The 105,646-nt window shown below is 41.2% G+C and overlaps 2 protein-coding genes across 4 annotated transcripts; one reads left to right on the forward strand and one right to left on the reverse strand.

The window, feature by feature from the left end:
* The first annotated feature begins 596 nt into the window (after nucleotides 1-596).
* LOC122397155 (transcription initiation factor TFIID subunit 5) lies at nucleotides 597-3,651 on the forward strand. The gene is made up of 12 exons (XM_043396095.1): nucleotides 597-679; nucleotides 742-815; nucleotides 971-1,156; nucleotides 1,272-1,474; nucleotides 1,554-1,750; nucleotides 1,860-2,064; nucleotides 2,137-2,256; nucleotides 2,322-2,467; nucleotides 2,550-2,687; nucleotides 2,757-2,950; nucleotides 3,043-3,334; nucleotides 3,415-3,651. Exons 2-12 carry the CDS (start codon nucleotides 753-755, stop codon nucleotides 3,627-3,629), a joined length of 1,959 nt encoding a protein of 652 aa, XP_043252030.1. The 5' UTR covers nucleotides 597-679; nucleotides 742-752; the 3' UTR covers nucleotides 3,630-3,651.
* Nucleotides 3,652-7,402: 3,751 nt separating this feature from the next.
* LOC122397156 lies at nucleotides 7,403-83,454 on the reverse strand. 3 transcript variants are annotated; one of them, XM_043396097.1, is made up of 11 exons: nucleotides 83,276-83,454; nucleotides 14,713-14,929; nucleotides 13,858-13,964; nucleotides 13,293-13,429; nucleotides 10,823-11,023; nucleotides 10,394-10,734; nucleotides 10,101-10,320; nucleotides 9,678-9,983; nucleotides 9,028-9,612; nucleotides 8,053-8,780; nucleotides 7,403-7,888 (listed from the first exon to the last, which is right to left on the reverse strand). In XM_043396097.1, exons 2-11 carry the CDS (start codon nucleotides 14,916-14,918, stop codon nucleotides 7,513-7,515), a joined length of 3,207 nt encoding a protein of 1,068 aa, XP_043252032.1. In that variant the 5' UTR covers nucleotides 14,919-14,929; nucleotides 83,276-83,454; the 3' UTR covers nucleotides 7,403-7,512. The 3 variants fall into 3 exon arrangements, with proteins under 3 accessions (XP_043252032.1, XP_043252031.1, XP_043252033.1); XM_043396096.1 differs by lacking the exon at nucleotides 83,276-83,454 and having other exon boundaries at nucleotides 14,713-15,033; XM_043396098.1 differs by lacking the exons at nucleotides 13,293-13,429; nucleotides 13,858-13,964; nucleotides 14,713-14,929; nucleotides 83,276-83,454 and adding an exon at nucleotides 11,341-11,378.
* Nucleotides 83,455-105,646: the final 22,192 nt, after the last annotated feature.

Raw genomic sequence — 105,646 nt, forward strand, 5'->3', positions numbered from 1 at the left:
TTATTGAAAAACATAGCGGAAAAAGTCAGGATTAATCTATTTCTTTAGCAATTAATTCTCCTATTTAGATCGTAATTATAAAACTATAACACGTATAATCATCACTATCCGGGAGCTGATCACGCTCAAAATTTAATCAGACATTGAAACGGGAATATAAAACATAAATGTAAAGTTTCATTGAAATACATTCAGTCGTTTAGGCACAGAAAAAAAATTTCTTTTTTTTAACAGTCACAATATGATCAGTGGGTCTTAAAACGTGTATTTTCGCTAAAAAAAGTTTTCGAAATTTTTCTTCGTTATGGTACTTTCCTTTCACCTTGCATAGGTCGGAAAGTAAAAATGCTGGGGCAGTCGAGACTTGGAATCGTATGCCGATTATCGCGAGATCGTATTTCAGTTGTTACAAGAGCAAGAAGGAAAGGCTCACGCTAGCGTTCTTTATCGTTTTCCCGAAGCTGCGCGAAGTGTCGAGCTCACGCATGCGTGGCTCGAGCGGTAGTATATGCCTGCTATCCCCACCACTCCGTTAGACGCTAAGGAAGTTCATCGTTACTAATGTCGACGTCGATGCACTCAATTATGCCAGATCTGGCCACACTGCAGTCACTGGTCCCCGGTGCATCCGGTGCTTCGTCTGGCATCTCTGGCGCCACTTGTACGTACGATGCTAAAGGTGGGGTGCGTCCCTTGCGCTGTTTGTTTATTAACAAATATTTCAATTTTTTGACATAATAGTTTAGATAAAAATGGACAACGAGAAAACTACCATGCTTGCGGTTCTGCAGCTACTTCGGAAGTATAATCTGAAGGTATGTCAGAAAGTATTTCGTTATCGAGCGATTTTTAACCTCAAAAACTAATATAAACATTGAACGTTAACCCGTAATTGACTGGTCAACTATGGTATTTTCATGTAAAATAAAGATGTTACCCTTTTTTAATTATGTATGTATCATACTTGTAGGGAACGGAAGAACTATTTCGAAAAGAAGCGAATCTAACAGATATCTCTCCGGATGAAGCTCAGCAAACTGATTCCGAAGTAAACAGTGTACTCTCTGCATACAAAAGCGAGGGAGACCCTGCACTCTACGAAAAAGCATACAGCGAACTAAAAAAATTTGTAGAGGGTTCTCTAGATATATACAAGGTAAATCATGGTGTACTATATATAGATTAAAGGCTACAAAATGCTTTAATCAAATACAGTTTTATCGTTTATATGGTTGTTACAAAATATGAAACATAGATTTGTTATAAAACAGCATGAATTGGGCACAATATTATACCCAGTCTTGGTACACATGTATCTCGAATTGGTTTATAATAATCATTCGGAGGAAGCAAAACAACTTCTAGAGAAATTTGGCGGGAATCTGGAAGAATATTATCAGAATGATTTGAAAAGATTGTCTAACGTTACCAGACGCGAACAGATGGCCGGAAACGAGTTAACTGATACTTTTAAGTATGCGCACGACTTGTTTTTGCACGACGTTCGATCATTCCAAGATTTCGCGGTACGAATTACGTAAAATGTTTCACAGATCCAATCAGTTTATAATCAGGATGTCGAGGGATACCCTTTCTATATTAAAACGACATTTACAAGAAAAAAAACACAGTGTGTTATTAAACATCATACAAGAACATCTTTATTTTGATATGTACGAAGGAGTAGCTAGAAATAAACAACAAATCGATGCTACATCGGGCGCGGTAGTCGGAGAGGCGACCAGGCAAGGTGAGATCATGGGTAGCATGATAGTTATCGGGATAAAACGATGAAACGTACTAGTCTTCCCAAGGCGAACGAAAGATGCTGTTTTTCTTAACGTCAATTTATACTTTAGATAATAAGGCAAAAGTATATTATGGACTTCTGAAGGAACCAGACATCCAATGCGTGCCTCCGACCGAAGAAGAGGAGGACGATACAGGCGGTGCAGATGGAGACAAACCAAAAAAGAAAAAGGCTAAGAAAGATCCTTTATTTTCAAAGAAAACCAAATCAGATCCGAACGCACCACCCGTCGGTAGAATGCCTTTGCCCAATTTGTAAGGAAGATTGTCGGTAAAATTAGCTTTGTACAATTCTTATCACGATTAACGCGATTCGTTCAAGTACAGAAAAGACGCTGATAAATTGGAGAAGGTAAAAGCTCTAAGGGAAGCATCGAAACGCGTGGTGCTTGGTCCAGACACCTTACCCTCTATCTGCTTTTACACGCTTCTGAACGCTATTCATACGTAAGTCCCACGCAAAGATTAATTGTGTTGCGTTAAATTTAATGTATTTGTAACACGAGACTCAGTGTAACAGCGGCGGAAGTGGCAGAGGACTCGAGTTTACTGGCCATCGGATTCAGTGACTCTAGTATAAAAGTGTGGACGTTAATTCCACAGAAATTAAGACTGATGAAAACCGGCGAACAATTACAGGACATCGACAGAGAAGCAGGTAGTGTTTGTTAATTGTAACAGAACCTAAATGTTTTTGTAACATCGTGCATTAAACATGCGTTTATGTCATAATACGACAGATGACGTGTTGGTGAGAATGATGGATGATCGTACAGCGGAATCGTCAAGGTCTCTGTACGGACATAACGGTCCCGTGTATAGTTTGTCATTCAGTCCAGACAGAAATCTTCTTCTCTCATCGTCGGAAGATAGCACAGGTATGTTACAGTAGCAATGGTTCTTAACCTGTGATTCGTTAAGGTCTTAAAATTATAAATGTATTACAGTCAGACTATGGTCCCTACATACATGGACGTGTGTCGTATGCTACAAGGGACATTTGTTCCCAGTGTGGTGCGTCAGATTTTCGTCTCACGGTTATTATTTCGCTACGTCTTCTCACGACAAAACTGCCAGGCTCTGGGCAACCGATTCCCATCAGCCTCTTCGGATATTTGCCGGTCATTATTCGGACGTAGATGTAAGTACGTTTCTACTATTATTTTTAATTTACGACGCGCGAATATTAGAAGTGGACGTGTTTTGTTGTGGAACTTGTGAATTCTGTTTCAGGTAGTACAGTTTCATCCAAACTCGAACTACGTGGCGACCGGTTCCAGCGACATGACAGTAAGATTATGGGACTGCGTAACCGGTAGCCAAGTCAGATTAATGACGGGTCACAAAGCCCCAATTTACTCCCTTGCTTTTTCCGCAGAAGGTCGGTTTCTAGCATCCGCTGGAGCAGATCATCGCGTTTTAGTTTGGGATCTGGCACACGGCCATCTTGTCGCTGCTTTATCCAATCATTCTGGAACCATTCATTGTTTGACGTTCAGCAGGGATGGGAATATATTGGTCTCAGGTTATTATCGGGTCTTTTAACATTACGATTTTTAAGCGGTGATCGAACAAAGATTTTCATACCGAATATTATGTTCGCAGGATCGTTGGACTCCACGATTAAACTGTGGGATTTTACGAAACTTGCGGAGGAAATGAGTTTAGAGGACGTGAACGTGTCTCACAATCCGGATGTAAAGACAAACGCGGAAGCGTATCTTTTGAGGACTTTCCCGACGAAAAACTCCCCCGTCCTTGCGTTACATTTTTCCAGAAGAAATTTATTATTGGGTATTGGCATGTTCGAATCCACGTAACCAACGTAGTCGTTCCTCGTCGTCGAACTTCACCATTGCTGATGGGATACGGTCTGGCATCGATTCGTCATCGTTGTAATATAAAATCATTTGTTAATAAATTTTTTCACATTGGATACACGACATACTCGAATCGTTTGTATTTCTTACGATATCTCCTATCTTCGGTGGATCACATTTTGGTTCCTAAAATGAGCAGATCGGCGTCCTGAAACGTAATCATAGACGTTACAGAGTTCTGATATCGTCTGTAACACGGTTGCTTTAACAGCTGGTTTAACGGTAAATGAACCTGAACTAACTTTTCATCGTATTTTCAACATGAACGTATTCTCTTTTATTATGCCAATTTATAGAAAATTAAAAATGAAAATAAAAACGCTTATACGACAACTCTAAGGTACGAATAACTTGTCCGTTGCTAGACATTAACATTCATGAATTCATCGGGGAGCGAAGTGTCCGTTCAAAATCAACGGAGCTCCGAAGACAAAGCACATCCGAATGACGAACTTAAATTACGACTGGAATATGGATGGACCAGGATGGACGTTTCTCGATAACCGACGGATTTCACGCATCCATATTCTATTTTCATGATTAAGCAGCGTACCTGAAACTACGTCATCGCGATCGTCGTTTATTTAGGATTCTATCGCTTGCTTCCCGTTGTATTTTAATGAGTCCTCTCTTTAATTGTCTACCAAACCACATGACGATTGCAGTAACGTTTCTCTCAGACTTGTCGCCAAAATATCACGAGCAGCAACTAATTGTCACCAGTTTGTCGTCAGCGCGAATTAGGGCAAAGTACCCAATTACTGTTATCCAAACGACCAAGAATATTGCATTGACGTCGCGAGTGAACTGAAAATATTCTTTACCTCTTCTACGCTAAAACGTTGCTTTCGGTCGGAACGATTACGTCAAACGATGTTCCATATTCTAGATTTGCGAAAGACGAGACCCAAGAGAGAGAGGTGGGGTGTGTGACACGAAGTAACACTTTCAAGATTTGAAGCCGAGATAAAAATTCAAAAAGAAAGAGGTTAGCTACAGTATCAAAGGAAACATATTTCAGTGAACTTGGATAAATTGTTGCTACGACCAGCGACCCACATTGAACGTTTCATTCGTACTACGGTATTCATAGCTGACCGACATTGGTCTTCAAGCGACATGTTTCTCAATAAGGGGTAAATAAGACTGGACTGTGCTCGTTAGTTTCTCAAGGTCGGCCGAGAGAGGAGCCGAATAATACAATCTGTGCTTTTCGAAAGATCACGCTTTCCGTATCACTTGGTCTACGCAAACAAATAAGTAAGTGTTCTCTGTCGAAAAATTGGGCACACTGTCGTGACGTATAGTGGAAAAATAACCTTGACGCGTCATAAGTACAGGATCGATAGGACGTGTGTTCGAAAGCAGAGATGGATAAAAATTTTGCACAGTCGAGTTTCATTAAATGGAATATCAAACAAATATTGGTACGATAAAAAGTTATGATATATTTAAAATGTTAATATCTGTAGTTTTGACGTTATCTTTAAAAAAAAAGGATGGTGTACCAATGCTGAGATTTTTGCGAAAAAAATGACTGTTCATAATTAAAACGTTACACGATTATTTTTTATTCCTTGTTCAAGATTTGTATATCTAGATAAGAATAATGTCCCAATCTCTGTTCGAAAGGTAACCGAAGGGATCTACGTCTAACTTCGATTATGGGATTCGGAGGGTGCACACAATCGAAACGAATTTCACGCGAGAAATTTATTTCCGATTGTTGATACGCTTACTTCTATCACAGCATACAGACGTAAGTTATACGCGCTTTTTACCATACGTATGTGTATGTATGTATGTAGATGTGAATCGTCTCCTCGTATGTGTATCAGTGTGTGGTACGCACGTGAAACGATGGCCTTTAGTAGTTAACACTTTCGTAACAGGGGTTACAATGTATGCGTTGTGTTCGTTTCTGTTTGCCCTCTGTTCTCTCGTTTTTTTTTTCGCGCACGTTTAAACGATAATCAACTATACATCGATCTCTACGTCCCAGTCACAAGCCTCGCGCATCGATATCAAACCTAGGTTACATGTGTGATTTAACTATATGTTATATCATCTTCAATAACGTTATGTACTTATGAAATCTGGATAGGTTAGGATCGCAGTTTAATGCAGGAGCATAGGATATCCGGCGTTTTCGGACTTCTTTCAGTCCCTAGGGACGTTTTTCGTTCGTTTTCGAAGTGATTCGAGCCAATTAGCCTTGAATAATATAGTAGCGATCGTTGGGCACTTCCGAAACAATAGTATTCGAAATATCGTTTCAAACGTGTTACTCTATTTAAACGATATTTGAAATGGAACGGAAACAAAATTGAATGATTTTATTTGAAATTGCTCTCCTATGAAACGAATAGTTATTCTGTTGAAATGTAAGTAACGTTATCGCGGATAGAAGACAAATGTTATTTCAAATCGTTGGCGTTCTAGATCGAGTTTGAAATAGAGTTTGCCCAGCTCTGCTCGTAATCGCCCGGAACTCGAACCGCGGCCATTGCAAATGCTTGTAATGGCGACTTACGATGGCGCCGCTACGCTCCCGCGTTAACGATCGTGGTGGCTGCGCGTTTCTTACAAAAACGATGGAATAATCGACGGATCGACGCAGATTACACCGATCGATTTGATAATATGATGGAACGGGAGGGTTGGTGATAACGCGTTGGTTGATTTTTGGTCGTGATAATCCTTAGGATAAATTGCATACGAATGTCGTCGTTCGGACATGACAATTATAAAATTATAGAGTAAAACAGACTTTGAAAGTGACGAACATCGGTCGAAATTATTTTCCGGTTTTTTTACGATTTTCTTTTCTTTCTTTTTTTTTTACACATTTTTCGTGATACGTAATCTCGGGCGTTTTCTTTTTTTTTCCTCTCGTTTCGAGTGTAAATCACAGTAGTTTCGTTTTGCTCCTCGACGTTCACAGGAGATTCATATCGATTTATAATCGTTTTCGCGGGGCTCTGTACTCGCACATCGTCGTTTACCCCTCGTTTTCCCGCCAAACTCTGTTCTCTGCGTCGTTTCTCGTCGTGGACGTTTATGGCACTCCTTTCGGCAACCGGCCCTGATAAAAATTCTCTCTCCCAATGCGAATTACGATCCCTACTTCATTTTTTAAAAGCATATACTTGCGCTTGAATCCTTTTCGTTACGTGTTTATATTTTTTTTTTTTTTGTTTTACCATTTTCGTTTAATTTGAACCCATCGCGCTCTACGCGCTTTCCGTTCACCGCTTTTTAAACCTAAAACGTGTGTTCCTAGAGCTACTGTGATACCGCGGTTCGTGCCGTGAAAACTATACACACGAGCATCCCGGCGATCCGATCCACGGCTCCGTCCAACCTAATTTCGTCGTCGCGCCCCGAAACGTCGCGAAACGTTTAAAACACTTGTAAAACCAGAAATTTCGTGCTCAGTTCGGTGCCACCGACTTACGGTGAGTTAAAAAGTGAAAAAAGCGTCGCTTATCGTGATTCGAGGCTATCGAACGACGGTTCGATCGAGGCGTAGATCGATCGTCGATGCTACGAAGAAACAACTCGGACCCGCTCGTTCGTTAAATGCCTTCGAGAATTGGTCTACGGAATTTAATACGATTATTGCGTATATGTGTGTTGGGGGGAACGTTTCGGTTGACAATTCGTCTGCTTCTCATTCAGTTCGTTCGCGAAGGGGTGGGTGGGTGGGTGGGGGGGGGCGTGAGGGGTGAGGGGGGTAGGGATCCAGAGGCCAGCGAGGTAGGCGTAATTAAAATTCCTGCATTATTCACACGGTGGTCTCGATATCGGCGATGGCGTATTGTCAACAAATACTGTCCTTCCCATAGTTCTCCAGGTACATCTCCTGTGGCGTGGCAAGGTTGTAGCGTCCGCTCAAACGACTTCCGGTGAGGCCGTTGTTGTGGTGTGTGTGATTCACGTGGAGATGGTTCGCGTTTAGCGCGACGTTCTTCTTTTTCTTGCGTGCCTTGTGTCGATAGAGGCAATACTTGAGGCAGCCAGTGGCGAGCAGTAGGATCAGGAATATACCCAACGCACCGGCGCCCACTGCTACGTACAACAACGTCACGCCAAACCGGTACGAGCAATTGGCCTCCTCCTCGTCGAAGCCGGATGGACAATGTCGGATGCCGTCGCACCATAAAACGGAACTTATACACGCCTGAATCTCTGGACACCTGGAAAGAGAAAAGCGTGGCAGTTAGTAGGTTTAGATTTAAAGAATATCAACAGAAACGCATCACCCAAGACGATCAAACGCTTTTCTTACCGTGACTCTTTCACTCGGAGAGTTTAATAAATACCACGTTGAGGGGGCTAGCGTAACTGAAATCTGTCTAACCTGTAAGGACATTCCTCCTGGGGCAGCATGGTGAAGACATTCGGACCAACGCTCGGACTAGGAGACCGCTTAGAAATAGCTATCCACGTAACAGCATAGAACCCGGGCTCCCTCTGAAGGAATTCGACGATGAAGCTCCTGGAATGTTGCGTCATCGCCACGGTGACGTTTATTGCGCTATAGTTCCAACCGCCGGAGAAGAAATCGACCGTTCTGGCCGTGTCGACACCGCCCTCCGGACAAATTACGCTACGATCCTTCGTGTTGGCCGCCGAGTAAACGACGATACGGTTCAACGTCGTGCATTCCTCGACGTTGTCCAAAGTGATGCTGTACCCTGCGGTTCTCAGATACAGGAAATTAATTCTGGCGTCCTCTGGCTCGATCAGCCACGGCTCGTTCACGCACTGGGTCGCGGTAAGGTCCTCCGTGTTGGTCAAAATCTCTTCCACGGCTGCCACGCCAGGAATAAGCCGCGGCAGAGGACTCCTGAGGGAGATCTCGCCGCTGGTCCCGCGTAATCTTCGTTCCTCGAGTTTCGTCGAGCAAGCTTGCTCGCTCGTTTCCGCTCCCAGGGCGACGAAACGGTACTCACCCTCGAAGAAGAAATCCCTGTAGTCCTGAGTGACGTTCATCAGCGTCACCGCGAATCGGACCTCTACCACGTTCGATGTTAGAGTCCTCAAGACAATCCTTTCGGTCACGTTCGAGCACAAGCAATCACGCACCTGAACATTGGTATAAAATTGTACCGAATCAACGTTCTATCCGTTACCGAATGGTAATAGTGGCTTGGCGAGTTAGTTTTTAGGTCACCAGTTTATCTCGATAGAGAGGCCAAAAGTAGGTAACATAACTACATAAACTATTCCCAAGAACAAATCTCTCAAGCGAACGCCAGGCATGAGTCTACTCGTGATAGATCTTGGATACTTTAAACTAACTCGCCAAGCCGATAGTTACTAAAACAGGTACCAGCTTCACTCCTTGCCAAGGATACTCGGCAACAACGAGCTCCGAGGTGCCAAACTTCGTAGAATCGACTAAGCGTCGATCGCAGGTCCACCGATTGACCAGCGGATCGACGTAGGAGGAACATCCTTTGTCTCCGAACGAGGCTTTCGTTATGGACAGTTCTATTCTGTGATCGGGTTCAGCCTCGAAACGATAAACACAGCTAACGTTCTGCGCACCACCGCGTCCATAGAAGAACACACTTTTCGGCGACCCGAACTTCCCGAAATTGGCGGAGGACGAGAGCGAGGACGACAACGACAAGGATAAAGAGGATGTGGAAGACGTGGATGAAGTCGATGCAGAGCCGAACACGTGATTGCAGGATATCGCCTCGTGCACGAACTCGTATCGCAGTACAAAGCTTATCGGGTAAAGTGCACTTCCTTGACGCAAAATGTGTTCCAGCGTGAGGTCCCTACCGGTCGACACGTAGCTTTCCCCGAGGCTGCACGGTCTCGTGTTGCGACTGCCGTTTCGCAGCAAGCTGTGATCGCATAGGCGAGGTGTGTCATCCTTGCAAAATTGGCCCATCAGCGTAATGTTCTGTAATATAAAGTCCAGGAGTTGTAGGCGGTAGCCTTTTTGATATCGTACGAGTCCTGGCGTACCTTACGCGTGGAAATTAATTTATCTAACGTATGATCGCCGTCCCAAATGAGAAGTTTCGCGTTACAGTCGGACGCAACGTCGATTCCCGCGGCCGCGTCCGCGCTGGCGGCGTAGTACTTGACGAAGGACAACCACACGATCTCGTTTGGCTTGCCCTGGAAGTGGTAGCGGCACGTGGTGTTCGGTGGTAACGAGTGCTTGGGATTCTCCAACACCCCCGACGAACTCTCGTCGCTGGATATATAAAAATCGCAGTTGTCGTTCTCTTTCACGAAACTCCGTGACTTCTCGTCAACGAAGAGTACCTGTAAATCGAGTCGTCAACATGGTCTTTTACGGTTGCAATCTTTAAAATTAGATGGAAGATTTGTATCTTGTCGAGCAGCGTTGGAGAACTCGATCGTGTTCCGTCTGGTAATTACCTGAACCTCGAGCTCGAATCCTGGCAAAAACGACAGAGGGACAGGATGGAACGGATTGTCGTACGGCGACGTGTGAAATTCCAAAAGCATCGTATTATGGCTGCTAACAATGTCCGGCACGGCGTCCCCTCCGCAGAGTCTGACCAACACTTTGTCGGATGTTGACCCTCCATCGTATACTGTCAAGTAATCCTGCACCATGTTGCATTGATCCCACACTCTGGAAGAATTTAATCCATCGATTATCCAGTAATCGGTTGAAACGTTGGAAGATGGGCGATGATGAAATATACCTTAATAACCTCTGGCTTCCGTCGTATTTCACCTTGTCCTTGATGTGTATTTTATGGCTGTTCCGCTGACTCACAGCCAGTAACGCCCGATGACCGGGAGGAGCTCGATTCTGCTCCACCCGGTAGTAGCATGTGATGTTTCTAGGATAAACGCCCGGGTAATTCGGCGATTGAAGACGACAGGCTCGCGTATCGCACTTGGTGAGCACGCGGTCGCAGTACGTGCCGTTCACCAGCTCACCCCTCCACGTAGACATGCTGCTGTTCCCGTATCTGAGATGAGCCTCGCTGCGTCTCAGGAACTTGTACGACAACTTGAAGTCGAAGTTGTAATCGATGCCCTGTGCAAACGACCAACGATGGTTTTGATTAAACGTCAACGGGGGCTGCGGGTACATTTGAATTTTGTGGAAAGCGCTTTTACTTTACCCGCTCGGACAGTCGCAATAAATGCAAAGTCAAATTGACAGAAGGTGTTTCGCTATAATAAACGGTGTATCCCCACGCGCTTCCGCACCATTGTCCACCGGTCGCTGGACGCCCTTGCTCGCGGATGGTCATGAACCCGTCCGGGCATCCTTTCGACGTGAACGACAGGAATCGACCCACGGTGAAAGTGTCGAAGATCAACTGTAATATCGTACAATTGCGCTAACTAAGATGTTCTCAGATGGGACAAGTTCATCGAGATTATCAAGAAATAATAACATTGGTGATTTAGTGGCATGGAACAACGTGTGAACTTGATTGAGCTAAGATAATATTAACAATTTGATTTCCGTTATTTGCAGTTCTATGAAAAAACTCTGTGACTTAAAAGCCGGGATATTGAAGAATACCAATTTGTTGATGGAGGCTTTGTTAAGAAGTTATTAACGTTTAAAGTTTCGCCCGTTCTGAATTTTTTTCTCGAAAATGCACAGGTTTTCAAGGGCATGTCTATTCACCAAAAATGATTGTAATTGACCCCCGCAACCGAAATAATTTTTCCAAAACGATTTGAAATTTTTTTTTTCGCCGAAAAATTTGTCCACCTTCCTGAATTTTTTTTCTCGAAAGTGTGTAAGATTTCGGGGGTATGTGTGTATTTACTAAAAATGATTGTATTTGACCCTAGAACCTAGAAATCATTTTTCCAAAACGATTTGAAACTTTTTTTTTCGCCGAAAAAGGCACCTACTCCTGGGTAGATTTTTCTTAAAAATTCGTTTTTGATTTTTAATAAATTTGTTTCACCCTGTATGGAAATTTTGTCTAATACCTTTTTGTAGGTATCCATGAGCTCTACTTAAAAAAAAAATTTCATTGAAATATATTCACTATTTTAGGAATTATGGTCGTTTGAAAATTGGACCATTTTTACGGGGTTTTTCTCACTTCATGGGGTCAAGGAACAACTTTTCGAATATTCTTGGAATATCTACATACTCTACACTAAATACGCGTTGTTTGCCGTTTGAAACATTAAAATCGTCCAATCCGTTCAGGAGTCATGACATTTTAAAGATTCGCATTTTCAGGGAAGCATTTCAGGGAAGTGTATTTGAAAAATTAATAACAGTTTTATTCGTAAGTAACTCGGAAGAATCGTGATACACGTACACGTAGACATTCACGAATAACATAATCGCGGTACGTGTTTATTTAATTGCATAGTGGTTAGTGCCTGAAAGGATTATTTGTGGATACTTGTGGACACTGTGGACAATCGTGGGGCGTGTATAATCGCATGTGGGTGATTTTTGTTCACAACATTGTGTATTGGAACTGGCATTCACCCTTTCTCTGTGAAAATCTCGTCGGGCGAGTTTTGATATGCCCTTCTGGATTTTCATAAGACAGGTTGAAACTTATTCAACGTAAGGTGTTCGCATTCCCATAAGTGGACAAAAATCTAAGGCTGTCGATAATGTCGGTAAGCAGAATTTTTCATGCTGCGTGAGAACCACTAGCACTCGCCTGCCGCAACCGTCCGCGCGAACGCAGCTGTTTAGCGGATTGTCATTCTACAGGCGGAACTTTAAATGTTAATAACTTTGCAACGAAGCCTCCATCAACAAATTAGTATTCTTGATTTTCGTCTTATTTTGGCCTCTACTATCGCTCATTAAAATTTTTGCTATAGGTAGCCGAACACCCTGTATACAAATAGACTGTCGATCAGCGCTTGCGAGAGAGACAAAAACGTAGCCCTCTGGTGGCGAGCACAGGAGACGATGGACCCCACAACTCTTTAGAGTAATGTTTGTCAGTCATTTAAAAAAAGCTCTATCGATAGGCATCGTCTGCACACAATTTTCAATATTTTACTATTTGTATTAAACTTTGAACGACAAAATCCAAACGCGCTAGAAGTTTCGGTACGTAAGGATCGATGTAGTAGCTAAAGGCGAAGTGCTAATAAACAATAATGTATTGCAGTACCGAGGACGAGGTAAATTGCTCGACGTACCCTGGCAACGAAAAACTTTGTACAAGATTATTGGCTGGCTAGGAATGATTAAAGCGGCACTGTCCCGAAGTAAAATATCGAACGCCTGGCTCGTTTGTTGGCGGAAACTAATACGAAAAAAAATTGCACGGCGCTAAGACGACGCTTTGTTTCCTCCAATATGAATCCATGCAACCCGACGCAACGTCGCGCGGACGACGCTGTTCTGATTAATCGCCCGGCACGCAGAAGCAAGCGAACAGAAAGAAGATAAAAATGGACGAACACCGAAATAAACAAACTTACAAGACCAATTTCGAGAGACAATTTATTTTCGCTAAAGCACGACGTGCGCATCCTAGACGGGCGGGAGGAGAAAAAAAATTATTATCCGTATCCGTATCCGTGACAGACTCGCGATGGGAAGGAGTCAGCATTTATTTTCTACGGGATCCCCTCTTGTCCCACCTGAACTAGGTCTCCGAGATCAGACCCGGCGGCAGTGAAGTTGAGATGACACAGGAATGGCAGTCGATCCTCCCTCGGCCGGCGGACTTCCACTCTGTAAGTCCGGCCAACGTCACCGTACAAGGTTCTGTTGCACGCTAAAAGAAAAAAAGGGCGTATCAAATCTCTCAACGATTCTTCCATACGGTTTCATGACTACTCTCATTCTCCTCTTAATCCTGAAACGATTAAGGCAAGGCACTTGTCGAGCCCATCGGTCAAGAAATCTTTCGTCTGTTCTACAATATCCCCCAGGTATTCCTAGTAGAGTTCACTAGTCACTAGTTACTAACTAGTAAACTTGAATCTGGAAACAGAGTTGCTCTATCACTCTTATGTATATGTATTACTTTTTACAAATATTATTTGCCTCCTAACGTATAACGAGTAGCGTGGAAAACTTAAGTGGGCTCGACGAGCCCTTCCAGGATTAAATGTGACGAGCATTCTGATTTTGTTTGTTTCTGTAAATACAAAATTTCCGCCGCCAACGATCGCACGAAATCGTGTTGGTTGAGAGACTCACGGGTACAATATCTCGGCTCGTCGGACTTATCGCCACAGTCATTTTCGCCGTCGCAGTATTTGTCCTGGGCGATGCAGTTTCCCGTGCCGCATAGGTACTCGGAAGGTCTGCAAATGGAATGCAAATAAAACGTACGCTAAACCTTTTAAATTCGCTTCCACCGCGGGCACGGATCGCTATCCCATGGACACGCGTAGGTTTTAATAGCGGACCGTCGTTCAAAAACTCTCGGTAACGATTTTGGATCAGGATTTAATTCTATCTTCGTAAGCGCTGCGATTTGAAATAGCGGAGCGAAATAAAAATAACAGAATACTGGACGTCACGGGTCACGGTTCTTTACAGGATGTTTCATAACGCGGGATGTATTCGTAAGGTTTTTCGAGGGAAAAATCTAGAGAGAAATGCGGCTCGAAACACTAGCACTAACCACCTTCGTGACGCTTGCAACTAAATCAAGGGAGACACCATTTTGTCTCACAGGTTCTTGCAATATTACAATTAATACCACGACATTTTAAAGTAATACTCATAGTATTTTTTGATATTTATATACATTTAAGTACCAAATTTCTCAGCAACAAATGGCCAACACCGTGTATGGCTTCCTTGCCCCTCAAGTTGTCTCTTCTCGAGGATACAGCACTACTAACAGTTGTTTTCAATGTTAGTCTGAATCCTGCATTTTCCTAGCTGGAAGCGAAACTGCCATTACTTCGTATCCCCTATCAATCATTGAACTAGACACCACATGTTATGGAACAACCTGTACAATCATTGAATTTCCAAAGCTTACGGTTTTTTCTATGAAACATAAACCGAATGGAAAGGAGAGGTTATGTACAGCAGTTTTACCTGCAGGTAGGCACATTTTCCGAGTTGGCCGTCGGCGTGGTGGTGGCGCTCGAGGCAGACTCGGACGTCGTCAGACCAGAGTAGGCAGCGAAGTCAGGGTATCCAGAGTAGCTGGATGGGATTCCAGGATGGTAACTAGCGGAGCCAGCCTCGATCGAGGCCGTGATCGCGGCTGCGATCAGCAGCAACCGCCGGCACATCAACATGCCCCCTCACCCTGAAAAATTCCTCCATGAAAACGTGCCACGAACACCTAACAAGAACGGTTCCCATCACAATTCTTTAACGCGTCGCCTGTACACTAATCCATATGTAAGAATTAAAAAAAGATGCATATTATTTATAACTTATGAATCGTGATCTTTCTTTCGTCACGCTTGTTCTCCCAATATTCATACTCTTTACGACGATTTCACTTCCAGATAATTCAAATAATCTGCTCTTTGTAATATCCAATTACAGAAGCTAAACCCTGCATCGATGAAAATCCCCTTTTCCTGTTAAGCCGTGTTAATGCTTACGATCCGTGTGTAGGATTAGGGAAGAAATCGATTCCCCGCTATCTTCGACACATCAATCTCTCGATTTATGGAAAACTCGTTTTTATTTTTTCAAATTTTCAACGTATTTTCGTTTAAGTAAATTGCATTCGAGGAGAAGGTCCTCCACTCACGTTATTGATTCATTCAAAATCTTTTCGCGTAAATAGAATTGTGTAAATACGATGCGTTGCAGAGAGAAAGAAAGGAAGATCAATCTCTGGTTAAGAAAAATGTAGTACCATGAGTAAAGGTAATGTGGATAGTGTCGATTAATCTTTGTTTAGACTAAAACGTCTGAGCCAATACAGCTTGCAATTCTTCCCGGGATTGATCTTCCTTTATCCCTAAAATGCGTTTGTATACGAACTCTGTTTCGGAAGTTAGTCAAAGTTAAATAGATCCTTATAAAAAAATCATACACAGGTCGGAAATATCCATGAAAAATAAATGTTCATTTGTTACAAGAGATGTAATACGAGAAAATAAAGTGTGCAAAACGGCGAGGTAAAACTGAGGTTCTTAAACATAACCTCAATTAATCACTCTAGCAATCGCTATCTTCTTATATGATTTTCATCTGTTACTAAATTAATTTAACGATACTTGTATCATAAAAACAAATTATTTTCACTTCTGTGACTCACCTCGGTTATACGAAAACAATTTTGTATATTTATACACCTTCTTAAATATGTACATTTCCAACCTACGAAACAATGTAAAATTCAATCGACAAATTTCCTATTTAGGTATCCCCCGAGTCTGGAATCATTACTATTGTCAAAAAAACGACCCGATTCCCATAATTTAATGTAAGTCCCATGATTTAGGTTAGGTCGTAAAACAGCTTTATTCGCTGATCCCCGTTTGCCATACTTCCTCCATCTAACATAACCTTGTTTTATTTGTCGAGTAAAGTCGTTACATAAAAATAAATAAAATATCAATTTGGGTTGACAAAATTTATACATAAAATAAATCTCCTAAAGATGTACGATTATAGACATGCAAGATTCCTAAAGATATAAGGTTAAACAAATGGCCGATATTTAAAATTGAGAGGCCCGACTGCTCCACTCTTAAGACGAAGAGTGAATTATGCTAATTCCATTCAGCCGGTCATATTTATCTCTTGAACGGGAACATGTTTCCTTATTCCCGGAACAAATAGCCGGGCTCGAGTTTATCTCGCTCGTTCGTTTCTAATTTTTCGTCCGCGTGTCGCCTAACCTGCCGATGATAAAGAGGGGGCAGAGGAGGACGGCTGGCGTTGCAGAAATCTCATAAAAGATAACTGGATTTAAGCGGGAAGCTGCGTCGTACGCGTGCCGCTAAAGGTTCTGTTTATTAAGTCGGCAGGAGGAATCTGGGCCAAACCCGGCCCGGGAACACGTAGCGCAAAGTGGAATATGGTAATTCGGGGTGGTAGAAACTACCTCGCCCCCTGCCCCCTACCTGCAAATATACGGCACCGCCGTACGAGTGTCACTGGAATTGCAAGGAACTTACGCGCCACGGTCAATTGAATACGCCGTGGGCCAGAGGGCGCAGAGAAACCAGCGGACGTTTCAGATCGGACGATTTTCTAAATCGTCGACGAATTATGAATGCAACCCGTGTCGCGGGGCGACCATCGGCGAACAAAGAACAGAGGTACGGGGCCGCGGAACCACAATGTCGCAGCCAGACGATATACCGCGTCGCCCCGTTGTCGAGAATTCCCAATGAATTCCCGCAAACATGCCCCCGAACGCCTTTATAAATATTGTTCTTCTGTCGGCGTGCTGCCTCCCCCCTCTGCCGTTTGCGGTCACGGAGCAAGGCGGTGGTTAAGCGTAATGGGCAGTCGTAACCACTGACGGCGAATCTTTGTGTCATCGAGTGCCAAAAAATAATTAATAACGAGAGTCGACGACGTGCTGCCGTGAAGTTTGATCAACCGTGTTGGCAATTTGTACTTCGTCGCGGTACAATTTTGTTCTGTAGTACCAACTTCGCTGCGGTTACGTTTAATCTATTAATTATGTATCCCTACACCAGATGGCGCGATTACGATAACGGGTTAGGTTAGGTACGTGTTGGTCCGCCGAGGGAGAGCCTCGCGGCGTTTCGAAAATCAGTTTCGACCGTTATTTCGGTGCAAGAAAAACGGTGTTCCGGCAATCCGGAGGGAAGATATGGAAGGAAGAGGCGGACGCGGGTTAAATTGCCCGCACCGGGTTCGAAATTGGGTCGGTGCACGAGAAAATCAACTGCAGATTGAGAGGACCTCTTCGCGGTGGATCAGCTCCCCCTACCCTTCTGCTGGCCTCCTTCCTTGTAGCCCCCTCCCCCCTCCCACCGCCGCTAGTCGTTTCCATCGATGCGAAATTGGGGCCGGCGAGTCGTCAGCCAAGAATAGGCAGCTCCTCGGTGTTCGAGGATCGACGATTTCTACGGTTCCACGGATTCCGCTTCCGCAGGTTCGCCGATCGTTATGCCTGTCGATGCTTAGACCTCGACCGAAGAAAGAAGGACTATTTTGCGTAACAACCGAATGCCCCTTTCGCTCCAGTTCGGCTCTATGGCGCCGTTACAACGGCAACAATCCGATCCGCGAATTCGAATCCTTGCGCAAATTGCCCGTGTACTTCGGCCTTCTTCGAATTCCGATCCCGCTAACGATTCTTGTAATCGAAGCCTTTCTAGCTTCACTCGTTTCTTGATACCAAATCGCGACTCGAAGCGAACGTGGGGAATTTTATTATTCAAAGAGCTAACAAATTAAACGTAAATCGTTAACGAATAATATTTACAAGCTCTGTAACTTTTAAATATGGAATCTGAAACCCTTGAAAAACCTGACCTAACCCAAACCTAACCCTTGAAAAACCGTACAAATTTCATTATTCCCCGCTTTCGTTAGTGACAGGACCACCAATTATTCAATTTATTGCATAAACAAAGATACAAGAGTGAATAAGAGAGCGGCAGGAGTAGTTAAACGGTATGGCAGGGTAAACCCTTCCTTGACCTTGAGCGGGTAATTGAATTTGCATCTATTAGGTTATGTAGGTGGCTGCGGTTGTGGTGTAAGTGTCCTGCTGTTCCTCGTAGACCTACTGCTAGAAGGCAAACTGCCTTCCGTCTCTCCGTGACCCCATTCTTGGCAAACCCTTATTTCGTAGGCAGATATTTTAAAGTAAAACATAAAAGTTTAAACGATTCTTACTTATCGTTATTTAAGAAATTGGAACAGGACAAAAAATATAGAGTAAATATGGAATATAAGTTTCAGTGGATATAAAACTATTTTTTTAGAACAAATTAAAAGTAAAAAGATAACCGTTACGTCAAAACCAATTGAAAATTTCAACAGTTTCATTCGAGCCCCGTAAGAAAACGTTCCAAAATACTGTGATGCAGTCGTAGAACGTCTTGCACATAATTTACTAACCGGGGCATTAATTGTTACCTCCTAAGACGCCCCACGGTACATGCCAGATCCGCGTCGTTATTCCCGGCAACGGCGTGTAACGATAAAAGCTCGTTAATTTCTGCGTCGCTCGACCCCGGGAGTCGGGATCCTTAGCCAGAAGCAGAACAAGGAAGGCAGAACCAAGAAGTCTCGCTCCCCCCATTTTAATTCTGTTCCATTAACATTTACCTTCTCTCTGTCCTTTAATCTTCCTGAAATAAGGTCACGAAATCGTTCCGGGAACGACGTTAAAGTCACCTTTAGCCGGTTGGCAAGCGACACTCTTTCCGCGTTATTGATCAGACGGACGACCAACCGTTTCTCGATCGAGTGCAGTTTCCCGACGGTCGATGGACGTCGATGGCGGAACGCGGAGAATTCGTACGCGAAGATAGAATAGGGCTCGGTTAACATTATCACTGCCAATTATTTACCATTATGATACTACAAAAATGAATTCTCATGTTAAGACATTGAGAGAAATAAATCTGAATAGAATTTGTGAATTTTAACAGGGTTACGAAAATAAGTACTGAAACATATTTTAGGTTATATAGCTTAAGCTTACAATGGTCTAAAATCAAAATTTTACTTTTCCAGAATATTATACGGCTTTGATCTGGCAGTGAACGTGTTAAAATTCAATAAAAGCCAGTGCATTGGCGGTCCTCATAAATCCGTGCAAAGAAGCAGCCACAACCTGTTGCTTAATTATAGGTTCTCGCGTCGAGGCTCGTCTTTCCGTCCCGATTGCTATGCCCGGTCTCGACAATCGATGTCTCTCTTCTCCGTATCAAGTCCATCGAATTTACGTCAGACCTGGGTGTTTTGAGTCCAGTTCGAAACACCAGCGTTATTTTAGAATTAATTTTCAAAGTTATTCGACGAACAGTCGATTTCGAAATGCAATATGTTTTCAGTAAGTTTAGTTACCCGAGTACACGATGATATTCAAGCCGCCATAGAGAAGGATAGTGAGCGAAAGACAAAGAGGGAACGAGACCTCGAGCGTTCGTAGAAGTTTAAATGTCCGTGTATCGATGCCCTAATGGAATGCAGAATTAAAAGCTTTTTGTTCTCGTGCTTTTTCTAAAGGTATTTCGTTCAACATATTGGTGAAATTTTTCTGATTAAAATGAGGCCAAACGTCTTTTATCGGTATTTTAAGATATAAGAATTTGTAAAACATAGAGTCTTTTTTGTTCTGGTCAGACTGTACGTCCGCGATGGTTGGTGGTTGGTGGTCGAGTTAGAAAGCCTAGCCGCCCATTGAATCCGAACTATGGCGGACCGATAGCCATCGACGGACAGACCATTCAATTCGGCCGGAATATTCGTCGTCCGACAAAGTCTATCCAGATCTAGCTTTATCACTTTGTCTCGTATCTATGGACGCATATCAGAGCGTCGTCCATTGAACGCTAGGAAGTTTCGGTTTGGGAGAGAAAGGTGCCAGGAAAAAGTTACGTTTTCGGGGTCTCTGGACGACAGTTATTTCAAATCTAAATAAATTCCTGAGAAGCATAATTTACGTTTAGTTGATTAAAAGCGTCTCAACTGAGGATTATGTTCATAAAATTAGATAAGAATAAGGCATAAAGAGATGGATACACGATTTCAGTCATAAAATGTTTTTTACCACATTTAGTATGCAATGGTCCCACTGTGCAATGCGGTTAGGTTTTCTTTACCGACACATTCATACGGTTATCGATCGGGGCACGCTCCTAAAAACGAATCGCCTTTCACTTTAATTTCCCTAGTTGATTCTCTCCTGAATTAAGGACGTTGATTTCGGAGAAGAGCGTACCCCACGCTGGACGTAAACAGACTAATTTATGTACTGATTATTTGCGGCTTCCTGGGCTGCCAGCCAACTGCAAACAGATTGCAGACATTTGTTTTGACAGATACGTATTTATGGTAGAATCGTGGACTTCGTTTAAGGGGACACTCTAGTGTAAACCTTTCAAACTTCTTTTTCCTTTACGTTTATCTGACGAACAGTTGCATGTGCAATGTCCGTGTTTCTTTCGTATTCTTTTAGTACACTTTCAGTTCTTCTAATATGCGATTGAAAAGAATTGTTTTCCAAACGAGGTATTTCGTTATATGATTCTCTCCGCTGGAATCCGTGAAGGGGGCAATAATGTGATATTAAAAATTACTGGCGATAAGTAAAGAGGAAATTGCTGCAGGATTTTCTAAATACGCTCAAGATTCAAAGTTCCCGCGAACCAGAAAATATGAAGAGCAATTAACGTTTTCGATTACGCTTAATTTAATTTACGGGTTTTCCCCTGGGATAAGTTGTTCCGTGATGGCTTTGCTGCTTGAGGTAGTTCCACGGTTCTTTAAATTACGAAAAATGGCGTAGATATCTTCATTCTGCGCGAAAGGGTTAACGAGACATGAAGGACGTCTTCGCATTTTAAATAGGCTATGGTACTTCCTTGTTTCCTGCCCTTTCAAGAAAATGTTCGAGATCGAAAAAGAGTATACATAGAACTAGGCGGTTGAGCGCTAGTGAGAATGTTGAAGGTTACGCGTATCCCTCTGTTGACGAATGCGGGAAACGTAGCTGCAAATTATTTAATTTTATCGCCTTAAACTTCTTTCCACTACTGTCCGTGTGTTAAAATACACGTAAAGAGTATACATAGGATTAGGCGATCGAGCGTTAGTGAGAAAGTTGAAGATTACGCGTATCCCTCTGTTGACGAATGTGGGAAGCGCCGCTGCAAATTATTTAATTTTATCGTCTTAAACTTCTTTCCACTACTGTCCGCGTATTAAAATACACGTAAAGAGTATACATAGGATTAGGCGATCGAGCGTTAGTGAGAAAGTTGAAGATTACACGTATCCTTCTGTTGACGAATGCAGGTAGCGCCGCTGTAAATTATTTAATTTTATCGTCTTAAACTTTTTTCCACTACTGTCCGCGTATTAAAATACACGTAAAACAAGAGTCCCCAATTTTGATACGTTTGGGTCGTTACCTAAATTCGTTATTATCCCGTTGGATTGGAAAAGTATCGCGGCGTGCGTAGCGGGGAAAAGTTCTCGAACAACCTTGGAGAAGTCCCCAGGAGTTTTGCAAGCTCGATAGCAAGGAAGGGGATTTTTTATCGCAACGAAGCACCGTCTATAGATTCCGCCATTCCCCGGTATCCGAGCATACATCCCTTGGGTGTTACGAGACAGATGCAACGCATCCACCTATTCGTGGAATAGGAACCTGCACATATGTGATCGAAGTTGGGACGCCGGCAGGGAAAAGTGCCAGGAGGAACTGAAAAGGGAAGGAAATAAGCACTGTACGTGGCGAAGGCGGTTCGCCGTTGCCAAAAATCAAACTTTCTGGACCGTGCGCCCTAAAGGAGGGGAACGGAAGGAAGGGCAGAGTACGTTTCATAAACGAAATAAAAGCACGGCGATAAATAGTCGTGAATATTTTGAAATATCATATTCGACAGTGGCCTGTCGATCGTACATTAGCGAAACACGAAATATTCACCGGCTGATTAATATTTGCGAGCATCGCGCGTTTTGCACGGTCGAGAGCTATTTAATTGCATCGTACGGTCGTTAAATAAATAAAATCGTCGCCTGGAGCTGGTACAGGAGATGCAATTTTCATCATCGAAGCGCGAGAACGGTGTCAGGGACGAATAAAATTTCAATGCTTCCTTTCGTACTGACGATCCTTATCGATTTTACTTGGATAATATACTTCTACGTTTTCGAAACACGTCTGTCCAGCTTTTTAGCGATGAGAATGTTTTTTGTGAATATTTTGGAGCATTAATTATTTTGGGTATTTAGGTTCTAATTTGTTTAATGGATAAACAATTTGAAAATGTCGACGAACTAAAGAACATGGTTAAAAAGACTGAAGAGCGCCCCCGCTCGGTAACGGGAACGACTACGTTTCACTTATCCAAGCATCGGCGTAGCGCTTTTATCTTTTCGCCGTTGCGGAGGGCAAACGATATCGCACGTCGATAATGGGTTAAACGTCGATATCGCCGGGAGAACGAGTCCAATTTACGCCTAAAGGGTACGCCAGAAATTGGACCTTATAGAATTTGGTCCCTCTTATTAATCTCGTCGAAGTTTCGGGGCGGACGGAGCCCTCGATAATTCGATACCCGACACTCGATATCGAGTTACGCTGGCCGTGCGCTGAAAAATACGCCGACTCGTTGGAATGTTTAAATTCCAAGGATTCTCGGGGTCCCCCTTGCCTTCTTCTTTTCTATTTTTACCGTTCGGCCCGACGCAACGGTTTCAATTACATTTTACGGCTCGACGGCGGTTATACGTTTCGAGCATTAGTGGCTCCCGACAAATTCGATTCGCCGTGCCTCGTTCAAATTCTCCGGAGCGTTTCTTACTTGCGGCGAAATAGCCGTCTCGGTTCTGTTTCACGGTGGTTTAATTAATCTTCGTGTTAATTTTACTAAATAAAGTATTTACGAATACGACAAAGGAGAAACTCGATTAGAATCCTTGCATTGGAATACGAGATAATAATATTCCGGTTCGGAGGGTTAAAAAATTTCATTCGATAGTAGTGGGTCGTGTAAAATTAATATCGAGCCGTAAGATCTTATTAAATTTGATTAACCCTCCATATACTATATCCGGAGTGACCAGACACTTCATCTCGAGAGCTATAACGCACACAGTGACGGAACTATGCGTATGTTTGTCGCAAATGATCAATCTCGAGCCCGAGCGACTGTCACTGTGTTGGTACAGTATTCCTGAAGAGCTCGAGCGACCATAAATACGTGTTGGTGAACTATCGGTGTGAGATATATCCTTATATTTATAAACCACTGTGATGGAGAATTTGCAAAGATGTGACAATAAACATAATATAGTTAGTGAATAAATATTGTAAAACATTAATTGATTTCCTACCTGTGTCCGTGCGTAATATTTTGTATTTATTTTCGTTAACGTTGGAGAATCTTCTATTATTTCTCTAGGTTATAAATTATTCATTTTAAATGTTGTGTACTTTAATCTTTTTTGATAATTATATTAATTCGAGATTAAATGAATCAAATTAAATTATGTGTCACAAATGGATACGCTTGCATTGGGTTAATTGCATTCGGAGATTCCCATTATTTCACCAACAGATATTTGCATCGTATCTACATAAAATATTCTTAAATTTCACCACAATTTAATTATCCACGGCTCCTACTCGAAGTATTTGTTTAGACATTGAGAATATGTATAATCAATACTTCAAAGAAAATACCTTTAGTGTACCGAGGCACCGTTTCTCAAATATTTTATCAAAGTTAACTTAAATTTTTAATGCTTCATCCAACAAATTCTGGTTTCAAGTTAAACGTCTCTCCTTAAGAAAAAGCTTCTGTTCTACGTGGAACTATTTAACGCTGATAATAAATGAAAATCGATTAGCGAAAGATCCAGAGAATAGAGTGGGGTGTGGCAAAATTTCTCAACCCAGTTCCGGAACTTTTTGTATAGTCAATTATCCAACGTGCGGTCCAGCATTGTAAGAAGTACAATAACGTTACCTAATTTAAAGCGTACAATTGCACAACTTCGACAGTTTCAAACTGTACAACTAATTGTTTTGTTTACAATTTTCTAAGATTTTCAATTGTTGTACTTATCCATCGTTTAAACAATTATCGGTCATCGGTGACCGTCGCCCACTGACAGTCACGAAGCTTAACGAAACAGCTTTGTAAGCTGCGAATATTTAATTACAGAGCGTTGGAATACTTTGGCAAGCCACTGTACCAGCGATAATAAACTCAATATTCAATACAATGGATATATTCAGTGGCGTATCGATCTGCGGTGGTATAGACAAGTTTATTTGTATCTTTTTTTTGTCGGCGGTAGGGGACACAGGATGTACATTCGTCGCGTCAATTTCCGAGACATCGTTCGAAACTCCATTTTCAATCCCCCGTTTGGTTGCAATTTATACCGGGGCCACGTAAACGTATCGCGATCGCGGCGACAAAACAAACACATGTATTACCAGACTTGTCTATCAGAAGCTGGATACGAGCGGCTGGCGCGACCTGGCATCATCAGGATCTTATCTGTCGTCGGTAATCTCGCTCCATCGGTCCCGTATCCGTTACACGGTTCCACACACGCATCATACATCACCGCGTCGCATGAACTATGTGTGTAGCCGGGCCCTGACGTTTAGCTTTTTGCGGGAGCGTCAGCGGAAACATACGTACCTACACACGCGGCGGTTCTGCTTCGATCCGGGCTCCAGCCAGGAGTCCCTGTTATACATGGTGTCCCACCATCACCGACCCCTAACCCTTCGTGGCCAAAAGTAAAATGACCTTTATATTCATATTTATCAACGAAGATTTGTATAATTATTATTCCCAACAATCGAAGGTCGTAGAACAAAAATTTTATTCTACGTTTTTGATTCACTTTTGAACGAAGAATCGCCCCCTTTTCGGTTGTACGATTCCTGGGACACTCTGTACACAGAAAGATCTGCAATAGGTGGTGCATCTCGAGAAGAGTTGATTCCAGAATTTCAGCTCGCTAGAGGGCTATATTTGGTTTATACATTTTCGGTGGTCGATCATTATCAGGTTTCCATGGCTAGGGGAATCCTGTTTCAAAACATTTTCGCGTTGAAGCCGGATATTCTGGGCAACCTTTAATTCTAGAAAGTCGAGGAAGGGGTTGCTCGTACCCACCGATCAGAAATTCTCCAAAAAACATGTTTTATTCTGTTTCGGCTTCGAATGACCGATTATTGTACAATGAAAAGGTTTACCGTTATTTTTGTCCAGTTTTTAAGTGCAAACAGCCTCTAGCAATAAAAAACGACAAATTGTTCAATTCGCGTGGCAGTAGCAGCTATTTTAAGGACACGCCGCACCGACTCTTTCATTTCCTTTTATTTTTTCACTTCGCCACTCTTTCCCGACTGTTTCGCCGGTAGCACGGACTTTCGTCGAATTCAGAGGCTCGTCCTCTCGTGCGGAAAAGGGAGTCGGGAGCCAGGGAACAGCACGTGAACGAAGAATACCACGCGATTGTTAGGCGTCCCCGATTAATCTACGACTTCTTTTCCCCCAACCCCCACACCGTTCCCTCTGCACTCCCCCCTCCCACCACGGTCGTCCTCTTGCCCGTGGTAGTCGTCGTCCTCGATGTAGGTATATAGCTGGTTCTCGTCTCTCCTCGTGATTGCGACGACACAAAGACACAGCTCCACTCGTGCAGACGCGCCACGAAGACCGAGGTGGATATAGTTAAGTGGGCGAATGTGGGTGTCATCGACAAGGCCGACCAGCCCCGGCTCCTTTTCTTCTCGTAGACGGTAATCAAAGTACCACCACCGCCCGACCAAGCCTCGAAAAGTACTGGAACGACGGATTGATTGGCCGAGCCTCGATTGTAACGGAGAACGATAAAGCTCAGGGAGGAACTCGATGTGCTCGATTCTATTTTACCGTATCATGGATTTTTACCCCGCCGCCATATTGGGTCAGGACCGTCTTAACTGCATTATAGGGCCCCGGGCAAGCACTTGTAATAGAAATAAAAATCGATTGAATTTATTTTTTACTTCTTTATCGAGTTCTCTGGGGGTCGTATGTCCTCGGTTTTCGATGTTCGGTGTTCCCGTGCAACGCTGCGGAACGTTCACGGTTTACGACGGTGAAAAATAGAGGGATCGCGGGAAAAGGAACATTTTAATCATGATGGAACAATTTCCAACCTCCAAACTTTGCACGAAATGACGAGAACGGTCCCGTCCCGTTTCTCTTTTTTTTTTTGGGAACGTTCCCTCGCGGAAAAACCGAAATTGTGAAACCCGGAGATTCGAAAGAGTGACCGGTACAAAAGCATATGCTTGATGTACATTTCTGCCGAAAAAAGGAAGAAATTTTAATCATCCGGTTTTTACAACGGATAGGAACCAACGGGAAGGAATTTATTTCGGAATCGGGCAAACTCGTGCCTGATCGTACGTTTCGATGGAATTCTGTTTTTTTGAATAGCATTGTAGTCTTCTAGATGTTTTGGTTCGAAAGATTTATATGTATATTTATCGACGACCGAAATAATGGGTGCTTTCGATCCAAACGGTTTTAAACAATCGAAACATTTGTACGTTTTGTTAAAGTTTTGGTGACCGCTAAACATTGGATTGAAAGGATTTTTTGACACTCGAATAATTTATAGAGTCATAGATATAATTTAAAAAAAAGAAGCGTCCCATATACAGGGTGTTAGGCCATCCCAGGGAAAAATTTTAATGGGAGAATCTAGAGGCCAAAATAAGACGAAAATAAAGAATATCAGTTTCTTGACTGAGACCTCATTAAAAAGTTATTAACAATTAAATTAAAAAATTTCAAATTGTATTGGAAAAATTATTTTTGGCTGCGGGGCTCAATTACAATCATTTTTGGTGAATACACATATCCCTGAAATCCTACCCACTTTCGAGAACAAAATTCGAGTAGGTACTGAAATTTTTAAACGAAATTAAAAAATTTCAATTCATACTAAAAAAATTAAATTTAGTTACAGGGGTCAATTACAAGCATTTTTGGCGAATAGACATACCACGAAATCCTACGCACTTTCAAGAAAAAAATTCTGTACGGGCGGAACTATAAACGTAAATAATTTTGTAACGGAGCCTCCATCAGCAAATTAGTATTCTTCATTTTTGGCTTATTGTGGCCTGTAGAATCTCCCATTAAAATTTTCCCCCGGAATGATCAAACACCCTGAATATTCGTAGTAGGTTTTTCAAATATAATAATTGTGTATAATAAAGTGCGAGGAACTGTGCTCGAAACGGAAATAAAATTTCTCTCACGATTTGCCCGTTGACACAATTTCGCGGCCGACGGGAACTGTACGCGAGATATTTTCGATGACTGTTAAATTTCAACGCTCCTATACATCCTAGTAAATTCGACGGGGCCATAATGCAGTCGTCACGTGTGCGGGATTAATACGCGAACGATGCGTTTATTTAACAGAGCCGTTTGTTTGTCGGGGAGTTGGCCGAGGCCCTCGCGGAGTTTACAACCGTCCCTGCTGCCACTCTTCAAATAACCTGACGACCCCCCTCAACCGCCATTCCACGCCGACCGAAAAATCGATGCGCAATCACGAAACGCCGCGACGAAATTCGTTCGCGACGCATCCTTCACACTTTTTCACGCTTGTGCTACGTAGACCGTAGCGTCTTCGACCATACGTTCGCTCCTCCAGAGTTCTCGAACCCGATTGCCTGTAGCAACGATGAAAACTTACCGTTAGGTTTCTCTTATTGTGTACGACACATCAGCAATCAGAGAACGTGAATGGAAATATGCAATAAGTTTGAAATGTTAAAGAATTGTATGTAAGCTCTACGCACCCAATAAAGTTATTCTGAAATCTGAAATCTGGACATCAGCAATCAGAATCGTAGTTCTATGAATTAACACGGCGCATATTACGAATTATTAAAAATTCGACGCAAACGCGCCAAAATTTTACGAATATCGTTGAACATTCCAGAGTGAAAAATTACCTTGTCCCTTTGTGTTCCGCCCGATTCGTTTCGAAATGCTTTCCTGTCTGGGAAAAGCGAGACACGCGTCCTCGCGTTTCATAACCTAGAAACTAGTGGAGCCGCGCGGCGACGGAGATGCCAAAAGAGGTGGCCAGAGGTGGTACTCTTAGGAAAAGGGAAATTAGCCAATCCAAGGAGGCGGCTGTCCCGCGGAAGACATTACCTCGCCTGACAAAGAGGTTAACAAAGCGGAGGCCTTTCACGGATGAAAAATTTCTGGTCCGTCCCTCTAATCAAGCACATGACTAATGGACCCCGGGTCTCTGTGTTGCACAGACGAATAGAACGCATAGTGCACGGTCATAATCGGAGGAAGCGAGACAGCGGACTCCTCCGAACATACTCCAGTGGTTTCTTTGCATCGTCACCCAAGATTGTACAGAATGTTCAATCACGGGCAGACACTCTTTTAAGGGACGAAAATCGAACACGATGAAATTGCTTACGGGGCTTTGTGCAAATCAAATTCATTCGTTCGTTTATTTTTGCAGTTATTTATATAACAAACGTATCTTGGAGTTGTCAGTTACCTTGATATTAATATAATCGAAAATTGTTAGAGGGAAACAATTCGAACGATTAACAAATGAAAGGAATATATTATGCAATACAAAATTAAAATACAAAATAACGTATATCGAAAAGCTTACAAATTTAACCCCGTAACGTTTGCTGTACATTATATAAATTAAAGGAGAATAAAGTATTTAAAATAGTATTCAAAGGATGTGTAACATAATGTACGAACAGTGTACCAATTTTATTATTAAATAATTTGTTGCATCTGTGGCGTCACATCCAGTACTCGCCATCAGAAGGCTATGCTCTTGTCTCTCTTGCAAGCGCTTGACTGACCCATTCCGATATACAGGGTGTTCGACCACTCCTAGGAAAAATTGTAATGGGAGATTCTAGACGCCAAAGTAAGACGAAAATCAAGAATACCAATTTATTGATGGAGGCTTCATCAAAAAGTTATTAACGTTTAAAGTTCCGCCCGTACTGAATTTTTTTCTCGAAAATACGCAGGATTTCGGAAGTATGTCTACTAACCAAAAATGATTGAAATTGACCCTCGCAACCGAAAATAATTTTTTTAGAACGATTTCCAATTCTTTTTTTTCGTCGAATTTAGGCACCTAATTAGATTTTTGGTAAGGAATTTTTTTCTTGAAAGTACGTAGGATTTCGAGGGTATGTGTAATGACCAAAAATGGTTGTAATTTGCCCCTGCAACCGAAAATAATTTTTTTTAGAACGATTGCAAATTTTTGAATTTAATTGCTAATAACTTTTTAACGAAGCCTCCATCAACAAATTGGTATTCTTGATTTTCGTCTTATTTTGGCCTCTAGAATTCCTCATTAAAATTTTTGCTTGGGGTGGCCGAACACCCTGTATACGCTCCTCGATCTACTATCCAAGATCCCGTCGTCTAAAACAGGGCCTGCTAGGGAAGACTTACTGGACGAGTCCACTAGCAGGCTCCGGGACGAAACGCGTTAAATATACAGAACTATAAAATGTTTTTAACAAACTTATACCTATAAAAGCTATAAAAGAGACTCGACCGAAAAATTCCAACAAAGAGGTGGTGATAATAACTTAGAGACATTTAAGCAGACACCACTCAACTGTGTATTTCCCTCGATAACGTTCGCAATAGTTAATTCTAGTCATATTGACGACCGCAGTAACTTTAGGTTAGCGGCTCGTGTGAATATTACAGAACTCAGTTTGCGAATATCGCGGATCAATGACACTTATTCTAGGATAATTAAAACGGGTACGGTGACCTAGCCTGCAGCGAAGATCGTTGTCCGATAATCTGGAATTGTCGTCTCTATTTGAGGAACAATTATGTGAAATCAATAAGTAGAAGAAAACCGCGGAAAATTGAAGAACGACAATGGAGGGGGGTTTGGCGGAAGAGATTCGATTCTATCGTATGGTTTTGGAAGAATTTAATCGTTTGAGCCGAATCGCCGAACGTTTGAAGATTTTTTAAACGAATCTTGAAACATACCTCCTTACCGGAGGTTTCCGGAGAGAGAGAAACAGTCGACAGGGAAAATGGCGGGGTCAAGGGAGATGGCGAACGCGAGCGCGGAAAGAGATGGAAACGATAAGAGGGCTAGATCGCGAGACGAAAGCGGGAGAGGGGGACGTGCCGGGGAGCAGTTTGATTAACTTTTCACTTCGCGTCGTTGCTTTGAAATGGTCCGAACCTTACGATTCGCGTCTACAACTTGCTTTCGAAAAGTTGAATTGAAACATCGGTCCGATCAATACGCGGATAACTTCAAACTTCGGCTTGATTTATCGTTAACGAGATTATATCTTAAACTTCCTGATGTATCAAATTAACGGTGACGTTGCTCGGTGATATATTTTTAAATAACGTCGACGAGCATAGATCTTGCAAATACATTTGTACCGGATACGTTGTATTGAAGTTTATGAAACTTGCGGCAATAACCGGGATTGCTTTTTGTTTTGTACACAAATACTTTTGCACAGAGATTTACACTAATTATACACTATCACTATTCAGTTCGGCACTATTACAAGTTTACAGACATTCAATCACTCTCTACAATTATTCCATTCACTGCACGTACTGCTTTCTCAAGAGTTCTCTCTATAATAAAGATAGTTCTTCTTACAATTGGCACGCGCTGTCGCTCTCGTCGCATGTCCTGCATGCTTGCGACACCTAACTGTAATTTATCGCAATTATTTGTCCTAACAAAACTTCTAGTCGACCGAAAATTGATTAGCAGCATAAACACTCGCAACTTCGGGCTGGAAAAATAAAAATGAATCGTGAGACTCGTCGATGGAAACAATATCGAAACAACGTTCGTTTATTATTTAATCAAATGCCCCTCGTATATTCTTTTATTTTTTCCTTAAAAATGGGGCCATCTATTTTTGCCCCGCGCGTAATTCGATTTCATTTATTTTACCGTTTCGCGAATTCAAAGCACGATATTACTGTATTAATTAGACACGTCGAAAACAGTATAAAAAGTAACTGGTATCTATGCGCGATTTACCACGAGCGAGGATTTTTATTTTCCGACCGTAACCCGTATCGTTTAAGCGAAACATATCTAGTTCCGCAGAGAAAACAAACATAATGAAAAATACACGACCAGCAAACACGGACGGATATCGCGGAACACGAATTTATGCAACATACAAAATTTGTTTTTCGTGTTTGCTTGAAACACAGCCCGAGCTCGTGCCGAATTCGTCTCAAATTACACGTATACATGTATCTATCTTTCCTCCCTCTTTTTTTTTGCTTTGAACCGAAATGAAAATCTAAAGAGAGAATCCACCGTATTACGCGTATCTTTTTTGATGAATGCGAATGGGAATTTAGAAACACGAAATAATCCCATCTATTATGAATCCACCGGCGAGAACGCATTAAGGGGATGTTCATAAATGGCTCGTCACAATTTGAATTTCTATGTAGCACGGTGCATTGTTCTTTATTATTGCTCTGAGAGTTCTACGCGCGTATAAAAAGACGCGAAAATAATCGTCCTGTTTAATTAACAGAGTCGAACGCGTCTAAAAATTTGTAATTAAATTTATTAAATTTTTATAAATTAACTTTGTAATTCTATCTAAAATTTATAAACATATAAAACGATGCGATTACTTTTACACTGCCCTATACGAAAGCTATTAGCTGTCCCCACGAGTAAAAAGTTGAGAGATTGAAAGCAGCTGAGCATGGAGGTTATGTAATGGCTTCCTCCACTTACTCAACATAATCAGCGCGTTTCACACCTCTGGTCTAAAATGGGCCGAACCACTGCAGCGCACGAACCACTTGTTTCTCTTGAGTGCCTGTGGCCCATCCAACACAAGTGGTGTGGCTCACATATCGGTAAGTGTCTTTAGTTCAGTCACTTTGCTTCCTGGTTATTTTTAATCTCCTTTATGTCGCTTAAATAATTCCCGAAACCGAAGATGACCCCGAGTCAAACAGAACAATTGGCGGTAGTTTCTGTTGGACCGTTCTTGATGATTCACGCATTGCTTATAGATAATATAATATATTTTGTACAAATATGAAAAAGAGATACAGAAATCAAGAGAAAAAATAGCGTGCATTCTCAATCCGCTATTAACGACTAGTCCTTCTCCATCCGAACAACCTCCACCTAGTGATTGATTCGCGATTGATCCTTCCTTCATAATCGATGTGGATAATTTCTACTTTATCGACAACGATGACCAATTATCATCAGTTTCAATGTTATCGATTTAATTCGCCCAACTAAAATATCGTAAGAATCAGATTACATATTACGTAATGGGAAAGACGTAACAAGCCCCTGCGCGGCGTTAATAATGATCACCGTACGATAAGCTAAACTATACCTCGGAATACACGGTCGTTACGATGTATGGAATTCATATGCGAAATTTCGAGGTTATATGGGCGCGAGCCGCGAAGTTAACGAAGAGCTTGTAGACGAACAAAAGCCCGTTGTTATCCGGGGAAAAAGGGTAATTGTTCGATCCGGGTTCGCAACGTCGAATTTCCGTTCGTTAAAATCTGCAGCAGCATTTAACCGTCGAATCCGGTCGCGGCATTATCCCGATAAAATTGAAACGTAACGCGGGGAGAAGGCGAGATAATGGCGGACAAGGTATAATGAAATGATTAATTCCTCTCGAGCGACACCTTTCAACCGATGCGACCGGTACTCGCGCGCGCGTAAAAGACACGACATCGGGCGTCGGGGAAACATTTTTTTCGAGCGGTCTAATTCATTCGCGTTTCCTTCCGCGGGCGAACAATAATTTATCACGCCGTAAATTTTCCAAGAGGATCTCGTACAAAGGAGAGTCCGCGAACGAGAAGGCCGGAACGGAGATAAAGAAAGAAAAATAGAAACTGAAACGCGTAGAGGAGGCGGCGGTCGTGAATGGGGGTCGGGTCGGGAGGGCAGAAATGTAGAGCAGAAAATGAGAGAGACGTCGAACAGGGAATAAAGAGGTGGATGAGGGAGCAGGATAGGGGAGGGGGCGAAAGGAGAATAAAATACAGATAAATGGACGGATAGATAGACGGCTAGATAAACAGATAGGCGACCGGATAAACCTTTTATTTCGGAGAACGGAGAATAAAGGGGCGCGGAAATAGAGAGAAAAAAGGGACGGTGACACACGGGCCAAAGAATAGAAGCGAGAGAGCGAGGAAGAAATTGTCGAGAGGAGCACTGCTAATATCCCGGGGGCGGTCGTGGGATAGGGTGCACCTGCGCGTATGACAGATACGCCCCTGGCATAAAGGCGACATTTAGGTCACCGGCTTTCACCGCGGCGGGCTGCACATGCAGACAGGGCTTTACCAGTGATCGTTTTCACTGCTAGCGCCACCGATGTCTCTACGCTTGCAAAACATTACAACTGTCGTTCTCGAGGTCGATTATTATCGCTCTGGTACATGGATGTCTATCGTTTGCCATTAATTACATACCTATATTAACTTTTCTTGGCTTTACAAAATACGTAACTGATCACGTGCTAACATGATTTCAGAAACACCAAATTTGTTGGCGTTACCAAGACTTGGATTAACCATTAAGCAGAATAAGCATATGCTTAAGGCACCGCAGAGGTTTTTCAGTGCTGTCTGCCAGGTCTAAACTGTGCAAGGATCACAAAACCAATCATATATTACTGTAACACTATTAGTATTATTATAATATTAAAAAGAGTAATGATACATTTTTAACTGTGAAAGTTAACTGCAGTGACAAGAATTTTTATTATATTTTGTCAATTAAGTGGTTAAAAGGTGTATTGTTGGATTATGCTTTGATTGAGCGTTGATTAGCATTGATCTGGCCCTGGGTGTTATCCTTTGAATATAATTAATAGTACCAAAATTATTACATAATACACTCTATCAACTTTGCAAGGTTAGAACTTACTATTGTAAAACCTTTTCTGTGGTACTCCATAACCTTTTTCTTTAATCATTGCCAACTTTATTGTTTCTTTATTAATGTTGAATGAAATCTTGTATCTATTCTTTCCTTTTCTATCCCAATCACTCAAAATGTAGTAAAAAAGAATGCGAGACAGATAAGTACCAATGTTTAATAGGAGTAATTACTTACGTTAGAGAAAGGTATGCAGATAGGATTGCAAAAAATGAAGCAGGTTGAAAGCCGACATAGTAAAGTGTGGTACAATTAATTTTATTGGATTGGAAGTTGATAATGCCATACAGGTAAAAAACAGGTTGATAGCATTTAATGATATTAGTATTAGCGATGAATAATGATCGAAATTTGTATTCAGTCATTCATATCCGTTACTGGCAACGGAAATATTTTTCACGCTATTTTATTTTAATTATGTTTTACCGTGGCTAATGGACTTTCGGTTCAAATTACTGATACTCAATATCAATAACGCAAAACGAATCGTAAGAAATATTTTTTCGATCGCGTTCGACCGATTAAATTATATTTATATTTTACCGTTGCCAGTAATACAATTTCCGGTCCAAATTACTGGCAACTAATATCAATAACGTAAAACGTATCACAACAAAATAATAAAATAAAATAAACAACATTAATATAACTGTTACAAGCAACCAAGATAAATTTCCCTCGTCGAACAACAGTTATTTAAAAATAACTATTAAAAGTTATAAAAAAAAAAATCATTGTTATTTTGTGATTTTTCTTTATTTTGATTATAGCAGTTAGGGTCCCCGATTATAATGTCGATCAGTTACATCCGAATCGAATTTACTTAGCCAGCTCGTGTCGCGTTTATAGGTCCGTAATAGAGAGCACTTTAAGCGTGGCCAATGTGGACAGAGATCTCTCTTGCTCTCTCTCTCCCCCACCCCCCTCTCTCTCTTTCTCTCTGTCCGTCTCTCCGAATGTAGGTGGGTCATTATATATTTATCCATTCAATACCAGGGCACAATTATAGAGCACTCTGCTTCGGAATAAATTACGAAAGGATAAATCGTATAAAATTCACTCGTCAATCCCGATTACTTTTCATTGGTAACTCATCTCCATATCAATACTGAATAATGTATCACGCGCCGAAAAAGACAGGCGGAAATATACGAAATGCAAACGGGTCAGCACGGACATATGCAATCTTCAAAATGTTAAACCATTCTTTTTTTTTTAAGAGAACACCAGATCTCTCGCGCAATTAAATTTATCAAAATGTCCTGGAAAAACTAACCTATATTCTCCAAGGACACGTTCACGGGTCGCACAACCGAGAATCACTTAACCTTAAAGTTTCCTTTTTCGTAGAGTGTTTTAAAATGTGTAAAATGGCCAATTATTAATACTTTGCTTTCGAAAAGTTTGTACATACTCCATGATTGTTAATAGATACGCGTGAAAAATTCCAACAAAAAAGGTAGTATAGTTTTTCGTCAAAAAATGATTAAAGGGGATTTAAAAGTACTGGAGTTATGGTAGAAATAACTCTCTTAACATTGTTTGTTTGCTTCTTGGGGTGTTTACAAATCAAACAACTTTCCTATCGCGAGATAAAAATAGGAGCGCCGTTAAGGGAATCCCGGTTGTTCAGGTAGTGGAACTAAACGACGCGTTTACACGATTCGATAAAAGTTTACGCCGCCCCAATATAGTCGGAACGATTCTGTCAACCGGCGACGAGTTTGCTAAGCGACAATAATTCGACAACGGCGAACGCGCAGTGAAACTCGACGTGGCACACAACAGGAGCAAAATTATCGTCCCGACGCCAATTTCGATCCTGACAGGGCTTTGTAGGCAACGACGCCGCATTCTGAGGATCCGTAAGCTCGAGACACTTCCGGAGGGTAACGACTGTTCCATATCTACGCGACGCTAACTGTTCTTCGCACGACTTGCCGCCTCGGGAGTGTAACTCGTCAAACGAACATAACCTCAACCCGTCGCTGTTACAGGATATCGCCGATTCCTTCTTAACCAACATCCTCGTACCAAATGAATCAAAGGCCTGTTCTGACAAGTTTACGGCGACTAACTTTACTTTTTTTTTATTGATTACATTATAAACAAAAAATTATTTCGAAGATAATTAATTCAATTTTAATAGAATTCCACCAGAATCTAGTAAAATTTAGTAACATCGAATTGTCGAATCTCTGTTAATTCCAACGAAGAAAATTTATAACTAGATTTTGTTCTTGTAATGCAATTATGGTACTTTCATTTCCTTAAATATACGTTAATTTGAATACGACTGGCGTGCTTAATCGAAGCCCCCTCTATATCTCTATTGTTTAACTTGGAATTACGGAACGAGTAATCGAGCGATATATGGTGTTATCGATTATCCGTCTATCGGTTTGGAAAGCGAATTTCGATAGCTGAAATGTCCCCTCTCCGGAACGAGCACTGAAAAATGAACTCCGACGAGAAATAAAAGTGCCGCGAGTCGCGAAAACGACACGCCATGCTTGGCGGCCATTTTGGTCGTTAATTTGATCACGGTAGTCGTCACGACGAACGAAAGAACACTCGTACCGGCTTTTATCGTCGAGTGGAATATTATAGGCTTTTATATACGAGGACGGATTGAAAAGTTTCCGGGACGACGATGAAAACAAAATAAATTTCATTCGAATCGTAGCTTATTTTTTAACATGATCCTCTGGAAGGTCAATACACTTGCAGGAGGTGTTCTAGAAGTAAGAAATTATCAAATTTTACAGATGCACGGGATTCATTTGAATCGACACAATCGAATACCTTTGAAACTGTTGACCTGCACGAGTTACGAAGGTCAACCTTGTTTTTTTAAACGGATATACATCATTTTGGTTCCGTATAAAATGATAATAATAATCGGTAAGAATATTTTCCACTCGTTATTCAGAAGTATTAGAATTTAAAGAAATACACTGTTTTAAACGTTCTGTTTTACATGAGTTTAAAACATCAAAACACTGATATTTCCATCTGTATTGTTTCGAAGGCCAAATACTGTGCAAGGTTTTTGATACGCTTCTGGCTCGGAATGTTTCCACGCTATGTAAAATCGTGTAGAAACACGAAGGGCGACCGCTTTGTCGCAAGAATGTTCTCCGAAGCTATAAAGAACAGAGGATCCCCCCCTGTGAAACGGAGATTTCATTGAGAACCATGCATACCAAAAAAAGAAAACATAATGACGGAAAATACCGAAGCGTACGAATATTCAACGCGCGTACCGACCAGAAACATTTCCGCTCGGCAAAAATATTCCGTCGACGGCGAAAACGGTTGCGTTCGACTATGTTGGCGCGTACGCAACTCCGATTTTTTGCCTTTTTTTTAACGAGGAGGACGGGACAGAGGGGGGAGGAGGGCGTATCGGAAAATGTCGACAAGGTAGAAACGGGGAGTATCGCGGATAATGGGGCGGGCGTGTATCAGTCTGTGATAAGTTATTGCTGAATCAGTGGTCGGTCCATAGCTGGGATCAATCCAGCCGAAATAAAGCCCGAAGCATCGTTGGCGAAGCCCCGACCAGCCAGTGTCGAGTTCCGATTGTTTTTTTCTTCTCCCCCCTCCCCACCCTATCGGGAGTAAAACGGCCGAGAGTATCGCGCTGTAACTTTGATCGGTGGTGAACCGCGCCATTTTATTTTTTTTTTTTTTTTAAACACATGATCGAGACTCGTATAAATATCGGGGAATTTTTCGTCGTAGTTGAAGAGAGTAAAAGAGACACTTTTTTTAGTGAATACAATTACGGAATTGTTAAGAATGGTCAGACACTCTTGTCAAATAGTATTCGAATTTTCTTTTTTCAAATGGCTCTTCCGTCGTTTTATTTGTTTAAAATAGACGATCGAAATAGCCGTATAAATATCGTCGACGTTTCGTTTTCGCCCCACGATCGGTTACTGGGTATCGTTTACACACAAAAACGCTCCCACGAGGAATCGTTCCGTATCCGTGTCCTCCCCCCACTCCACCGTTCGGAATGTCTCGTGGCATTTTAAATAAAAAATGAACGAAAAACCTCGGCGATATTGATATACAGGGTGTTCGGCCACCCCTGGGAAAAATTTTAATGGAGAACATTAGAGGCCAAAATAAGACGAAAATCAAGAATACCAATTTGTTGATGGAGGCTTTGTTAAAAAGTTATTAAATTAGTATTCTTGATTTTCGTCTTATTTTGGCCTTTAGAATCCCCCATTAAAATTTTTCCCAGGGGTGGCCGAACACCTTGTATTCTAAACGGGAGGCATCGAGCAAATCGAGTCAGATCGGTAAATTAAACAAATATTTCGTAAGACCGTAACGAAACATTTTTAAACAATAACAAGGGAGCAGAGCCTAAACCCAGATTCGTTTCCCCCTCGAAATTAAGAGATTTTTCTATTTAACATTTTTCCCATGAATTTTTCGTTGGTTAATAATTACACGTACAATATTTCGGACCTATTCGTCGTTGGGAACAAACCCCAGTTTCCAGAACAACCCGGTACGTTTTTTAAACGTCAGAAACAATAAACGCCTCATTTTTCCAAAATACCATAAATTCACGGAATCGAACGCGCAACGAACGAAAATGGGGGGGATTAGTTGAAAGGAGCAGAATTATCCGGGTTTATCGTCAATAGGCTCGTCCGACATTATTCAGGAGCCTCTGAAAAGGCCAACCGAATCAACAATGATAAATTCGAAACGTGACGCGAATAATCGTCCCCGGGGACAAAAAGCGTTGAAACAAAAGCGGTCGATCGGCGGAAAGCAAAAAAGTAAAAAAAAATAGAAAAAAAAATTTGCGGTGACTCCTCCATCGGTTCCGGGACATTTAATTCGCACGTGGGTGGGATCGCGAGCCAATTAATGCGAAAATTTAATGCGGCTGTCACGCGTCTGGCCGTTACTAAATCTACGCGTAACGTCATTAAATCGCCGCGAAAACACCGTCCTCGTTTTCTACTCGCCCCGTTCCCCCTTCTCGATCAGGCGTTATTTACCATATTGTAACGCGTGACCTGTTTTGGAGGCCGTGCTAATTGCGATAATTTTCTGGCAACCGGCCGTGCTGTGACAAGTGCTGAAAGAACAGCTTCGAATTTCAGACATTGTCCAAAGATGGATACTAATAAGATCTTACACACCGTTATTATAACCTAACTATAACTATAACCTAATATATAAATATATATTAGATTAATAAATCTCTTTAACTCTCGTTATCCACGTGCACGCACTTCTTTTCTATTTAACGTCTTCTCTCATTCTCCATCGTACCAACATTTCATTCCGAATTACCTCCACATAATTCGTACCAACTTATTCCACTCACTCTTGCCAACCTCCATACTTTTTACACACTATTGCCAACCTGCATATTTTCGCAACTAATACATAACCTATATTTGTCATTCTTTCTCAAGCAGGCATACATAACCTCACTCATTCGATAAAACAATTTCACATCATGGAGGCCACTAATTAAAAATAATATATTCTCCAGTATTCACCGTCTGTGTTTCATTTATTCAGTCGAATAATATATTGTATCTCGAATGTGTTTCTTGTACCTCTCTCGTGTTCTGTATTAGTTTTTAATGAATTGCTATCGTAACACAAGTTCAGAAAGAAGCATGGTAAAATACAATGGAATAGCAAAACTTTCATCCACGAGTCGGTGACTTTATTTGTTTTTCTTTTTTATTAACGCTGTCTATGAGGAGAGTTTTTAATAGAATTTTTTAGTCTCGCAGTATATTTTCTCGATCCACGCACAAAGTGTTTCTGGGGCAAGTGGCGCCGATCCGGGCAAAAGATGATCCTACGTGGCAAAATAGGTCGAAAATGTAGAATGAAATTTATTCGAATAACGCTTCGCTTTCGGTGATAATTGAATACGAAAATTTGTTGAGTACGCGTGCGACTGAATACGATTTTACCGCCTCGTCTGTCCATTATTCGCCATTTCCACATCTGCAGTTGTCCAAGTCCTACTCTATTGCACACGTGTCCGATGAATTTTCCAAATTGATTTTCTCTATAACTAACAACTACACCAACAAACTCTTCCACATTTTCGATTTATTTTTCCATGTAAAATCGGATCCCGTCGCTGTTTGCTCGAATAACAATCGATAATCGATGGAATAACTAATTACAGTAGGGTCCTGGTTATCCGAAGGAACCGTGGATCGAGACTAATCTCGCTAGTCAGCGCCATATTGATTAATTTCCGTTTCAAACGGATTTCGTTTTGTTGCGCGGTTTTTCGTTTCTTTTTTCCGACAATAATACGAATTCTAGGACGAAGCGGGTCCACTGTTTAAAATTAACAAAATTTGTTCGACGTATCTGCGATTGAATACAATTTTCCTGAAGCGTTTGACCGATACTCGATATTTCTACTTACGGTTACGCTTTGCTTCGTCCGTTATCAAATTGGATTTTCTCGAAAATGAAGCAACTTACGTAAAAAATTTATTCTTTCATTTCGACTTGTTTTCTCGTCCCCTAGCCACGAACAGAACGGGCCACCCCGTATAAATCTACTTCCGCGAGACCCGAACATTCTGGAATTTATGTTACTCCGGCCACGAACCTTTGTATTCGAAAACCGCGTCGACGAATCTTTTGTTCCCGCAGACGCCAGCCATTCCAGGATTTAGCGTAAGACATTCAGCGTCTCGACGCGTCACCAGCGTCCGGCCGCGTAGCAACTGGAGGGGGGGATCATTTCGAACGAGCGTATTTCTCGTTTCGTTTTACGAGCTCCATCGGGGCAGTAAAGTTTACGCCTATAATTCCGAAACACCCCGTACGTATCGGCTTCCCCGACGGGCTTCCCCATACCGTATATACACCCACCGTTGGTTATAAGCTGAAAACTGCGCCGTAGATGTATTCTCCGGCCCCCTCCCCCTCCTTCTACTCTTCGCCGCCTACGTCTCCGGAGTTCGCCACACCCCCTCTCGTTCAACCCCTCGAGAACACCGAGTATTACCGTTTTATGGAGATTGGCAATTCGCGCGGCCGTGGAAACTTGGAAATTATTTAATTAGAAATTCTTGTTGCCGGGAATTTTACATGCGGCCTCGGCATAAGTACGGAAACTAAATATGTACTTTGCGCTAAGCGGTTGCGGATTTGAATACTTCAAATCGCGAGCAACTCCCCTCCCTCCTTCCCTCCTACCCACCCGCGGGACGAAGAATTCGGGAACTCGAGTCGGAGCAACGCTTCTATACTTGGCTGGATTAAACGGTTCGCGCCGAATTTCGTGAATTAGAACGTTCGCCCCGTTGACAAACTAAACGTCGCTACGACGGCGGCGTCCATTTTAAGACCCAATAATTGGTTCGCAATAATTTATTAATCCGTTGTGACAAACGCAAATAAAATATAACAGGGAAAATAATAATTTGGACCTAGTAATCATAATTTTCTCTTAACTAAACTAAATAACTCTGATGTATAACGCTCTTTGGTTAGCACCGACTTTCCTCCCCAACGTTGGAGAACCTTCTGCCTTTCGTGATCGTCACACGCGCGCTTTCTTTTCTTACACCATCCAAGCCCCCTGTCGCTCTCTTTCCGCATCAGCTCACACATACTGTCGGCAACTCAGGGTCTCTAATTATCTGCTTTCGAAAGTCTGATAACTTCTTTTAAACTTCTATCAAAATAAACCCAATGTTTAAAATTTTATGTTTGCAAAAATTTAAAAAGTTTGAAAAAATGTCGTGCCAGAGTCATTAAACGAAGTAAATTCTTCGATTTGAAACACCGTCTATCGCAAGGGAGCCCACGGTGCATTTCATAATTATACACTCGTGCTGGAAAGCGCCCCGACGCTTGCATTTGCAACTTTCAACGAGCGAATATGTGTACGTTAAACTGAAACGTTTAAAACGATATGGTACACGCTGTGCTGCGAGAGTCGTGCAATTTGAGCAGGTTATATCTCGAATTTGCCGAGAAGAAAACTCAAAACTGCAGGGAAAAATGTGGAATGGTACGGTTAAACTTGGTTTCTAGACACGCATTATTGGTACAGAACATTCGTTTCTTTTTATATTTCTTAATAATCCAATTTAAAAAATTCTATTCTAATTCCTACGCGTAATTAAATTCCATTGCAGCATGTATATTACAGTATTATTGAGCTAAACTACTCTTGAGAATATTTGATTATATGTATTTCGTTACGTTACGCGTCTATGATGCTCCATCAAATTAGTACCTGTAATGGAATCCCACTTCAAAATAAGCCAGAGGGCTCTCGATGGTATCAAAATCAAATATAATGAGTGTAATCTTTCGCCAAAGCTCGATATAACAAGTCCCGACTTATCGACAATGGTGATAACGATTGTCATTCAAAGGATCTTGGAAAATGTAACCTGAATCGTATTGCTTCGCCAAGTACTGCACAATCCCATTATAAATATTTATATTAAAATACGAAACAATTATAATTCCCATAATTCCTGACCGACTACATCCACAAACGTGCAAATAATTTTGGTACACCCTGTACAAAAGTATTACCCCCGAAAAGTAATTCCTCTTTCCATTCATTTTTCCGACGGACGCGGAATATTTCCAGCAACTCGAGAAGAAAATCCGACCCCTTGTTCGCGAGTTTTAAAGGCTTACGGAAATCTATCGTTGCCTCGTTATTATCTCGGTGGGATTCAATCGTGCTGGACCCCTCCTCTTCGAAATCCGGCTTTGCTTACGGCCAGATATTGTTCACGACTATCTCCGTGGCCCGGCAATTATACCAAGATAATACATAATTCTGTCAACGAATCGTCGAAAACCGCAAAAACCGGACAACGAATGGGCGGCCATTTTTACTTACTCTTGGGTACGTGCGTTCGCCGGCAGAGGGACGTGTTCTCCCATAAGTACTTACTACACAACCGACCTATTCAATGTCCAGGCGTCCACATCTACCATACATCATAGCCACCACGATATTAAAATAATAACGTCACAGAATATTGTGTTAGGAGCCGACGGAGTCATTTCTCCGATCGAGAATATCGAAGTTTTACCGAGGATATATACTTTTCTAGTACCATAGACGAGGTATACGAGTAGACCTTTCACCTAATGTATTTTTTCGGCCCGTTTCTCTGGGGTCCCGGGACCCCATTACCATTTTCGTGTCACTCGCAACGTTATCAACAGATTTAGAAATTAACACAAGAGGAAGTGAGACAGAAAATAAAATTACATAAATTTTATTATTTTTTAACGGAATTAATGCTGTACGATCCATCATTGGACATTAATCGATTAATTTCGTTGGAGAAATCAATCAATTAAGAGTATTTAAAAATTTCAAGATTATTAAAATTCCTAAGGATGTATTTCATTGATACGTACACCGCAAATTCTCTATTTTTTATTTTAAATTGTAATACATCATTTATTAAAAAAAAATAACTCGGCAGAAACGTATTTGCGACTCGAAATCAGTGTTATCAGATTGTGCATCGGGGCCCCGGAAACTCCTCATTCCTCACTTTCGCACACTATGCCCAATTGCGTGTACGTGAGCTCGTTGAGTTTCGGAAGAGCCAAAAAGAACAGGCTGATACTCGCTTTCCTTCTCGCTCTTGCATCGCTGACGTCGCTTACATTTCTCGAAAGCAAGCCTGGCATCGCCACCCGTTCGAATCGTCAGTAAACGACAAAAGCCATCGTGACTGACAGACCTTATATTTCTCTCGAAATCGGACCTGGGCGCTTTTGGAAGATTCATTGACTTTCCATACGAAGCGACCATGCGTTATATACATATACATGTTATACATGCTAGGAACTATAAGTTGTATAACTTTCGTTGTATATCTACTTTCTAATAACATGGGCAAATTTTAAAATATAAAAAAATGTAAGAATACTGTAGAATTTTTGCAATGGAGAATTATTGAAGGAAAATGAATTGATTATATACATATGTATATATCGGACACATCCCTCGCAAACACGCTGCAAACATTAATGAGAACAAAACTGCAAATCTGTCCTTTTTAAAAACTCCGCAACTGATCTTTGACTCGCAACTCGTCCTCTTCATTTAGCAATTACAATAAACGTAGACTCATTAAAATTCGTAAAAATAACAAAGTTATAGCCATTTAGAGGGAAGAGTACCCAACGGTTAATAATCATACCAGAAATTTTAAATGCGTTTTTCTCGAAACCATATTTTCGAAATTGGCTGACATGATATCACAAATTCATATTGATTAATGGATTTGAAATTTATAGAGACATGCCTGTATGTTAGAAATTTTGCCTTTGACGGGTCTGGGGTAAGTCCTGTGCCGTTCCTCACAGTGCTCTTACCGGAAAGTCCCACGCCTTCCCCACTCCGTGGCCAGATCCTTCAGGACAAAGTCTTTATTTTTTCCAGCAGTACGACGTCAGGTCGTCTGCCTCTTTTAACTACTCTCTGTCCATTCATAAACAATCAATGCCTCGACACGCGCTACCTGGAGACCCAACGCGGTCGTCCGCTATCGCGTCACCCGTTGTCAGGCCTGTTTAACCTCATTCGCTCTTTATGCCACATGCACCCCAAAACTCTGTCATAAATCTATCGTAGACAGAGCGTCCTTCAGTGGTCCTTACCTTCGACTGTCTTGGAAAATACATTGCTGCTAACATGTAAATATAAATTAATTGGAAATAAAACAAGTTAATCTACATTCAAAGAAGAAAGGCTTGATGATGAATGTAGAAGTCTGAAGATGATTTTTCAAGTGTTTGAAATAAATCTGAACCATTGTTGCCGTGGCGAAATCGACTTTTTTGTCTTCGCCTTCGAAAAAAATTAAGTAAAAGTGTTTCCTTCACTGAAAAAAGAAAAATTTTCCAGTCTTTCATTTTCAGTAGGGGCGGTGTCAACTTCCATTCATTTTCAAATGATTGATTTTAATGAATCAGCGTTTTTTTAAATTGCTAAACAAAGAGGACAAATAGGACAGTATTCTCAAATATTTTCAGATTTAAAAATTTAAAATTACAGTGAAATTCATTTGGTTGTTTAGACCCAATAGTATTAATAGTATAAATATATGAACGCACCCCCATAAGCATAGTAAAAAAATGTCTTTTTTTTAATAGTTAAAATATGATCAAGGGGTACTAAAACGTGTATTTCCGTAAAAAAAATTTTTGAAATTTTTATTTCATTATGGTATTTTGCTTATACATTGTATACGCCTACATAGGTTGGAAAGTCAAAAATGCCTGGGCAGTCGAGGATCTCGGCTCGAGATTATGCGAGATCGAATTTCGGCTGTGTTAAGAGCAAGAAGGATAGACTGACATTCGCCGACTTTCTCGAATCCTCGAAGAGATACGAAACGCCAGAACTCATATACAAGGTGGTTGGCATTAGCGTGTGTAAGTGGAGGGGCAGTTCCCTTTGGGCACGGGTCTGCCGTCTGATAATACTGTACTGTCTTTTTCAATCCCTCCCATAGTCAACTCACATGTATTTACGCACACACTACAGCTGTTTGCCCATCAATACTAATTCAGTGCATAGTTTCTCAACTGACCGCCATCCATGAGAAGAGGCCGCTAAAATCACCTCCGAATTTTCAGGTCGGTATGGCAGTCAGATTGGGCCGCGAAAGTCCAGAAGGTGAAAGGTCTACTCGTATACCTCGTCTGTGCTAGTACCTAGTCCCGCTCGGGACCGGGCGCGAACGCTTAAGTGGACATATGGTTACTTCTCAGAATTCAACTGAAATAAGGAAAGGGGATAATGTGAGTGAGATAGTTGGCACCCGAAACCATATTGTATGTACCTACATATGTACAATGTATCGATAACGACCGGCGTCAAGTTACGCTCGACACGCTCGATGTTCGAAGCTGCTTGACTTCCAAGAATTGGTGGGGATAACCGCGGACACTTAACCCCTTAACGCTCATATTTTTTTTCAATTTACCGTCAAAGCATTATAATTTTTTAATTTATGATATAAATATACATACAATTAAAAATGTGATTGCGTATGATATATTTTAAAACATGGTACAGCACATAGCCCCACATTACATTCACTGCACATGTACCGTGTTTCTTTCCTACATTTTTGGCCGCGGATTAAATAGACTGCGAAATCATGGGGTTTTATCTATGTTTATGTATTAAATATACAATGTATGAAACGTGAGAAGGAACGTACATACTTACATGCTTTAGTATAGGATACCATGGGACAGGTCCATAATTATCAGCAGTTAAAGTAAACAAATCGCTATGTGGCGAAAGTATCTGTTACGCGCGTGACTGTCACGATCATACACATTTTGGACGGTTCGGCGCGCCCGTATATGTCACGGGCGTGAGCGTTAAAGGGTTAAATAGGCACTATTGTATCCTGTGAAACAAGTTTTTACGTTTAATCGAACCCGTTGATTCTGCTACTAATCGCAAAACAATCCTCATCAAGAGCAAATCAGTGTCGTCGGAAACCGCAGAAACCGGACGGCGAATTGGGGGCTATTCTTATTTACTGCTGCACATGGGTGCTACGGAGAATGCAACGAATCATAATTGACCGATTTTCGGGCGAACGACACGCGCGCACAACCGAGTCGAGAAATTAGATTAGCGGATTAGCGAACTCCGGCGGTCTGATATACGGCCGACTGGGCTCCCTCGTTTTACTTTTACATTCCAATTCCGTCCCAGTTCCGGCTCGAAATTGTAATTACTATAATTTCACGCGCGCGTGTGGTGGTAATGCCCCGGAGAACGCGTTGCTCGTGTGCTCCGCGCGTGTAATTATATCCGCGTTAAACAGTTTGGCTCGCTCGTCCGCGCGAGGATTGAAATTTACGGACCTCAAGACCCCAGGCGCGAAAAACTATGGAATTGCACGTCGACCGATTCGATCATCCTACAGGACCGTTTAAACAATCGTTAACTTTGCTTTTATTTCGTTGCAAGTGGTTCATTGCTACGAAAGCAGTCCAAAAGGCGGAGAGATGGTTTTTCGTTCAAGCTTTCGTTTTCGAGAGAAACGAGTTGGAAAATTTGACAGGTGTGCGCGCGCAGCACCGTTTGGACGCCATCTTTGAACACACCCGAAGCGGACCAATCTTTCGGAATCGAGTACTGTCGATGTATTAAATGATATATCGTTTACGAATGTTATTAGATTTTAGGCAACGTGTGCATTTGATGTATTTATTGTAATAAATATCGAGACAAATATAATATAACACAAAAGTAATTTCTGATCCCCCCTAAAAGAGACTTTCTTTAACGATCTGTGGCTCGCATAATTTTTCATTAATTTTACTTGAAAAAAATATTCGAAAAATATTCTAATTAGATCAGTAAATACGTGCACGTAACCTCAACGCGAAACAGACTACGGTTTTTCGTAAAATTAAATGAATTCTAATACCAGTCACGACAGAATCGGTTCGAACAGTAGAGCCTCGACAGTTGCATCGAAAGTAGCCACTCGACATGTATCGAAACGCGCCCGATTTAGAAAGGAAACAAAGCCGGAAACAGTTCGTTTTACGATGTCCCGTACCAGAATTCCCAAAGGTATCACGATTTTCGCCACGCGGAGTCCTCGGGAACATATTCTCCCGCCAGTGATTTTCCCGATACAGTTCGTGTATGCAAACGACGCGGAGTTTGTTTGGATCTCTTTCGTGTACACAGAGAAAGAGAGAATCAAGGGTGTAGGTGGATAGAGAATCGAGGGGGATGGCCCAACAGCACACGCGACTCGGGTTTACCCGGTCGACTCCCTTATCCAGGGTGGAAGGCAAAACACCGTGAGAGGATACACATGTTCCGTGCAAGCGGCCGGTAATCGATCATGGAGATCCCGTAAAAAAGTACACTCGAATGTGCGCCCCCGAACCATCGGTCTCCGAGTGTCAAACGAGAATTAATAGTTCGGCCCCGAGTAATGTACAACGTGTTCCGGGTTGGTACACGATGAATAAAGATGAGTCCCGGGGAAGGGGTTTCAGGGTGAATCGCTTCATCGACGTTAGGGAAACATAGGACGAAACGACGAAGGGAGGCCGGTACCCTCGAAAAACAAAAAATGGTAGAAAACGAAATTAATAATCGGGGCGGGTCGCGAGCGACGCTGCGAACCAAGATTAGGGGCGGGACGGTGGTAAGGGTGAACCGGTGACCTTTTTGAAATTCTAATTTCGTTGAAAGCACTCGGAGGCAAGCGGATTTTCATTTTTTCCCTCCCTCCCTCCCCCCGTCGTTCGTCCTGTTTTTACTTCCCTCGGCCCGTTCCACCTGGTCCTTTTTTTCTTCCATCGTTGTACGCGGCGAAAGACTCGGAAATAAACGCTTTGACGGGGCGCAGGTTCCCGGCCCCGCTAAATAGATTAATGAGGAGAGATCGTTTCCGGAGACTTCAATTTTATTAAAGGCGGTTCAAAGGGAATCCCTCGATGCAGCCCCTCCGACCGTTCGCGAGCAACGGATTTAAATGCGACGCCGCCGGGAGGGCCACGGGGGTGGAAAACGCGAAATGCGAGCAAAGAAAATCCGGGCCATTGTGCGGAATATACGCCGACGATGCGCGGCACCAAGACCAGCGACGTGAAACCGACGGAAATTAACAGAGAATTCGGTAACTTTGCGCGGACCGGCGTAAAACTGCGTTGACTGACGTTATTTTCGAATCTCGAAAAAATATTCTTAAGACTGTTGTTTTCAGAGGCGGTAGTAAAATAAAATCCGTTGTACGCGCCACGTTCAAGACACCTATGGAGCTAGAAGGGTTTGAGGGGATTAATAAGATCCCTAGCGAAGAAAGTTCTCAAAGCTCTCTAACAAGGGGTGTCTCAAAAGTGAAACCCACCGATTTGAATAAAATTCGGCAGGTTGATATGTCTGTGTCTAGAATGAGCGTAACTAAAATTTTAGCCGCATATGTTCAGCCAATTTTGAGAAAAATAGATTTGAGGAGCCTCGAAAGTGACCATCACCGATTTGAATGAAATTCGGCAGGCTGATAGATCTATGTATGTCTAGAATGAACATAACTAAAATTTTAGCTGCAGATGATGAGCCAATTTTGAGAAAAATCAGATCAGTTTCGAGGCTTCTCGGATGGGCGTCACGGCGCACAGTGGGCAAAATCGAGCTAAAATGGACAAAATTCGGTAACTCAGTGAATTTTGCCGTAAATTTTTAGAAAATTGATATCTCTAGGTTGTTTTGGACATAGATTTCAAATTTTGAATAAAAATGATCGAATTCAAAATGGTCGATTCAATATGGCGGACGGAAAAATCAAAACTTAATAAATTTTTTTGAAAATTAATATACCTGAGTAACTGGACATGCTGATTTTGAATTTTTATTCGAAATTGTGGAATTCAAAATGGCTGATCCAACTTGGCGGATTTCGAAAAATATGGACAAAAATTGATAACTCATTGAATATTGAATGAAATTATTTTAATATTGATGATCTAATGTGTGTTTTTGGGATCGCTTATTTCGAATATCAAATTAAAATTATAAAATTAACCATAGTGAATCTTATATGGAAGAGATATCACATATATACAGAGTGTCGAGTGTTTTCCCTGGGAAAAATTTTAATGGGGGATTCTAATGGCCAAAATAAGACGAAAATCATGAATACCAATTTGTTGATTGAGGTTTCGTTAAGAAGTTCTTAACATTTAAAATTCCGCTTGTACTGAATTTTTTTTCTCGAAAATGTACAAGATTTCGGGGGTATGTCTATTCACCAAAAATGGTTGTACTTGATCCCAGAGCCTAAAAATAATTTTTTTTTCACGGTGAAATTATTTCATAGCTCTTGATTTTTCTTAAAAATTCGATTTTCATTTTTAATAAATTTGTTTGAAGCTGTACGAAAATGTTGTCTAATCCTTTTTGTAGGTATCCATGAGCTCTACTTCAGAAAAAAATTTCATTGAGATATATTCACTGTTCTAGAAGTTATGGTCATTTGAAAATTGAGCAATTTTTACGGGTTTTTTTTCACTTTACGGGGTCAAGGAACAACTTTTCGAATATTCTTGGAACATTTACATATTCTACACTAAAATACGCGTTGTTTGCCGTTTGAAACATTAAAATCGTCCAATCCGTTCAGAAGTTATGACGTTTTAAAGATACGCATGAAATTACAGGGAAGCATTTCTGGCCTCACATTAGATTTCCGGTAAGGCACTTTTTTCTTGAAAATGCGTAGAAATTCAGGTGTATGTGTAATGACGAAAAATGATTGTAATCGACCCTTGCAACCGAAAATAATTTTTTTAGAACGATTTGAAACATTTTTTTTTTGCCGAAAAATGTCAGCACCTACCCGAATTTTTGCTCAAAAGTGGGTACGATTTTTGGGGTATGTGTATTCACCAAAAATGATTGCAATTGACTCCCTCAACCAAAAATAATTTTTTCAGAATAATTTAAAATTTTTTAATTTAATTTTTTAATAACTTTTTAACGAAGCCTCAGTCAAGAAATTGATATTTTTGATTGACGTCTTATTTTGGCCTCTAGAATCTCCCTTTAAAATTTTTCTCAGGGGTGGCCGAACACTCTGTATATTAGTGATGATTTCTGGATTGTTAATATTGAACATTATCTTCAGATTAAACTGTGACTGGATTTGGTTTAATTGCTGTTTTAATTATATTTAAAAATATATGCAATTATAAGCCTTTTCACCACGACAAGGTAGATAGTCTAATATATTTCACTCATCAAGTAGTATAGAGTCCATTTTAAATATATTCATTTGTTAATAACAATTTGTTATTAATTTAAAAATGTTATTAATACATGCAATGAACTTAATTCAAGATATTTTTTAAAAGAGATTCACATAAATAGCCTTTCTTGATCCTGGGAATTTCCCCTTAAATATCTACGTGAAAATACATATAATACTATATTATTAATATCTTTTCAATAGGCAAAAATATGCAAACGGGATTTGTTTCTTAATTTTAAGGATACTTTAAAGAAAAGATTTATCCTAGTTTCGTTCAGGCATAATGAGGCAAACTTATTAAATTTCGCATCGGAAGTTTACTTTCTTATTCAAAATCGAGCTAATACGCTGGGGCAATTTTTAAACTTGAAAATAATTGTTAAACATATTTCAAAACAATATTAAACATTTTTTTATCGATGCAATATATAAAAAGCTATATAAGCAAATTTTTTCATAATTTTTCACGTAGCTCTAGCTGTATACGATGAGTTTGAACAGATATAAAAATATTACGAAACTAAACGGATGAGCGTTAACGACAATACTTAAATATACATATCAACTTATATTTAATAACTTTCAACTGATTTTACTTGATTTTCATAAACTTTAAAGTATTGTTAAAGACGTGAAATAATTAATTTCGGTCATCTAAACAAAAGTTAAAATTCGATTTTTGTCCTCATGTCGCCCACTGTGCGGCGTCGCGCACACACACTCGCGAGCGGTCCATTATACAAAGCGGGGGCTCGAAAAGTTAAGAAAAAAGGAGGAACGCGAAGAAAACAGAGAGTTTCTCGCCCCGGCGAAGATTTACGCCTGGCCGTCTGTAATTTAATACAGGATACTTCGGCCCGCTCGGAGTTCCTTCGAGAGAGTTACCTGGGGCTCCACGGTGGCCGCGGAACGTGAGCAGACTTTTCAGCCGCGGCGTATCGCGCCGGGGCCAACGAGAAATAAAAGAGCCCGAAACACACGGAACGGAAAAGACGAGGAACGGGAGAAAAGGAATCGGGGTTGCAGCTCGGTGTCGTTATTCACCGGTCCCAGCTCGAACATCTAATTACGATGAAAGAGGCTGTCCACGTACCGCGGACCCGATGAAAAATTCAATATGAGAACTGCAATCGGAACTACCCCCTATTTCGACGAATCGTTATTATCGGCCCCGCCCGCGCTAACGCCCTGGGCTTGTCAAGCTCAGTGATTTATAGGCGAGCACGCGTAACGCGCGTCAGCTGAATAATTTTCCAAAGGGGCCGGATCTACGATACTTTTCCCATTCTCATCGATCTCGAAGTGTCGAACTGGTATTAGAATGGTCTTTGTCGATGGTCCTCTGGAACGTCAATTTTTTCTATGAATTAAATTGTTTTTATTATAATGTGTACTATTTTTATTTATTTTACGCAAAGCGTGGCGCGATTTTTCAATTTTATAATTAAGGTTGTGAATGCAGAATTGGTCCAAAATTTGTCCATACTCCATGTTGGATAACATCATCAAACAAGAATGAGTTACATAGGGCATTCTGTCGAATTGTACTCCAATAATTGCATTATATAACATTTTTGAAACTGTCAATTTAAGAGAACAAGTTTAATATAAAGAGTCCGTTTAACAAGATCACGAGCAAAGCGTATGACAGGACAATAATTTACATAGACGACGTAGTTGAATAATAATGGCGAGTTAAGCGGAGTAATGTGGGGCACCGAACCTCGGTGTTGACAACAGTTGTTTGCCAGTTTACACGTTCCAATAATAGGTTATCGGAAGTCGAGGGTGGTAAATATTGTTATTTCCCCCAGAATGTTAGTAACATTTCCCGTTAAATATTTCGCTACCTGTAGGATTCTCGAGTATTACGCCATCAAAGATTGTGCTTTTCAATAATTAATTACAACAGAACATAATTTCAAGCATAAATTATTCCACCCTCCCAAAATCACTCCTCACGATCTACCAAAATATTTAAAATTTTCAGAATGATAAAAAAGAAATAGCTACTCGATTTTTATTTAAAATAAACATTTCACAAATTTCAGAGAAACAAATTAAAAAAAGGATACTCGATTTTTATTTACTTTTTTAGACGGTCGCAGGCTGTTAAATAATTCGAATCGCTTCAGGCACCCCAGGCGCGACGCTTCGAAAATATCACAAGATCGCGAGTACGGTCTTTTCGAGTAAACTTCGTTAGCGTGGCAACGATCCACGAAGTACAGGTTGCCGCGTTCGAGGATGCTCGAGGAACCGGGCGAGACACAGAGGAAAGAGGGACTCCGGAGAATAAACGAAAAGCGAATTGGCCCAGTTACAGGGAGAAGCGGGAGGGCCCCCGCTATGGGCGAAGAAACCGAAACTGCAGGAGGGCGATAACGTCGTCGGAATTTCAGCAGAGGCTCTTAATAAAACTTGCGAAACGCACGAAAACGTAATAAACGGGCGACGTGTACAGGTTGATATGCCCGTCGAGTGACCCACTTCCTCCAAGATCTATGAATATTAGTTTAACGAACTCTCGTCGCGACGAGGATACTCGGGACGCTCGTGTCGCGTGACGACTCCCTCGCTTCACAAATTTTTCAACCCCTCCCCCGCCCGCGCCCGATTAAACGAGCCGCGATAATCAACCGCCTTATTTTTAGACACTGGCACACAAGGACGCCATCGTACACTTTTCAGACCCTTCGTTCGCGCCTCCACTTGAATAACCCGAACTTTTTCAATCGGCCACTAAAATTCTAAGCCTCCAAACACTGAGACCACATTGGAGAATCTTGATATGTATATCGTGACGACATTTCTCGTGCTCGCCGGCAGAGGAACTGTAGTTCTCACCATAGACGAGGTATACGAGTACACCTTACATCGAATGTATTTTATCAGCCCATTTTTCTGGGGTTCTAGAGCCCCATTAATACGCGTTGTTTACACTTTTAAACATTAAAATCCTCCGATCCGTTCAGGAGTTATGATGTTTTAAACATACGCATGAAGGTCCGGCCACACATATTTTCGGTAATGAATTTTTGTCTCGAAAGAGCGTAGGATTTCGAGGGTATGTCTATTCACCAAAAATGATTGTAATTGACCCCTGCAACCAAAAATAATTTTTCCAGAACGATTTGAAATTTTTTAATTTTGTCGAAAAATTTTCCAGTCGGTATGGGTTAGGTTTGGGTCAATTGAGCCCGTTAATTCTGCTACTAATTGCAAAACAGTCCTCACCGGGAGCAAACCGGAGACTGTCCAATGCTTCTAACGATCCGAGTGCCAAAGTAGCAAGAGATGGGGTTTGACCGTGTCAAGACAAGTCTCTAGGCCTACAATTCCAATTGCCTTTGGCGGCTGTTCGATCGCGGTTCTCTAGCCAGCCGGAAGCCGATCCGACGCGAGCCGGGAGTAATAATTCGTGCGGAGAACATCGGAAACGGACGGAACGTCTGAATCGCATATCCGACCGAAATGGCCGGATACGAATCGGGTGTCAGACCTGGGAATCCGGCCGGTCGATCGGTCGATTATACGCACCCGTAATATACCGGTCACGTGGCCAACTGGGGGATCCGTTGTGTAACCGGGGCCAGGTTCGACGAAGCTCGAGAGGTGTCGGGTAGTAGAAGCTTCTACAACGCTTGCCACGGTTCTGGATTTGCAAACCGACACGTGTATGGCGCGTGTTCACGCCACGGAATTAACACCGTGCGGTCAATCTGCGCACCGGTTCGGCACACTTAACCTCCAAAAGTGGCAAATTCCTATTCTAACAGGATATGAACACAATGCTATAGGGGGGTTTTCGAATAACAAGGACGGAACATTCGATTATCCTAACTGCCATACCCCTTTAACTCGACGATACTGAGGATTGAACAATTATAAATAAAAGTTAGCATTGTTTAACATTACAACACAATAGCTTGAACAAGTCTTAACAATATGTGTAAATATTAATTTTTCGCGAAACAATTTTGGGTATCAAACCATGTGCATACACCAATTATAAACTCACAATTTGTTACGAGTTCGTTTGAAGTAATAGACATTTTTGTATCTTAGTTTTTTGTATTAGTTTATTTAGAACTCTCTTTTTCTTTTGTTCTAAGAGTGTCGATCGTCGATTAGCAGCTGTTATCTTCTTGAAAGAGACTCAGAAATAGCTACGAGGGTCCGACCTAACGTAAGGACGCCGAACAGAGGGTGGTAAGGGTAATCGGATCGCGTGGGCTACCGCCTTACCTACATTCGAGGCGGCGGGAAATAGTTGCAAGACAATTGGAGGAATCCTCGCTTAATTGCGAAATTATTTCGAACGCGACTCGCAGCGGCCGTGCAACGGCTTTCAGGAACTCGTAATCGATTCGTCTCTAAACATCGAGTCCATGCTTTCCAATTAAAACTTCTTACGAGTGGCGAACGTGCACCAAAGGGACGAAGAGGCGTTTCCTGTAATTGATTCGATCTTACCAGTGGATTTATTCGAAGATCGAGAAGATCTAGTGTCCGAGATAGTCAAGATCCACGACTTTACAAGTCGTGGGTGGTAACCGTGCGTCAAACGCCCATGGGTGTTTGGGAACTTGGTTCGTTGATAGGGTCGTGGAGATTTCCGCACGCAGAATCTGTCCGAAAATTATTTCGCAAAGAATTTCTTCCCGTTCAAACTATTTAGCACTTTAGTCATATATTTTGTGTATTATAAGGATTGTCGAGGATGGCCAGAGGCGTATGGTCGAATTCAAACACGTGGACAATAAACGTAACTATATAAACTATGCTATTTAATATTTACTAACTATTTAACATAAAGAACATAAAAGAAAGACATAAAACGTAAACGTAAAACTGTGACTGTCTCGACTAACGTTCGATACAGAGTGTCGTTCCTGCAGTCAAAGTCGAACCTTTCTTATTCCTATCTTCATAATGATCTAAACAAAACGCACGTTCGAGGCGCAGTCCTCCGAACGTATAATATTTCAGCTTAAATCTAAACACCTCACTCGATACATACTCTAGCTTAAACTAAACATGATCGACGCCAACAGTCCCACGGTCCAAACACATACACTTCTTACAGTATAGGTAATATAAAGTCTTGAAACACTAAAAAGAATTCAATTATATAATGGTATAAAATAATTCCAATCTTTAAACAAGATTTCAAACGTTAAGAATAAACTATAAACGCGAGAACAACACAATCGATAGATGATTCGAACACGACTAGGATAACGGCCGCGATCTTGGCCCCCACGAGGCATCGACCGACAGGCTCACGATCGATGCGCGCGCCTGTCACTTATGAGCAGATCCCCAAATTCGGTATGGTGCGCATCTTTGTGCACAAAACGTGCTCGAGAAGTGCTGCCATTGAGCATCATGGTGGACAAGGTGCTAAGTAATTCTCGAACACTTTCTGTTTTCTTTCATTCTACGACACGTTACAATTAGTTTAAACGAAAAATCGTCTCGTCGTTTAGTTTCTATCGAGAATTGTACGATTTTTGGTCAATTTGCCCCATCGTGCGGATGTTTGCTCGGCCCTGGGCAACTGCTCTCGCGGCTCGCCCGCGCCTAGATCCTGGCTCCGGCCAGGCCAGGCGTTATCTGTCTCTGCGCAATGCGTGGGGCTCGCGAACGGCCATGACGATCGGCGGAAAAAGAGTTCGCCTTGCCTAGCGTTTTAACGCGATTCAGAATTACCGTGTAAACATGTGTACTCGCCCCTGTATCCCCTTGTTGCGCGTTCACCGCGGGTATTAAAGCCCCGAGGCTTTAACCGAGCCCGAAAACCGGGAACGTCGACGATAAATTTCCCGCCCAGGGCAGTAAACGGTCTGCACGAGTTCCTCGCGGAGGGTCCTGGACCCGTCGAGAGGTAATCTGGAACGAAGAAACGGATGGGGCGAAAAATTGTACTTCGGATGGAATTCATGGCAGGCCAGATGGTCCGTTCGTCGACGACAGTCCGGGAAGCCTTAACGAGTCCTGCTCTGTTTCTTTTTCTCTTATTGTAAAACTTCCGCGGCCAGATGGGCCTAATCCTTTCGCGGGAAACCGACCAAGAGGATACTCGAGCTCTTTCCAATATTCTACCAGCGGATCGCTTCTTGATCAATTAACCGATTAAACACTGCACCAGGCACCCTTAAACATCGAATCGAGTCGTAAGTAACTTCTGTTTCTCCCAGGAGGCGGGAAATCCATCTTTCCGTAAAAAATTTAATGGACATTTATCGAAAAACAACACTACTAAATAGTATCAATTTCTAAACCGTTTGGTTATACGTTTACGACAGACATATTTTCTCGGTCGGACGAATAAATATCCAAGTAAATTTTCTTCGTCGATAATGGTCATCGTCGGATGATACAAGTCGGGAAAAAAGTTATTGTCCTATAACTTATCTTCAGTTTGGTTCTTGCTACATAATAATTATTTATAGAAAATAATTATTAAAAAATAAGTATTGAAATCGATGAACAATGTATACATATAAATGATAACACTATTGATTTGGTTCGCGTTTTTGAACCGAGAGGAGTCCTAAAGTGCAGAGACATTCTACTGTTAATTCAAATGTTGGCGCCTTACGTGTAGCTTACCGCGGGGAACCGTTAAAGTTAAGGTTAGGTAAGATGTGCATCGACGATGCGAGAGCAGAGCGTCGTTACGGTAAGAGAGTCGTTGCGGTTAATAAATCGAACGAAGCAGAAAGAACAGTGCAAAAGAAATAACCGGAACCGACATTTTGAAAAGTCCCCAACGTCGATCATTCTCAAACGTTTCGCGAGATCGTCGACCATTAATTGGCTGGAACAGAACGCCAGGAACAGGAACCGTCGCACGGGACTTCCGTGCCGCGAATGGACTAATGAAATCGTTATAGTTCGCCCGGCCTTTGAAACCCGGATCGTAAAGAATCGCCGGGGCTCGGCCATTTCCGGAGCGCTCGCTTTAATAAGAATCCGTCGCCTGTAAGTGATATAACCAACCGCCGGTGCGCTCGTTCCGCTTTCAATGAAAAAGAAAAAGCTACAAGGCGCACCGCTGGAAACAAGCCTTAATTTTCTCGTTATTTTATATTCCATGGTGAAACGTTGCTTACGAATATCCTATAACAAGCATCGTACGGTTTTAGGGGACTCCCCGCCATCGAAACGATTAAAAAGTATATGATTTATTATCTAGTTTTTAAAGGGAAGTATACAACGTGTAGCAACGAAATTTTTACCCTTTATCAAGACGGTGTTTGTGAACGCAAATCAAATTTGTTTGTAACATTTCTGGGTCAGTAAATTTGTTAAAAAAAAAAAAATATGTAGAACAACTTTGTCGCGACTACAGTCGACATAGTAGAGCAAGTGACCACAATAGTGTTCGTTGGTCGAGGAAAGCATTGACCGAGGTATCGTAAAAAAGTTCAGAGAAGACTTCAACGTGGTCGCACGATACAACTTCGTCCCTCAACGGGGGAAGAAAGAAATTGAATCTACAGTCTCGCAGGAAACGCGAAGACGTCGGAACATTTAACCTTTTACCTCGTGGGCGACACTCTGTACATATATTGCAACTTTTTCTATTTTATGCTCTCTTCGTTCGAAGAAAACGTTACATTTACGTCCTGGAAAATTGATCATTTTAAATAGAAAATAGAAAATATTGTACCGACTATAATTTTGTTATAAAAAGTTCTAACGTATTAAAAATATGTTAGACGACGCTGAGAGGGAGGAATGCTTCGTTGGACGAGAGAAGTTGCATAATGGACACTTATCGAAGCCATCGAGTAGATCTGGTGGCTGCGACGTAATGAGAACCATTAGGACTATTGAAAAGTTCTGAAACATTTACGATTCCCGAAATTGACGTTTAGATCTAGGTCACCGAGGGATTTATCAGCGAGTAGACGGATATTCATTCTTGCATACGCGGATCATTCTGGACACCTAGACACGTCTAATTGCAAGGCAGAATTTGCCGGGCAGCTTTACTGATGTGAGTCCACCGACAATTTAGAACGAAACGCCAATTTGGGAAACGAAATACATACCACCTATATTCGTTCAAGTTAAATTCATAACTTTGCGCGCGTCGGAGTACAGTCGTTACACAGCACAACTGATACACTGAAACGGTGAACTGATATATTAAAATCGGTTTTATTCTAAGTTTTTGTATAATATTAAATTCTGCCCCGATAGAGAACCATTGGTTTGCTGTACTTTTGACAATATAACGATTCTCGTACCAGACGATGGAAAATAAACCTTTATTTATCAGACTTTCACTTTATTTTGTTTCTTATAAAGCAGTGTTTTTTTTTTAGTATATTGGTCAACAGAAGTGCAATATAAATAATATACAAATAATGCCAACAATACGCGTGTTTTTTTCCTCCCAAGCGGTAACCCATCCTACAACTATACGCGGCCACCCGCCGATTTCACTTCGGTGATCGGACAAACAGTCTGTGTTTACAACATGGTACGGCCGTTACTGAAAAAAAACGGTGACTAATGGATTAACACTTTGACTGCCACGTCACCCATGGGTGACAGGATTGTCTAGTATAGAACTAGAAAAATTAATTTTCCAATTAATTTCGACAAGATTTAAGAATTTTAGCAAGGTTATCAAAATAAGTACCCAAACAAATTTTAGGTTATGTATGAGTTTAAGGTTTTTACCTTGAAACCATGAACTTTAGGTTATGTAGTTCACAGTGGTCTAAAATCAAAATTTTAGTCTTTCAGAATATTGTGAAATGTTGATCTGGCAGTGAACGTGTTAAATAAATAAATGTATGTAATCTTCACGTTTGTTCTGAAACTCATCTTTCGCGTATATCGACAGAAATTTTATCTAGTTGTATACGACGTGGTTTTATGGAAGTAAAAAGAGAAAGCAACACATAGAAAGGTTCCCAGACCCCAGGATTAGAGCTAATAACTTGGACGGAGATTAGACGGAGCCAAGGCCCGTCCACTTGACGAGATAAGATTGAGGCTGGTTCGTATCGACGCGATGCAAGTTCGAGCGGTCGAAGGGCATCGAAACGGCCAATTACCGGGGTCGGGTACGAAGAAGCCGCGACGCAAAGGAAATGGGAAAATCGACCAACTTCGAGGCTCTGGTCGAATCGATCGTTTTCCCCTAGATTCCCCCCTCCCCTCCTCCTCTAAGCCAGCAGAGTCTTGCGAATTCCCTGTACGCGAAGCAATTCTAAGATGGAGACGGCTCAAAAGAAACGCAACCCCGCCGGGTCAAGGGACGATCGGAAAACTAGGAAAACGTGTTTACCACCCGACGCTTTGGAGATTATCCGCTCGATATCTGAAGGCGATCCTTCGATCCACGATTTAAATGAGAATTCTTACAATTGCTTGACAAAATTAAATATTATACTTGTACATTTTTCACAATATTAATACCTCGACTGTCACGTTTTGGTCGTGAAATAGAGGATCCATAATTAAATATTTAAATTTTGTTGAAACGAATAATATTGTTATAAGAAATTCATTGAATATGTTCTAAACGGTTAAATGGAAAATCCACCTTGCATGTATTTACCCTAGTAGCACAAAAATATTGGATAAATATTTTTTAAGCCACATTATATCATATGAGAAAATATAAATACAGAAAGTATAAATTTAATGTTTAAAATATATAAGCTAAATATTCAGGGGATATAAACTAGATATTTAAAAAATGTAAAGTAAATATTTAAAAAATGTGAATCCAATATTTGAAAAATATAAATTCAATATTTAAATAACATTCAATAAAATCTTCAAATTTAAGAAAAAAATGTATGCACTTTCTATGCACTGCTTCAGGAAATATTCTACTTCGTCTTCGAAAAAACCTTGTTACAAATTCAGAAATTTTTATACAAACTGGGGCGGGATTCGAACTCGGGACTACCGTTTACTGCGCGATATACTTCCTCGCTGAGTCATGCGAACCTACATACGTTGTTACATTCATTACTTTTTAGACTTATAAAGGCTCAAATATATAAAATAATTCTGTTAAAAAAATTGTTTAGTTAAAAATTAAACTATTTTTTTTTTAATGAAGCATATTATTAATAGTATATTAACGACAAACAGATATATATTCCCTTAAGTACTTCCATCGTAGGTATGCATCGAAACACATACAATATACAGTGAGTGTAAAAAGTATTCGTACACTAGTCAATTTGAACAAAAACTTTGCAGAACTTTGTTTATTACAAAAGTATGTTAACAAAAACATATTCTTAGAAATCTCTGGAACAAATGTCATTAACAACAAATTATTTATTTATATTTATTATGAAAATATTAACAAATTTCCAGTAATTGACCTAAAATATACGCGTAATAAGTATTCGTACAGTCTTTAATTCGTAACATTCCACATAGAACGATTACAAGATAATCCATGATAAGTAAACATACTTAGCATCAGTATGTCTGGAGACGCTGTCAGTATAGGTAGTATCCTGAATTCAAACATTATCAACGAAATTATCAGTAAAATGAGACGAAAACGCAAGGAAACCTCTGAAGAAGAAAGGAAAATTGTTATAAATTTACATAATAAGTGTAAAACACTGAGTGAAATTTCTAAAGTTTTAAATAGACCGAAGTTCACGATTCAAGGAATCATTGACAGATATGGCGATCGAAAAACTGTAAAAAGTAATCCAAGAAACGGACGTAAACGAATAATAAATGAGTATACCGGCCCATGGATAATTCGAAAAATAAAGCAAAATCCAAAGATAAGTGCGGTGAAAATCACAGCTGAACTTAAAAATGATCTGATCATTAATGTATGCAGTAGCACAGTGCGTAATTTTTTACGGGATAGAGGATATCACGGCAGAGTAGCTCGTAAGAAATATTTCGTAAATGAAATTAATAGAAAGAAACGATTGCAATTCGCGAAAGAGTACGTTAATGTTCCTATGGAGCACTGGAACCGTATTATATTTACTGATGAGAGTAAAAACATATTTGGGTCAGATGGACGATGTACAGTATGGCGGAAAAAAAATACCGAGTACGAAAAAAGAAATTTGAAGCCGACCGTAAAGCATGGAGGAGGATCAGTCACAGTTTGGAGCTCTATGAGTGCGAACGGGGTTGGATCCCTCCATTTTATCGATGGTATTGTGATACCACCCGTATTCGTCAGTACAAACAACCGCGTCAGCACTCCTCGCCAAAAACATTTGAATCACCATCCATATCTTCATCACGCAGCAATAACATCTGAGTCATCATCCACATCACCACCTAGTAGCAACAACAGCTGAGTCAGACATCAGGCCCAAAACCAAGCACCCCTACTCTACGGCCATACCGACCTTCATAAACCCTTCGCCAAAATAAAGCATAGACCAGTATTTCGAAAGTCAAGACTCGCGTAACGTTACTCTGTCCGTCCCTTATCTTCAGCTACGGCATAAATCACGACAGAAGGTAACAGTGTATGCACGTTACCTTAAAGTTTCGCGAGTTTGTGTTTCTTCCAAGTGTAAAGTCCCGTCACATTTTGGCGATCCTGCCAGGATCCATTCGTGCACAACTGAGGATAAACAAGACTACGAGAAGCCTACGGACATCTCCACAGCTTGGGACTACGAGAGCCATTCTATCAGTTTGTACCAGGATTCGAGCTAAAGGTAAAGTAAAAAAAAAAAAGAAAAATGAGTACACCAATTAAAGATCAGGGAGATATGAGGAGTATTCTTTCCCATCTTGAAATGATGACGACGCAATTGAAAAGGCAAGAGGAAACAATGAAAAAACAAGAAACGGAAACTCTTACAAACCGTTAAAGTGCTAGACGAAGAAAGAGTAGAGCAAGCAGGCGAATTGAAGAAGCTAGGCGTCCAATTAGGATTCGTAGTCAGCACGGAAGATGGACGTTTCATCGAGGCATCGAGAAGACCAGCCACCGAAATGGAACTCACCGACGACGAAGGTGATCTCCGCACAGCAAGAGCGGAACCTCGCCCACACACATCAACAGCACCCGCAACAACCGTGAGTAACCTTAAAACTGCAGACGCGTTGCGCATGGTAGAAACCTTATACGGGAAAGATGACATCGGAGTCGAAGAATTTATCAAATCGGTACGGTTCGCAAGAAATAGAGTCAACGATCCGGAAAGCCTACTCCGCATGATAATAACCGAGAAAATAGTCACGCCAAGAGGAGTATCAGATTTTGCCGTATCCAGACCTATGATGAATTGTACGAGGCACTGAGAACCCAAGTGTCATTACCAGTCACGGTTAGCGGAAGCAGAAACAAGATGCAGACTATAAAACAAGGGATCACGGAAAATGTACAATCCTATACCGCTCGTTTTAAACAAGCAATGAGTGAACTGGAATACGCGGTTCAAGCAAAACACCGTAACCCTATCGCAAGAAATATAGCATTGGAGGAAGAAAATTTAGAAGCAGTAAAATTCTACATTTATAACTTAAAAAAAGAAATAGCCCAGTATGTCGTACCCATGAGACCCAAGACGCTAATCGAGGCACAACATGAAGCGATGAACATCGAAGTGTGGTGTAAAGATACCAGGTCAACATCACAACCTCAACGACCCTACATGCCGCTAAGAACAATGACTAATAACCAGCCAAGACCTTTGATACGACCGCCGAGTTTCATACCTAAACCAGCCAACAATCCTCAACAACAGATACCACGACCGGGATCATGCGAACATTGTGGAAAACAGGGACATTTCAAACAAAATTGCTTTCGTCTGAAGCAGCAAAATTTTCCGACCGCTCAATTCGGGAAACTACCGCCACCGAGAGTAAACCACATGAAGGAGACGGAGGACCAAGAAGACTGCGAGTTCACTACACCCCAGGAGAACTACAACACCTACGATGTAGTTTCGCAGGAATGCTACGACCAGGAAGATTCTTACTGGACACCGGAGCAGGAGTCAACCTCCTCAAACGAAGATTTGTAAATAATATAATACCGTTGAAACACGCCAAGACGATTCAACTAGGAAACGACTTGCATCAAATAACACATTTCTATACATTTAGGATCTTAGTCCAAACACATAACTTTTTAATCGTTCCAGATAACTTCCCTTTAATAGAAGATGGTATAGTTGGACTTCCATTTCTCAAAAAGTATCAGTATACCATTAAAAATGATACAGTACAACTTGATAACACAACCTTTCGCTTACAGAGCACGCCCAAGGAAATAGAAATCCCACCTGAAACCTGTACTGCGAGATATTGTAAGATCGGCGATGATGTTACGAGGGTTTGTTTCATTAATACTGGTAAGTTCAACACGATTACATCAAATTCAATTGAACCTAAAGAGGAAAATATAAACAGAATCCATGAATTGCTAACGAAATTGCGTCTAGATCATATAGAAACCTCCTTTCGAGACCCTATAGCTAAAATAGTTTGTTCATATAACGATATTTTTGCATTAGAAACCGATCCACTCCCTTGTACCACACTAACACAACACTCTATAAAACTAAAGACAGATAGACCCATAAATATCAAATCATATCGTCCACCAGAAGTCCATAAACAAGAAATCCACAAACAAGTTAAGGAAATGTTAGATAAAGGAATTATCGAAGAATCAGATTCACCATTTAACGCACCGGTATGGGTAGTACCTAAAAAATCAGACGCCTCTGGTAAACAAAAATGGAGAATAGTGATAGATTTCAGGAGATTAAACGAACAAACCGACCACGACGCTTATCCATTACCGAATTCTGACGAAATATTGCAACACTTAGGAAACGCTAAATTTTTCTCAGCCCTTGATTTATCCTCTGGATTTCACCAGATTCCTATGGCTGAACAAAGTAAAAAATACACAGCATTTTCGACACCTGACGGACACTTTCACTATAATCGTATGCCTTTCGGACTCAAAAATGCACCCGCGACATTCCAACGACTGATGGACACCGCTTTACGAGGACTTATAGACAAATATTGCTTTGTTTACTTAGACGACATTATAATATTCGGAAGTACTATAGAAGAACACAACAGAAACTTAGCCATAATATTCCAGAGATTGAGAGAGACCGGACTAAAACTACAAGTAGACAAATGTCAATTTTTGAAACCTGAACTAGAGTATTTAGGCCATATAGTTACGGCAGAAGGAGTTAAACCTAACCCCAAGAAATTAGAGGCTATCAAACACTTCAAAATTCCGAGCAACATCACACAAATAAAATCTTTCCTCGGATTAACCGGATACTACAGGAAATTCATTAGAAACTTTGCCAAAATTGCCAAACCATTATCTGACCTTACGCAGAAGACGAATCCTTTCCATTGGACAGAGAAACAGACTAACGCTTTTGAGACACTAAAACAGAAATTATGTGAGGCACCCATCCTATGTTATCCAAATTTTGACGAACCATTCACACTAACGACGGACGCCAGTAATGAAGGTATCGGAGCCGTTTTATCCCAAAAGGACCATCCATGTTGCTACATTTCTAGAACATTAAATAGTGCAGAAAAAAATTACACTACCTCTGAGAAGGAATTACTCGCTATCGTTTGGGCCATCAAACGACTGTGAATCGTACCGTCGCGGCGGTACTGGCCAGGTAGTCGCGTGAGTTTTCTTTTAAACTCTGAGGGGTTGTAAGGCCCTCTTAACCCTCGTGGTACGCGGGTTCCTAGCCGTCGCTCGCCAAATTAATCTTGAGCGACTATTTAATTGCCGGATTGTTTCGAATCGAACTCCGGCTGTTCTCTTTAATGTCGAATCACGAGTTGTTGCTCACGAACCGCTTGAGCTGAGTTTTCGCGAAATGATGTTCGAACAACGAATGGTTCACGAGACGATTGAACTTTCTAAGCTGCGATTTCTTCGAAGATCGAATGACGAGTGTTCCCGAAACGATGGAACTGCAGATTTTCGACCGTTGTCTTCGAACCTTTTGCGACGAGTTAAAGATTTCGATCGTTGTTGTCTGAGGTTTCAGCGACGAGTGTCGAAGTGTCCGGAGCCCGTTTCCTCCTCGGCTTGAACCCCCTCCGAGACGCGATTTTGGGGGTTCGTCAACCGATTCGCGTTGACTTTTTCCGTTTATCGATTGGCCATCGACTTGGGGGAGGAGGATCGATTTTCCTGCCCCGTTGGCCAGGAAACTCCTCCCTCGCGCGATCGTGGAGGAGGAAGAGTCCCATCTCACCCTGGACGCAGGTGACCGAGGTTTCCTCCCCAAGTCGAAGGCCCCGTTAATTTTGCCGAGGAAAAAACGGGACTCCGAATTACGCCTGGCTACACGTGCGTTGCAGACGTTTTATGGCTGCATTGTTCCATGAGTTGGCGACGGTCGTTGTAGAGGACCGTGCCACCCGTGGAACAATGCAGCCCTTCGTCGGTCAACTCGGGCCTTGCACTTTCGAAAAGCTAAAGCGCTTGAATGCTTTACGATGAAATTTGCCAGATGCGGAATGTTCGAAGACTTTTTCGACAAAGTCAAGGTTCCGCATCTGGCACCATAAACGAGCGGAAAAACCCAAGCTGACCGGACGGAACAGACTGCGACAATACCTCCTCGGACGAAAATTTCATATTGTGGCGACTGTAGGCCGCCGACACTTCAGCGAGCGGAAACATACCGGGGCACGTAGCCTCGCGCGCGGCGACCGGCGATGCAACATTGTATGTTCGAGCCCGCGTCGTCGAGTCGCCGAATTCGTTCGTCGAGGCCAGTTGGTCACGAGACGCAACGCGAGCCAGCCAGAATAAAAACTATCAGCGCAAATACGGTGTAGTGATTTTCTCCCGATCTAACCCGCGAACGATCCCACATAATTGGTGACCCCGACGTGATCGGCCGGGCGAAGGCGAGTCGAAGTAACCGCGAAGGTGTTAACGGGTTAAGACGCGACGTGCGGAACTCAAGATCTCGTGTGAAACGATCCCACGACGATGACGGATTCCGCGAGTAACACCGAGGCAACGGTGGCGCGAATAGCGGTCCGCGTCCCTCCGTTTTGGGAGAAGAATCCGACGACCTGGTTCCGGCAGCTGGAATCCCAGTTCGCGCTGGCAGGGATCACGCAGGATTCCAAGTACCATTACGTCAGCGCGAATCTGGACAATAGATATGCCGACGTGGTGATAGACATTATAAACAATCTCCCGGCGACCGACGCGTACGAAACGATGAAGACGGAGTTAATCCGAAGGCTGTCCGATTCCAAGGAGCAGAACATCCGGCGCTTCTTGGAACACGGGGAGATCGGGGATCGAAAGCCGTCAATTTTCCTCCGACGACTTCAAGGCCTCGCGGGTGACACAGTGTCGGACGATTTTCTCAAGACTTTGTGGGTAGGACGTCTTCCGGCGAGCATCCAGGCCCTCATGGTTTCGCGCCAGAAGGAATCGCTCTCCGAGTTGGCCGCGCTCGCCGACGCCGTCGTGGAAGTGTCCGTGCGCCCGCAAGTCGCTGCCGTACCTTCGGGGCAAGCCGACCTGGTGGCCGAAATCGCCGATCTCCGCCGCGAAGTCGCCGCCCTCCGGGTCGGGAAACGTGACTTCCGTCGGCCGCGATCCAAGTCGCAAAACGGACGCCCCAGATATTCGCGATCGCGTAGTCGCGGTGGGGAACACGATTCCACCGACGGCAAGTGTTGGTATCATTGGAAACACGGGGACGCTGCGAAAAAGTGCCGCGAGCGGTGCAATTTCGTGTCGGGAAACACCCGGGCCGAACGCTAATGGCGGCTAGCGACTCCGGGCCAACGACGAGCCGCTTATTCATAACAGATCGCGGAACGAAGACCAGTTACATGGTCGATACCGGGTCCGATCTGTGTGTTTTTCCGCAGACGCGAGTGAGTCACGCAGCGAACGGAACCGCGATATCGACGTACGGGTGCGTCGCCCTCCACCTAAACCTCGGCCTCCGTAGAAGTTTTTCGTGGAGATTCGTTGTCGCGGACGTTACAACGCCTATAATAGGAGCCGATTTTCTCAGTTTTTACGGCCTCCTCATCGACCTACGTGGGAAACGGCTAATAGATAGCCTCACGTCATTAACGGCAGCGGGACGCGTCGCAGAGGCCAACAGCAAGAGCGTCAAGGCGATTTCCGGTGAGTCTAGGTATCACGCGATCCTCGCAGAATTCCCGGACATTACGCGACCGTCGGGAGGACACCGCGTGACGAAACATTCGACGTGCCACCACATCCGAACGACGCCAGGCCCGCCGGTGTCCTGCAAGCCGAGACGTCTCGCCCCCGACAAGCTGAGGCTCGCAAAGGCCGAATTCGAGGCCATGGTGAGGGATGGAACAGCTCGACCGTCGGAAAGCTGCTGGACATCAGCCCCGCACCTGGTCCCCAAGAAAGGCGACGCGTGGCGGCCGTGCGGTGACTACCGCGCTTTAAATTCAAGGACTATACCCGACAAATACCCCGTACTGCATATCGAAGATTTCGCGCAGTGTTTGGCCGGAAAGACATTTTTTTCGACGGCAGATTTAGTGTGTGCATATAATCAGATTCCGGTACACCCAGACGATGTCCCGAAGACGGCGATCACGACGCCCTTCGGCCTGTACGAGTTTCCGTGCGTCGTTCGGTCTGCGAAACGCGGCGCAAACCTTTCAACGGTTTATGGACGAAACGTTGCGCGGCCTCGAGTGGTGCTACGCGTATATTGACGATATCCTCGTGGCATCGACTTCGCCCGAGGAACACGAGCACCATTTGCGGGAGCTCTTCCGCCGTCTAAACGAGTACGGGGGGTGTTAGTAAATACGGCAAAGTGTGTTTTCGGGGCACCGGAAGTGGCATTTCTGGGGTACGCAGTGTCCGCGCGTGGCACTCGGCCGCTGCCAGAAAAAGTCGAAGCAATTCGAACTTTCCCTCGACCGACGACTGTGAAGGAGCTGCAACGGTTCCTCGGGGTGGTAAATTTTTACCGAAGATTTGTGCCAGCCGCGGCCCGAATCCAGGCTCCTTTGAACGAAGCTCTGCAAGGGAACGTCAAGGGTCGGGTCCCCGTCGAATGGACAACGGACAGGTTGCAGGCGTACGACCAGTGCAAGGAAAGCCTCGCACGTGCAGCCCTCCTGGCACATCCCGACGTCACGCTTCCGCTGGCCATTTTCAGCGACGCACCGGACTACACGGTAGGCGCCGTGTTGCAACAACGGGCACGCGACGGATGGCAACCTTTGGCGTTCTTCGCTAAAAAAATTGACACCGACCGAGCGTAAATACATATAGCCCATTTGACCGTGAACTCTTAGCGGTCTATAAAGCCGTTAAATACTTTCGCCATATGGTCGAAGGGCGCGAATTTTCAATTTTTGCGGACCACAAACCGCTGATCTTTGCGTTCGCGCAAAAGCCCGAGAAACATACCCCGCGACAATTCCGATGGCTCAACCTCGTCGGGCAGTTTTCCACCGATATTCGGCACGTGTCCGGCAAAGATAACGTGGTCGCGGAAATATCGAGCGCCGTCGATTACGTAAAGCTCGCCGAATCGCAACAGCAGGACGAGGAATTGCGCGCGTTCCTACAGGCGAATTCGTCCCTCGATCTTAGGAAGGTCGCTCTTCCAGGGACGAGCACCGAGTTGTATTGCGATACCGCTACGCGTACTTTGCGACCGTTTGTCACGGGGCAATTCCGCAAGCCGGTATTCGCTTCCCTCCACGATCTTGCTCACCCCGGTGTTAGAACGACGGCGAAGTTGGTATCCGAACGTTTCGTGTGGCCAGGTATCCAGAAGGATTGTAGATCTTGGGCACGGGCATGCGTACATTGCCAACGCGCGAAAGTCAGTAGACACGTGTCTACCCCGACGGGAAACTTCGCCGCACCCTCGGAGCGTTTCGACCACGTCCACGTGGACATTGTCGGCCCGTTGCCGATGTCGAAAGGATTCCGCTACTGTGTAACGTGTGTAGATCGGTACACCCGGTGGGCAGAGGTATTTCCGGTGAACGATATTACCGCAGAAACCGTAGCATACGCGCTATTGTTAGGTTGGATCGCTAGATTCGGGGTGCCTCGACGGGTTACGACGGACCAAGGACGACAATTTGAGTCCGCGCTTTTCGAACAGTTATCGTCGCTGCTAGGCATCCGGCATCTACGCACGACCGCGTACCATCCGCAAGCGAACGGCATGGTGGAGCGGTTCCACCGGCAATTAAAAGCGGCGATCGTTTGCCACGCCAATACCGATTGGGCCGACGCGTTACCCATCGTCCTCCTAGACATACGAGCGGCCTGGAAGGAGGACATTAAAGCGACCTCCACCGAAATGTTGTACGGTGAGACCATTCGTCTGCCGGGCGAGTTCTTTTCAAACGCTCCGACGGCAAGCAGCGGCGCCGAAGAATTTGTCTCACGGCTTCGCGATCATTTTCGGCAGATTAAACCGTCTCAAGTGTCGCGTCACGACGTACGGCGAATTTTTGTGTTTAAGGACTTGTTGACAGCGACCCATGTGTTCGTGCGCCACGGCGGCTACAAGCGAGTATTGCAGCCCGCGTACGACGGGCCATTCTGTGTAGTCGCGCGGCACCCGAAACACTTCAATATTCGTGTGAAAGATCGAGTGGTTCCGGTGTCGTTAGATCGTTTGAAACCGGCGTACCTGCTCCGCGACGGTGAGCAGGACAACACCGACCCACAACCGCGAAGCACACCTACCGCACCAATCGAACCAGACCGCGTTACCTGGTCAGGTAGACGGGTACGATTTCCCGACCGGTACGTCGCGATGTAATCCCGAATGTATATTAACCGCGTTTAGAGTAGTTTGTATATAGTAGATTGTAAGTCGCAGTTATAAGTAAGCGTAGTTCGACCGTACCCTAATTTTCACCAAGGGGGGTGGTGTGGCGACCGTAGGCCGCCGACACTTCAGCGAGCGGAAACATACCGGGGCACGTAGCCTCGCGCGCGGCGACCGGCGACGCAACATTGTATGTTCGAGCCCGCGTCGTCGAGTCGCCGAATTCGTTCGTCGAGGCCAGTTGGTCACGAGACGCAACGCGAGCCAGCCAGAATAAAAACTATCAGCGCAAATACGGTGTAGTGATTTTCTCCCGATCTAACCCGCGAACGATCCCACAATATCTTTACCGATCATCAGTCTTTGAAATGGCTTCACAACGTAAAAGACCCCTCTTCCAGGCTCATGCGTTGGCGCTTGAGGCTCGAAGAGTACGAATACGAGATTCATTATAAACAGGGAAAAGAAAACGTAGTTGCAGATGCTCTGTCCAGATTACATCCTCTGAAAGTAACAGAAAACAAACCGTTTACCCAAAAGATTAAAATTGTCAAACTTCCATCCCCGTTAGAAATTGAAGACGAATCACCCGACAGTCAAGAATTATCTTCTCCTCAGAATGACTTATACAATGAATATATAGACTGGAAAAAGGAACCGACAGCCGCCCCGATAAAAACAGTAGCTAATAGACCACAATGGACTCAATTAACGAAAGACTTGTTAGGACCTCACGACGAAGCCACATGGCTAAACAGACTACACGACTTAATGGCATTACAACATAACAAACCCTCTATATCCTTCGGTATCGGAACGGATTTAAAACCTTTGCATATTATCGACATCCAGTTAATGCTTAGATTCCTTATGAAAGATTATCCCGACAAGAAACTTCATTTTGCGCAGACCCCTATACGAGACTACACGGAAGACGAAAAGAAACAGATACTTATTGAGAACCACGACAATGTACAACATTTAGGAGAAAATAAAACCATCGATAGAATAAAGGCAAAGTACTATTGGACGAACATTGACAACGACGTAACGAAATATAGAAAACACTGTGATATTTGCCAAAAGAATAAACTCACTAGGATTAGATCGAAAGAGGAAGCTGTTATACCTGACACCCCGCAAAATCCGAACGATAAGATTGCTTTAGACATTATAGGCCCATTTAACGTTACTGCAAAAGGAAACCAGTTCATACTCTCAATTCAAGATTGCCTAACGAAATATTTAATACTAGTTCCCTTAGCCAACCAAAAAGCCGAATCTATTATTGACCAATTGATGGAACACTACATTTATACCTTTTCCTCACCTAAACATATCCTGACTGATCAGGGACAGAATTTCGTATGCAAATTAATGGAATCGTTTGAAAAGGCCTTCAGAATTAAACACATCAAAACTACCAGTTTCCACCCCCAGAGTAACGGAGCTCTAGAAAGAACTCACGGAACTGTAAAAGACTTGCTAAGAACTTGTATTAATGAAAGAAAAACCGAATGGGATGAACATCTAAAATTAATATGCATGGCTTACAATACCTCAGTACATTCTGGTACTGGATATACCCCTTTCGAACTAACTTTCGGACATGAAGCAAATATGCCTTCGGCTATATCCACCACCCCTCATCTGAGTAAAGATGAACTGTTTAAACTTTGGAAACAGAGACATAAAGAATATTTAGAAAACACAAAGAAAATAATAGAATCAAACAAGAAACGGTATAAACGAGAACAAGACCGTAAAATTCGTTTAAGAACTATATACAATCAAGGGGATTTAGTACTTTTACATAACGATCACAAGAGTCACAAACTAGACAGAGAATGGTCAGGCCCATATGAAATAATAGAAATAAGGACGCCAAATTACCTCCTTAGAATAAACAAAAATAAGACCTTACTAACCCACGGCAATCGTATAAAACTGTATCATCGTTAGGACTTATAATTTCTTATGCATTTTATAAAACAGGATTATTCACTTTATTGTCAAAACTTATACCAAAAACATTTTGTCTTAAGATTTGTTGTAACGAAGTCAATGTAAATAACCGTGGAGGCGCACAAAACACGCATTCAACCCCAATAGCTACAGCACCATCAACATCTACGAACGAAAACCCACTGATGTATCCTCTGGATGAGCTACCACGAATTCCATCACGACCAAAGAAAATCGTACGTTTTGGAGGACCAAAACGAATCTAGGAAAGGGGGTGTGATACCACCCGCATTCGTCAGTACAAACAACCGCGTCAGCACTCCTCGCCAAAAACATTTGAATCACCATCCATATCTTCACCACGCAGCAATAACATCTGAGTCACCATCCACAGCACCACCTAGTAGCAACAACAGCTGAGTCAGACATCAGGCCCAAAACCAAGCACCCCTACTCTACGGCCATACCGACCTTTATAAACCCTTTGCCAAAATAAAGCATAGACCAGTATTTCGAAAGTCAAGACTCGCGTAACGTTACTCTGTCCGTCCCTTATCTTCAGCTACGCCATAAGTCACGACAGAAGGTAACAGTGTACGCACGTTACCTTAAAGTTTCGCGAGTTCGTGTTTTTCTTCAAGTGACGCGTAAGTCCCGTCACAGTATCATGGATCACAAAATGTACATCGATATTCTAAAAGAGCATCTTCAGGTTAGTGCAAATAAAATGCAGTTATAGGGCAATTATATATTTTTGCAAGATAATGATCCAAAGCATAATGCTTATAATACACGTCAGTGGATCCTATATAATGTGCCGCAGCAATTAAAAATCCCTCCACAGTCTCCAGACGTAAATATGATAGAGCACTTATAGAGTCATCTTGAAGAAAAAATTCGAGACCATCACATTTCTTCGAAACAAGATTTAAAAAATGCACTTTTAGAGGAATAGAACAAAATTTCTAGTACTATAACCAAAAATTTAGTAAATTCAATGCCGCAAAGGCTTAAAGCGATTATACAATCTAAAGGAAATCCCACTAGATACTAAAATAGCAAATAGACTGATTTTTGTTACGTTTATATACTAAAATTTACAGTTTTTGTTGTAAAATTAGAAGTGTACGAATACTTATTACACGTATATTTCACGCCAATTTCTGGAAATTTGTTAATATTTTCATAATAAATATAAATAAATAATTTGTTGTTAATGACATTTGTAATAAACAAAGTTCTGCAAAGTTTTTGTTCAAATTGACTAGTGTACGAATACTTTTTACACTCACTGTATTTGTTAAATAAACAAAACATTTTATTGTGAAGAAGTATGTGTGTATAGCCGCGTACATGTGGGCCATCCGACAGTCCGTTGGGGCTGCTACCACTCGAGACTGCCTCCGCCAACCAAGTTTATGACAGTTTGTCCTTTACTTGACGAAACTACGATATTTTTTGCCCATGCTGGCCTTGACGAAACTTTACAAAACGCGGTCCTGTGTCATAAACCTGATCGGCTCACCGAAGTCCAAACAAATATATTAGTTTGCGTAAACTATACACACAGACAATTGTCAATTCTTCAAACGCATACAATTTTTACAAACTTTATTAATATTTATATTTTATAACTTTACGTTTTTCTGTCAAACACTACTACTGCGAATATATTTTCTTTTCAAGATCCAACTTCATTATCTTCTAATAATTTAAATTTATTTTAGAATATTAGAATAAATTTTATCCAATTAACAAAATAATATTTTGATTATTTGTTAATTTATTTATTTTATTAACATATAAAAAAAATTGATAATCTTACAGTTCAATTATATTACGTAAGACATAAGAGCTATACGATTATTTTCATACACAACTTTGTTGCATTAATGTTTTTATAATATAAATACATGTCGATTAAGTGACATACACTAATTCAAAGTAAAATAAAAGTAAACAATTTACTTCGCATCATATTCTGGAACAAATATTCATCCATGATAATCATAAAATATTTCCTGCATATTTAAAAGAAAATAATCTACTTCTAATATTACATAAAGATTCATTTTATAACAAGAAAAAAATATTTTTTTCATAACATAAAATATATATTGTCTGTATATTACGAAAAAATATTCTATTTCTAATATGAAATAAAGATTCATTTAATATTCAGAAAAACATATTTTCCTCGTAACATGAAATAGATATTTCCTGCATATGTAAAAAAAAATATTTGTTACTTGATATAAAATAAATATTGTATGTATAATTGAATATTAAAAAAAGAATGAATCTCTTTTTAATATTATATGAATGTGTATACAATATTTTGTGCTACTAGGGTATATTTGTTGAATAAACGGCCTGTTAAAATTTGTAATGCATTGTGAGATCATCGATATAACATCCTCACAGTGGAGACCTCTCTACGCAGCTTAAGAAACTAGTCGATCACGTGATGTCTTCCGTAAGCCAACCGCCAGTCTTGCTTAGATTGTTCTTCCAGTAGCACGTGGTTATACTTTCCGTTCCATTCGTTATACACATTGACTTATAATAAAGTGCATTTTATTCTTTGCAATTGCGCTGTATCTTTTAATTCGATAATTATTTAGAAAAGGTCGGGTCTCACCGATTTCGATGATTTTTGAATATGTTGTAGAAATCAACATTTTGAACAACTTTTTCCTGTACATATAACCGCCGCTCGGCCTTAGTTTCCGAGATTTTTCTTCAAAAAGATCGCTACTACTACAATGAATTCTGTCTATATGTACATGTCTGTGGCTCTGTATTGCGTCAATCCACGATCGTCGATTTTTTCTCTTGTTTGTATTAGTCGGCATGACAACAAACGACAAATAATGCATAGTGTGTCAAGCTAAATCTAGTTCTGCATTGATATCGCCTTAAACGCATTGCTGTCAAAGGTTTTAGAATGAAGTTGTATGAATATTTAAGTATATGCAATGATTATGATACACTAATTGATTTTTTAATTGAAGAAAGAGTGATTCATGTTAAGATGTATTGTAGTAAGTGTAAAAGTACAGAAGCAATGAAATTTAATCGCAAAGATTTAATATTCAATTGCTACGCAAGTTATATTTCAAAAAATCGAAATAAAAAACGGGTGAGAATATATTGCAAATCAAGAATTAGTGCTCTCCATAATACGTGGTTTAATAATATACATAGCTCTGTGCAAGATATTTGTCGCTTTATCGGTTACCATTTAATGATGAAACCACCAAGGCAAACATTTTTGCAAAATGCGCTGGAAATATCGTCGACAACGGCAGTTGATTGGGCCAGTTTTTGCCGCGAATTATGTCTTTTATGGATAGAAAAACATTCTGTTCCAATCGGAGGTGAGAATGAAATTGTTGAAGTGGATGAGGCGAAGATTGGTAAACGGAAATTTAATAAGGGAAGACTTTTAACTGGTCAGTGGATATTCGGAGGAATTGAACGTTCGAGCAAACGTATATTTATTATTCCAGTTTCAGATCGATCATCTGAGACACTACTTGAGGCGATCCGAAATTGGATCAAACCTGGTACTACAATTATAAGTGATTGCTGGAAAGCGTACGATTGCCTTAATAAAGGTTTTAGGCACTTAAGAGTCAACCACAAAATCAACTTTGTAAATCCGGAGACAAATACACATACGCAGAACATCGAACGTGTATGGCGAGAAGTAAGAGCGAATATTCCGAAGTATGGAACTCGCCAAATACATTATGTAGGCTATTTAGCCGAATTCTTCTTCCGTCGACAATATCATGTTAATGATCGAATAATGAAATTTTTCGAAATAATGGCTGAAATCTTTCCCACTTCTGATAATATCAATAAAGAAAATTGAAATAGAAAATGAATGCGTGGCCGACCGCCTTACGGCGGCCGGTATAAGAAAATCTAACCCAGACCTAATTCATTATATTAGTTACTAGGTAGAATAGTTAGGTTTGTGTTAGGTCTGGGTTAGATTTTTTTATACCTACACAAATCGAGTTTTTAAGCAGACCCGTTATACGCATCCATTGCCGGCCGCCTCGATGTATCTATAGAAACAATAAACAATCGGCGAGTCAACGCTTACACACACGCTGCCACAGGCACGTACGATAGAATTCATTGTAGTAACAGCGATCTTTTTGATGAAAAATCTCGGAAACTAAGGCCGAGCGGCGGTTATATGTATAGGAAAAAGTTGTTCAAAATGTTGATTTCTACAACATATTCAAAAATCATCGAAATCGGTGAGACCCGACCTTTTCTAAATAATTACCTTTAATTCTTCGCCCCGTGATCCACTAACTTTTCACATGCACAAAGGGAGAAACATGATTTCTTTTTGTTGTTTGGGATTCCCAATCGCAAACAAACGTCGAGTAATTCGAGCAGAGAGGAATAGGAACAATTTCTGAGGCCAGACCACCCGACAGCCGCGTCACGCAGACCTCTACCCGGTTAAGTGCTCTTTAATGATCGCTCACATTTGTCGAATTTAATTCCGACCACTCGATTCCTAAATGCCGTTGGCCCGAGACGAAACCCGGCTGCCATTCAATCGATTCGTGTACAGGGTATATGTATATCTATAGCTGTATATTATACTTTCCATGGACGTTCGAGGGCCGTTCGGTTTCAGGATAGTCGTCGGCCGAAACGGAACTAAAAACCGATCGCGTACAGATAGAAAACGGGAACGAATTGATATCTTGACCCTGTTTACGAGCCATCCGGGCTGTTAGCATTCCGCGAGAATCAACTACAACCAGTGGTTCTTAACCTTTTCTTTGTTGAGGTCTTTGTTGAAACGACGCGACGTTTTAAAATATTAGTCAAATCGATTGCTTTTCAAACCGGTGATCCGATAGATTTCTTCAAAAATTGATCCACCACATAACGATGTGACGCAAAACGCGTATGTTTTTATTTATAAAAAATAAAATTATGAACAAATATCATCATTCGCCCGGTACTCTATCCTAGCAGAATGCTCTTCTACACTCTCCTATAAACTTTCGAGGCGATTGCTATATTACTTTCCGAGACATTTCGGTCGCCGGCTCGAGAAGTACTGTTTTAAGAAAAACGGCTTTAAAGTTTCAAGTGCGGTCCGATTTGTACTCGACGCGACCTTCTCTTCGAATGGCTCTACAGGTCTGAATTTTTCCGGGATCCCGACTTAAAACTTTACATCAACATTTACATCGATAAATAAACTTCTATTTTTTTTTGTTTGTTATTTCGATGAAAATTCTTTTCCTTTTAATCCTGCGATACGTTTGCTTGTTAGACGACGGTACGACTGACAAAATATTTTTGATTATGATAAAGTAATTGAACGTCTACGGGCAGTGGCGTAGCAACAACGTGTAAATTGGCCCTTTGGTCACATTGTGGTTGACACGGCTGACGCAGAGGATTATCGGAGGTTTACCCTCGTGTTTGATCGACTGTCTTTCTCGCTGGTCTTTTTTCACGGGGAAGACAGTGTATCAAACCTGAGGGTAAACCTGAGGATAAACCTCCAGTAAACCGCCAGCGTGCTATTTATTATTGCTCGGTTCGCGAGCTAACAAGGAAAACACACGAGCGTGGAAATCGCTTTCGAAATGCTACACTGTGGAAATTCTACAACAATAAAACAAAACATTTATTCGTGAGAAGTGGATTATACTGTAACCGATCGGACATTGGGCGTCATTTTATCCTGAATCTGAATTTAATTCTTGCGTTGTCGCATTTGTACAATTCATTTGTAGAATCGTTATTTACTAAAAGTTACAACTTAACGATTCCGAAATAAAATGTCCAAGAGTCGAAATGGACCCTCAGAGGGTTTGAGAAAAAATTATATTTTTCCTACCGTGACGGATTAATCGCACGACGTTTTAATACGAAAATCGTATAATTACGTTCCACGCGCGGAGAAATAAATTAGAAACGGCGAGATTAGCATTCTGCTGTCCAGCTTTTTGGGATTTCCGGCCACCGTGCAGGTTCGTAGCTCGATGATCCTATCTGCCGACATGTCTCGCAAGTTACGAACGTCACGGCGAGCAAAAATGTTTAAAGGCTATTTCCCAAGGTATTTTCACCATTTTTATTCGTCTAAACGAAAGCATACTACGCCATTTTATTGTATCAAAAAAGTTATTTTTGGCCGGTTTCTTCTAACGATAGTAAAAATTCGCATTAGACCAAGCGTTGGACGTACAGGATGTCCCTTAAAATTAAGTAAGCAAGATTTGTGTTCCTGCACTTTTCAAATAAATTCAAACCCTGCAAAACGATGACTTAAATACCGCCTAATTCCACGTGTACTAAAAGATATATAAATTTCATAAAAATCTCTGACCTTTGACGGAAGAAAGCGATCGATTTATCGCGAACTGACCTATCTACCATTTAAAGGCCACGTACGTAACGAGCTGTGCAACGAAATGTACAACAATGTTGCTACGACCGTTGAAACGACAATTGGAAAGTGTCTGGGAACGTTGTACGAGTGTCGTAGGACGTGGCCGTGTTAGATGGCAGCACGGTGCTCCCGTAAAACATGGCGTGCTACAGATTTGATGAACGACAGCTTGGACCGGGCACAGCTGTTCAACGAACATTTCTTTCACGATTCGTAGAACTTCCACCTTACTAAATATCCTAATATAACTGGACAATGTTTCTTCGGCAATTAATCTACTTCCTACCACTGTATCTTCTTTTGTAATTTCATCTCTAATTAGTACCATTCATCTTAATTCTATAACTAACCTTGAAATGCATATCAAGTTTGAATAACTAGTCCGTAATAAATTTATAGTATAATGGCATTGTATGTGTTTTTAAGCTATGAAATACATTTACTCTTAAGCTATAGAATATATGTATGCATGCAGTGTCTTTACTAAATAAATATACTTGTAAACTGTACGATTGCTTGTATATGAGCTAAAGGAATATTTCAAGGAGGTTAAAATCACTTATTCGAATCTTTTCTAAAGAATTTTTCAACTCGAAATAAGAGACGTAAAATTTCGATAACGTTTCCACGTGTGACCGTCGTGGACATCGTACATGGCAAGGAACGAACTCCCAGAAAGTAATTCACGGACACTGTTTTCAATTTCAAACGTCGTTTCACGGGACGTTAGCCGAGTCGCGAACGCACATTTCACGCGTGCACAACTTGACTCGATTCAAAGCCCAAAAGATTCCCCTCCATTGCTCTCCTCCCACCCCTCCTAATCTCTACACCCTCTTTTCGCGCAGCATCGCATCCTGAGTTCGGCAATATTTTATCCGGAATTTCTCCAAACGAATTTTTATTTCGAACACGTCAAAACGAATTCACATTCGAAATAAACTTTCATTCCGAACACGTCAAAACGAATATTTCATTACGAATGATACGTGAAATTGAATATTCTATTATAAACGATACTTGAAATTGAATATTTTATCGAGAATGATACGACAAAATGAATTTGTATTCGAAATATGTATATCAAAATAAAATTTTATTCCGAATCCTATTACGAATAAATAAATTAGTACTTGTTCGTGAGACTACGATATTTTTGTCTTAATTTATTATAGTTGTAAGGTTACGGATGTGTTATACAGAATTTTTTTAGAAACCTGAACAACGGCGTTTGACGAACCTAATAAATTGATCGATCCCATGACAACATCTATAATATGTGGGGAGAAGGAAAATTGATTATTGTACTTTACACCAAGATCGTAGATACTGTCAATAGACTTTAACGAGTATTATTGAGTGGATAGCAGTATACTTAAGTATGATGCCTACAAGTGGCTCTCGTTGGATGGTACTTGGATACGTTAATATGGAGTCTATTGTTTACACATCGTGTAGACACTTTACGGAGATCAATTCAGAGCATATTAGATTTTCTATTCGCGTTCTTGACCTTGAAAGATAGTTTACGATCAACTGCATTAGGTAAATGTTTGTCATCGGTTAATAATAATAGCTACTAATTTGAACCTCGAGAACGCTACTACTTTTATTTGCTTACAATAGATAAGTTTGATCCTATTCTTACCACCGGAAAAATAGTGATGAATTTTTCCCAATTACTACGTACCAATACTATATTAAAGTTTTCTCAACCACTTTTTATGAAGAGTTAATAATATTGCTTGATTTAAACTTCTATAATTACTATAATATGGGTGATTAACCCAATTACGGCTGACGTCGTGCGTGAAAGATTTAGTAAATTTTGTTGTTCTATTTTTGTTATATTAAGTACATTAGACCGACGTTCTACATATAATAGAAGGAAGGCTCGTTTTAGGATAGATACTTGAAACTCTACTCCGCTTAAATTTATTTTACCTAAACTATTTATGGTGAAATATTTTTAGAAAATTATTGGAAGCAACCCTCGTATAATTTTAGAACGTCGCCATCGAGAAGCAACGGTGTGAAGAAGAATGATATTAGTTACACACATACAATTTACTAATTTTTTTCATACTGTGCGTTATCGTTAGAATATAGAGAACCTTTGTTTCCAAAAAAAGCCACGTAAGATTGGTAGCATTAATGACCTTAAATCCGTATATCCTGTGAAAATTAACCCTTGTCTGTTATCAGAGTTGGATTTAATACCAGCCTATCGTTGATTCTCGCCCTTTACTCTACAGATACAGTGGATGGCCAAATTATTAGTTACACGTGCTAGAAATGCATTCTGATCAATTTGAACCTATCTCATATATTAAAACATACATACATAGGGTGTCTCGTAAAACGTCAGGAAATCATCACTAACATAGCAAGTTACAATGTAAGCTACGATTATGTTAATTTATCTACGATTATATCTAATTAATAAAAATGTTAAACTGGGGAGAAAGTTGCTTACTTTAAAAAATCGCCCTTTTCGTAGCTGAGTAAAAAATTTCTTTGACCGTACTGCCAACGGATAGCTTAATCGCATACAAAGAGTTAAAGTTATTATAATTCAACGCATTCAGCACAAATTCCTCGCATTTATCTCGTATAAACTAGCTGTTTCTACGTCGACAACACGTCACAACTATAATCCCTTGCGAAACTACGATTAATATCTCCGGGTAAATGCAGAATCATGGCTGAATTATTATTCTTATACGAATTAATTAATTGTCATGTCGGGGGTGTCCTGACATTTAATAATAAATTCTCTTGAAACAGTCCCCATAATTTTATATCGAGCACTATTTAAATATTAACGGTAATAAATTAAATTAAAATCTTGATCCGTTCTCCTTTGAAAATCAGACTCTAACAGATTGTCTAGGCACTTGAAGACGTTCTATGGTTTATGTTACTATTTATAAGAGGGTGTTAATTTATCTACGATCAAGTAACAGTGGGCTGTTTATGTTAATTCTTTGCACCCTTAAAACTAACCACTTGGAGACCCTCTGCAAACGGGATTAATTTAACTACAATTATGTCAAAAGTTTAAAGTTCGACAAAGAGTTGTACGATCCAAAAAATTGCCAACATATTTCCGGGATAGGACACATATTTATCTATTCCACTATCTTACGTCAACAAAACGTAAATTAACTGTCGTATGACCAAAAATTGTGCAAATTAACGGTTATTGTTGGCCATAAACAATTATTTTCGATCTTGCTACCATAAACACGCAAACGGGGACCGTTTTTTTAGGGACACCCAGTACACACGGTACTCTTCGGTGAAAGCAATCGTCAAGGCAGTCGGCGAAAAACCGGCGATCGAAAGATAATCGCGATGGCGGACGCACAACAGGATCTGTATCGAGGCTGGAAGGATCTTCCGCGGGGGGAGGGGTAGGACGGCGAATTCTTGTTTTTTCTCCGTCTTTCGTTCGCAGTTGCGCAATCTTCCCCGGGGTGCTTTGAACGCTCGCGATCCGGTTGTTACACCGTTCCACCCTCTCTTCCCACAGACACATCCCCTCGACCTCGAGAGTAGTCGGCCGATCGCGTCGAAATTCCTTTTTCCGAACCTACCCCGACCATCCTCCCTCCCACTGCCAATCCATCCTCTCTCTTTCTCTCTCTCTATATATATGTATATATATATATATATATATATATATGTCTCTCTCTATCTCTCTCTTCGTAGAGAGTGTTTACTCGCGTGTTCCGAGTTCCGTCAGTGTCGCACGCTCTCCAGCAAACAGATCGATCTTTTCTGCCCGCCACGGCGCCGATTTTCCACCCCCGATATCCCCCAGGTGATCCGGGCGAGAAGCCACGGATAACCCTAGCCCGTAGATGATATTTTCTGTTACTTACATGTCCAAGGATCGGCCACGTTGAACGACCGGCCTTTAAGGTACTCGGTACTCGTCTTGACTCGCGTGCAGAGCGTCCTCAGACCCGGTGTGCACAGGCTCCGGGGCTCCCGGACGACCCAGGAGTCACAGCCGCGTCGTCCTCTGACGGGCGTCGGTCCTCTCGATCCTCATTCTTGCCGTCACTGGCTCACGTTGCACAAGCACAAGTCCGTCGTACGATCTTTTCCCCCCCGTGTTCGTCGTCGGATTGGCCGACGTGTCGAGGAGCCCCGGTTACGTCGCGTATCTCGACGACGCGACGAAGAGAGAACGAGAACGAGAACAACCCCCTACTCTCTCTTTCCTCGTTACTCCTTGTCACTGGATGATCAACCCCTTGTGTGTCTGTCTCTCGAGGGCGAGACGAGAGAAAACATACGGACGGGAAGGGCGGCGCGAAACGAGACGCGGAGTGCCTCTACCCTCGCGGATCCGCCGGTTGATCCCCGGAACGAGCGACGAGCCCGCGAACCAGCTAACCGGGCGGACGCGGGTCCAGGTTCGGGCACCCAAGACACTCGTAGAGGCGACGGGAACGGAACACGACACCAGAGAGCTGGTACGGACGAACGAGGCGGCTCGGAACCACCGTCGAAGGAGTAGGAGTGCGAACAACCACGGCGGAGAGGAGGGGGAGATGAAGAGGGGCTACGCGGCGACGGAGGGCTAGGGTGGGGGAAACGATTTGGGGGCGGCGGACGCGGCGAGAGGGCGGCTCGCAAGCCCGGTGGTTGTGCTTGCTCGGTTGCTTGGTTGCTTGCCTGTCTGGCTGGCTGTGTCTGTGCCTGTCCGCTTGCCTGCTTGCCTGCTGGCCTACCTGGCTGCTGCCTGTGCTACGCCAGCTCCTCGCTTTTGCTCGCCTCTGACTGTGCTTCTACCCTCTATCTCCGCTTCCTACCTCTGTCTCTTTGGCTGCGCAGGACCCGCCGCGACCCGGCCAAACCCAGACCCAGCGTGTAGGTACCGCGGGCTCGCGTTCGAGGTAGCTCCAGCCACCCCAGCTGCTACATCCCCTCCAACCGTTGAACCCCTTCCCGCCAGTGACGTGCAACGACACCGATGGGCCACCGCGCTGTGGCGAGTCTCTCGAAAATCCGTTGGTTCGACGGGTTTTTCTTCTTTTTTCTTTTTTTTCTGTACTTTTGATCACGCGTTGTACAGTCGGGAAGAAAAGTAAACGGACGGGGTGAAATATCAGGTCGTCCCGCAAGTTCGTTCTCCACTCGAACTTATCCTTCTTAAGCTCATTTTTCAGTATATAATTTAAACAAACTATTTTTTACAGAGTCGTCTGTACAATGAAATTCGCCATAAAAAATATAAAATTCGTTCGTTTATACGTTTCCGATATTTTTAATCGTTTGCGACATGTAGGAGTAAATACGTTTCAGTGCCTCTATTCTGAGGGCGGATTTCACCCCCTCAACGCGGACGATAAAAAAATATAACAGTCGAATATTTTTGGTCGATCTGCCAGTGTGCCAAATTTCATCGGAATTAGCGATTGACAGAAAAGATTGACAAGTCGAGCATCACGAACTTATGAGACAACCTGATAGCTATCGACGGAGATTGATTCGATTGTTTTCAAATTGACGATAAAATTTGTAATTTAGTAGAAAACAGAGTGGGTAAATAATTTGAAAATGTCAACGTTCTAAGGAACACCGTTCAACTATCGTTTAATAAAAAAAAAATTTTTTTTAGCAACGATGTAACGGACAGCCATGTTTTTTGTTTAATTAAATATTTTTCTCTACAAGGTGATAGAAACTAAGCAGTACGATTTATCTGTATTATTATGTTCACCACAGATATCCTTTTGTGTAGCAATAACAATGTCAGCATTATCGATGGAATTCTGATTGCAGGCGTCTTTCCGACACAACTAACTTTATTCTTTCTTACAGAAAATAACCAGCTGAATTAGCGTATCAAAAAATATATGAATCCGTTTAAAAAAAACAAATTCGACCTCTACATCTCCTCTACGCCCTCCACTTGCAAGAATACCATTTATACGATATTATGCACGCTTTTCTAAATCTCACAATTTCCGTAGGAAACATTTTCTCGCACTGTTCGAAACAATCAAGATATTTAAGTGAACGAGAGTTCGTAAGACACACTGTATATTGAACTTGATCCCATTCCTGCCTAAAATGTCTCGAGCGGGGATGGACGGTCCATTTATGTATGGTATATTTGATTGCAGGCCATTCGAGGAGAGCCATTTGCAAGGCTGGCGGGAAACAAGAAGCAACGAGGGGGGGATAAGAGGCGAGAAAGTAGGGCGAGCACAGTGTCTTCGGGTTGCTTTTCTTCTTCTCGAGACGAGCGGACCCGCGTTTTTCTTCGCCGAGTGGGTAATAGCTGGTTTTCGCCCCGCTCGAAATAAAAATTTTACTAATATTCCTACCCTAGCTCCACCAGCGATATACGGAACCTATCCGTAAAGTTTCGTTCCCCCCGTTAATCGCTTCCTGCATTCCGCGTCCGCGAGAGTTTCTCCGACGCTTTTCAACGCCCCCCTCGGAGTTCTCGAAATTTAGAAACGTCGCGACGATTAAGCGACGACAACGTAAACAGTTTCTCCGAGGCTTTTGTTCTTCCCACGGAGCTTCTCGAAATTTTTCAACGGCGTTCCTCGCTTTCTCAAATTCGAATATTCTCTTCATTCGTTTCTCCTTGGAGTTAGAAGATTTTTCTTTAAGTATTTTACTGTAACACTATTCGATGACTTGCTAGTGATGGAAAAAGTGAGCGAGATGGCAGGAGAAAAGAAAAGGAAAAGAAGTGTATACAGTATGTTCGGCCACCTTTGGGAAAAATTTTAATGGAAGATTCTGGAGGCCAAAATAAGACGAAAATCAAGAATATCAATTTGTAGATGGAGGATTCGTTAAGAAGTTATTAACGTTTAAAGTTCCGCCTGTACTGAATTTTTTTCTTGAAAATGCGCAGGATTTCGGGGGTATGTCTATTCACAAAAAATGGTTGTAATTGACCCCCGCAACCGAAAATAATGTTTCCAGCACGATTTGAAATTTTATTTTTGGCTGAAAAATTTGTCCACCTTTCTGAATTTTTTTTTCGAAAGTGCGTAGGATTTCGGTGGTATGTGATTTGAAATTTTTTAATTTAATTTTTTAATAACTTTCGAACGAAGCCTCAATCAACAAATTGGTATTCTTGATTTTCGTCTGTATAGGTATAGGTGGTCGGTCGAGTGCTTGCGAGAAAGGTGCAAGTTGAGCGTAGCCCTCTGTCGACAAGCACGAGAGGTGCGTTACAACTATTTTGACGGATAAATTCCCCCATGTATACGTTTAAAAAGAAACCTCCAAATATATGAATTGTTGTGGGACCTACAAAATTTTAGATTTCTAGATTTCTAAAAGTTATGTAATTAAGGAACTTTGGATTAATACAAAGGTAGCCGTTTATTTTCTCTTGTTATTTAAGAAACTAAAAAAAAAAGAGAAATTCGGTCAGATATTTCATTTTCAAATAGGGCGAAATAATTTTGTATTTTCACGTTGTTCTGGAATGAGCTTGTTGGATGCTAGTGGATTAAGCAAACTAACCTAAACTAAACGTAAACTTGAACTAAACTTAATCTAAACTTACTAAAGTCGACCAATGGTCGTACGTACAGGGAAAAGTTGCTCAAAATACCGTCCTAGACGTATTTCAAGGTCATTGAATTTGACCAATTAACATTGCTGCATCTTGATTAGAATTTTTTATGTCGTTTATAATTGGAGAATTTTTTAACCTTGACTAATCTGAATTAACTTGGGGTTACGTGGATGATCGTGTTTGTTTAAACCAGTCGCTATCAGAGAATAAACACGAAGATGTATTAGGTTAACCGGAAAGTTCTAGTATATCTGGTGAACAGAAGCAAACACCGAGGATATTTGTAGACAAATCCCAAACGGTTGATACGATCGTGCACGGTTTGTTGAACGACGCATAAACTTCTCTCCGATCTCCCTTGACATTAAAAATGACGCTTTTTCTACTATACTCGAAGGACGTTGTCAACTTTTGATGCGTTTTCCGAGCGTTGTTCCCCTTTGATATTCAAACACGAATTTTCACCTTCCGGGTATATTTCTTTTACATTCGTTTTGTTTTTACTCGGTGAAAGAAATAAATAAAAATTAAAAATAACCAACTCTACACTTTTCGTGCCATCGTCACGTACTCTCTGATATTTGTTCAAGGATACGTTGCAATTTCGCTCGTCGTTTAATTTAAAAATAGGGAAAGAAATTAGACATCGGATATAATAAAATTCATGATTAAAAATGGAATAAAAATTGAACGATACGAAACGACGCGAATATTAATTAGAAAATATTAATAACGAATATCAATAATCGTTTATGGCGTTTCCTGTTCGAGAAAACCGCGCACGTTATGGCGTTTGACGGAAGTTCGCGGTCGATGAAATGTAATAGTATTTCGTTGGAAAAATAACCGAGACGACATTTGTATCGTGGAATCGACTCTCATGCTCAAAGAAATTGTAATCACCGGTGGCCCCTTTTCTGTCGCGCGCAATTTTCACACGAGAAAACTCCCCTAACTGCACCAGTTTCGGAAATAATTTCAACGGTAATAATTACTGGACCACTACGTTAATTTCTACTGATTACGAGCGAAATCCTACGAATTCAGGAGCATCGCTCCTCATATTTCGACTTCCAACGATTATAATTTTGATTTTCCAAATAGAGCGCATTCACGATTCTGCTGGGATATCTCCACTCCCTCAAAGTTAAACGATCACACTTTGCCAGCAGTCGAGCAAACGGGAACAAGAAAAAATTGATAATTGGAATAATGGCTTGCTACTGCGGCATTATCGAAACTCATTTTAGTCTTAGGGCAAGCTCTATATATTTATAGAAAGTTTTCCCAGCCGCAATTCTAGTTATTTCGCGGGCGTAGAAATACTCCACGATAATATTAAAGATTAAAAATTGCAAAAAATAGAGGCAGAAGTGAAAAATAAAAAGATATCAATGAAACGAAAAACTTTCTGTACAGTTCGCGTAGAAAGAAAATTTAATCTTCCCTGGCCATAATTCCGGAGGGTCTGTAAATTTTAAAAATGAAATCGAAAGAGGACGAAACAAAAACTTGCACAAATATTTTGATTCAATTTGTCGACGGTTGACAGGGCAGAATTTTTAAAAATTATTTCCCGATTAAAATAGAAAGTCGGTTAAAAAGAACAATCCTTTCCAATAAAAAAAAAAAAAAAAAAAAAAAAAAAAAAAAATACTTGAAGTTCGTAACATTGAAAAAGCTCCGACTGTTACAAATTCTGTAAGAGGTTATTTTCGTAAAAGTCGGTGAAAATTGCCATCTTCAAGGGTCACTGCTTTTTTTTATTGTAATTTCTAGAACTGCGAATGATTAACCCACGTTTAATATTGTCACACTGACTACAACATGTTCCAATTTCGACGAAATCGCTGGACACTGCATACAAAAGTGATCGATTTGGCACGGATTGACCCGTTACGGGATACAAAATTATCGCCATAAGCTTACATCGATCGTTTCGATGGCTATTTTCCAAAGTTTAAAGCGGAATTTAATATTCGCTACATCGTATTTACCGTGAAAAGTACCTACTCCGCCATCGCTACAATACCGATAACTTTTCATGAAATGTTTTTCTTTTGAAATTCTAAAAGTCGATAAAATATAAGATTTTTCGAAAGTTATTGTGTCAAATTACAGTTATATCGTCGCTAACACAAACTCTGCCTACTTATTTATCGTACGGAGAATGTGAAGCAATATGGCCGCGAAGCTCGTAGGACGTTGAATCTTACCTCCCGATTTGCATTGGAAACGGGAGACGGATTCTTTTAGATGTGTCAGAATTTACGATTAGACGAGGTTGAATTTAGATTAGAAAGGCAGACAAAAAGGCTTCATTTTGTCACTAATAATTAACGATTTATTTGTATACGCAAAACAAAGGTGAACAACACATGTAATGCGCACGACCATAGTACATACGCTAAAAACAGCGCTACACTACGATGCTACGCAGCACTGCTGTAGTCCCACTCATTCTCACGCATGCGCAGTATAGGTAAGGCACGAAGAAAGGACCAGGGATATACAACGTCGATCGAACATTGATATACGAGGGTCGTTTAATAAGTCCTTAGAAAATCCAAGAGCTGGTGCTCGTAGCATCGAAAACTTTTGTTTTTAGTAAGCATCATGACTCACTAGACAGCTGTCAAATTCTCAATTATATCCACCACACGATTTCCTTTTTATTGTCCATTGAAGCAAGAAACTTTTGCATATTTAGAAAAATGGAAAAAAGTGAGTTTCGAGCGGTGATTAAACACTTGTATTTAAAAGGCTTAACACCGAAAGAGATCAAAGCTGAGTTGGATGAAGTTCATGGCACATCTGATCCTGTGTTTGCAAATATTTACAATTGGGTAAATGAGTTTAAACGTGGCCGTACATCCGCAAATGATGAACATCGTTCGGAACGTCCAGTGGAAGTGACTACTCCCGAAATGATTGACAAAATTCACGATATGGTTTTGAGTGATCGACGAATCAAAGTGCGCGAAATAGTTGAGGCCACAGGTATATCGCAAGGTACAGTGTTTTCAATTTTGCACGAAAAATTGTGTATCAAAAAAATCTCGGCACGATGGGTGCCGCGTTTGCTTTCAGTGGAGAATAAACCCAATCGTGTGGTCGACTCTAAGGCTGTTTTGTCGCTTTTTCGTCACAATCCTGACGAGTTTCTGCGTCGATAAATAACTGTGGATGAAACGTGGATACACCACTACACTCCAGGGACAAAGGAACAGACAAAACAGTGGGTTTTTGAAGGCGAACGTGCTCTGAAGAAGGCGAAGGCGGTGAAATCGGCCGGCAAGGTGATGGCCACAGTTTTTTGGGATACACGCGGAATCATCGACACCGATTAATTGGAAAAAGGAAAAACAATAACTGGAGAGTATTATGCGTCATTATTGCACCGGTTGAATGAAGAAATCAAGAACAAACGTCCTCATTTGAAAAAGAAAAAGATCCTCTTCCATTAAGACAATGCACGGGTGCACACCTGTGCAGTTTCAATGGCCAAACTCATGGAATTAGAGTTTGAATTATTGCAACTTCCACCGTATTCACCGAATTTGGTCCCCAGTGACTTTTTTTATTTCTAAATTTAAAAAAATGGCTCGGCGGACAACGGTTCATGTCGAACGAGGAGGTCACCGCCCAAACAGATGCCTATTTTGAGGACCTTTCGAAATCTTACCTTTTAGACGGCTTAAAAAAGTTGGAGAAACGTCTGGAAAAGTGTATATAGCTAAAAGGAAATTATGTTGAAAAATAAAAAAAAAACCAACCTAAAATAATTTGTTTTTCTATCTTTTCCTAAGGTCTTATTAAACGACTCTCGTATCTATTTCTCACAAGATGGAACGTTAAATAAACGTATTTTATATTGTTTCACGTATCACGATGATACAGGTGGTTGAGTGAAATTTTGGTTCCAATTTAAAGCATAGACCATACAGAATTGGACTCGAGGAAAATTGGTTGGGAATCTTTACAGTCTGAATCGTCAGAGAATGTTTAGTATGTACTATGCGTCATGCTCGCGCCGAATGCATTTTTAAACAGTTTGATAGGGACTGCTCAAGCTCATTGTACCGCCACTGAACGAATCATTGCATTTAATTAGTTCGCCTTGTAATTAGAGACTACGATTATGCCTATTGTCCTCTGGATATTAAGTATGAAAATAATTCGGTACAATAATTTCAGGAGCACCTTGGATAAAAATATTAAAGAAAGGCGGGTCCCAAGTGAAAGACTCTTGGGAAATATCCGATTCTAGGAGTCGAATAAGGATTTCCGATCTTAACAATTTCATTTCTATCGAGCAAGTAGCTTCTCAACCGATAAAGTACAATCCCAGAACTTCTTACGTTTCAAAATTAGCATTGATATCCAACCCAGACATTCTTAACTTGCAACACAAATTAAATAATAATAATAATATATTTCTCGTTCACAGTTCCTAGAAATACGAAAATCTCAAACTATACCAAACGTACAATAATTCAATTACCCTTTCGAAATTCGACGTCATCCCGGATATAAAATGATTTTAAAATATAAGTTTCTATAAACGGCTTCTGGTTCCACGCCATCTCGTCAACGTCACGACAACTTGTTTTTGACAATTTAATCTCTATCAAGAGGTAACAAAGTTACCCAATTATAATTCAGTTTGCTTTATGATATTTTTGTGCTATATTCTCGTGTTATTATTCTTTCCCTCCTGAAAGTTTATTTTACCGATTCCGTTTCGAGAGGATTCCTTAGTGATTGTCAAAAAAAAAAAGTAATTTAAAAAAAAAATACTACGAAAGTGGGTGAAATATGTCTACGCGTTAAAACGAGAAAATTTGCAATAATAACAGGATAGTGTATACCATAATAATTATTGCAACGTTAAAATAGTAGTTGCGATATAGTTGATCCTGTTTCTAGTTTCAAGGCACGTGGAAATAATTAAAAGAGACTCTACTATCGAATATCTGTCGGGCATAAATTTCCGCCAAGAGGACGCAGCTTTCTTCCTCAACATCCCCTCCCAAACCAAACTCAACCATCCCTCGTCCAGCTAGAGCCCGGTCGCTAATTAATTAAGAAGAATAATCGTTCGCGTTTAGTTGAGAGGATAACAATTACCGATATCAAAACGACGTTTTGATAAAGCGTCGTTGAACGATTCGAGCGGGAATTATCGATTGCTACGCCGAAGCGGCTCGCCTCTTGAATTAGTCAGACAACAAGCCACAAAGCTGGCCCGCCTGCCTCTGGATGCTAAGTAATTGGTGCACTTTAACGAAACGTTGCCTATGTAAATAAAGATTTCGACGGAACAGACGGGCGGCTCGACGGACGCCAACCGGAAACGGAAACGGAAACGGAAACGGATCCGTGAATTGTATCGAATATTAATCGTAACACCGTTTGTACCCGAGGGACTTTTTCTCAGAAATATATCATCTTTTGCGTACCTTTGTTATCGAATATTAGCGCATTAATTATTATTTAATGGAACGAACAGGAAGTATTCATCGGGAAGTTTTTTCGGGGCGCCTAAAATCGACAATTAAAGGTTTGAAACCATTAATTCAAATTAAAATGTTTCGGAATCGAAAGTTTTCAAACCGTTGTATAAATTTGGATAGAAGCCGACTGAAATGATATTGGATACCACGTGACGTTCCTGGTTTCATACTAAATAATTTTCAATTGCAATGAAAAATAAAATGAAAATTGATATACCCCAAGAAAAAAATATAAAGAGAACAGGATTTTTATTGTTTTGTCGAGGATACATAATATGTCCGTTTTAACCGTCCATTAACTTAAAAGGTTTTTTTACCCTCACATTTTGGCATTTAGATAACTTTTTGCTCGGATGTTAATAACAAACTTTTAGAATTCACGTTGAAACGTTCCAACAAATAAAATAACAAAAAGCTCGAGAAGATCTGTTTGCAAGATTATTTTTGCAACTCGATGCCTTTCGCATGGAACAATTTTATTTAGAAATGGAAATTAAAAAAACATCCCCCTTTCGATGGCCACTTTAATGAAAGAGGAAAAAGAGAAACGTTTGGAAATCTTGGAATAATTTATAAGATGGTAGGAATCGTGAGGGAAATTGGGCTCAAAATAGAAATGCCAAGATCTTCGGGATCGACGAAACATTAGTATTATAGATCCCGACTCGAAGAGGGGCAGGAAAAAGAGTTCGTACGAGTATATTTTCGAATCTCGTACTTACTCATTGTACGTTTTACAGAATAGGGTCAAGTACTTCGCGAGCACATGAAACGAAACGCTTGTTTTACGAGTAATACTCGATTCTAACGAAATAAACCTCGGTATAACGAGTCGATTCAGATTCGTGAATAAATATTTAACTTGATACCCCACCCCCCCCCCTTCGTTAAATTGGATCTCGTTTTATTTTTTATTATACGCTTATGATTTGAAAATACATAATATACAGGACCTCGCGTTCTTCGACTAATGAGCCAATATTTACTGCTGAAAATAATTACCAATTCCGGTTATGTCGTATAGTGTTTCGATTATCTCTTAAAGTCTATTATTATTATTATTATTATTATTATTATTATTATTATTATTATTATTATTATTGAATACCCAAATTGTGACCACAGATATTTTTGTTTCTTCGGTTATTACATTTATCTGTAATATTTGCATCGTGTACATATTTTTACCTAAGTCTTTTTACACATCTCATCGTCATATAAACAGATTTATCTTGATTTTCGTCTTATTCTGGCCTCTAGAATCTCCCATTAAAATTTTTCCCAGGGGTAGCCGAACAGCCTGTATAATACGAATAGAGCTCCAGCACTTGTGAGAAAGGAACAGGTCGAACGTCCCTCTGTGGGCAAGCGCGGGAAGTGTCGTCACAAACATATCTCTGACATTTAACAGCCAAGAATATAATTTATGGTCTATTCGTTTTACGGTATATATTTCCTATTCTATCGAGTTTTAGCAAATTGTACAAATTCTTTTAAAAATACACAGAAATTCCATAATGTCAGTTACTTGCATCGACCACGACGCTTTCGAATCCAAATAAACATACTACGTCTGTCGTCCGCGATAAGTGCTGTGACTCGTTAAGATAATTAATTTTTTAAACTCGGTGTTACGTTTATAAGATAGAAAGCAATGGCGTACAAAATACCAGGGTGTCCAAATATTAACGAAACAGCGTTGGTTGTCCGAGCAGACGTTAAGTTCGAAACCCGACGGTTGCCAGTCATCGAAAGTGGTTCTAGGCTCTCGAGGGCCGCCTTACGGCACTAACGACAACGCCACCCCCTTCCAAACATCCTCGATTCCACCACCCTTAGTCGTGTTCCCCCCTCCCCGGGTCAAGCTCCGTGATCAGCATCGAGCTGCGTCGTATTCCTATTCCGACGTGCTCGCCCAACGAATCTATTCGAAATCACGTGCAGAAGACGTCTTAAAGGGGAAGGGGGATTATTGTATATTATTTATTCCGCTTTAAACCTTCGAAAAGTCGATTTTTCCAAGAATTGAGAACTCTGGACCAAACTTCTGAAATTGTCAGAGTTGAAAATTTTGCTTTCTGAAGATCAAAGAACGTATAGCTTAAAATTTATCGCAGTATTTACTTTTGTAATCTCGCTAAAATTCGTCAGACTTATTCGGATTCTTTTCTATCAGCTTCTCAGAGAACTACCATGCCGCTCATATGTGGGTCACGTGGCAGTCAACGCGTATCGCGAATTCTCGTGTAACAGGTTCAATACAAAGTTAATTTATCAAAGTTAAATTAACAAAGATAAAATGGCAATATGAATATTTCGAGGTGCTGCTTTCACGTATCCTGTATATCAGACCTATGTTTGACATGAACGTATCCGAAGTTTCCACGGCCCCGGTTAACTTCCCGGTTATTCTTATATACGGCTACTTTCCCGACCATGAAATTGTCTCTCATGCTTATAAGCTTTATTTTCGAATCTGCATCCTCCACCTAACGACAGACGAGGTTCGAAAACATCTTCGCGAGTGGGGTATGAGATTTATATTTCTAAAGACCCGCTAAAATTTCCGAGAATTCTATCCTATTATTCGAGAAGAATCGTGTCATTATCGTATTGGAATATAAAATTTCCCGGAGCCAATTGGACGGGCTTGTTTGGTCATTTGTTCCATGATCGTTTACACGCACGCCATGCTGCTCGTTTTACGACGAATAAACCTAATATCACTTTTACCGGGGAGACCATTTGTCTTTTCCGTTGTAAAAATTGTTCCCTTCTCGGGACCATGAAAATAGTAAGCTGATCCATCAGAACCATGCAAATTATAGTATTTTTCATCTGAAAAATATTATTCTTTCCCCTTCGTTTCTTCCATTGCACTTTCCATTTCGCATAATCTAATCGAGCTTACGGTTGTTTGTTAGCGGAGATCGTTTCAAAAGTTTACGTCTTCCCAAGTGGTTTGTTTCTTTTATGATTTTTTAAATTTCTATTAATTTCAGATTTTTAGCAATTTTCCATGTTATTAGAACCCTCAAAACAATAGCCATTACTCTCTTACGAAGTTTCATTTCTATAATCAAACCAACAATTTTAATATTCCAAATAACTTAAAATGTTCTTGTCTCCCGTGCAAATTAGTCTTGTAGTAAAGCAACTCTAAACTGTGCCTCGAATCACGGGTCAAAGTTCTTGGAATTCCAATCTTGAGAAATTCATAGAATTGTCGCCTTTCGACAGTCTTTATTTTATCTCGTTTTTATAAATAAACTAGAGACGTAAATTGGAATTTTAAATAAATATCTGAACTACATAACCTAAAATTTATCCTGGTACTTATTTTCGTAATTTTAAAAAAGGCACCCGGTCCTAACATTCGTTCATTGTCACGTGTTCATTCGTCAAAGTTCAGTGATCAAGTTCATTTGTCAATCAGTCGGTCATAGAAGATCTTCCCCAGAAACACAGGACGTCACAATTCTATCTGGAAAAAATAGGCACCTTTTCTGCCCCATTTCGTAAATTTATTAGCCCGTTAAAGGGTCGATTCAAATTATCAGCAGTTTTATTAGTCAAATTTTGGTGAAAATTGTGACCGATTGAGGTACAAGGTCGATCCGTTTGTTGCACCGTTCGGTTGGAACGCGTAGTCGAAATCTGTAGTCGATTTTCTCCGGAGAAGCGAGCCCAACAGAGGGACTAAATTATCGCCGCGAAACAAGTGCATGACACGGCATCCAGAGCGTGAAAGGATTTTTAAAGTCACTCGAGCTACTCGACGGAAATCCCAAAGCTCCGTTAGCTGCGCCGGCAACATGATTGTAATGCTCATTAAAATTCAGGGCCGAGCCGAAAATAGCGACAAGAACGCGAGCGCCGCTAACAGGGCTGAGAGGCGTTTTGTTCTCAGAATAACGAATATGTTTCGAGATTACTTCTTTGCCAACTAACAAATTTCCCCGTCCCTCGGACTACGTTGACCTTAGACGAACATTTCAAGCGAAGGAAATCAACAAACTGTAAGCCACAAGAGTGCGTACGGCACCAAGGACCTCCCTGACCGTTGGTTTATGGCACTTAGCCTGAGCGAGACCCGTAGTCGCCAAGGTTAGGGAAAGCGCTCAGTCGGATTGCACATGGCCCACCCTAGCGGTGGGTCCCGTTTTTCCAAATTGAGGAAAGAGGAGTCAGTCGAGCTAGGCCCGCGGCAAGGGGCAGTTGAAATAAAAGATAACCGTCCTCAGTAGCTCTTCGCATTTTTGTATACGCTTTCTGCCCTATCCCGTTTTCGACCATCCTTACAAAACTTTCATAAACACGTGCTTTAAAAAAGTAAAATAGCAAATGAAAGACAACTTGGTTGGATATTTTAGTGGTTCGAATCGAACAGTATGGCCGCCGTGGATTCTGATGCCGTGAAATCGTCGCGTGACGAAGTTTCTGAATTTTTCCAAAATTTCAATCATTTGTCGGACTCATTGGCAACCACGAATATACACGTTGACGAAGTATGTATTTCGGCAGTGAAAACGGGTGTTGAATAAACAATTGTTTGGAAGTGGTAGCAGAGATAGTCTGGGGAGCGAGCTGACCTGCTAATAGGTCCTGCGCGACCTATCCATTTGTTAGGAAATCATTCCTTCAAGAACCATCTGGCTACTCGGCTCAAACGTGGCGTTTGAAAATCAGAAGTCGAGAAATATTAAAATAAAGCAGACTATTTTCACTACGCACGCTTCGAACCGTATAATTTATAATGCCCTAATGGATGCAGCTAGTTATTTCCCACAAAAAAGTATGAAACTATGAACGTCTACAAATCGTTAATTCAGAAGATATTTTAAAACTCTGTCTAGTTATTTGTCGTACGGAGAATGTGAAGCAATATGGCCGTGAAGCTCATAGGACGTTGAACCTAACCTCTCGGCTTGCATTGGGAACGGGAGACGGATTCTTTTAGATGTGTCAGAATTTACGTTTAGACGAGGTTGGATTTAGATTAGAAAGGCAGACAAAAAGGCTTCATTTTGTCGCTAATAATTAACGATTTATTTATATACCCAAAACAAAGGTGAACAACATGTTTAACGCGCACGGCCATTAGTACATACACTAAAAACAACGTTACATTTTACGACACTACGCAGCGCCGCTGTAGTCCCACTCATTTTCACGCATGCGCAGTATACGTAAGACACGAAAAAAGGGCCAGGGATGTACAACAACATCGATCGTGCATTGATATATCTATTTCTCATAGAGTGGAAAGTTAAGTAAACGTATTTTATATTGTTTAACGTATCACGATGATACAGGTGGTTGACTGTTTGGTGCTTTATAAATAGCAATACAATTATGATTCTTAAACTGAAATTCGCACTGGGGTTAGCAAGTTCATTTCACGTTACAGTAAAAGCGAAATTCGACACTAGCAGCTGTTTATACATAGCGATATCATTGAGCCTCAGAATCGCCTGTACCTTGCCGACAACCGAACAAAAGAACAGTGAGTGGGAACAAGCGAGAGCGAATGTGAAAAAACGAATGGCAGTCGAAGAAAGGAATAGCGAATGAGAGCGAACGAGAAAGAATGAACGGCAGTCGAAGAGTTTGTCTAGTAAAAATGCTTAAATATTATTGAGGAACAAGAAAACGCCACAGAATTTTATATATATTTTATTTCATTAGTATTTATAAATATATATGTTTTACTGCCAGGATATTTACGTTTACTAAAATTACCTTCGTGCAATCATTGTTTTGATAAAAGGACCGTATGTGCGTGGTAATTAAATCCCCCCAAAAATAAGATTACAGTAAGCATCGTGAATGTTAATACTTTTTAATATTCGTACACGGATGGAAATGCAAAAAGAAAACGGGTTGCAACGTTCACGGAACGATGGATTTATTACTGAACAAAAGATTCGTGGATTCAGAAATTTGAAAAATGTCCGAGCTCGAAGGGTTTAAGTGGCGTGTTTCGCGCGAATATTTCTTGCCCGATTACCCTCCGCGCCATCGATTCCTCCTCTTCCGGTCGGACGTGGCCCGAACAGGATTCCCCGATACTTAGAAATTGATGCCCGGCGGAAAAAAGCCGTGATGGATGCTCGGTCGAGGCGCCGCCAAAATTTTCGCTCTTACTTTAATATTAAGCATCGTTCAAGTATTTTTGCCCGGCTTTTTTTGTTCCGGACGTGCAACGCGTTATCGACCTCGCTTCCGTCCCGGGAGTAAAGAGATCTCGGCATCTTTCAGGAAGTTGAGTAACCTGTTCCCGAACCTAATTATCTTTGAATTTTCAACAATAGCAAGGACTTCTTCGTACCAAAATGTTTTTTACTATTTGCAGTTGTTCTGTAACGCGTGATAAATTTCCTTTGTAGCCTGCCCGTTAAAACAAACTTTTGAGCGTCATTTTTTTGAAACAGATGTAAAAAAGGCGTTTGATGAATCTTTGTTTAATTCTAGAATTAGAAATTTGGTTACAAAAGGATTAGCTTTGTAACGGACGCCCTTTTTACGATAAATTGTAGTAATTTAAAAATTTATGGATCCGCCGTTCCATGCGTAACAACCTAATAAAAAATGGTGCCCGTTATGTAAACTGTGGTGAAAACAGGACAGTGTCGATCGCAGATCTCGATGTTCGCTGGCGCAAACGACGTTTACCCGATACGATGGATCTATTGTCAATCCTTTCTACGGCAATGGCTCCCTATTTACGTAAACTTCTCGAGACAAACCACATTTATCACTGCGATCGATTCTTTTCCACCAGATGGGACAACGACTTATCCTGTCCTATCTATCATACATCCAGATACATACTAAGGTTGTTTCTCTTACTATTCCGTGTATTACTATAACTCACCTTCCCCTATGATCCGTTCCTTACCAACCTTTAACTTCTTCCGGAGCCACAATCATTGCTAAACATTATCAACGATAGTATTTCATTATATAAATATTTCATCATGAAATTTATTCGAACGCAAGAATAATATTTCGGGGGAGAAAAGCAGTTAACAAAAAATTTAATATAATTGTAATAATAAAAAAAAAATTTTTATGGACAGTCCATTAGTAATAAAATAAATTAAGCTGATCGAGTTGCGCAGTTCGCTTTGATATATTCGGCTTAAATTTATTATGACTTTGTTCGATATTCGAATATTTGTAAATACATGCTAATTAATCATTCCTCGATTTATTCGTTGTTACATAGGAAATATGTGCATTTAATCAAGAATTCACTCACAAAAACCCTATATTTCTCATAACACTCGGAAGCTGACGAATTGTAAGCTTTATAATGAAAACTCAGAAACGTGTATTTCCAAAAAGCATGCAGATTAAGCAGACAAATAACTAATTACGCTAATGAAGCGTGTATATGGATATTCATAATATTCAAATAGTGAAATGTACTTGTTAAATAAAGTTTCGTAAATTCAAGAATCGTTAATATACTTTTTACAAGTACATTTATCATGCATTCTTTCACCGAATAACACATACATATATGCATTTTCATATATTAATATTTATATCGATTATAATGAGGTTATTATTATCAGACGTTCGAAAACAGAATTCCATTAAAAGTAGATAATTCTCTATCGGTTCCATAATTCATTAGTTTCCTCTTCGTAATCAATTTATCTCCCCCATTCAATTATTTAATATATTTTCTAAAAACTGTCAAATATCGTTATTTACGTTCCGTTGTTACTGATTATTCAGTAACTGTAAACATTAATCCTAAATTTTATTACATAATCATGATCGTTAATCATTAATCGTATTAAATTTTGATCAGCGATAGTATTATTGCTGATAAAAGAATAATAACTTGGTGATAAAATAGAGTAATTATTTGTTGTAATAACTAAAATGTATCACAGCAGTTCATCTCGATCAGTAAATTGTGTACTCGAATTCGATAAAAATTTTATTTTTTACGTAGTCATAACATAGAACTTCGGTTGTCAGTCGAATTATGCAAATCTTTATACAATTTTATTTGTGCCAGACGCTCAAAGAACGAATCTTTTGTTTCCAGTTTCAGATTCAGATTCCTAAAATTGTTGCCGAGTTCTTGAATTATTATCGTCTCGTATTGATTTCCGACGATTCGCCGCCGCAAGTCGTTTCCGTGTTAATTTTAAACGCATCTTCTCGATTCACATGTTTTGCGTTTCCGTCGCGAATCCATTTTTCATCGAGAGTAACGATTCACATTGAAAATAGATTTCGTTTGTTCCGTCGAAGTAACGAGGCGGCTATTTCCATTCGCTCAAGCTTTTGAACGTCACTCGGCTCTCGCGTAACCCATTTATGCATTCTGTTTACTTTTCCAAGTGACCCACGGTCGCAATATGGCCGATGTTAATACGTTATATTACAGTCGACAATCGAGTATCAATTCGGACAAATGGTATTTTATGTATGTCGACCAAATATCATTTTCTCATCCCCAACAAAATCTATACCGGTGAGAAAGAAGAGGAGGTAATTGAGAACTTGATAAAAATATCTACAAATCCCGTTTTCCTACGTGTTTATTATCAAGATGGCCGCCAAGCCTCGACTAGATGTAACGGTTCCTCGCAAAAATTTAGCGTCGTGACGAACATTTGTATTCATCTATCGAACGTTTATTGCGCGTTACAGGAACGAAGAAAAATGTCATCGGTTTTGTAAGGTAAATTTCCGAGCGACTCCGGCGGCAGCCGGTCGATCAACGAGCCGGCCGGCCGTGTCCGCGAACGATACATCATTTAACGAGAGCATACAAAGCGGTGGGTAAGCGCAACGCGAGATCGCCGACGGTCAGAAACGGTCACAAAGGCAGCCACGGGCTTGAATATCGCGCAGAGCGACCAACCTCACGCTCGATTAGCCCTCTCTATGCTTCCCGATGGTTTAGAGATCGAAACGTCCCCGCGAGAAAGAATCGACGGGATTTATGGCCGATCCGAGTCGTTTCGTCTCTTTCCCTGTAATGGCGTCGCAAAGCGGCGAATATTCGAAAAATCGTGGCCAGAATATAAAGATAAAGAAAGAAAATAAATGATGGATTCAAAAGGACAACGGGACATATCGAAAAAATATTAAATTGTGTAGCATCGAATCGCGCGCCAGCCGCGAAACGACGCGCGACTAGGTGTGTATGTCTGAGCGAATCGAAAAGTGCGAAAGATGGAATGTTTAGAAACAATTGTATGATTGGCAAGGATGAGGACAGAGAGCATGGCAGAACGAGTGTGAGAGAGATAAAAGATGAGAGGAACGGTGAGCGGTTCGAAGAAGTGTGCCAGAGTTTGAACGACAGTGAAAGTAAACGGTATTGTAGAGAAAATTATTAACAAAGAGATTGTATTAAACACACGTGATCTTCTCAACTCTCGGTCCCTGGGATTCCAACAATTGCGTGCAACAAGAGACTTCGTCTATATGTCGCATTACGATTTTGATGGAATTTGGTATACCGATAGAGTATTAAAAAATATTAGACACGTATTTTTCTCACGTACGTAAGCTTGTATATTCGTCGAATGTCTGGTTTTATAACTGTTGAGTGTTTCTCCAAAGAGCCAGTAAAGCGTGAAGGACAACACGTAAAAAACGATATTGGCAGAGGTGCCGGCGACGATTTGTATACAAGACAATGTTTTCATTTTCGTTCGCTCTCGTTCGCTGTCCTTTTCTTCGGTGTCGAATTTCGTCTGACGAAGATAAGCACAACAGCCCCGGAGCGAAGTTCGCCTTGAGAATCGTTACCATAGTTCCGAAGCGTTATATTACTATTAATGATCTTACAAAGCCTGCGTATAATATATAACAATCTCACGCAGTTCGTACGATATTAATTTTTTAAACTCACGTTGCACATAATTTAACGCGGGTACCGAGAGAATTAATTCGAGGACCTAATATTTCGTCTGACGCGCGCGTTCCCGAAAGCATCGAAAACTGTTTTGCCGGTTCCACCGACGTCATCGGCAGGCCCTGAATTGATAATTAAATAATACTCATGCTGGATATCAAACGAAACTTTCGGTTTAATAAGAACTTCTTGGGCGCCCGCGCGCTACCACCGCTAGCACGTCGATTCTCCGAGTTATTTCAGCTTGAAAACTTGGCGCAGACGTGCCCTTAACTTTCCGCTTCGAAATAACTAATTCAATTAGTATATCAGCGCCGCTAGACCCGGGTTAACTACATCTTTGCAGGTGTATCTAATCTTCGCGCGAACGGCAACTTCGACATTGCTAATCTCCTCTCGAAACCCACTCCCGCGGAATCGACTGTTCGCTGCCCGATTCCTTTCCCTGTAATTCGAGCACACGCCCACGTTGAAGAGTAATCATAGTACTGTTTGTTTTACCGACTACTTCACGCGAGATTAATCGGGATCGTCCGTCGAATCGTCTGACGTGCCACTTTCACGAATCTTCGGCGGGTTTCGCATTGTGAAACTTCGTAACCAAGATGACGGCTCGGAATCTCATTATCCGTATATTGTCTCCGACTGGCGAAATTGGGGGAATATACTACACCGAAAGTTTTTGAAAAAATCCATAACGGAAACGCGTAGTATCGACGATCGAACAAAAATATGAAATATAATATTACAAGAATATAACAGAATCTGTGGATCAATCTATGCAAGAAAGATTTGTATTTGTGAAGAATGTACAATTTTACGTAATATAATAAACAATAGAATGTACAATTTTCATCCTTCCAGTGCAAATTTTATAACGAAATCGGTTTTTTTTTACTATTTTCTTTCCCCCAAAGGAACTATGTACTTATCTTTTACTTCTATTCCCAGAACAAACCTCCCCCTGTGAAATAATCCGGATTACCGTGGCAAACAATCAGAGGGTCCTGTAAACAAATTTCGACGCTTCAACGAATATTGCAAAAAGAAACAAGTTTCACCGATTGAAAGGTAGCAACTTTTCCGCGTGTTTACCAACTATTATACACCAGCATTCTACTTGTTGAATGTTTGCTGTGGAAGGAAACAACCTTGATTGAAACCTTCGAGCAGAACAAGAAGGGAATCCCACCTGAATTTCTAATCCGCGAGGAAAAAGTGGCTGCATTATCCGTATTTGACTTTTAAAAGGCTAAACTTTCATGTTCCGTGTCTCTCGTAGAAATAAAACTGTTACGTTGGTATAAGTTAGGTTAATAACAACACGTGACTGTATTTAATTTTTGTACCAAAATGTTATACTTTTATTCATAGTTGATGTATTGGATGGAAAAAGGGCACGCCAAAACCGTGAGATAATTTCAGTGTTTTCATTAATGGATTATTTAATAAAAAGTAAGGCAATAAAAAAGACCCAGTTTTCGAGATATAGTAGCAGGATGGAGGTCCTAAAATAATCTAGCAAAAATTAAAAAACGTAATGCATATTTTTATGTTGGTCTCTTATTTTAGGAACACTATAACTAAAAGTCTATTTTTCTGGATTCTTGGAAAATCTAACGAGTTGATTATCTTTTTAATAAAAACAGAAACGTTTGTTTCGTTGAAACGTGAGAAATTGAGTCAATTTTAAGTGTACTTGGTACTTTTGTTCTTTTGAATTTGATGTACAACAGAGAGCTAAATGACAGAGTGCGCCATTTCTCATCGACTGCTACAATGCACTCAAGAAGTTTGAACAATGAATCGAAAATACGAACAGAGATCCATCAAATTTTTGTTCAACAGATTATGCAATATTCAGGCGTTTCGATAGTTAACATAACCGTCTCACAGTGGTTCAGGAGGCGATATTCCGTAGTCAAAAGTAAAATGTCATTTATATTGATGTTTTTCAACAAAGACTTTTACTAATGGACTTTTAAAAAACAAAGTTATTAATGATAACAAATTTCAAATTATTTTATCATGATATAATATTTTTCCTACACTGTAAACAACTACGTAGCACAAAATATTCGGACATAGATGGCGGTAAAGTGTGTGTGTGTGTGTGGGGATCAGTGGATTTTTTAGTCGGTTAAAGTTCGACACAACTCCGAAATCTTCCCCTCCTACCACCATGGCGTTGGAGAATCTATTGAGGGTTTTTCTCACGTAAAAAAAAGGACTCCGATATGCTTGACTTGTTTCAAGTATTGCAATCAAGATTCCTGAAACGACATCGCTAACTATGACATTAGCATAGGACATTAGCAACACTACTAGCAATGCAAATTGAATCGCGCGCTAAAACCTCGCGGGTTTTCGATGTATTCGTTAACCACGTTAATCGAATGATTAACGTCGTTCTCCCCGCTAATTTGATCCGAAATCCTGTAACGTCGTTAATGCCGACTAATTACATACGTCGAACGGCGCAATGTTTTACAGCCGATGAAATACGCGAGATGTACTTTAAAGCGGCGATTCAGGCCGTGAAACGCGAATCGGAACGAATTCAACAGGAGACCGCCATGTTTCGACGAAAGTTCTAAAACATTTCGAGTACGAGGGACAATTAAAATGCGATAAAACATTTTATTACGTTGGCCGTTAATGATCGTAAACTGGTCGCGGCGGAGACAACGACGTTAACTGGAAAACATTTTATTTCCTGGCAAACTCGAATCAGGATAATTCCGTAGAAATTACCGCACCGCAGGCTGGAGCTGAGAGTATTCGATAATTCGTAGTCTAATAAACAACTGTAAGACTATATTAACCGTGAATTATAAATGGAAATAGAAGAAACAGAATTATACCGAATCCTACTGGAAAGGATTGATTTTTTCTTTGATGTAACTCCTCTACAAATGAACAAAAATTAGACAGAAAACTGTAACTATCCGAGGGATTATTACGAAAATATTGCGTTATATCGAAGCAGAGCGAAAGGGGTTGAGGTTTTGAGCAAATAAGACTAACTAATCGCAACCTAACCTAATTTCAATTGTTACCACGAAGAGAATTTACGGCGCGCGATGCGAAACTGAAGAAGTACCTGCGTGTCTCGTACACGTTGCGTCAGTGACGCTCACTACAGGTATCGAGGAACGTGTGTAGGTGTCTCCATCTTTGCATAACTCTGAAAGTAAATAACGCTCGGGACGGATGAAGGATTCGATCGACGCTCGCCGTACGCTCCGCACGAGATTCCTCTCGCGGTATAATCTTT

This window comes from Colletes gigas, unplaced genomic scaffold, assembly GCF_013123115.1.
Source record: "Colletes gigas isolate AHSC1104 unplaced genomic scaffold, ASM1312311v1 Colletes_gigas_Sc00009, whole genome shotgun sequence".
NCBI lineage: Eukaryota > Metazoa > Arthropoda > Insecta > Hymenoptera > Colletidae > Colletes > Colletes gigas.

Coding starts and splice junctions, on each gene's coding strand:
- LOC122397156 (XM_043396097.1), bottom strand. CDS start 14,918: ATGTTGATGTGCCGGCGGTTGCTGCTGATCGCAGCCGCGATCACGGCC. Junction 8,781..9,027: donor CTTGGCAAGGAGTGAAGCTG/GTACCTGTTTTA, acceptor ACCAATGTTCAG/GTGCGTGATTGCTTGTGCTC. Junction 7,889..8,052: donor CAGGAGGAATGTCCTTACAG/GTTAGACAGATT, acceptor TTCTCTTTCCAG/GTGTCCAGAGATTCAGGCGT.
- LOC122397155 (XM_043396095.1), top strand. CDS start 753: ATGGACAACGAGAAAACTACCATGCTTGCGGTTCTGCAGCTACTTCGG. Junction 1,751..1,859: donor CGGAGAGGCGACCAGGCAAG/GTGAGATCATGG, acceptor TTTATACTTTAG/ATAATAAGGCAAAAGTATAT. Junction 3,335..3,414: donor TGGGAATATATTGGTCTCAG/GTTATTATCGGG, acceptor TTATGTTCGCAG/GATCGTTGGACTCCACGATT.